The sequence below is a fragment of the Chlorocebus sabaeus genome, chromosome 25, assembly GCF_047675955.1.
Source record: "Chlorocebus sabaeus isolate Y175 chromosome 25, mChlSab1.0.hap1, whole genome shotgun sequence".
Classification (NCBI taxonomy): Eukaryota; Metazoa; Chordata; class Mammalia; order Primates; family Cercopithecidae; genus Chlorocebus; species Chlorocebus sabaeus.
The window spans coordinates 19,846,568-19,989,338 of NC_132928.1; the positions used below are offsets into that span (position 1 = coordinate 19,846,568).

The 142,771-nt window shown below is 46.5% G+C and overlaps 2 protein-coding genes across 3 annotated transcripts; one reads left to right on the forward strand and one right to left on the reverse strand.

Annotated features, from left to right (window-relative positions):
* Nucleotides 1-6,924: 6,924 nt before the first annotated feature.
* Nucleotides 6,925-57,211, forward strand: LAMB3 (laminin subunit beta 3). 2 transcript variants are annotated; one of them, XM_007988599.3, is made up of 23 exons: nucleotides 6,925-7,790; nucleotides 9,208-9,272; nucleotides 10,073-10,227; nucleotides 21,161-21,275; nucleotides 21,828-21,901; nucleotides 25,130-25,321; nucleotides 26,659-26,722; nucleotides 27,014-27,207; nucleotides 29,043-29,163; nucleotides 29,926-30,114; nucleotides 31,689-31,844; nucleotides 32,298-32,494; nucleotides 32,898-33,009; nucleotides 33,836-34,214; nucleotides 36,375-36,535; nucleotides 36,649-36,869; nucleotides 37,159-37,356; nucleotides 37,657-37,801; nucleotides 41,745-41,952; nucleotides 42,343-42,484; nucleotides 42,820-42,996; nucleotides 43,778-43,931; nucleotides 56,421-57,211. In XM_007988599.3, the coding sequence occupies exons 2-23, from the start codon at nucleotides 9,245-9,247 to the stop codon at nucleotides 56,432-56,434; spliced, it is 3,396 nt and encodes a 1,131-aa protein (XP_007986790.3). In that variant the 5' UTR covers nucleotides 6,925-7,790; nucleotides 9,208-9,244; the 3' UTR covers nucleotides 56,435-57,211. The 2 variants fall into 2 exon arrangements, with proteins under 2 accessions (XP_007986790.3, XP_007986788.3); XM_007988597.3 differs by lacking the exon at nucleotides 56,421-57,211 and adding an exon at nucleotides 46,627-47,161 and having other exon boundaries at nucleotides 6,927-7,790.
* On the reverse strand, nucleotides 48,094-78,382 carry CAMK1G (calcium/calmodulin dependent protein kinase IG). Its single transcript, XM_007988594.3, has 13 exons — nucleotides 78,324-78,382; nucleotides 67,039-67,159; nucleotides 62,026-62,154; nucleotides 58,818-58,892; nucleotides 56,438-56,576; nucleotides 55,662-55,785; nucleotides 54,156-54,231; nucleotides 52,980-53,092; nucleotides 52,126-52,204; nucleotides 50,496-50,583; nucleotides 49,832-50,256; nucleotides 49,129-49,256; nucleotides 48,094-49,001 (listed from the first exon to the last, which is right to left on the reverse strand). The coding sequence occupies exons 2-12, from the start codon at nucleotides 67,128-67,130 to the stop codon at nucleotides 49,166-49,168; spliced, it is 1,431 nt and encodes a 476-aa protein (XP_007986785.1). The 5' UTR covers nucleotides 67,131-67,159; nucleotides 78,324-78,382; the 3' UTR covers nucleotides 48,094-49,001; nucleotides 49,129-49,165.
* Between the last annotated feature and the right edge of the window lie 64,389 nt (nucleotides 78,383-142,771).

The window sequence follows — 142,771 nt, forward strand, 5'->3', positions numbered from 1 at the left end:
CTTGGGCATATATACACATTTATACTTGAACAATATGAGCTGCTGGGTGTACAGAGTCCTGAGTGAGCAATGGGAAAAATCAAAATCAGCATTATCCTGGGAGATATCCATGGGAGAAGCAAATTTGGACGAGAGTAATAATTTTAGTTATCCTTACTTCTTTCTCCCAAAATATAGATAAATGAGAATTAACTCTGGTTCTTTCTTTTTGGTTTGTCCTAATACATACAAGCAGTTAGGAAGCAGGAAAATAAGGTGCTGGTAGTTACTCACGTGTTCAGTCCTCCCTCCCTTCCTGTCTTCTTTCCTTCCTCCCACAGCATTTATTGAGGAACTGTGCTAAGTGCTCTCTTGGCGTAACAAATCCTGCCTCAAGAAGCAATACTTCTTAAACACGGAAAACCCTATCTTACAAAATCTGCAATGATTCATAAAACATACACAGTCTACTCTTGGGAAGTCAGTGGGTTTAGTAAAAGGGCATTCAGGTCAAGGAGGGAGCAGAGAGAGGATCGACTAATCAAAGATCACTTGTAGTGAACAAGATTTACTCTTCTCACGCTAAATCTTTTTACCGTACTGTCACTGATTATTCTGGTAAAATATGCTCATTGTGGAAGAAGAGAGCACACAGAGAAACAGAAAGGGAGGAGAAATGGTAACATTTATTTTCTGAGTACTTTTTTCTTTAGAGTGAAGTAGATTTGGGGTACATTTGTTTCCCTTTTTTCTGCCAGCTAGTAGTACCTCCTAAACATTTTCCAAAGTTATAAAAATCTTTTTATCGATATTTAGATCGGAAGGGGGCAGTTTTGAATTCTGTTTGAAAGGGAAAGAGTTAAATTGAGTAAAGAGTCGTTTAACTTGTCTGATAGGTGAAGGCAGGGGCCGGGGAGAAGAAGTGCCTTTTCTCTGCTGCCATCAGACTTCCTGGAGATTATTTTGAGTTCAGTTGCAAACCTGCTGTCCAGACTAGCTTTGACTCCTTTTTTTTTCTTTCTTTCTTTTTTTTAAATCAGATGTTGGACTCTGGTTTTACTAACTCTGGAAGGCCATAAAACAATAAGTCCATTAGCTGATACTTGCCCCTCTGTCCTCTGTCCTCTGTGTTTGTAAACACTCCCTGCCCTCACACACTTTGTCTTTCCCTATCCAGCAAGGCTGGAAGCATCCTCCTACTCCTAGGAGCTTAGCTCTGACTGGTCCCCCTGGGGGTCTTCTCTTTCTTTCTGGTCCAGGTCATGGCTACTGGGGAGTTTACAGCTCCTAAGGAATAGGGTGGAATGTGCAAAGCACAGATGCTCTGTTTGGGGCCTGGGGCTTCCCTGGAGGAGGAGGAGAGGAACGGCCCAAGCCTGCTCATTGCCCAGTGAATGACTTATGAGCTATCTGGATGGGAGTGTTAGTTGCTCTGTGTTAGCAGCTGCAAAGACTGCTGATCATAGCCCCCAATACCTGTGTGTGAGGCACACACCATGTAGAGCATGGCCCTAGCCAGGCAGTTTGCTGACAATAATGCATGTTTCCTTTAATTTTCACAGGATCCACGAGGTAGATTTGTCATTATTCCCATTGCAGGAATGGGACTATTGGAGATTATATGAGCTCTCCAAAGTCACACAGATAGTGAGTGCAGAACCAGGACTCGAGCCTTCAACTCTCTCTCAAGTCTAGGCTTTTAACAACTGTCTGCACCACCCCATCCTGAGGGCACAGCATCCTAGAGCTGGAGGGGGCTTCAGTGTTTCCCAACCCTGGCTGCCCATTAGAATCACCTATGGGGCTTGAAAAACATATGTCTCTGCCTGTCTGCCAGTGAATAATTCTCTGGGTGAGGCCTGGTCTTGGTATATGATATGTTATGTTCTCCAGGTAATTCTGAGTGGCAGCCTGAGTAAGAACCATTTGAATCCAATACCTTTAATTATAAATAATGAAACTGAGGCTTAGAGAGGATCTTGCCCAAGTTTATAATTCTACTGAGTAGCGGAGCAGAGCTACGTCAAGTCCATACACATACCCCGGTGTAGCCACAGGCGCTGTGGGCAGGTGCTGATTAAAAGCCCTTAGGCAGTGTTGATTCCAGACAAGAAGCCAGACACACCCATTCTCTCTTCCCCATCAAACCACAAGGTGTTTATTTCTCCATACTCAGCCCTCAAATGCCAATTTAAACATTAGGATGCCTAGTTTGTCTGTCTAGTAGCTTTTTCAGGGATCATATTTAGAATTTGAAAGCCATGTGGGGCAGCCCTGTGAGAGCTTCAAGAGCAGATTTCAGGACACAAAATCCCCAGCTCACTCTCAGCCATTGCTTTCCCTCCTTCCCAAGAAGCTCCCAACCTGTCAGACCCACCATGCCACGTGGCTAGGTGCCCCTTCAGACAGGTGTATATCTCTCTCCTCTCACGGAGGCTGGGCCATGGCCACATGGCCAACTACACATGGCAAATCACCCAAAGGTCACAGAGGTTGGACTTAGAGCCCAATAACCTAATCCCCAGAGGTCAATGACCAAATAGAATCACAGAATAGAGACAGAGGTGATTGAGGTTAGAGGAGGGGGCGTGGTGATGGGCCAGCCTGTCTGCCAGAGTAATGTTGGGAAATAAGGGAGGGGATGGAGGTGGCAAGAATGAAAAGATTCTTCTCTGTTCTCTGGGAGTCAGTCAGCCATGAGCTAGCATATGACTCCACCAGGCTGCAGGCTGCACTGGGCTGTACCCCTCAGGAGGGCTGGGCCATTTGGAGGGCACACTGGGAGACAGAGCAGAAGGAGCTGCAGCCCGTGAGGTGGCCCAGGCTCTTGAACTCAGGGCAGGGGATCTCCTTCCTTTGGCAAAGGGGAAGTTGTGTCATCCTCTCGTCACGCCCTCTGCTTCACCTTGTCAGCTCACTGCAATGTTGCCATCACTTTCTGTCTTCCCACGCCTCCTGGCATGCTCCTGTCCTTAGTCAGACCCACCCCTGTTGGTATGAGGGAGGAAACCCTGCTGGTATGTGCTGGAGGCCCTGAGATGGAAGAAATGGAGGCCAGCACCTTCTCCATCTGTGCCCATACAAGAGAGGTTGTCAATATGGAAAACAAATAAGGAGGCAGCACCTGGTGGGGTTTGTTCTAGATGTCTCTACAGCATCAGTGTCACTCGTGGAGCCCCTAGACAGTATCAGTGCTCCAAGGGTTGGAACAAGGGCACAAAGAGGAGGGTTTTTGTTGTTGTTGTTGTTGTTGTTGTTTTAAGACAGGGTCTCACTCTGTCACCCAGGCAGGAGTGCAGTGGCCCAATCTCGGCTCGCTGCAACCTCCACCTCCTGGGTTCAAGCGATTCTCCTGCCTCAGCCTTTCGAGTAGCTAGGATTATAGGCACCCACCACCATGCCCAGCTAATTTTTGTATTTTTAGTAGAGATGGAGTTACATCATGTTGGCCAGGCTGGTTTCAAACTCCTGACCTCAAGTTATCCAACCGCCTTGGCCTCCCAAAATGCTGGAATACAGGTGTGAACTACCGTGCCCGGCCAACAAAGAGGAGTTTGGGAGACATGAGGTCCAGAGTCTGGTGGACTCTGGCCAAGGATTAGCCAGGGTGGACTCTGGGAGTTCAGGCGATATGGCTCATCTTTGGCCCTGTGTAATGGTTAAGAATATGCATGCTGGAGCAAAATGGCCTGGGCTCAAATCCCCAGTTACTAGCTGAGACCAAGTTGTCAAAAATGTACCTCATTTTCTTTGTCTGCAAGATAAAGACAATTTTCTATCCCCACAGAGCTGTGGTGGGTATTGAGTGGATACATGCAAAGGGCTCAGAACAGTGCCTGGGCACCGCGAGCACTCAGCAGACATCAGCTGTAGTGACTTTAGGCCAGTTGCCTGATTGCTCCCAGCCCTTGGGCTCAAGCTGTATGCACAGTTTTCCACTGGGTGAACATTCAGGTTGGACAGGTGAGGCTGGGAAGAGGAGAAGGGCTATAAAAGAGTCACTCATGACAGGCGGCTTCTGTCCTGCTTAGCCTCCCCACTCTTAAGGCTGAGCTCCTATCTGTGCCTCTGTAACATACCAGGCCCACTTTCTCTCCCTGGTTCCTGGGGAAGCACAGAGAAGAGTGTGACCAGTTGTCTGGACAGCTGAGCAGTTGTGTCGTGGTGCAGGGCAACGCCAGCTTTAGTCACATGGCAAATCCCCAGGGCCATTCCTGGAGTCCACCCTATCCCATAGACAAGGACTCAGCCATGATTCACTGTATTCAGGTGTGGCCGGCATTTGAGTCACCTGGTGCCCCTTCCTCCAACACCTGAGAGTCATAGCCTGGACCAGGTTTTCTTATGCCCCTTGAACCTCTTCTCTCTCCTTTTCTTCCTCCTTTCCTCCTTCCTTTGTTTCCTATCCCTTGATCTCTGATTGATCAGATCTTGGCTGATCTCCCTGAAAACTTGGATGATTTGAACCTGACAGATGGATAATAGAGACAGTAAATTCTAATGCCACCCCCACACCCTGTCAGAGACATTGCCAGGAATGACTGAGAAGCAGGAAAAGAAGGAGCCTGCCTCTGTCAATATGGTGACATTTCTGTAATTGGAGATAGGTGCCTCAAAAAAGACCTCCGCACTCTGGCTGATACATGTATTTCCACTATTAGTAATCCATCCCAGTGCCCAAAGCCTGGGCTGTCCCCTCTGAGAATGCAACTATACAAAAGGCACAGGGGATGCATTGAACTATATCAATTGTTTGTACTTTAGTGTGGATCCATTCATTCCACAAGTATTGAGGAATAAGATATAAATCTCTGCCTTCTTGGATATCACATTCTAGTTAGGAAGAGACAGAAAATAAACATGATAAGTAGATAAATTATATAGTTGGTTAGAAGCTGGTAAGTGATGCCCCCCTATCAAATAAGTAAATAACTCACCAAAATATAGGGTAGGTGGGGTTAGGAGTGCTAGGATGGGGGACAGGGATGGGGCAGGGAAGTTGGCTATAATTTTAATCGTGTGTTTAGGGTAGGCCTCATTGAGAAGTTAGGATCTGAACAAAGACTTTGAAAGAGGTCGGAGAGTTAGCTTTGTAGATATCCAGGGGCAATAGCATTCCAGGCAGCAGAAGCAGCTAGAGCCAAAGCCCTAAGCCTGAGCTAAGATAGGGATAGAGGCCATTGTAGTAGAGGGGAAGAGTAATGGGAGGAAGGTGGTGTAGGGCCCCTAGACTCTGAAAAAGCTCCAGCCTTGGACTTGCGTGGGAGAGGGGCATGTGAGGATTCTGAGCTGGGGGTACATAACCTGCTGTGTTGGGACTTGACCATATATCAGTGAGGAGGCTGTTGCAGACGTCCCAGGAAGAGAGGCTTAGGCCAGGAGGGCAGAAGTAGATTCTGATTATTATTGGAAGGGGGAGCTGACCGAATTTGCTGATGGAGTGATGAGGTTTGAGACACTGAAGTCTGGGATGACTTCACTAGCCACTTTCCTGAGCACACGTTCTAATAAGCCAAGGCTCTAGGGCAGATGAGTGCTCTGATGTAAGAGGATGGGAGCAGGGAGAGAGGAAAGGTGTGCACACAGGGGAGGCTGAGGGGCTCAAGCCACAGTACTACACCCTTTTAATCTTAGCCGGACCCTGATCTGGCATCAGGCTCTATTTTAGGCTACCTGACTGAACAAATTGGGTTCTGAAGTTCCAAAGTTTGTGCCTGGAGCCCTAGAGTTCTCAGGGGACTGGATCCCCACTTGGAAATGATCAGTGTCCCTCAGGAGTGAGGCTGGCTGGGCCGCTCTTGGGGGTCTGCATAAACAGCTTCCTGGACTTTGCCAGGAGTGTGGGGGAGAGCCAAGCACAGCAATTGGCATGTCCCTCCTGCGAAGCCAAACCACTCCAGGACCTGCCCAAACCTGTGAAGTCTGAGACACCGAATGTGTATTTACCTGGGCTCATGGCCTCAGATAAAGGGAGGGGGGTGGATTTAAGGAGCCCTAGCTACTCATGGTGAGGCCCACCGCACACCTGCCCTGCCTTGTCTCCTCTGAGGATCTGGGATTGCAACACTTTGCTCTCTTCTGCTGAGTTAATTATTAATGAGTTCTTTGTCACATTCTCTGGTGATGGGCAGAGGGCGGAAGTTTCCTGAGAGCTCTGAGTTCAGGGAGTTGGGGAAGTGGAGAGAAAGAGACCACCAGGTGGGAGAACTGAAAACACAGGCGTGTCAGTGTCCGAGGTGACCTTTCTCTGTGGGGGACTTGAGGGAGGTCTCTTTGTGTTGAAGAGACACTGCTTCTACTGACCCTTACTTGCTGAGTTGAGCTAGATTTCACTGGAGTGCTTACAAGGGGCAAGACTCTAACATTTATTGGAATATCAATTATGCATCAACTTACATCAGCAACTTACTGCCCACTTTGCTAATTACACTGTTTCTTCTGCCTACCTGAACTTACGCTAAATTAGAATCTGAGGGTTAGAAATGCCCAATTTAATCCACAAAATTCTACATTTCTCCCTTAAGGGTCTTCAAGCCAATTTCTTGGACATAACCCTCCAATGATAGAGAACTTTCTGTTTAGGAGACACTGACGAAGTGGAATAGGTAGTTAAGAAGTTCCTTTAAATAGCAACTTTGAGGTCCTAGCATTCCAAAACGGTGCCAGTGCAGGCTCTCCAGGGCCAAGATATGGACTGGGTGGCCCTCCAGGTTTCCCTAAAAGTTCTCCGACTCTAACCTGGGGGAAAGAGTGTCCTGTGAGACCAGCCTCTCAATTTGGACCTGCCACGTCCATTTACAGTGGCTGGAAGCCCAGGAGCCCTGAGCAAGGAGCCCACAAAGGAAGCTGTGTTCTCAGGCCTGGCAGGAGGCCAGGGAAAGTCTGTTTTGACTTTGTCAGTCTAGCTATGCTTCAGCCTTTCCTTCCACCACTTGTGGTCAGGTCTGTTTTCTGGCCCTCCAGGCGGGCATTCCTGCCCAGGGAGGGAGGGGCCAGGAGACTAACCCTCCCCACAGGTGGGAGGAGTGACTCACAGGCAGTTACCTGTCCCAGGGCTCCCTGCCAACTCTGTGGAAGGAGCTGGAGGGGAGGCATTTAGAGTTACTCTGCTCATTTCTCTTAAGCTTTCCTTGGATGAGTTGAGCTTTGAATCCTTCCTGATAAACCTTGCCTTTTGAGGATCCTCCAAATTCCCCCAAGAAGCTGGGATTTTTCATTTTTTTTTTTTTCCACTGGGGAGGGGAATGGTACTTTCCAGGGTCCTGGATGTTTGGGTCTTCTCACCTTCCAGCCCAGTGACATGTCTGGGGCTTTAACTCTCTATATAAGCCCTAATCTTTGTGTTCTCTGCCGGATCTTCTGTCTGGGGTGGTCCAGGTCACAAGAAGAAGCTGACCGCTGCTGGCCTTGGGAAAATGAGGAGTTCATTGCCTGGCACAGATGCAAGGGCCCTTCCCCACCCTATGAATCCTGGTCTCTGATGATCACTTACATGTGCCTGGTGCCGTTTGTGGTGCCCCTTGCAGCCCCCACAGGGAGGCGGGCATTGTGGAGCTTACTGCAAGGCCTCTAGGACCAACCGACCAACCCACTTGCCCAGTCCTGTCCTGGGAGGTGGGGGTGCAGTGACGACAGATGGGTGTGACGGCTGCCAGATTCCTGAGACCCGCCCTGCGGTGGGGCTACACCCAGCCAGGGAGTCTCCAGAGGTGAGGCTGTTGTTTAAAAACCTGGAGCCAGGAGGGGAGACCCCCACATTCAAGAGGAGCTTTCAGGCGATCTGGAGGAAGAACGGCAGAACACACAGTGAGGTAGGTTACCTGTCTTTACCTGCCTGGTGGGGGCCGGATGGGGGAGGAGAACTGTATCTCTGGGTGCCTGGGGCCTGGTTGCAGGACCTGATTTATTCCTCTTCCTGGGAGCTCAGTCAGGTGAGCTAGGTTAAAATATCTGCTACAGTTTTGATTGCTTTTTCACATTTGATAAGCGCCTCAGTGGCTTAGAGGAAAGCAGGTTCAGATCCGGGGTTGAGCACAAAAGAGAAGTGAAAAGGGTGGGCTGGCCTGGCTCAGAATGTCTGCTTCCAGGGGGATTTCCAGTCAGGGGCGGGAAAGCTGAGAAAGCACTGGATGAAAGTCAGAAGATGGGTCTCTCTTAGGCCAATTAGCTGTGGGACCTCAGGCCACATGTTCCCTCCCTGGGCCCATGACTCTTTTAGGAGAGGGATTAGAAGGAATTATTTTGAAGCATTAGGATCTATAATTTAAAGATGGCAGGAATATCCTCAATTCCCCCTCTGCCCCTGCCTTGCCAAGCCCCCAGCCCTCCACCCCAGCCAAAAGAGTTTGTGGCTGTCATTGGAACAGAGTGAACATCCAATTCAAGGCAGAGGGGGTCACTGCATGAGCAAGGGTGGGGCATGTTTCCACAAGGCAAGCCTGCCTCTGGGACCCCATAGTGGCTTTCGGGCATCCTTTCCCAGCCTCCTTCAGAATCCCTGCTTTGTGGCCTCCCAGCCCCACCCCTCTTGTCGAGCCCTAGCCCATCACTGAAGACATTTTGGGTTGCTTCCCTTTCAGATGAAATCCTCACTCACTTGTTAAAGACAGCCATACATCTCTCCCTGTTGCATCCCAGGTGCCTGCTTAGCCCAGAATTGTGGGCACACAGCCTCAAACTCTAAGTGGCCCTGGATGGTATTGGAGGCCATGCCCATGGCAGGAGAAGGCTTGCCTCCAGGCTGTCAGCCACTCTGACTCATTCACTTTGGGCTGGGCTGGGTTGAGGTTGCCGGTCTAGGCTCTGAGAAAAACCAGCCCTCTCGGGGCGGGAACTAGGCCTTGGACCTTCCTACAGCTTTTCTCTTGCAAGGGTTCCAGCCTTTTCCTGCTCCCCACATTGTCCATATGGCTGTGTGGGGTAGGGCAGGGTCCACACTCCTTCCCATCCATTTTAGAGGAGGAAGCTGGAGTATGGGAGGGGATGGGATTTTCGCAGGGCACCCTGTGAGTCACATGCCACTTGAGACAAGGGTCTAGAGCTCCAGCATTTTGCAAGCTTTTGGCTACAAATGTATCTGCTGCACCAAGTGTTCTAGATCAGGACCCTAGGTAAAGACTTCTGAAAAAAACTTCTGAAAAAAACTTGAGTCTAGAAACAGAAAAGAAAAGGGGCTAGTGTGCTCTAGGTGTTTGCACTGTTTACCCAGGTTGCTTTGCTCTGTCCTAGGTAAGGTCCTTTCTGGGGATCACCCCATTGGCTGAAGATGAGACCACTCTTCCTCTTGTGTTTTGGTAAGTACCCCTTCCCATCCTTCCAGGCCCTGTTATATGGCAGGGAGGCGACAGTCATGGGAGGAGGAGAGTTTACCAAAGTGTGGGCATCACCTGTCACCTGTAGTCCCTTCAGTTGGGAATACTTGTCTACTGGGGACACCTGTGAGATTTCCCCATTCCTTTGGGCCTTTGGGGAAGAAGATTTTCTGCCACTCTGGAAAGGCTCCCAAACCTCGTCTTATTCTTACCCGAGGGTAGTTTGTGGTTTCCCGAGTGTTCTCCACAGTTTCACATCCTTTCTCAAGCTCGTTCCAAAGCCATTGTGGCTTAAGTTCCTGTTTTCCAGTGAATTGTAGCTGGGAACTCACAAAGTGTGGCTGGGGCAGCTTTGAAGATAAAGGAGCAGAATGAACGCAGGCCTTTCTGAATGTTCTGCCAATGGCTCAGCAGTCAGCCCTCCTCTGGGCTGCTCACAGAGGCCACAATGCAGGTGGAAAGAGCCGCGGACCTTGTCGTGATGGCCGAGTCAATGTCTCCAGTCTGGTTCTAAAAGCCATATTTTACGGTCATCTATGGTTTTTGGTTGCCAGTGTTTCTCCTCTTCTCCTTTTCAAGTTTTGAGTTATATAGAATATGAAATCAACTTTTAAAATCTAACAGTATCAATACTGCAATTATTACCACCAGCAGCGAGTGGAAGCTTGAGTGAGGGAGAGGATATAATCTTGCTAATGTCAGCTTCCCTGAAGGACACTGGGGGTGGCCAGCGAGGTCCGTCTCTTTCTGGACTGCACCATCACACATCCCTATGATTTCAGCCTTACCTGGCCTCCTGCATGCCCAGCAAGCCTGCTCCCGTGGGGCCTGCTATCCACCTGTCGGGGACCTGCTTGTTGGGAGGACCCGGTTTCTCCGAGCTTCATCTACCTGTGGACTGACCAAGCCTGAGACCTACTGCACCCAGCATGGTGAGGTAGGCCCTACTTCCCAGGACTGGAGGAAAGCAGGATGGGAGGGATGTGTGAGCTGCCATTTGTCCACTGAATACTTAGAATGTACTTGGTGTAGGCCAAGCCCTGTGCACTACGTGGACTGGGGAGTGCAGTAAAAGTATAAGGCCAGATCCTTGCCTCTAAGAAATTTACTTGTTAGTTGGGCAAGAGGAAATGTACTCAGAATTAACTAAATAGCTCATTTCTCTCTTATCTCTCTGAGATGACATGGAGTCCTTTCTCAGTCCTTGGGCATGGGCAGGATAGTCTTTCAAGTCTTGGGAATAGGCAAATAGGCCAAACACTGGCCATTTAGGTGTATAGAGCCTCATGTGTTATTTGGTGCTGGGATGTGTGGGTCGAACTGTGTTCTTGCCATGTCAGGAACTGAGCTGTACCACAGTCAGTGAGATAGATGAGGAAGTGACTTGAACTTCTCCAGCAGGGTCAGAGGCTCAGATGTAAGTTGGATCAAATCCAGAAACACAACGCTTTGAGCTACGACTAACATCACCTGTTAGGCATGGCTTTTATAAACAGCTGTTGTATTTTTCTTCTACATTGTCTCTGGGTCTTTTTTTGTAGGAACTTTGGTTTTCTTTTTGTCTGCCCTCAGCAGGGTGGAATCTTTCTTTACCAAAGTTGAAATCGCTCAGTGTTTTCTTGTCTACCAGCTGCCTCATTCGGCCATTTTGCTTGAACAAGGGAATGGATAAGGGAGTGATTTGTCCCGAGTTGCTGCAGGCTTTGGGGAAAGAGACCTGGGTTATCTGTGGTTTCCCCTTTCCAGGCTGCCCTTGTCTTCTGGGCTGTGGAAGGTGGTATGTGATACGGCCTCTGGGCCTCACTGCCCTTCTAGTCCCTGCATTATCTTGGCTTTTTTAGTTACACGTGGTATAGGGAAATGACTGGAGGTGCTGAGCAGAGATGGCTGTGGTTTCTGCATCTCACCCACTTGGATGTGGGGAAGCCCATTTGACAGGGTTGGGTAAGATGGCCATTCCTAGCCAGCACTCCCTGTGGGTCTAGATTACTCCATGAGCATCAGGGGACCTGGCAGTATTGAGCTTTTTAGGCAACAGAGTGATTTTGGCTGTTTCTTCCAAATTACAAGCCCATGTCTAAAACTTTCAGGGAGACCTCTGCCGATTTCCTTTCTCAGGCTGACTTGCATTTTGGGAGGGGAGGCAAGGAGAGGTCAGAGGCCCCTCTGTTGGGATGTACCCTCAATCCCAGCCCCATCCAAAAAGTCTCTCCTCCTCCAGGCCTAGGGCTTTTGGCTTCACACTGACCTGCCCTCTGCCTCTCTGATGCCCTGGGAAACCAACTGTCTTCGCTGCTCCTAAGCATCCCCTTGAGAGCAAAACAGGGTGCTTATAAAACAGAAGTCTAGACTTTTGCAACCCTGGGGATGGATAAATCTCAGCTATTTTTCTGCTGTGAAAGCTGAGAAGCACTGGCTCGCTCTTCTTTTTTTTCTAAGGGGGAATAAATTTATCTAGCTTTTTGGAAAGAATAGAGGATGGCAGGGAGTATCGTCTTGAGTGTAGTGTATAGTTTCAGGTCACACCACTTGAGGTGTGACCTTGGGCAAGAGATTACCCCTGTCTAAGCCTTGCTGTCCTTTTCTGTATGTGAGTATTAGATGAGATGGTCTTTAGGGTCCCTTCTTTTCCTCAGCATTCTTTGGCAATGAGCCGACTGCTGACAATCAGCATCTCTCCCCCATTTTCTACCTCTCTGTCTTGTTTCATTTCTCTTTCCCTCACTACTACATGCCTACCCTTCTCAAAGGCCATGAGTTCCAGCAATGAAGATAGATACTAAAGGCATAGAGACTCCCTTTTCATTCTCTGGACAGATGTACCCTGAACCCTCTCTGGATGCATTGGTGGCTGCGTGATAAGAATTAGAAATTCAGGTTTTAATTCTGTTGAGTTCTAATGTCAGTTTTTAAGTTTGTTTTGTTATTAAATGATACCAATGGCAACTATAATTCATTAAGCATATCATGTATGTCCTTGGCATCATGCTAAGAGTTTTATATAAATTATCTTGAATAATTCTTATAACACCCCATGAAGTGGCTCTTGTTTTCCCTGTGAGCTATTGGGAGGGTTTGGGTGTGTGCTGGGACCTTAGACTTCTGAGAGAAACACATTGTGTATTGAGTTTTCTGAGTAGTTAGAGGTAGGGGGTGTACTGGACAGCCACAGTCGGAAACGAGGCTGGCCGAATGCAATGCTGCATTCCTACTGCCTCTCCCTTCACCCTTCCCTATTACCCCTCTCACCACTGTCTACCAGTTCCCACTCCCACAGATACACCTCCCTGAAGCCAAGGCCTCTGGTTAGTGCCTCTGTTCTATCTTCATGCAGGGATGACATAGCGAGCCCTGAGCCCCAGGACCAGATCGTTCTTCTGTGCCACATCCTACTGATGTGCCATGAATGCAAGGGCAATGGGGTGGGCATTTATGACCCCTGGACATTTCTGCCTTACTCCCTCCACTCCCTACCCCCAGTTTCAGTCAACTAACACAGGGCGACTCAGCAGAATGGAGTTACAGGAGCAGTGGAGACTCCTTTTAGTTCCAAAATTGTCTCTCCTAGTTCCCTACCTCTAAGTGTGGCTTTTTTTTTTTATTTTTTATTTGTGGACCAGTCTTAGCCCGTTTTCATGTTACCTCCTCTACTCAATTCTGTCTCAGTTGCTAAATCCCATCGGTCTCAAGGGCTTGCTTCTGTAAATTCCGGGTCCATGTTGCAACCCTGCAATGGACATAGGTCTTGACCAGCTTTGCCTTATGGCATCTTCTCTGCCTCCCTAACTTTGCCCTTCTGGGCTCGTCTGCTTTGATGACCCATTAACTGTCTATGGTTGGGACAAGGCTGTTCTTTACCAAAACGGCCTGAAGTTGTCGTCCCATCACCCTGGCCTCTTGTTTTCTTTCTTCCAGCTCCTGGATGGATTCTAGGAAAACTCACTGCACTATTATTCCCTCAATCTCAAGGCATGGATGAAAACGTCTGTGATTCTGTGATGCTTCCCTGCCCTCATTTACTTCTGTGCTATCCCTGGGCCTCATTTGAAAAATGGGCTTCAGTGGTTGTCATGAGGACTGCATAAAAGAATGTGTAAAGTGACCACCAACCTGGTGCCTGGCAGATGCAAACTATTCTATCCAACCCTTCTCTCCTGCCCCCCTCCTGGTGGCTGCATCCGCATGCAGAGGCTGCCCCATCTGCGAAGCACACTGCTGAGCATTTCTTCCCTGATCAGGACATGTGTTCACGTACCTCACTAAAATCCACCCATCCCTGGGCTGCCCTCCTCTGTGCCTCTCAAGGTGATTGATGCCAATCTGACTTAGAGCAAGCTGTTGAAGAATCCACAGGCAGTTATGGTTAGTGAAGTCATCCCAGACTGCGGGTGAAGGCTCCCTCTTTCTGGTTTTGGGTCTGACACTAATAACAGGGATGTGACCTTGTGAAAGTCAGGGCTCTTCTACAAACCACCATTTTTCCGCGTGTGAAGTGAAGGAGTTAGTCAAACTTTGCCGTTTATTCAGCTCTGGCCACTCAGCTTGCTTCTCAGAGACAGCTGGGCTGTGTGTGACCCCGAGAGTCCACTGTCCTCTCTCAGGGCGTGTGAAGGCAGGGGTTGCGCCATGCCCTTCAGTCATTTCCGGGATGGCACACAGTTCTCAAGAACCAGCGGATTAGCTGGAAAGCTTTCTATCCCTGATTTCTGCTCCCGACAATGTCTCCTCCAGTGTTGTGTCTGCTCTCCTAAATGCTTTATTTATCCCCCATTCCCTCCCTTTCTGGGGAAAAACTTAATTACCCAGCTGCCTTAGTAACAGTCTTACACAGCGCATTCCTCAGGTTAATTAACTGTGTAAGCCAAACAGCTGTCATTTTTATCTCTTGGAAACAAGCTGAGGAACAGTAGCCAGTTGGAAGTCCCTCCTCTCTAATATGCGCAGGCGCATATGCATGTAAATGCACTCTTATCCCCCTGCCTGCTGACACACACACTCCAACGACCACTGCCTTTCTTCGTTTGACAATTGTCTGTTTTCTTGATTTTCAGGAAGGCTGATGTGTTGGCAGAGGATGTGTTCATATATGTACTGTGATCCCTATCCTCGACCCACAAGGGATTCTGAGCCTGCCTCTGACCCAAAATATCCTCTTTTTTTTTTTTTTTTGGAGACGGAGTCTTGCTCTGCCTCCCAGGCTGGAGTGCAGTGGCATAATCTCAGCTCACTGCAACCCCTGCTTCCCAGGTTCAAGTGATTCTCCTGTCTCAGCTTCTCGAGCAGCTGGGATTACAGGCATGTGCTACCATACCTGGTTAATTTTTCTATTTTTAGTAGAGACGGGGGTTTCACCATGTTGGCCAGGCTGGTCTCAAACTCCTGACCTCAAGTGATCCACCCGCCTTGGCCTCCCAAAGTGTTAGGATTACAGGCGTGAGCCACTGCCCCCTGGCCCAAAATATCTGCTTTCTTTGTTTCCTAGAAGCTCTAAGCATCTCTAAAGCTTCCAGAGCTCTACCATTGGGGGTTTACTCTTTTGGATGAAGCATTACTGAGTTCCTTGTTTAAAACACAGACAACCTTGAGAAAAGTACCATATCAATCTATGAGCTAAACCTAAGTTTGCTGAGTATGTTAATCAGAAACTTAGATGTGACTTTTGCAGAGGGACCCACGAGACCCAGAATGAGTCATGTTTTGAGGGGATAGAAGAAAATGGAAAGGGACATTGTAGGGAAAAATAGCTATCAGAGAGAAGCAAAACTTGGGTTGGCGGAATGTGAGATTCTTGGGTTGTAATTGTTATGGGCTAAGGAGTAGGGCTTGTGGGGTTAAAAGCAGAGAAGAGAAATGTGAGATGGGAAGTTCCCAAAGGCAAACCTGGATGGCCTCACAACTTTGCTAGCCTGGCTTCTCACCCCATTGCTTCTGGGGCCCAGGCCCCTGGAAGCCTCTGGGAACTGTCTTGTAGACCTACTTTGCTGCTTTTCCTGGACATCCACCCCCTGCCTGTGCGGCCATATGAGGGGCTGTAGTCATTGCCACTGGCAGGACCTGTAGAGGTCCCTGGCATACTAACCAACTTTCTGCACTCAGGTCCAGGGGACATCCGTCTTTCTGGAGATGTCCATACTGGAGTTGAGGTTGCCTTTCCAACGGGGTGGAGTAAGCAGAAGAAGGGAGTTTCCTGAAACCAACTCTGAAATTTTCAGTGGTTGCCGAGTGATTGCTGTGTTCCTTCAATCAGAACAGCACCAGTATGCTAGGGAGGTAAAAAAGAAAAGAAGAAGAACAGCACAGGTAGTTTTGGAGTCAGACAAGGTGGGACAAGAGTCTGTGCTTCATGCCTTGCTAACTTTATGGGCTTGGACACATTTCTTATCACTTTCCTAATCTGCAAAATGGGGATACCTACCGTTTGTAAATGTAGTATAGCTACCTCCGAGATTTTGGAAGGATGGACTAAGATAATATATGCACATTGCTCAGGGCTGAGGCTGGTGCAGTGTAATTTTTGAGTGTGTAGCATATATCATCTTTATAATCAGCTTCAGAGAGTGATTTCTGAATTTAGTTAGGATGGAAATAACAGCTGTGCTGAGTTAAGGCTTTGGTCAAAATTTCACTTCATGATAAGGAAAAAGACGAAGCTGAAAGTACCTCACATATGGCTATCCTCCCACCCAGTGCCTGCAGTAGGTGCTGACTTTTGATCTTCATTGCCAATATGCATTGACATAGAAATGCAGAGGCTTTTGAACTGCAGTCGGTTCTAATGGAGGCCTGGCTGACCATAGGCCTTGAGGATCCCCTTCTCCCTGTCCATATTGCTGGAAAAAGTGTTTCTCCAGGGCAGTATCTGGTGAATGTCTTATTTTTCTCTTGCTTTCTTTGTCTACTTGCTGAGAGTGGCTTTAACTTCTGGGCTGATGTGCTGGAGTAGGGAAGAATTCTATTAGCATGTTAGAACAAGACGGAACTTTATTATTTCATTCAACCCTTCCATTTCACCAATAAGAAAGTGGAAGTGGAGGAAATGTATTTTCTTGAAGGCAGCTAGATTTTTTTTTTTTTCTTTTGGCCCTGGCTGGTGGCCATAACCCAACCTTAGCTTCTTAGATGAACCCAGACAGCCCTCTGGCTTCCTCATGGGAGGGAGCTGGGCCATACATAATCAGAGCCTGTTTTCCCGTTTTCCCCCAGAATTAGCTCTGTGTTTTGCAAAGCCTCAGAGTTTTTACTTGGGTGTGCCCTCCTTTTACTCCCATCTCCACTGTGATTCAGGCCCCTGCTGGCTCTTGCCCTCTTGCTCCTTTGCCCTTCCCTGGCTCTCTGGGAGAGTTCATCTTCCAGCCAGACTGCTGAGCTTCTAGAAAGCTCTAGGATAAGGGAGAAGGCCTAGCCTTTCCAGCTGGAGAGCAAGCAGGAGCCAAAGTGGCTGGAGGCCTGACAGGCTGAATTGATAATAGTACTGTGTCTCTGAGGTAACACAGCCAGAAGAATGCCGGCCAAATGACCCCAGAGAGGGAGGCAGCTGCAGCAGAGAGCTGCCATCGCTGGAAGAGACGGGGGCACATCACACATGAGAGAAGAAGAGCCTCACACTGAGAATCACACACGCACACGATGCTTACAAATATGTGCACCCTACATATAAGCATACAAGAATAAATCAGAAAGGGAAACTGAGGCCCATAGGGAAAGGATAAATTAGCAGCTTGTCTTCATGTGGGCTTCTGCCATAAATTGCTCTATTTCAGGCTTCTGTCCTGCTAGCTCGTTGACAGGCAGAGCTACTTAAAATACCTGTCTCGCCTGTTGGCTTAGCCTGTCTCCAAGGATTGAGATAAATTCCTCCTTTAGCTATGTTACTGTGATAAGCAGCACGTAGTTTGTAAGCCTATGATGCCATCTGATCCCGCCATCAGTGCCTGCACACGTGGAAGGAAGGAGAAGAAGGCATGGGTGCCCCAGATTATCCCCATGAAGACTGAGGGAGGAGCAGGGCAATAAACCCTGGGCATTTTTAGTTGGTTTTGTTTTATAATACTATCTGCTCTCCTGAATATAAAAATTAATATGTATCCAAGGTATAAAAGTTTAAACAGACTTGGTGCAAGTGGCTCATGCTTGTAATCTCAGCACTTTGGGAGGCCGGGGTGGGTGGATCATTTGAGGTCAGGAGTTTGAGACCAGCCTGGCCAACATGGTGAAATCCCGCCTCTACTAAAAATACAAAAATTAGCTGGGCATACTGGCTTGTGCCTGTAATCCTAGCTACTCAGGAGGCTGAGGTGGGAGAATCGCTTGAGCCTGGGAGGCAGAGGGTTGCAGTGAGCAGAGATCGTGGCACTGCACCCCAAAGTCTGGGCGAGAGAGTGAGACCCTGTCTCAAACAAACAAACAAACAAAAAGTTTAAACGTAATAAAAAATAACAGAGAAGGAAAAAACAAGTTATCTATGATTCTACTACCCAGAGATATCAGGTTGAACTGTATGCAGTTGCCATTTTTGTAGGTCAAAATGGGTGAATATCAGCAACTTCATGTTTTCACTTAATATATTGGTATATTTCCTTCCAAATACTTTACATTCCTTTAAATGGAAATATATACATATATATTCACACACACGTATATATTTGAGATTATAATGTATATGCAAGTATAAGCCCAGTTTTTTTCATAAAACATAATATAATCATTTCTCCATGCAATTAATTTTTTTTCTCTAAACAGTGTTTTTAATAGTTACATAATGTCCTGTCGTTTGGGAGTATCAAGGACATTTCCGCAGTCTCCAGCTACTTGTCCCATGGCCCAGGGAAAGAAAGAGACTTGTTTCTGGCACTCTCTTGACCAGGGAAGGGCTGGACCAGCTCCCAGCAGAGCTGGGGAGAAAGCTCTGGTGACAGGCGGCCGGAAAGCAGCTGGCCCTCGTCTCTTCTCAGGACATGTGCTGAGTGCAGGCAGAGGACAGGAGTGGAAAAGTTTGTCCCTGAGAGGCTGGGAAGAGTATAAAGAAGGGCATGCTCCCTGCCAGGGACCAAAATAGGGGTCTGGAGGGGAGTCAGGCTCTAGCAAGGGCCTTCTCTTGCCCAGAAAGGATTATTTTAAGTGCTCAGGTATTTCAGCCAGCGACAGGTCTCCAGTTTCTGTGGTAACTGAGCTGAGTCAGCTGGAGAAGCCCCATTTCTTCCCAAGGTGCTCTTTCTCTGCCTTAGCCTTCCCCATGATAAGCTTCAAGGTCAGACCAAGCCCTTCTTGGGGCTCGCTGCATGAGACAGAGACTGCTACCCTTTAGCATACTTCCCCACATCTTTGCCACTCAACTAGTTTCGAGTGGAAGTGAGAGGATGAAAGAAGGGAGAAAGAGAGAAAGGAGAGGAGGGACCCTTTCTGATGCTGATGGTGGGAATCAGTCAATAGCAAAGCCATGTTGCCTCTTTGTGCCTCAGCATTCTCCTCTGTAAATGGGGCTAATACTACTTATCACGTAGGGTTATTGTGACATTTAAGTATTGCATTGAAACTACAAGGACTCCTCTGCACATGGTTGTACTTCACTTACTATTGATGCTTTATTACCTACTCACTCTTCCACCCCTCCCTTCAAACTCCCTAATTGCAGGAAGGAAGTGCCTAGTAATAATACTAATGCAAATAGTTGGCCTTTACTGAAAATTTGCTATTCATTTATTCAAGAGGAATTTAGTGAGGGTCTATTATGTGCTGGGTATTTTTCTAAGCACTGGGAATACAGCAGTGAAGGACTGCAAATTCCTGCCCTCATGGAGTATACATTCTAGAAGGGGGAGGCAGACAATATACAAATAAATAAATTGACAGTAAGTATACAATGTATCAAGTGTAGATATGTACTATGAAAAAAATATAGCAGGGCAAGGGAATGCATAGTGAGTGGTGGGAGGTGGGGCAATGGGTGCTACTAGATTTTATTTTATTATTATTTTTTTGAGACAGAGTCTCACTCTGTCGCCTAGGCTGAGGTGCAGTGGCAGAATCTTGGCTCACTGCAACCTCTGCCTCCCGGATTCAAGCGATTCTCTTGCCTCAGCCTCCCGAGTAGCTGGGACTATAGGTACCTGCCACAACACCTGGCTAATTTTTGTATTTTTAGTAGAGATGGGGTTTCACCACGTTGGCCAGTCTGGTCTCGAACTCCTGACCTTGTGATCTGCCTGCCTTGGCCTCCCAAAGTGCTGGGATTACAGGCGTGAGCCACAGTGCCCCGCCAATGGGTACTACTTTTTAAAGGGCTGATGTGCCAGCTGTTATTTGAGCCTTAAACACCCAAACAATGAATGTTTAATAAAGCATTTTTGGACATGCCAAGGGCACCTCCAAGCACTAGGAAGGGTGATAGTTCTCTTCATTTGCAGAGCGGGTGAGAGCTGGAAAGTGGAGTGGTAAGCAGAGGCCCAGGGGACCAAGACACCTGGCTCCCCTCTTTGCTCTCTCCTGTTGCAGGCAGTGCCAGCTTTGGAGAGGGAAGATGGGTGTTGGGCAGGGAGGTTCTATCACTCAAGGCATAGGCCCCACATATCCACTCAGACTCTTTGGGTCGGTCCTTTGTTCTGGTGAGTGGAGGCTTAGAGGAAAGCAGAGGTACACGGTGTGTGGAGGGACAGTTTTCCCTACCCAGAAGGACCTGCAGGTCCAGGAGGTTCTTGTCCAAGCCTTGCATCTATTGGCAAATTTGGAGGCCTGTGGACAGTATTGTTTAAGCTACGCACAGGGTTTGGGATCATGGTTACTCAAAGAAAACAGATTTTATGTGTGTTTTATGGGGGAGCTGAGAAAAGGTCACGTTATCTGTGTGTGTGTGTGTGCGCGTGCGCATGTGCACGTGTGTGCGTGTGTGTATGTGTATATGTATGCACATAGGCACAAGCTAAAAGAACAAGGGATATGTCACCTCTATGGCCATGCTGTTTTTCTTGGTGATCCTTGCTGTGCCATGAAACCCATGGGTTTCAGTTCTGGCTCCTGTCTCATTCCAAGAGATAAGCATAGGCCAGGTTATTGGGGACCTCCCCAGTGAGGCTGGTTGGTCTCCTGCAGGTAGGGAATACCAAACCTGAGAAAGATCCTCAAGCCCCAGATGTCACTGCTGGAAGGCCTTAGAGATCATTTGAATGTCGCTAGAATTTTGGCTCCCTGAGGGCAGGACCTTTGTTTTGTTCCCTATTATAACTCCTGAGCCCAGAGTAGAGTCTGGCACATAGTATATGCTAAATAAGCATTTGTTGGGTAAATGAAAAGCTCTAGCTCAATCCCCATTTAATTTACAGAGGAGAAAGTTAAGCCTAGGAAACAGAGGTGACAGAGCTAGGACTGTAGATCCGCATTTCCTTGTCTTCTTTTGGAGTCCTCTCTCTCTGATCCTCAAAACCCCAGAATTTCCCAGGCTGCCAGGATTAAATGAGGTGAGCTATTAAACTTTCCAGCCTGTGCCTAGTATGTAGTAGGTGCTCAATTAGTATGAATTTCTCCCCTGCCCCCCCCTCCCTTTTTTTCCTGCCGTTGGCACTTTCCTCAAGTTTCTCTGCAAGGCAATGTCATGTACTCAAGTATTTTTTCCCACCTTGTACCTCTTCTCCATTCACACATCTATTCACCATTCACTTGCTGTGTGTTAGGAGGGACATGAAGGAATTCAGAGATGACCAATTAAAAGATGACCAATAGCCCTGTTTTAAGAGATTAATCCTTCAAAGTGTATTAATAAAACTAGTGATTCCTAAGGGCAGGATTTCCACAGAGGGGATATGCTGGGATCTCAGGACGCAAGGGGGAATTCTATTAGGACTCCACCTCTGAGTGTCTGCTGTCTTCCTCTCCCACAGTGGCAGATGAAATGCTGCAAGTGTGACTCCAGGCAGCCTCACAACTACTACAGTCACCGAGTAGAGAATGTGGCTTCATCCTCTGGCCCCATGCGCTGGTGGCAGTCACAGAATGGTGAGCATTTGCCATCTACAGGGACTTAAACTGTGCAGCCTCCACAGGATGAGGTGGATGGAAGGTGCCCTATAACCCTTTGGGTTTTCCAGGCATTTCTTTTGGTGATGTGACATGGGTGATTGACAAGAAGAACCTTTCTGCCTCATATTTGAGGTCCGTTGGATGTTATGGTAGAAGAATTTATTGGAGGTGAAGGAAAGGGTATGAGGAGAGAGGAATGTCTGTATTTCCCTCCACTCAGTCTCAGTGGGTGGGCTTGCAGAATTAAGCTTTGGGAACAAGTCTGTGTGGAACAGACGAGTTGAAGCCCTCCAAAGTATTGAAGACATCAGGTGATGGTGGGAAGGAAACTTAGCCAAAAACAGATAGGGTCTTGAATAGATAACATAAGCAGAAACATACCACTTCCCACTCCTCTCTAAGAGGGAGTTCGGAAAATCAAGGTTAGAGAGTTTCTGACTTCCTAGAGCTAGTCTAGTCCAGGGTTTCCTTCAGGGCTGGGGAAGTGGAAGGTCTCTGGCTGACAGTTTCTACTTTTTGTCCTTCCAGATGTGAACCCTGTCTCTCTGCAGCTGGACCTGGACAGGAGATTCCAGCTTCAGGAAGTCATGATGGAGTTCCAGGTGTGCCTCCTGGGGGTGGCAGCAGATAGGAGAGTGGCTCCTGGGCCATATGGGCATGGAGCCATGGGGAAGCACAGTGTCCTTGTCTCTCTGGGCTGAGGCAACACTCACCATGAGCCTATATCATGGTGACAGCAAAGGACTTGGTCCTGGGTGAACAGTGGCACCTCCAGGCTCCCTATCTTGGTCGTGCAGTGGTTGCATATCCTCTTCCTCTCTCATTCTCCACCCTCAACTCATCTAATTAATTCAAGTCTGCCAAGTACCAATTCTACTGGGCCCAGTTGCTTGTTGTACATTTGTGTATTCTTGGTATACTCTGTTTTAATAACTTTGCATATTAGATTGAGTTTAACAAGCAGCCAAGAACTTGCCTATCCAACTAACTGACGGATGTTCCTTTGGAACAATCTTGGTGGGCAATCTACTCATTCAGTGCCATTACTTCTCAAAGCACTTTCAGATTCTGCCTTTAGAACAGCCTTCTAGATACTTCTTTTGGAGGAAACATTTTCATTTAATTGCCATAGGTCAATTTTCTCTTTTCGGAGATGATTTGGTTTTATTCTTTCTACAGAAATAGTCAGATATTCAATGATCAAATTTGGTTAATAAGATTAAATGATTAGGAAGGGAGATATAACTTTCAGGAGTTAAAATGAGCTTGGAATAAAAAGTAATAGGACCTAATTTCTTACATGACTGAAGAAGTTGGCTCTAAGAGCCTCGCCCCATCTAAAGGTCAAAGGTATTTTGAGAAATGCAAGTATCGTTTGAATAAATGCCCAGTCTCTAAAGGTGGCAACTTTGAAGGACAGCATATTCATTTGGATGGACAGTGTTAAATAGTCTCCTCACTTTATCATCACTCACCCGTTCATTTATTTGTCAATTATTTGTGAGCACTTACTGAACACTGATTACACAGCAGACTTGGTGTCAGATGTTAGGGATATAAAGATGAATAAAACCAAATCACAATCTTCAAGCAGCTTTCGCCATATGTGGGGAAGTCAGTAGTGAGAGAGTGCAATGTGTGCATAATATTGGTAAGAAGAGGTGCTGGGAGCCCAGGACGGGGCTCTCGCATGGTCTGTCTTGGGAGTGCTTGTCAGGGAGTACACCCAGGGGAAGATGAACTTTCATAGACCAGTAATGGCCAGGTGAAGGGCAATGTTTATTCCAAGCAACCAGAACCATAAACACAAAGACCAGGAGGCAGGCGGCAAGAAGGTGAGGTATATGATTGGGGCTGGGGGCAAGGGAATGCACACAGGGCCTGGAGGGTAAAATGTGCTTGGTGGCAAGAGGTGGGGATGTGGAGGGCTGACAACTGCTGCGAGATGAGTTTCCAGGTATACACAGAGGGAGGGGAGCAGACTGAAGATTCACCATTCGTTCAACAAATGTGTGCTAAACACCGGTGTGCTAGGTGTTGGGGGTCCACCTGTGAACCACAGACAATAGGGGCTACAGCCTGGTATACTGAGTCTCAACCAGGAGCACTATTTTGCCTTCCCCTCTCATGCAGGAGATAGCTGACAATTTCTGGAGATATTTTTGGTTGTCATAACTTACGGGTATATAATGATATCTGGTGGGTAGAAGTCAGGGATGCTGTTCACCAGGCTGCAGTGCACAGGACAGCTCCTAGGACTAAGATTTCCCCAGCTCAATACTATAACAGTGAGAATGGTTGAGAAATCCTGGTCTCATGGGAAAAGAATAAAAAGCAAGAAACCAACAAGTAAATAATTGGAAATCGTGGTGATGTTTCTGAAGGAAACAAGATGCTGAAATAGAAAATAATGGGGCAGGGTAGGGTGGGCCAGCCATGAGCAGGAGAACACACTTCAGTCAGGTATCAAAAGATCTGTACCAGGAAATGACATTTAAGCTGAGAACAAAAGATGAGAGGGAACCTACCAGTGGGAGGAGCATCCCAAGTAGGAAGACTGGACAAAGGCTCTGAGGAGGGACTGAGCTTGGTTTAGGGCTTGAAGAGAGGAGGTGGCCTGAGAGGAGGCAGGGCCCAGGGAGCCTGGGGCCTATTCACTCATGGTCAGAAGTTCAGATTTCGTTCCAGAATAGTATTGGAGGATTTTTAGCAGAGGATTGACAAGGCCCATTTTATGTTTTAAGAAGATGGCCAGCCTGGCCAACATGGCAAAACCCTGTCTCTGCTAAAAATACGAAGATTAGCTTGGCGTGGTGGCTAACGCCTGTAATCTCAGCACTTTGGGAGGCCGAGGCGGGTGGATCACTTGAGGTCAGGAGTTCGAGACCAGCCTGGCCAACATGGCGAAACCCTGTCTCTACTAAAAATACAAAAATTAGCAGAGCATGGAGGTGTACACCTGTAATTCCAGCTACTCAGGAGGCTGAGACATGAGAATCGCTGGAACCTTGGAGGTGGAGGTTGCAGTGAGCCGAGATCACACCACTGCACTCCAGCCTGAGTGATGGAGTGAGACTCTGTCTCAAAAAAAAAAAAAAAGAAATGACTGAGTAAGAGTGAACGTGGGGAAAGGGGAAATCAGATGAAGCTTACTAGGGAGATCAGGCAGGAGGGAACCCTGAAGCTGGAGAGACAGGCCTGGGCCTGGTTCAGTAACTGCTTTGGAAGTTGAGTTTATAGACCTGCAGTTCCAGGAAGTTGTTCAAGCTTGGAGCTGTCAGCATGAAGACCACATTTAAAGCCACCTAAAAATGGATGAAATCATTTTGTAGGAAGGAGCAGGGACTCAATATGTCATGCTAAGGTGCTCAGATTATATCATGAGATCAGTGCAGACTGATTGAAGCTCTCAAAGATCAGATAATCACCTGAGAAGAGCTCTCTGGTGAGTGGGGAACGTGGTTTGGAGGGCCAGGACAGAGGAGGCTGGACATGAGTTCCAGGAGGGGAGACAGAGAGAGAGAGAGAGAGAAAGAAAGAGAGAGAGAGAGAATGGTGAGCTGTGGGAAGTGTAGGAGCAGGGGAATGTCTAGCCTGGAAGCCTGGTAAGCTGAGCCTAGGGATCACTCCTTCTGGAAGGCAGATCCTGGGGAGAAACTTCTGTGGCCTGTGGTATGCCAGGAGGTTTGGACCCGGACGCTCCTGAGCCCACTTGCTCCCGCTGGGCTCCCTTTCTCCCCAGTTCACTGGAGGAGCCTGTCTCTCTGCTTGTGTCTCCATGGGGCACAGCCCCAGCGCCTCCCCTCTGCACATTGCCCCTGTCTCCGCAGGGGCCCATGCCTGCCGGCATGCTGATTGAGCGCTCCTCAGACTTCGGTAAGACCTGGCGAGTGTACCAGTACCTGGCTGCTGACTGCACCTCCACCTTCCCTCGGGTCCGCCAGGGCCGGCCTCAGAGCTGGCAGGATGTTCGGTGCCAGTCCCTGCCCCAGAGGCCTAATGCGCGCCTAAATGGGGGGAAGGTAGGTAGAGGGAATCCTGAAAACTAGGCCTGGGGAGAAGTCCCTGATGTCCCACTGTTCACACAGCCACATGGACTCTTGAGAAGGAATGGAAACATCCTTGCCAGCTCCCCTTGCTGACTTTCCTGAATTCCCCCCAGTAATAACCCCTGTGGCCACCCTCAAAACATTTGCTGCTTATCCTCTTTCTGAGGAGGGATATTTCAGAAAGACCTTGGGGCCACCGCATTACTCACCCCTGCTCTCTTACTCACCCCTGCCCTCTTCCACAGCCCCCTCCCCTGTGACTCATTGTCTCATCCCTCTAGTGGGAAGATGAAATCGACCCTACTTTGGTGTGAGGATTTTGGGATGGCTAGTTAGATGCAAGAGCAAATTACACAAATTTCATTTCACCTTGGTAGGGTTTAACACAAAAATAAACATTTTCAGTTTAATCCCTCCATCTAACCCAGTCTTAGCCCTTGGAGGGAATTCTGGTATAACCCAGAGCCCGAATTCTCCTGAGCTTAAACCCTGAGCTAGAAATAAGAACCTGCCTGAAGAAACATTCAGAATGTTTCTCCCTAAGTCCTCCTGACATGATCAAATTCTTTCATAACTGCTTTTCCCCATCCCCTGGCAGAGGAGGCTATAGTTTCTCTTCTTTCCCTGGCTGAGACACAAGTGAGCCCTCAGAGCTGCTCTCATGTGGACCAACGCTCAGAGTGGGGCCCTCTCTGCGGACCATGCATCTCTTCCTTTGGGTTTAGCAGTTCCTCCTTGGTTATACCCTTACCCAAATCTATGTTAACCACATTCTTCACACAGCAGATCAGAACACAGGACTGTTTCCTAACTTCTGGAGGGCGGATGTGAAAACTCTTCCTGGGATATGTAGATGATGAATCGTTTTTTAAAAAAAAAATAAATCAAAAGCATAGTTGAAATTGGGATTGTCCAGAGTGCTGTGGTCACCCACATTCATGCATCCTTGGATTTTAGATTTCTCACTCATCCTGAGTCATGAGAAAATTAGTATCTCCTAAACCCTCATATATAGATGATACATCTTACCATACTTTTTGACCCAGGGAACTCAGGAAATTTTTAGGATACTTATATTTTCAACTGGGGGGCAGGGTGTACACACACACACACACACACACACATTTATGGCCCAGTGATCATCTTGTTCCCCCAAAGCAGCTGACAAGCCTCATAGCCATGGTCTGTCTCAGGTTCCAGGTAACAAGGACTTCAAATGTGAGGCATATAATGGAAAGGAAGGTTTCTTCTGAGCTCGAGGCACACTATTTGTCTCTTCTTAAGTGCTTCTCTTTCCCTTCTCTCTGTAGGTCCAACTTAACCTTATGGATTTAGCATCTGGGATTCCAGCAACTCAAAGTAAAAAAATTCAAGGTCAGTGTGGCCCCTCCTCTTGTCCATGGAACTATGAGTGGGAAAGGAAACAGAGTTGGAACCCAGGTCATGGGAATTTCCTGGTTTTTCATGTTTTTGTCAACGTGGTTGGGGATTTAATACTTGCCCTGTTTGCCCCATAGGGACATTGTCTGTGGGATGCTGTGGGATGGTTGAGGTCTGGAGAGGATGGCCCATGGTATCATATATGAAGGAGACTATGTGCCTCTAACTTCCTTTCTATATTTTCCATTCTCCAACCCCTCCCTCCTTGCTGTTTGGTCCTCTCAGAGCTGGGGGAGATCACAAACTTGAGAGTCAACTTCACCAGGCTGGCCCCTGTGCCCCAAAGGGGCTACCACCCTCCCAGCGCCTACTATGCCGTGTCCCAGCTCCGTCTGCAGGGGAGCTGCTTCTGTCACGGCCATGCTGATCGCTGCGCCCCCAAGCCTGGGGCCTCTGCTGGCCCCTCCACCACCGTGCAGGTGACAGCCTAGGGTGGGAAAGGGAGAGGAAGGGGGCAGGACCAGGGCAGACTACGGACATCCTTGGGGCTCCCATAAAGCAGGAAGGGCACTAAATCTAAAACTTGGGTACTTAATACTTCAGCAGCAACAACAAAAAATCTAAGTGGTTTTCGTTCCAAAAATCAGAATTGTTTAGTACTTCTTTAGACCTGCTTCCTAATTTGAGATGATTTTCATTTCATTTACGTAAGTGTGGAAATTGGGAGGGAGTTTAAGGCAATGATTCTCAACCCTTGTTATGTATTATAATTTCACTGGGAGCTAAAAATGTTGCCCAGCCCTCTACCCTACGATATTCTAATTTTATGATTGGTTTTTAAAAAGCTCCAAGGTGACTCGAATGTACTGCCAGGTCTGACAGCCACTGGTTTAGGGATTTTAAAGTCTCATCTAGTGGTGAGATATGGGGGCAGGGTGAGAGACCAATGTTTAGTACAGATGCTAAGTCTACCCTAGACCAGGCGGATTGGCTTCAGCAGGGATGGGAGTTGAGAAGTTCCAGTTTAACAAGCCCTCCCCTCCCAGGGAATTTTGCTGTGAAACCAAACTTGAGAACCACAGGTATAGAAGAGAGAACCTTGAGCAAAAAAGCAGAGAGACCCAAAATGGGAGTATGACAGCTGTCCTAGTGATAGGGGGACAGGAGGAAGTCATGTAAGATGGCCTGGGAGGGAAATAGAGGTGGCACAAGCCTCGGCTGGCATTCTTCTTTCCACGTCTGGGCCAACTTCTGCCCCAGGCTGCAGAGGTGTGCAGAGGGAGCCCAGTTCAGGGAGTGTGTCATCTGTCAGGGCCCATGAGACATACTCCTAGAACCCAAGGCTGAGTGACACAGAGGGAATACAATATGCTATGAGATGACAGGGAGGGAGGGAGCCACCTAGCCCTAGTGGTCCTCAAATCTGGCCGTGCAGTGGAATCACCACTTTTAAAAGGTGCCACTGTCTGGGCCTCATCCTTGAGATTCAGACTGAATTGGGTCTGGACCTTGGCATTTTAAAAAATGCCCCCCAGGTGACACTGAGGTGCAGCCAGGGGTGAGATCTGTGGAATTAGAGGGACCACGGAGGCCTTATGAGAGAGGTGCCATTCTAGCCGAAGCCTAGCTGGCAGGATTTTGCGAATGAATACAGAGAGAAGAGAATTCTAGGTAGAAGCAAAACCATTGTTAAGGTCAAAAGGTAGAGAAAGTAGGGCTTGCAGAGGGAGCAGCTAGAAGTTCAGCTTGCTGTGCTGTCAGCAGGGCATGGGAGCTGAGAATGCAACTAACACGATACAGGTCCTTGAATGCCAGGCTGAAGGTGTTGCGCTTAATTTGGAAGGCAATTAGCACACAATAGCTGTTCTATTTTTATACCTTAATGAGTCTAGTGACAGTTCATCACAACAGTTCCATTAGCCAAACAACTGTAGTCATAGATTGTTGGAATATCAATCTCCAGAGGGCCCCACCAGCTTCTGGATCCCATAGTCTGCCAAGGGTTTCTGAGCACCTTCCAAGCGCTGCCTCTGATTGGGTGTCACGGGGGTGTCCAAGTGCAAGGAGTGAGCTTGCAAAAACCTCACTAGGGGAGCAGTGTGGGCACAAGCACGTGCACACACACACGTGTGCTCATATGTGCAGAACAATGGCAGACAGTTTCACAGGTGCTGGGTGAAGTCTGCGGCATTCAGAGGAAGCATCCTGGAAGGGTTGGTGTCTGAGCCAGACCTGAGTGGTACACAGAGGGCAGGTCCATCCCTGGGGCCCTTCTTTGTTGATTACTCCTGATGGCTGATGGTCCCCCTCCCAGGTCCACGATGTCTGCGTCTGCCAGCACAACACTGCCGGTCCAAATTGTGAACGCTGTGCGCCCTTCTACAACAACCGACCCTGGAGACCTGCAGAGGGCCGGGACACCCATGAATGCCAAAGTAGGAGCTTTGGATTACCCCTTCCCTGTAGGGTTTGGGTCAAGTGCTGGCCCCTCTAGGCCTCAGTGACCTCACCTGGGACACAGGGGGATCCAGTCTTTCTTATGTAAATCTAAACTGAATTGCACTGTTACAATTCAAGCTCTCCTGGCTCTGTGAGGATGGAGAGAGTATTTGGGTGACATCCTCCCACCATCCCCTGCCTTCTCCTCAGCCAGACCTGGAGGGACCATGACTTGGCTGATGCTTCTGATTCCATGTGACTTTCATGGTATCTCCAGAGCCTGCTTCTTCTGGCCTCTCCAGTTGCTTTACCCTGTTTAGGACATATCTGGTTTTCTGTTGTCATTTTTCCTAATTCAAATGGCTCCCTAGAATCAGGGACTTTGTTTACATAAATGAGGAAAGCAGAGATTCTCATCCCGGAGACAGGCAGTGACCCAAGAGGAGACCAATGTTGGCAGTGGGAGGGTTGGGGATAGAGCATTCAAAGGGCTCTTGCTTTGGCCCAACATGGCCACTGTTCTTGGGTTTATTCCAACAGTAGGAATCAGGAGAATCAGTTCTTATTCTCCTCTGCTTTCTTATTGGTCATGTAACCTTAAATAAATTATACAAACCTCCCTTGGCCTCAGTTTCCCCACTTCCCTGCCTTGATCATCTTGCAGAGTTGTTACAGATGCCAATGAGCTTTTGTGGAGCACGCTCTGTAGACAGCAAAGGCGGGGGTCAGATGTCAGCCCTGGGACTCTCTTTTTCCAGGGTGCGACTGCAATGGGCACTCAGAGACATGTCACTTTGACCCCGCTGTGTTTGCCGCCAGCCAGGGGGCATATGGAGGTGTGTGTGACAATTGCCAGGACCACACCGAAGGCAAGAACTGTGAGCGGTGTCAGCTGCACTATTTCCGGAACCGGCGCCCGGGAGCTTCCATTCAGGAGACCTGCATCCGTGAGTAGAGGCTCTGGAGACCCAGAATGTCATTTGTCTGTTACTCCCCATCTGCTCTGGGTGCAATAGAGCACATGTTTCTGGGTACACCAAGGCCCTCATGGAGCCTGAAAACTTGACTGTGAGTCAGGATTTGTGGGAGATTATTTTAATTTAATTTAGCTGAGTATTACTGAGCAAGTCACTTAACCTCTCTGGACCATCAAGCAGACAACCATCAATAGATGGGCTTTATTTGGGGCATAGGAAAGAAAAAAGTAAACATAAGATACAGTTTCTGCCATCAGGGAACACACACGGTGTTTGGTGATATAAACTATACACTTGTGAAGAAGAAGGATGAAAGCACCTTTTCCATATGTGTATTATCGCCTTTACCATGTTGTAATGAGGTTTGTGATTTAATTTCCTGTTTCTCCTAACATTGAGAACTCCTCCATGACAAGGATTATTTCTCACATCCTCTGGCCCTAGCACACTGACTGGAAAATCACTGATGCTCAGGGAGCATTTGTGAATGTAATGGGAGACAACAGGCAGAGGCAGCTTAATATGTCCACAAGAGCCAGCGACTTCATATAGGAGAGGGCCGCCTGGACTGAAGCAATCTAATTCGGGCAGGTTTAGTCAGAAAAGACTTTCTGGATGAAGGGGTCTTACATTTTGAAAGGTCTGAAAGAAGTCAGGGAAAGAGGGTTGGGGAAAGCCGAGTCACTTTCTGTTGATGTTTGTTCCCGGGAAGAGTGAGACAGAACTGAGTTTGATCCCTGGTTCTTGCATGAACTTTTAATGAGAACTTGAATCAGTTATTTGACATATCTGAGCCTCAGTTTCCTCCTCTGTACAATGAGAATAATAATCTCCAGGATTACCATGAAGATTCCATGAGGCAACATGTGAGAGTGCCCAGTTCAGTGGCTGGCAAGAGTAGTTGCTCAGTAAGTAATGACAACAAAACGCCTTCTATAGTACTTAGCATATGCCAATATGCTCCCCTTGCTTTATGTTTAGCCATTTCTCTCTCTCTGTCTCTCACTCTTTTTTTTTTTTTTTTTTTTTTTTTTTTTTGGAGATGGAGTTTCACTCTTGTTGCCCAGGCTGGAGTGCAATGGTACAATCTCAGTTCACTGCAACCTCCACCTCCCAGGTTCAAGTGATTCTTCTGCCTCAGCCTCCTGGTAGCTGGGATTACAGGCATGCGCCCCTGTGCCTGGCTAATTTTGTATTTTTAGTAGAGACAGGGTTTCACCATGTTGGTCAGGTTGGTCTTGAACTCCTGACTCAGGTGATCCACCCGCCTCGGCCTCCCAAAGTGCTGGGATTATAAGCATGAGCCACTGTGCCCGGCCATTCACTCATTTATTTCTCACAAGAAGCCTATGAAGGCTATATCATTATTTTTATTTTACAGACGAGGAAATTGAGGCATGGAGGGATTAAGTAACTTGACTAAGGCTATGAAATTGAAAGCCAGTGGTGAAACAAGGATTTGAACTAGGCAGCCTGGCTTCTGGAATCTGCTCTGAATTCTACTTTTCTTTGTTCCTACTGCGGTGACTGCTGTTGTCTCTCAGCCTGCGAGTGTGATCCGGATGGGGCAGTGCCAGGGGCTCCCTGTGACCCAGTGACCGGGCAGTGTGTGTGCAAGGAGCATGTGCAGGGAGAGCGCTGTGACCTATGCAAGCCGGGCTTCACTGGACTCACCTACGCCAACCCGCAGGGCTGCCACCGTGAGTAGGGGGCGCGGCCCAGCACGACATGGGGCAGGCTGCATGGGGCCACCAGACCCATGGCTTGCCCTGCTCACTGTGCTCTCTTCAGAGGAAATCCCACTGCAGGGTAGACAGAGGGGGTGTGCCCAGGCCTTTGCCAGGAGTCCGGACTTCTTGGCCTCTTACCCAGCACCAGCTGCTGTGCTACTGGCTTCCAGCAGGTGGCAGCAGAGGTCCGAATTGGAAGTTGGGACTGAGAGCCAGATGGAGGGTGGGCAGGCAGGCGGCTGAGCTGCCAGGTTGCTGGAACTGGTGGGACAGCGCAGGGGTACTGTGAGTCAGCCATGTCATCTGCAGGGAATGGCCTTGCCTAGTTCTTTTCCCAGGTGGGGCCCCTCCCTGGATGTGTGTCCTCTGAGGGTGAGTTTTTCATGGAGCGTCTGCCTGAGCTCAGCAGCTCTCCTCCTGCAGGCTGTGACTGCAACATCCTGGGGTCCCGGAGGGACATGCCGTGTGACGAGGAGAGTGGGCGCTGCCTGTGTCTGCCCAACGTGGTGGGCCCCAAGTGTGACCAGTGCGCTCCCTACCACTGGAAGCTGGCCAGTGGCCAGGGCTGTGAACCGTGTGCCTGCGACCCACACAACTCCCACAGCCCCCAGTGCAACCAGGTACGAAGTGAGGGTGGCCTGGGGGCCCCTCAGTGGGAGAGGGGTCCTGAGCACCAGCCTTTCTGCTGCCCCTCCATGCTGCCTTTCTGGGCCTCTCCCCTGTCAAACCGGGCATCTTCTGTCCCCATTCTCCTTTGGGGAAGTCACTAGATGTCCCTCCCGCTGTGGCTCTTGGCCGTCAGTGATACCATATGCAGCACACCTTCTGAAGGGCCCACGCTGGGCCTTGACTTCAAGGCTCATCTCTGAGTGGGAGCCCTTGCTTTGTGGGCACAGCAGCTCTGGAGGTGGCCACGAGCCCTGGATTCTACCTGTGGACCAGGAATCTAGGACACGGTCCCTGACACCAGGGTAAGGCAGAGGCTATGAGGCAGGGTCCACTGACGCTGCTCTCTCCACACAGTTCACAGGGCAGTGCCCCTGTCGGGAAGGCTTTGGTGGCCTGACGTGCAGCGCTGCAGCCATCCGCCAGTGTCCAGACCGGACCTATGGAGACGCAGCTACAGGATGCCGAGGTGCGTGCTCAAGGCCTGGGGGACGCTGAGGCTGTGGGGGCCAAGCACGCGGTTGGGCATGTGGTGGGGGCGTGTAGGTCTGCAGCAGGGCAGAACGTCCTGTATTGATGCACGTGGTGTGGGCCTGGGCAGCCCTGTGAGTGCACACACTCTGGCCTATTGATGTGGCCTCTAAGCCCCTGAGGCAGGCCTATGCCCTGCTGTCCCTGAGTCCCAGTGACATGCCAGTTGCTTTGCTCCCCACTTCCCTGAGAGAGAGCATTTCCCAGAAGGCAGCAGCAAGGATGGTAGGCTGTCTCTTCATTCTTCATAGATGGAGGAAGTGAGTCCTGAGGGCCAAAGGGTGTCATTTCCCAGGGAGTCAGTTTGACGTCACCATAGGAGCACAGGCCTTGGAGTGTGCAGACAAGATTCTGGTCCCAGCTCTGCCCCTGCCTCACTGAGTGACTTTGAGGGAGCTGCTTCCCCTCTTTAGACTCGGTTTCCTCCTTTGAGAAAGAGGTGTGCTGTACTTAACCTCTCTGTCCCTCAGAGAGGGACATCTAGAAAAAGTGGGGAAACAAGAGTGCTAATCCTGAGAGTGGTGTGAAGATCAAATGAGTTAATGTGTGTGTGTGACTTTAAATGGTGCCTGGCACATGGTAGGTGCTAAGTAAGCATTTGCTTTCACTGCAGCTGTTACCATGGTTTTTATTCTGGCTGTGACTTCTGTTATTCTAAGTCATGTAGAAAGAGCCTCAGGTCAGACCTACTCTTCAGGGTCTCCCTGACAGCTGCTTCTGTCTCTCTGACCCCTGTCTCTGACTGTCATTTTTCTTGGCCCTAGCCTGTGACTGTGATTTCCGGGGAACAGAGGGCCCAGGCTGTGACAAGGCATCGGGCCGCTGCCTCTGCCGCACTGGCTTGACTGGGCCCCGCTGTGACCAGTGCCAGCGAGGCTACTGCAACCGCTACCCGGTGTGTGTGGCCTGCCACCCTTGTTTCCAGACCTATGATGCGGACCTCCGGGAGCAGGCCCTGCGTCTTGGTAGCCTCCGCAATGCCACCACCAGCCTGTGGTCAGGGCCAGGGCTGGAGGACCGTGGCCTGGCCTCCCAGATCCTAGATGCAAAGAGTAAGATTGAGCAGATCCGAGCAGTTCTCAGCAGCGCTGCAGTCACAGAGCAGGAGGTGGCTCAGGTGGCCAGTGCCATCCTCTCCCTCAGGTAATTCCCTTTCCCTGCCAAGCATTTGGAAGAATTTTGCTCCGGGGTTCCTGTACGGGGCACACTGGTCCTTCCTTACATTTGTACAGCACATTACAGTTTAAAGGCATTTTCACAGTGCTCTCTCTTTCAACCATTACAATAGTCCTGTGAGGTTGGTGTGGTTTTGCAGATGAGAAAACCGGCACAGATAGGTGATGTGACAGAGCCACATGGCCCCCGAAGGGCAGAGCTGGGACTCAGAACACAGCCCAGGAGCCCAAGCCCAGCGTCCTTTTAAGTGCCCGGTGCTGCCTGTGGGAGGGAGTCAGCTCTGGATTAGTCACCCTGGCGGAGGGCATCCGAGAGGCAGGGGCTCCAAAAATAACCCGCGTGTGGCTTTGGAATGGAAGTGGTCCTGCCCACACCCCCATCCCACCAGCAGAAGTGCCTTCTTAGTGAGATTCAGTTCTGGAAGCTTCTATAATTAGTTGGCATTCCCTGAGCACTGGCTTTCTGATGGTGCACAGAGCCATCCAGGTGTGTGAGTGGCGGGGAGGGAAAAGGCAGTCTAAGAAGAATGAAAATGGAGGCTTCATGACTCACGATGTGCTAGAGCTTCTGGCTGGGGGCTCCAGCAGAGGAAGTCAAGCAAATATTGGGAACCTTCCTTCCTTCCTCCCTTCCTTCCTTCCTCCTTTCCTTCCTTCCTTCCTTTTTCCCTTCCTTCCTTCCTTTTTTCCTTCCTTCTTTCCTTCCTTCTTTCCTTCCTTTTTTCCTTCCTTCTTTCCCTCCCTCCCTTCCCTCCGTCTCCTTCCCTCCCCTCCCCGTCCCTCCCCTCCCCCTCCCTCCCTCCCTCTCTCCCTTCCTTCCTTCCTTTTTTCTTTCCTTCCTTCCCTCGCTCCCTCCCCTCCCCTCCTCCTCCCTCCCTCCCTCCCTCCCTTCCTTTTTTCCTTCCTTCCTTTTTTCTTCCCTCCCTCTCCTCCCCTCTCCTCCCCCCTCCCTCCCCCCTTCCTTCCTCCCTTCCTTCCTCCCTTCCTTTCTTCCTCCCTTCCTTCCTTCCTCCCTTCCTTCCTTCCTTTCTTCCTCCCTTTTTTCCTTCCTTCCTTTTTTCTTTCCTCCCTCCCCTCCCCTCCCCTCTCCTCTCATCCTCTCTCCCCCCTCCCTCTCTCCCTCCCCGCCTCCCTCCCTCCCTCTCCCCTTTCCTTCCTTCCTTCCTCCCTTCCTTCCTTCCTTCCTTCCTTCCTTCCTTCCTTCCTTCCTTCCTTCCTTCCTTCCTTCCTTCCTTCCTTCCTCTCTTTCTCTCTTTCTTTCTCTTTACATAATTTTAGAGCATCTATTATGAACCAAGCATTGCACAAGGCATCGGGGATATTGAAATTAATATGACATAGTCTTTGCCCTCGAGAAGCTTGCTCTGGGGAGAATGATGTGTAAATGGTAAACTATAATGTGACACATGTTATAACGTATCATGGCAGGCTTCACAGAGGTGCCTTCTGAACTAGGTCTCAGATTCGGGCAGTCAGTCCACCAGGTTCAGTAGGCTGGAAACACAGGCATGGAGGGGCATTCCATGGAAGGGCGTTCTGTGCCTGATCAAAGCCTAGAGGTGGAGAATGTGAGGCTTGGAGGAGGGAGCTGGTGGTTGGGTTGGCGGAGCTGCAAAGGGCACAGGGAGAGAGGACTCTCCAAGAGCTCAGTGGCCAAGGGCCTGGGAGGTGGACCCCGAGCCTCCTTCAGAGGGGATGACCAGCTGGCAGCAGTGATGGGGTCTGGAACTGAGTGGGATGTGTGGACTGTGGAAGGGATTTCAGAGCTGCAGCTGTACAGGTAGTGGCTGAAGCCAGCCTGTAGAGAGAGAAGGAGGAGGGCATCAGGGCAGTGCTCCTCATGGAAGCCAGGAGCTGGAAGAGGGGGAGGAGAATTGGGAATGTTGGGTCATGGAAGTCAAGGGAGGAGAGTTTTGTGGCTCTGCCCATGCATGGACGGAGAAACGTTGTACTGGCCGCTCAGCCTCTGTCCAGCGGAACCCCCTTAGCCTGTGGATTCTCTGTTTTGGTGCCTTTTCCCAAGGCCTCTGTTTGTTCTGACTCAGTAGCAGTTGCTCTAAGGGAATGGCTGCTCTTGGGAGGCACAACTCCCTCCTATATTTTAGTGTAAGCTCCTCTCCCTTCTCAGGCGAACTCTCCAGGGCCTGCAGCCGGATCTGCCCCTAGAGGAGGAGACGTTGTCCCTTCCGAGAGACCTGGAGAGTCTGGACAGAAGCTTCAATGGTCTCCTCACTATGTATCAGAGGAAGAGGGAGCAGTTTGAAAAACTAAGCAGTGCTGATCCTTCAGGTGAGGAGAGGGCCACCTGGATAACCCTGGGCATGGGCACTGCCGTGGTGGGCATGCCGCCCCCCTCCCTCCTGCTCCTCCTCCATCTCCATTCCCCACGCTTCTTGCCACAGGAGCCTTCCGGATGCTGACCACAGCCTATGAGCAGTCAGCCCAGGCTGCTCAGCAGGTCTCCGACAGCTCGCGCCTCTTGGACCAGCTCAGGGACAGCCGGAGAGAGGCAGAGAGGCTGGCGCAGCAGGCGGGAGGAGGAGGAGGCACTGGCAGCCCCCAGCTTGTGGCCTTGAGGCTGGAGATGTCTTCGTTGCCTGACCTGACACCCACCTTCAACAAGGTGACTTGAGGCATGGAGTCCCAGTTCCTGGAGCCCACACCCCAGCTTGTCACACACCAACTGCTGCCACCTGTTTCCCATTAGGGCAGACCTGCCCCTGTGAGAACCCCACTCCCCCAGCCATCCCGACCCTTGTGCCGCTCACTGTGAGCTCAGTAGTTGCCAAGGAAACCAGTTTCTGGTGCTTGGTTGTCATGGAGATGTCTGGCTGTTGGTTTCCCAGGTGTGGGGTGGGATTGGTTATTTAGGGGCTTTGGGTAGCCTCTTTGACAGCCCCATCTCTCTACAGCTCTGTGGCAGCTCCAGGCAGATGGCTTGCACCCCAGGATCATGCCCTGGTGAGCTGTGTCCCCATGACAATGGCACAGCCTGTGGCTCCCACTGCAGGGGTGTCCTTCCCAGGGCCGGTGGGGCCTTCTGGACGGCAGGGCAGGTGGCTGAGCAGCTGCGGGGCTTCAATGCCCAGCTCCAGCGGACCAGGCAGATGGTAAGTGTGGCCAAGGTGGGATGGGCACAGGTAGAAGGAGGCAGACAGAATAGATCCCCCGGGCAAGTCAGAGTTCCCATTTTACACTAAAGCCCAGAGATTTTAGTGACCTGCTTAAGGTGCCACAGCAAGTGCAAGATAGTTTTTTTCTCTTTTACTGGACATCCACATAGAAACTGCACTGGTTACAAATGCTTCCTAGGTAGGTCTTGGCATAGAGGATGATCCACAGAATTCTGGGACTGCTGAGAGATTCCCCTTGGGGCCTTATCCCTTCTGACCTAGAGTGTGTGTCAACAGATTAGGGCAGCCGAGGAATCAGCCTCGCAGATTCAATCCAATACCCAGCGCCTGGAGACCCAGGTGAGCACCAGCCGCTCCCAGATGGAGGAAGATGTCAGACGCACGCGGCTCCTCATCCAGCAGGTCCGGGATTTCCTAACAGGTGAGTCTGGTCTCCACTCCCACCTTGGCTGCTGTTCCAGTCCTGCCTGTCCCTCATTCCCATGTTTAGTGCATCAGCCAGCCCTCCCTCCCTCCTCCCAGGCCTGCAACATCCTGCTCCAGGCCTCCACCTCTCCTTGGCACCATGGCCGTGACCTTGTTGTTCTCCCATCTGCCCTTCCCACTCGCTCCACTCCCTCGTGACCCATTCTCATTCTCAACACAACAACTGAAATATCTCTTTTAAAATGTATAAGTCAGATCACATCTCACTCCTGCTTAAAATCCTTCAGTGGCTTCACCTTGTTCTTGGAATGAGCTCTCAACACCTATCGTGGCTACAGAGCCTGGCCTCTGTCCATCTCTTGGGAGTGACCTTGGGCTCCTCTCTGCTTTGTTCACTGGCTGTCCTTGAACATATCAGGCTCTTGCCTGCTTCAGGAATGTTTATTTGCTCTTTTTCTGCCTGGAATCCTCTTTCCAGGGCTGTTTCTTGTCCTCTGGGTCGTTTCCCCAGAGAGGTGTTTCCTGACCATCTGATCTGGTTGTCCCCTGTCATCTCCCATTCCCCTTCGGTGTCTTACCTTCCTCGCACTACTCACCCTCATTCAGTTGACAAGTGGATTGTCACTCCACTAGAATGGGGACTCCAGGAGGGTAAGGATGGTTGTCTATCTTTTTGACCACTGTGTCACCAGCACCTAACATAAGGCCAGACACAGAAAGGCATCTGACATATGTGGCATGAATAAATGAGCCAGATGCCCTTCCTCACTGCCCTGGGGAGTGAGGAAGGGCTGTACAATGGAAAGATTCCTAAACAGGACCCGGGAGACTCGTGTGACATTGGGCAGGCTGCTTCTCTCTTTGCCTCATCTTTTGCTTCTATAAATGGGGGGACGGTAGTATTTCACAAGTTTATTCTGAGGATCAAATAACTGATGTAAAACGTGTTTTGAAAAAGGAAAGGTACCTCAGGAACAGGAGTTGATATTGTTAGATTTCTGGTTCCTGCCAGGGAATTTGCTTGGCTGGGAGCCCAGTTAATACGAGCCTAGGGCTTGGTGTAATGACAGTGGCTCTTCTTGCTGCTATTACCGTGTTTGTGCCCCAGATAGGCCAAAGTCCCCTCCTGAGTGCAGATGGCAGGTCAGAGAGGGGCAGGAGACTTCTTCTGAGGTGTCATGACTTGCATAAGGCCATGAGGCCCACACCTGGGGAAAATGTTACCTGGGAATCTAGGGAGATTGTGCCCCACAAACGTGAATGATGCGGGAGGTCAAGGTGTGGGGCTTAGGCTCATGGATAAGGGAGTCTTGACCCTGAGTCAAGTCCAGTGACGCTGAATGGCTACTCATCCTGCATTAATCTCAGCCAGGGCTCTGACCTCAGGGGGTGGGAGGTGGGTTGGAATTCTCTCCTGCTGGGTGAGTACCGTGAATAGGCTCATGTGAACAGACAGGGAGCTGCCAGGCCCTTTTTGTCGTCTGTCTTATGCTTGTATCTCAGGTCAAGTCTTATGATGAGTCCAGGGTCAGAGAGAAAAGGCAGGGCCTGAGAGAGGCCTGGCTCCAGGGAGAAACCCAGGAAAATTTTGTGTAGCTGTAGGCTCGGACTCTGGTCTCCAGAGTCCTGGTGCAGAAGCCTCTGAGCGCTGGCTGCTGTCAGATGTAGGGTCACGGTGTGGGAGGGAGAGTGGAAAGTCTGTGAAGGGAGGAGGAAACATTGCCTTTCCCAGTTCTTCAAATGGAATTGACAAAATGAATAGTTAAGGCTTATTAAGTTCTGAGTCCAGGCACTGTCCCAAGTGCTTTGCATGTATTACATCATTTACTCCTGACTACATGAACTAAGTACTCTTATTACTTCCACTTTGCACACAAGTAATCTGGGTACAGAGAGGTTAAGCAACTTGGCTAAAGGCATCCAGCTCAGCAGTGGTGCAGGTAGGCTTCAACCCTAATGGTCTGACTCTGTCATCCACATCCTATTGCATTATGGCATGGACACACACATCCATACACACCTGTGAGTGTGCATGCACACACAAATACACACTCTCTTGCCTCTTGCCTTTGCAAATGTTTTTCCTCTCTCTGGATTGTCTCCCCTTTCCCACCTCTGCTGACCTGGCTAGTTCCTGTTCATCCTCTAGGAATCCCCCTAGGCATCCCACTCTCCCAGCAGCCTCCCTGGACCTATCAGATGGTGCTGGGGGCCCCTCCCATGGCCACTGTAGCACCTGTGTTTACTCCACTCACTCAAAGCTGTACTTCTTTGTTCATGTGCCTATCTACATTAGATTTCCAGCTCCATAAAGGCAGGTATTGAGTTTAATTTGATTTGCAGTCTCAACTCCTCCCATGCTTTTGCTCAATGCAGTAAATATTGACTGAGCCCATCCTGAGACCCAGAAGGCTCTGTGACTGAATGTCATGTAGATTGAGCCTAAGGGTGCAGCTGAAGTGGTGCAGAGTAAAGGAAGGGCCAGATCTAGGTGGGGATGTGCTCATCCTGGAAGGCTTTCTGGGGAAGTTGCATGTGAAGCCTTGCTTTGAGAGTGGGACTCTGGGTTAGATGAGAGGTCGACAATCTCTATGAGGAAGGTCCTTATGAAAGCTTGCTGCTGGGATAAACCCACTTAATGAAACTCAACCACAGTTAACGCTGCATGCAAACCCCCAAGGGACATAGCAATGAACAAGCATGGCTTCCACCCTCCAGGAGTGTCCTTCTGCCTGGCATGGGATGGGGCAGGGAATGAGACCTGTGTGGTCACCTAGTACCCTCTAGTTGTAGAGTGAGGCTGGGCCTGGGACCCCGGAGGAGTTCAGGTCCCAGGACAAATCATCTGGGTGAGTGGGTGCTCCCCTCCTTAATACCTCACTACCAGCGAAATCTGTAAAAGCAAATTGGAATAGATAGGGAGCAGATGTCATCTCTGTACTTCTGACCTTACTCTCTGACCCAGAGTTGGTTTGTAACAACTCTTGCAAATGGGTTGTTTCATGTTGTACCTTCAGGTTGAGGATTGATATTGGGGATTGATATTCCTTTTTCACAGATCAGGAAACTGAGCTTAGGGAACCGCTTGACTTGCCCAGGTGGCTTGAATAGTAAAGCAGAGATCTGAACCTGAAGCCCTGTCAATCATTCGTTCACTCTACACACATGAGGACCTCCAAGTGCCAGGCACTATGCTGGGGTCTAGGGATATAGCTGTGGACAAAGCCCAGCCCCTGCCCTCATAGAGCTTACATTCTAGAGGAAAAGAGACAAAAAAAAAAAAAAAAAAAAACAATTAGATGAGTACAGTTTTTGGTACCTGGGTGGTGCAAGTGCTAGACAGAAAGATGAGGCAGGGAGGGATGATAAAGTGTGCTACAGTCTAGGGTGGAGGTTGCAACTCTAGATTGGATGGCTGGGGTTGGCCTCCCTGAAAAGGTGATATTCCAGCAAAGACTTGATCATTCTTATTTGCCTTTGCAAAAATGAGCAGTCTTGCCTGAGGGGGAGTGCAGGGAAGGGGTCTTCTTGCCAAGGAAGCAGCTCCAGTTTCTGGTCACTCTTCCCAATTTAGGGCTGATTGTGCATGTGCTGCAGGCATTGTTCAGTACCAGCTGTCTGGCACCACCTCCTTCTCCCTAGCCCGCAGCTTCCTGTGGCACCAGATGCTTATTTGCCACAGCTGTGATGACACTCCCCCACTCCTCTTCCCTGCTACAGCATGGAGCACAGGATAGTCATCCTCCTACAGCATTCCCAGAAATTTCCAGAGAACAGGCACCTGAGTCTGGTTGAGAGAGGGGGCAGCAGCTCCTTGGGACACCATGATAGAGGGGCCACCATGGCTGCCTTCCACAGGTGCTGCTTAGCCAGGAGAGGCCTCGGATCTCTGGGGAGGTTAGTGGGCTCCCACAGTCTAATGCATGGTTGTCTTCCAGACCCCGACACTGATGCAGCCACTATCCAGGAGGTCAGCGAGGCCGTGCTGGCCCTGTGGCTGCCCACAGACTCAGCTACTGTTCTGCAGAAGATGAATGAGATCCAGGCCATTGCAGCCAGGCTCCCCAACGTGGACCTGGTGCTGTCCCAGACCAAGCAGGACATTGCACGGGCCCGCAGGCTGCAGGCTGAGGCTGAGGAAGCCAGGTACGGCCTTGGGCCCTGAACTTCTCTCTGCCCAGAAGAGAGAAGTTTTGCTTCTCAACCCCATGGCTGGGAGAGGGGTGCAGAGGGCTGGGAGACAGGAGGGAATGCTTACAATGGTGGGGAGTGGTACACAGAGTCCAGAGTGCAGGTTAAAAAATTTGCGTGACTGTGTCTTCTGTATTGGAAACTGCCCAGAGAGTGTCTCAGGCATAACACAAACATTCATCATGTCTGCTTGGTGGGGTCCTGGGACGTCAAAGCTAATACTTTCCTTGCTCTTTGTCTTGGCTGGGAAGGGTGTTCTTTTGGACTGGTGTGTGAGTCGAACCACACATTGATTCACTATTCACTCATTCTCTCTCTCCTCTCCCTCATGCTTCTCTCACCCAGGAGCCGAGCCCATGCAGTGGAGGGCCAGGTGGAGGATGTGGTTGGGAACCTGCGACAGGGCACAGTGGCACTGCAGGAAGCTCAGGACACCATGCAAGGCACCAGCCGCTCCCTTAGGCTTATCCAGGACAGGGTTGCTGAGGTGAGGCATCATGGCTTCCTCCACCTATATTTGGGCATAAACAGGAAAATTTGGGTACCAGGCATAGAAAATGCCAGAAAGTGACTAGATGAAAAGTGACTAGATGAAAGCTGAGGTGGAGTTCTACAGGAAGGTGACAAGTTTTGGGCTGGCTTTGGGCCTTGGATTTTCTGATCTTGTGGCTGGGATGCAGAAGGCAGGAGTGAGAGGTGGGCAATTTTGATTGTTATGATTGGAGAGGGTTTTTGCTGCCTGATGAGTTGGAGAAAAAATGGGGATGAACCCCCCACCTATGAGACCCACCACAAATGCCAGATCTCCCTCTTTCCACAAAGGTTCAGCAGGTACTGCAGCCAGCAGAAAAGCTGGTGACAAGCATGACCAAGCAGCTGGGTGACTTCTGGACACGGATGGAGGAGCTCCGCCGCCAAGCCCGGCAGCAGCAGGCACAGGCAGTCCAGGCCCAGCAGCTTGCAGAAGGTGCCAGCGAGCAGGCATTGAGTGCCCAAGAGGTACAGAGAAGGCAGAGTTAGCTCAACGATGTATGGCCAGTGTGGCGGTCCTGAGCAGGAGAGGACTTTGCACACTTTATAAGACCACAAACTCAAATGTGCTTAGAATAACAGAACAAGAAGAGGCTTGAGAATCAACCCAAACCTGGCCAGGCATCTGATTTCTCCCTCCACTGCCTTTGTTATAGCTGGCTCAGGGACATTGGAGATGACCAGTCCAATCCCTTTCCTTTTACAGATGAGGTGGTGACTTGTTCACAGGCCTAAGATTCATCTATAAAGCAGGTCCCCTGACACTGGATCCAGAGCTTGTCTCTTGGATCCCCAGCCTGGACAGATGCTCTTTGCTTATCCTAACCTGGGCTTCATGATTGTCAGAATTAGATGAGAGAGAAGATCAAAGAGCCCATTCTCAGTGTCTCACACACACTACCTGCTCCCCCTATGGCTAGGAACACTGGCACTTTCAATCCTGGCACAGTGACCAAGTTGCTAAGTATACTATGTGACAGCTTAATATCAATATCCTATGATGTGACTAACATTGTCCTGGGAGTGAGGTGGGACATGTCAAGAGCTGGAGATGGGAAGAGGGAAACACAGAAGTTTAAGTTATAGTCTGTGACTCAGGAGTTTTAATAGGCAAAACCAATTCTATTGGGGGTTAATAGGAGGCGCTTTCCCACTGTGCGTTGATTTGGGTGACATCAAGTGCTTTGGCCACAGGTCTTTAGGACCTTGCATGATGACAATGACACTGAGACTATTCTACCTTTTTCAGGGATTTGAGAGAATAAAACAAAAGTATGCTGAGTTGAAGGACCGGTTGGGTCAGAGTCCCACGCTGGGTGAACAGGGTGCCCGGATCCAGAGTGTGAAGACAGAGGCAGAGGAGCTATTTGGGGAGACCATGGAGATGATGGACAGGATGAAAGGTGAGGGAATGGTTCAGGGGCACGGACTACTGGGCATTCATGAAGGCTGGTCCCACCCAACCCAAGGCTTCTGAAGCCCATTCTTATTGGAGCTAGCCGTGCTATGGGAGTGAGATCAAATGAGATTTTTTCTGGGCGTCTAGTATGTATGAGGCTGGGGAATGCAGAGATGGTCGCATGACTTGACCTGGCCTCAAAAAGCTCGCAATTAAGCCATTAATTTTTTAATGGCCATTTTTTCTATTTTTGCAAACAGTGGGGTCATATTTTCTCTTCCTATTGCTTTATGTTTAAGATGCATAGAACTGTATTTAACAGGATGAGGTGGTCTCTGATAGGGGTTGAATAATAAGAGTTCTGGGGCTCAGAGCATAAATAATTTGAGAGAGACATGTTCAGTGAAGGTAAGAAAAGAAGATTTGTGATGGGCCTGGAAGAATGTATATAGGCCTGGGAGAAGCTGTGAGGAAGAGGAGGGACATTAGGATAAGGGTGTTGGGAAGCAACAAGGTATGTTCTGACATAGGGACAGAAGAAGGTTGCTGAGGAGCTGGTGGGAAAGAAGTGGCATGGGGTTAACATGACTTGTCCCTGCGCCTGGCTTCTCGTGTGAGGATGAGGAGGGTAGATAGCTCAGGAGGCAGTAGGGCACATCCAAGGGTTTTGAATATGATGGAAACATAATGAAAGTAGCTTTCGGAAGGGTTCCGAAGATTTCTCAGAAAGGAGAACAGGGGCTCCTGGGAACTAGAGTCATCGCTAAGACATGATGATGGGATCACTGGAGTGGTGTATCCAGTGAAAGCCACAGAAAGAGTTCCTTCGAATTTCAGCAAAAGTGTTTGGCAGAAGTCTTGTTGGATAGCCAGGTGGGCACCACATAAAAGGTTGGGCTGGTGGGTTGACGATGAATAAACCTGGGGCCATGGGCAGCTGCACCCAAAGGATGAAGTGAGAGGAGCTGACCTAGGGGAAGGGGCCAGTGGCTAAGTCAGTGCTTTTCCTTGTCCTGTTCATCCAATACTTTGTATGAAGATAAATAATTTATCAAGTCTCTGGACAACAGATAATTAAGACACCAGGTAACAGAACCAGTATTCTAAGGCAATAGCCAAAGTTCAGAAAGATGGGCTGAAACTAACAAATGAAATTAAATAAAGAGGAAAGTAACCTCCTGCTCTGGCCTTGTTTGGGCTTAAACCACAAGTACAGCTCAGGTGAAGCCTGGCTTTTCAGTGGCTAATGCCACTGCGACCACTTTATAACTAGTAAGTGATAAGCAAATATGAGTTGTTACTCATCTGAAAAAGACCCAAGAGTTTTGAGTTACCGCAAGCTTGTTATAAGCCAGCAATGCTTGCTGCAGCCCAAAGAGCTAACAAACACAGTGCAACCAAAGTGAAGAGAGTAATAGCTTGAGGTAATGGTAGACTATTTAGCAACTGGAGTGGTGTGTACCCACTAACCAGAAAAGGCTTAGGCTATAGTATTGGAACCGGAAGGTACCTGCTTGCAGGAATTTACCTTTAGTTGCAGGATAATGGGGGAAGATCATGCATTGACCAGGGGTGGGAGGTGGGTTTTGGGGGTGAGTACCAAGGAACAGAATGGCAGCTATTTAACAACTACTATGGGCATATTTAAATATTTTATCAACCTGTGAAACCATATGGGTATCTACTGGCTGAATGTCAATCCAACAATAACACTGTTATACTCTGCTGATGGGATCTCACCTGGGGGATGGTGTTCAAGTGATGGCTACTACATCTTCAGAAGGGATATTTACAAACCAGCATACATCAGGAAGAGAGTGACCAGGGTGGGACACAGCAATTATGTCAGATGAGGAATAGGTGAAGAAACTGGAGATATTTAACCTGGAGACAATAAAGCCTCAGATATGTGAAGGATTGACATGTGAGGACAGAGAAGGTATATTCTTATACCCCCAGGACACAGACCTGGGACAAGAGGTGGAAGTAAGAGGCAGTCAGATTTTGGCTTCATGAGAAGATGACTTTTTTCATAACCAGAGCTGCCTAAGATTGGAGCCTTGTGAGGCAATGCCTGCTTCCTTCCTATTCCTGGAAAAGTTCAGGCTGAGCCTGGGTACCAGCTCTCATGGATGTGATAGAGGGACTCCTGCCTAGAGGGACAGGGGGTAGGCTGGACTGAGTCACTTCCAGAGTTCTTCAAACCTCTATGCATCATCTGGTGGTTGTATACAGAATGAATTGGAAGAGGAGGGCTAGATTTATCTGGAGTGGCATTTGGGGAGGGAAATTGAGGAGGAATTCTGGTCACTCATCCAGCTCTTTTGTCAAGGTGCCTACTTGAGGATCATTGGTTGGATGGCAGCTGTCTGAGCCCAACAGCACTGGGTTGCTAATCTTGGTGTCTGTGACCTCCTTCATTAGCCTGGGACAACTGTGAGAGCCCAGAGGGTCAGGGGCCCAGGGATAGTTAGCAGTGGGGGCCTGCTGGGTTTGGCCCCTGCTGGGTTTCTAAGCATGGAATAGGGGCTAGGGAGGCATGAAGATGGGGGGGCACCACTGCCTTAGAGGCCAGATTTTTCTGGCAGGGCCTCCTCTGCACATGCTACTTCCAGTTCGCAGGAGGGGAAGGAAGGGTTGGGAGTCTTTGGGAGTCTCACCATCAACTCCTCCTCCTGCTGCTGTTCCATTTGCCTCAGACATGGAGTTGGAGCTGCTGCAGGGCAGCCAGGCCATCATGCTGCGCTCGGCGGACCTGACAGGACTGGAGAAGCGTGTGGAGCAGATCCGTGACCACATCAATGAGCGTGTGCTCTACTATGCCACCTGCAAGTGATGCTACAGCTTCCAGCCCCTTTCCCTACTCATCTGCCCCCTTTGCTTTTAGTTGGGGGCAGATTGGGTTGGAATGCTTTCCATCTCCAGGAGTCTTTCATGCAGCCAAAGCACAACCTGGACCACCCCTGGTGTGCAGCTAGTAAGATTACCCTGAGCTGCAGCTGAGCCTGAGTCAATGGGACAGTTACTCTTGACAGACAGAGATGGTGGAGATTGGCATGCTTTGAAACTAGGAGCTCTTTAGTCAAGGAAGCTGGGCTGGGCAGTATCCCCCGCCTTTAGTTCTCCACTGGGGAAGAATCCTGGACCAAACACAAAACTTAACAAACGTGATGTAAAAATGAAAAGCCAAATAAAAATCTTTGGAAAAGAGCCTGGAGGTTCAACAAGGAAAAATGGTGTGTCCCCTCACTGGGTAAACTCTTGCCACTGTTTCTGTCTCCTATTTGGGGTTTGTGGGGGACTCCTCTGTTCAAGCCCATGGTTTGCTCTCCTCTGTTCCACCTGGCTTGCTGGGTACCCAGATTTAGGGAATCTGGGCCGCTGTGCCCCAGAACCTGATGGATTCTACCCTTGAGAAACCAGACAAGCAGTTTTCATCTCTAAGCAGTGATTCAACTTCTTGTTTACAGATGGGGAAATAGAAATCCAGGGAAGGGAAGGTTCCGTTCAAATTCATGCAGCTTCCAGAGGAAGGACTAAGACTAGAATCTGTGTCTCTTGGGGTCTTAAAGAGAAGTAAATGGATATGTGTGGGGGATGGGGTGGAGGATGATATGGAATGGCGTGGACATTTGTGTGTTAACCATGACCCAAGCAGACACTGTGCTAGACATTTTATCTACATTAATTTCTTGATCATTGTTAATCATTTTAATTATTTATTGGCCATGAGGCTGGGCACATCATCTGCATCATTTCATGATGCAGGCAGTGCTACTATTCCCATTGGATAAGTGAGGAAACCAAGGCACAAAAGGCTAAGTAACTTCCCCAAGGTCGCATATGTGGCAGTTCAGGGCAGAGCTGGGGCTCGAACTCATGCTCATCTGATACGGCCATTCAGAGAATGGCCACCAAAGCCAGACTTCCTGGGTTCCAACAGAACTTGCCCCAAGGGGTTGTTGTGATGAGTAATGAGTTAATGGTGTAACTCATGTCCCTAGGTGCCTGGAGCACTGCATACTCTGCTGTATGCACATTTGTATGCACATTAGCTACAACTGCTGGTTCCTTACTGACCCCAGCCATCCATGCACTCTGTACTCCAGACACGCTCAGAAGTCCCTGAACTGCTCCTGACTTTGAAAGAACCAAATGAAGCATCATAGAGAAAAATATGTCCATTTTATTGAGCACAACACTGAGCATGAAGCTGGAGGGGCGGAGGGTGAGAAGACTGGGGAAGGACAAGAACGGTATGCTGGACTTTCAAGGAGAGAAAAGGGAACAGAGGCAGGATTAGAACTCCTGGCAGACATTAAAATAGTCAACTTCCAAGGTTAACTCAATTGGGTGTGTGCGAAGAGGGCATGTGGCCGGGATAAGAATTCCTTGCAGCCCTTACTCATGAATTTCTTTCCATTCCACTTCGGAGGGTGTGGCACTGCTTTTAGATTGAGGCAGGGAGAGGGTCCAGAATTGTGCCAGGAGCAGGCTGGCTGGGTCTCAGCGCGCTTGGGAGCTAATCCTAGAGTTAAGGATTAGAACTTGAAGAGCTCACAGGCAGACCACCATGGACAGCTGCCTGTCATTCATGCGGATGGGCAGGCAACAGCATTAATGAGCCCAATCTGGCCAAGAGGTTGAAGGCTTGAGAGGTGGGAGTGAGTGTGTGCAGAGTGGGTATCTGGGTAGATGCTCCATATGGCTTTGCTTGGAGGTAACACAGCCTGGCCAGCCCATTAAGCTTTTCACGACAAACAGTACAGACCCAGGCGAGAGCTATCTACGTACACTGCACAGAGCCACGGCACGTAGGGTGTGGGGGCATAGAGCAGGCAGGTCAGGGAGACCTGGAAGCCCGCAGGCGCCGCTCCTCCTGCTCACAGCTTCAACAAGGCTTCATGCCTTGGGGCTCCCTCATGGGCCTCCTGTGAGGGGCTGCCCTGCTGGCAGCAGGCTGGTGCTTCCGGCCAGAAACCGCTCCTGCTAGGCCCTGCTCTACTTGCTCTGCCTTCCTCCCTCTGCTGGATAGATACCAGGTTTGGAAGAGCAGAGGAGCTGAACATGTCTCCTGCAAGAGAAAAGGGCTCAGAGTGAGGGCGGGGCTGCCACTTCAGACCCCATCTCTCACACTCTGGTATGGGGCTCTCCTCTGGGACAGAAACTCTCCCCAAGCCTCACACTGTGACCCTCCTCACCTGAAAATTGCAATGACACAGGCACAGACTCCAGGAATCACATAATGAGACAGACTCCAGTCTGCCCTGCCCGGCAGTGGGAGCTGCCGCTGGCTTTAACTGGTACCATGACCTCCGATTTGAAGTTCCTGGAAAGGAAATGAAGCAACAACCTTTGAAGTATTTGAGGGGAGAAGAAGAGTTGATGGGGCAGGGCAGAGGTGGTAGTTCTCTGTGCCTGTGGCATCCACTCAGCTCTCCCCTCATGAGGTTCAGAAAGTTCAAGACCCTGCAGAAAAGATAAAGATAACCAAGCCCCCCTAAACTTTCTCCTCCAAAGCACAGAGGCCCTAGAAACTCAGGGAATCTGATGCTCACCACTTGCACATACCCAGTTTTCTGTAGGCTTTTATCATCTCTATTGCTTCACTAACCTTTTATAGCACCTCTGTGAGGCGGGCTGAGTAGATAAATAGACGTCAACCCATTTTACAGATGAGCAAACTAGAAGCAGAGACATTCACTGACTCATCAATGGCCTCATAGTTAGTAAGTGCTGGGGACAGGGCTAGAAGCGTTTTCCCCGCCCCCTGATCCAGAACTCATCCCTCCCTGTAGAGCTGCCTGCGAGTGGGAGAGGCCTTTGTGTCCATTTCTTTCAGTCCTGTTGGCCGATTTTTTTCAGACCCAAGCTGGGGCTCCATCTTTGGCTAAAAATACATACTGTTTTTTGTTGGCCTTTTTGATGAGTGTGGGCTCAGAGCAGTAGGAGGATTTTCCTTTGCTCCCAATGTTCAGGCAGCTGGAGCAGCAGCCACAGGGCCCGGCGGCCAGGGATCCCTGATGCATGGGCACCAGGCTGCTGCTGATGCGGAGGGAGCCGTTGACCAGGCAGTTGAGGGACCTGCCACCAGGGGCAGTGGGCCGGCGGCCATGCTGGCAGGGTAATTGGGTCAGAGCAGGGAGTGCTACGCTCTGGTCCAGGACTGGTGCCTCAGTGATGGTGATCTCAGGGGAGCTGGGTCTAGAGGTTTCTGAGGCTTGAGTTTCAGGCGGCCTGTTCTCCACCTCTGGGCGGATGCCCGGGCTGTGCAGGTTCATGTGTAGCTTCCTCATGTGGTGCACCACAGCTGCTGCGTTGAAGGCTTGCTAAGGAGACACAAGAGCAGCCTCTGGCCTTCTGCAACCTCAGAGGGCCTCGGGGCTTAAACTTTCCCTTTGCCTTGTGGCCTCTTGAAACCTGGGTGCCCACTTGTCATTTCAGAGAGGGTACAGGGAGCTCCAGTGCCTTCTGGGACATCCCAAGGAAAGCCCTTACGTCAGCTCCTGCCAGCCCAGCCTCCAGGGGCCCAGAACAGCTTTCCCACCCCCCGGAGAGGACAGCTTACCCTCCACTTGCTCTTAGCAAAGTTCTTCTGGATCTGGAGGCTGACTGATGGGTAGATGTCCCGGTGGAGGGCTGTGTTCCCATCAATCCTGTGGATGTAAGAGGGGACACCTGGCTACTGGGTGGCTATGGACACTCAGCCAGGGGGTGGGCAGGGTGCCTGCAGGTCCATGTGAGAGCTGGGTAGAGTGTGCAGAGGAAAGGCAGCCCACAGCAGGAAAGGGCTACAAGCAGGGGTTCTCTGTCCCCCTGGGCAGGTAAGAGTGGGCTTTAGCTTTGGCAAAATAAAAAACTTTTAGAGCAGGGTCAACAAGCTATGGCCTATAGGCCAAATCGGCCCATTGCCTGTTTTTGTAAATAAGGTTTTAAGGGGACACATTGGTGCCCACTAATTCAGGTATTGTCTGTGGCTCCTTTTGCACTGTGACAGCAGGGTTGAGTAGTTGCCATAAATACAGTATGGCCAGGAAAGCCTAAAGTATTTACTATCTGCTGCTTTATAGAAAAAGTTTATTGGACCTAGCATCAGAGGACACTAGCATAGTCACCATCATTTAGCTCAAAACCTTGCCTAGAACCCACCTTCTCCTGGAAGCCTTCCTCAATAAGGCCATCTGGTACAGGCTACCCCTTTTCTATCCCCTTAGCCTCTTATTCACTGGTCTGTAAGTGTTTCTCAGACACCTGATGTGTGCATAGTACTGTGCCAACTACTAACAGACCTGGAGAAGTAAGAGACATGGGCCCTAACACCTAGGAGCCTACAGTCTAGGTGTGGGGTGCTGCTCATGCTATGGACTGCAGTAATGCATGGTAAGCTGTGTGATTAATAAAGAGAACAGGGGGCATTGGGATGGACTGCAGGGATCAGGGGCTTCAGGGAAGGACAGAGACTGATCTGGATCCTGAAGGATGCCACATACAGGGCAAGAAGCAAGACATTGTAGGTAGTGGGAATGATCTGATCCAAGGTGTAGTTAAGAAAGAGCTTCGTATGTGGGGTGAGGGATGGCAGGAAGACAGAGATAGCTCCCAGGCCTATCTGGACAGAGGAGGTATGCTGGCGATCCTGGGAAAAGAGGCTGAAGATAAAGGGTCAGGCCATATTAGGGAAACTGGACAGACAAAGGAATCCAGGCTTGCTGGGGTGCGAAGTGGGGAACTATTGTAAATTGAGTTAGGGAGTAACATGAAGAAGTATTTTGAGATTTTCCTATTTTGCCAATCGGTTGCTTTGCAATTATTCCTAAATCACTTCACCTGGAACAGTTATTGATCCCTGAGTAAAACAAACCTCTTAAGGGCAGAACAGAGTTGCCCATTCCTGGCACCTCTTGAATAACTGGTATTGAGCATTGCACCCTGTCCCAGGGCTGAATGACAGCGCTTGGCTGCACCTGCCTCCTGCACTTGACCAGACAACCCAGCTGCTACCCTTGCATCAGAACCTGCTCCACTGAATGCTGTTTGAATCTCCACCTGGGCCTGATGAACAATGGCATGGTCCTTGCTCGTCGCAACATTAAATGGACCAAGGCAAGCAGATTCCAGAGGAACACAATGTGAATGAGTCAGCCTGGTTTTGGGAACCACAGGGCTGGGGTCTAGAGTCCACTCCATGTCTCACTCACCAGGGGTGACTCAAGGCCTTCTCACAGGTGTACCGCTCATTCGGATCCTTCTCGAGCAAGTGGCAAATAAAGTCCTTGGCTAAGGGGAGCAATCAAAGACACGACGACTAAGGACCAGATTTCGTGACTGATGGAAATTCACTTCCGGGCTGGTGGGTGGCAGTGAATGCATCTTTAGCTGATCTTCCAAAGAGGCAATTTTAAGAGTCTTAGAAGAGGAAAAAAAAAAAATCCAAACCACCTAACAACAACCCACCATAAACCACCAAAGAAGGGAAGCTACAAGCCGCCTCACCCACACAGCACTGCAGAAGCATCACTGGTCACGAGGCCCCCATGTGCCTGCACACCACATGTGCATGTGTTTGCATGGAAACAGGAAACAGCACTGGCACATGGGCACACATGTGAGTGCTGGATTGTTCCAGCTCCAATTTCCACTTAACAGGTCCAACAATCACGTAATGATCATCTTCTCTCACACACAGACATTGCATGGTCTTTCTTGGTATCTAACCCCTTGGTTTTGCTGCTCTTGCCTGGAACTCTCCCCTCACCACCTGGCTCTGCCCTCCTGGCCCCTCATCTGAACTGCCCCCGCTCCCTCCGCCATCTCCTTATCAGGCATACTGTGGTTCTGCCCCCAGAAAAACAAAAGCATAGCCCTTAGAAGTAAATAATTTATTGGGTCTTTGAAGCAGATGAAGATTTCTCCACTTTCCTTGGCAGCCTGTCCTGTAAGATCCCCAGGACTTTGAAGAGCCAGGACTGTCACCCTTTGTTAAGCTCATTTCTCCTGCCTGGCAGCCTCTACCTTGAGCCTATTATCTCTCCTTCACGCCTGCTGGCCTTACCTGACTCAGAAATGTCATCCCAGAATGGAGACTCAAACTCATAGTAGCCCTCCTTGATCTTCTCGAAAAGCTTAGACTCCGTTTCTTCGTAGAACGGGGGGTATCCACAGAGCCTGCAGCAGGACAGGAAGGAGGTACACTACTGAAAAACCTGTCCTCCCTGAGCCAGCCTCTCTGCTCCCCCAGGCTCCCACTGTATACACAGGTGGGCAATGAAGGTCTCAGAACAGCGGTATGACCAGGACACGGATCTGCCTCAAATTCAAGAATGGTACAGGTCCCATGAAGTGTTTATGCAAGTGCCAAGCCTTGGCACAGGCATCCCTAGAAGGTCTCTGCGTACATTATGCCCTCAAACCCTTGCCACCTCTCCTTGTACTTTCCCTGACTCATGAATGCTATATAAAGTATCTTTAAGAAAGATGGGGTAGACTGTCTACTTGATTGATTGTAAGTTTGATGAAGGATTTATTTAGGCTGTGTTGTTCGCTGCTGGATTCTTTAGAACCTAGCACAGGGATAGATGCAGAGTAGATATGCAGCAAATATTGGTTGAGCAAATAAATGAGAGTACTTATTCAACATAAATGGAGGAGATAATTGAAACCAGGTTATTTTCCTAAGAGCAAAGTTTACTGTAGGTGAGGAGGGATGGTGGGGAAGAGGTGATGGGCAGGTTAGGAAAGAGAGAGCTTGGGAATGTGTGGAGAGGAGTGAAAAGGGGAGGCCCTGACCAGCTTCATCCAGGCAATGGTTTTGCCTTGGGAAAGAAAGCTGAGATGCAGGAACAGTGGGTCCGCCTGACTTCCAAGACTGGCTTGGCCTCTCTCTTTTTCACTGTTCATTCCACAGAGTGGGATCCAACACATTTATAGGCAGTAAATGGGGCAGGGGTGCAAGAGGAGGGAGTGACAGGTGGCTGTGCAGTGGATTCATGCTGAGCTCTGTTTTAAAACTCAGTGGAGGTCAAGAGACAGGAAGCTTTTAAGCTTCGTGTACATGTATATGTGTGTGTGTGTGTTTGTGTGTGTGTGTGTGTGCATGCACCCGTGTGCCTGTGTCTGTTTGTGCACATGCACATGCTTGGAAGAGGAGCTGAGGCAGGGGAGGGAATGAGAAGGGATAAGCAGGCTCCGAGATTTCTCAGCAACTGAGCCCAGGCCAGCATCTACTCACAATATGTAGGTGATGACGCCGATGGACCAGCAATCCACAGCTTTGCTGTAGGGTTTCTGGGCCAGCACTTCTGGAGCTGCAGCAGACCAAGGGCAGAGTCAGGGCTGGTGACAAGAGGAGAGGGATTTGGGGTGGGGGCTGAAGGTCAGGCTTAGAGAAGCAGACTGGGGAAGACCATGGGATGGTGGTGTTTCTAGGAGACTGAAAACTCCCTAAGGCTGGGGGCTGTGTCTCTTCTGGGAAGACTAAGTCTTCCTGCAAAAAGAGACTGTGACTTCTCCATTAGTTTGTGAGTTTCCCCATGACAGAGTCGATGACTCCCCTGTTGGACTGGAGATCTCCAGGGCTATGTCTCCCCGATCACAGTGAGTATTCTCTGAAGGCAGGGCCTGTTTCCCCACTCAGATAGGGGATTCCCAGGGCAAGGGTGATCTCTCTCCCTTCAGACTTGGAGATCATCAGTGTAGGACTGTCTCTCTTCCACTAGACTAGGAGCCTCTGGGAGGCAGATGTTGAGTCTTCCCCATTAGGTTAGGAGATCCTGCAGCAAAGGCAGTATCTCTCCCATCAGACCGTGGGTACCTTCTGAGGGGAGGCATTTAGTCTCCCCCATCAGATTGGGAGCTTTCAGAGGGCATGAGCCATGACTTCCTCTGATTAGAAAGTCTCTACACTCCTCTGTGGAGTGTAGAGGGTTGCCTTCTATATTTATCGCAGCTACCAGAACTTTGTACCTGGTGGGACTCAATACCTACTGATGAGTGAATGACCTGACTTTCTGGGAGGGTAGATTCCCTCTCTTGAGTCAGAGCTCTGCTTCCCATTACCCAACTGCAAACAGGTGATTACTGACTGGTGAAGGAGGAAGGGACAGGAGCGGATGTTCAGAGTTCCAACTTTCTCTCCTGTAGATCCCAGTAATACTCTCCCAGGTGCCCTGCCTGCTCTCACTCTTTTTGGGTGCCCTGGAAGCCTACAGGAATGTTCAAGCAGGAGGCTCCAGCTCTGCCAATTTCCCAGAGTGCTTCCTTGGGTGGACATTTAGGAGCCCATTTCTGGGTTCCTCAGGCCCAATTTCAATATTCTGTGCTTCCTGGCTCCCAACAACTGGGGGCTAATGTCTCCTCCAGAGTGGGAGAAAGGAGTGGGGCCAGTGCTCAACCCCTCAGCTCTCTGCTGATGTCTGGGTTTGTGATCTTGTCTGCCCCTGGTCCAGCTGGAAAGATAAAGGCTCAAAGTCTATCTGCAGAAATGAGAGCCAAAGCATAGGCAGGAACTGTGGAGGGCTCAGGGGTAGGCGGTCTTTAAAAATGTAGAATTTGAGAGCAGTAAGGACAGATCCTGAGATGGATGAATTGGCTGGCCCTAAACCTTGTAAGTGGATGTCCTACCTGGATAGCCCCTGAAGTTGAACCCTATGTTCTCAGAATTACCCCTTTCTGTGAATGATAGGCATGTGGTTGAATGTAGCCAACTGGTCAACCTTCCTTCTGCTCTCAGACTTACCCACATAGCCTGGGGTCCCACAGGCAGTGGACATGACGCCATTCTGTTCCATCTTGGACAGTCCAAAGTCAGTGATCATGATCTTAGAGTTCTCTTCAGGGGTAAGGTACAAAAGGTTTTCAGGCTGTAGGAAAAAAAATATGTAGTGTAGGATATAACTACCTGAAGCAAGTATTTTCCTTCCCCTTGATACATAATTTCATAGGAAGCTGAGCCCTGGGCTCCTGACTTCAAGGCCAGCCCATCCTCCTCCATTCTTCCCTCCTTCCTCCTACCTGCACCCTCACCCCTGCACCCCAGCACTCTGCCTCTTGCTTATGGCTCTGACTTTGCTCAGTCTTATAACCATTAATATACTCACCCTTTCCTTCCCTCACTTCCAACTACCCCAGGACTGTTTGTGTTTTGAGGGAACCTATCTTTGGTTAATGGTGTCTGATCTCTCCAAAGTCCAGTGCAATGCCTAGTACAATGTAGGCCCTCAGTAAGTATTTTGTTGCATTGGGTTTTGACTGTGGCTGGATTTAAGAAATGTGTGTATTATTTTGGTATCCAAATAGGGTAAGGCATAGTGAAAGGTTCAAGAAAAGATTGAGGTGCAAATTAGTAACCATTGTTCACTCATCCAAGGTCTGTTTAAGGAATCTAAGGGCAGAAGGGGCCTTGGGAGTCACTAGTCCAACCCTCTTACTTTATGGAGCTTAGATGTCCCATGACCCATGCAGCTTCCTTAAGAGTCATTATCTGTTTCCCACCCAGGACTCCCGGCTTGACACCTTTAAGTCTCTGTGGACGATGCCATTCTCATGGAGGTATTTCACTGCCGACAAGACCTGCTGGATCACCAGGCTGGCATCCTTCTCTGTGTAGACACCCCGCTCCAGGATCCGGTCAAAGAGCTCCCCACCAGAAACACTGTGGGCATAGGATCAAGACAGTAATTCTGTTCTCATTTCAGGTCAAAGTAATGTGAAGGTGTTTGCTTTGAAGCCATGGGGGACCCAGCTGTGGTGGAACAGGCAGGCACCCATGAACTGCGATTGAAGGGCTGCTGGCAGGACTACTCCAGTCTCAGAACACCCACTCTGGGCACTTAGAGTGATATCACTAGGCAGTCATTTCTTTGGGCCAAGCATTGACCTCTCTCTCTGACAATTTCCTTTAAAATGTAAATGCTTCCGGTTGGGGTTGCACAAGAAGCCAATAATTCCTTAGTGTGGACACACTTCTTAGCCACTTTCCTTCCTGGCCTATGACACAGGAAGCCATGATGAAAGAGAGGGCTGACACAGAAATTAAGCAAAGTAGGAAAGGGAAGGCATGAAAGTGAAACTAACTGTGCTTATATTAAGATTTCTTTCCTCATTTTGGGAAATTGGACTTCGTAAAGCTGGAATTACAGGTAGGGCTGTACAGGTGCTTTGAGACTCAAATGGTAGAGTATCTTAGGACTCAGAGAAGCTTAAAGATCAAGTCTGGCTTCTATCTCGTGAATACCGTCTACACTATTTTTGCCTAGAAGTTTTCTAGTGAGTACTAGAACAGTTAAGTGTCAGAGAACATTCTACCTCCTAAGACAGAGTGTTTTTTGGCATCTTCCTAATGTTTCTGTACATTATGTTGAAAGCTGATGCCCTGTCATACCAGTGCTACCAATTTCACCCATTGAGACTGCACAGAACAAGAATAACAGCCTTTCCTGTGCACCTTTCAAGTATTCAAAGATAGTGAAATGCTCTCTGGAGGCCTTGTCTTCTCTGAGATAAGCATTCCCAGACTATTTCAACCATGAGCCAGGGGTTCTAGTCCTTTCACCCTCCTAGTCCCCCTTACCACTGTCCCATGACATTAGATGTGGTCATTCATGCCCAACTAGTGATGAAGGAACAGAATTTCTCCAATCAAAATTCACCTTATCCTGCTCTTTGGTTTCCGGTCTTTAGACTTTGGGCTTTCCTATAGTAGCTGAAGGCCTGTAGGAAATGCGCTGTTTGTACAGAGGTATGAATTCCTAACCCTGAGGGGCCTGAGTCCTGGAGCTATGCTCTGAGGAGGCTTGGTGTCTCCTCAGGGGCGTCCAACCCTGCCCATCTCCTTGCCTCCCTGCCTTCTGAATTACTGTGTGCTAATCCTGTTGGCTTGGCCTCATTGAAGTACCTGATGGTCCCTGATCACCTGTTAGTGCCACTAGGGGCCCTTCCCATCTCACTCCCTTGACTGCCTGCTACCTCTCTTTAGAGGCCCTCAGATGACCCCCAAGTTAATCAGCTGCTTAGGCCTGAGTTAGCTCATTAAAGTTTCTTAGGAATCAGCCCATCAGCCAAAAATCATGTTGTGTCCAGCCACGCTGAGATTGCAGAGTGGTGTGTGAGTGCGTGTGTGTATGCATGTGCAAGTGTGTGTATTTGTGTGTGTGTGTACTTTATAAACAGAAGTGTCTTTGAGCCCAATGCTGAGTCCTCATGAACACCGACCAACCTCTACAGCAGTCGCTGTCAGGCAGAACTGTTGTTTGGATGTGGCAATGACACAGAGACCTTGCTAATGAAGCACCACTTCTGTCCTACAGGTGGACACGCACAGTCACAGCCCATCTTTAACTTTGGGTGGCTCTCTTTTGAGAAAATCTTTCTTTATATTGAAATATATCTACCTGTGGCTTCTGCTCCTACAGTAATTTTATGCTGGAGTGATGTTAAAACATTTACTATCCAATTTGATTAACATGTATTGGTCCAAATGGATTGAAGCCATGGTGCCAGGAAAGGATTCTGGCAACCCCTTGTTAGTCTGGCATTACCCCTTCAGTTGTTTGGTTGCAAGGGGCGAGGAGGGGTTGGGCAGCAGAAGGACATGGATGGGTTGGGGTCCCAGCTATTTGCTGACTAGTAAAAAATGTTCTAACAACCGATAGGGTTGTCCTGGTGCAGAGGAGCTCAATAATCAACCCAGGTTTACCCTGTGGCCCACATAGAACCTGCCCATGACCAAAGGCACACTCAGTCTAAAAGGACCCTTGGCATTTCTGAGCCTCCTGAATGAAGTCTTCATTTTTGTCTTTGAATCGCTGTCCATCCCTCACCAGCGACCAACCTCCTCTAGGCCTCCCCCGCCCCACCAGGCCTCTGTGGAGGAAGCAAGTCGTCTATCACTTACAGCTGCATGACCAGGTAGTAGTGGGTGGTGCTCTCGTAGATGTCCTCCAGGGTCACAATGTTTTCATGCTTGATCCTGGGAAAAATAAAGTGCATGATGAACGGTATGTGGTTCAGGTTGTCCAGACAAAGAATGCAGACCTAGCCCAAAAGCTTCTGTTGGAGGCTTTTGATGGCAATGTTTTGGAAGACTAGGTCTTTGTGAAGTCTTCATAATAAGTTGACTGTCACAAATTAATCCCAGAGAAAAGATTCCTATGGTGGTGCTCGGTCTGTGTTTACTGAATGAACAATTGATCATCCTTCCTTCAGGGAACAAACACTTTCTTGTTATGCCAGGAATCTCTTTAAACTTTACTAAAAGAGACAGTTAGAAGAATGGAGGAAGGCTAAGGGAATACCTGACACTAGGTTATTCTACAAAGTGGGTATTCAGATGTTAGAAATATTGCATTTAAAAAGTACAGGTTGAGTATCCCATATCTAAAATGTTTGAGACTAGAAGAGTTTTTGGAATATTTGCATGTACATAATGATATACCTTGGAGATAGGACCCAAGTCTAAACATGAAGTTCGTTTTTGTCTCATGTGTACCTTATACACATAGCTGGTAGGTAATTTTGCACAATATTTAAAAAATAATTTTGTGCATGAAACAAAACTTTGAATGCATTTTGACTATGACCTGTCACATGAGGTCAGGTGTGGAATTTTCTATTTGTGGCATCGTGTCAATGCTAAAAATGTTTCTGACTTTGGAGAATTTTGGATTTTAGAGTAGGAATGCTCAACCTGTATACAATGGGAAGGATTCAGGTGAACTGAGCCTCCTCTTGGATAACCACAGAGGAAGTATTGAAAAATTAGTGTTCCAGGATATCGTGAGAAGCAAGGTAGGTGCTTATTTTTAGGGTTAGTTCTGTGGGATGACTTAGATAGGTGATTCTCAACCAAGGACTCTTTTGCCTCTCAGGGAACATTTGGCAATATCTTGAGACATGTTTGATTGTCACGACTAGGGCAGGGGGAGGTGCTGCTGGCATCTAGTGGGTAGAGGCAGAAATGCTGCTAAACATCCAACAATGCACAGGACAGCCCCCAACACCACAAAGAATTATCTGGTTCAAAATGTCGACAGCATCATGGTGGAGAAGTCCAGCCCTCTATTACCCTTGTTCGGGGTTACTCAAAGACTGAATCATGCAGAATAATCATATTAGCAGAGGCGCTTGGCTTGCCAGGCAGCAATGCTGTGCATGCCTGTAAAGGAGAAAATTCTCTAGGAATTTTACTCCTGGCTGTGCAGCGCAGGGGTTAAGGACTTAAACTCAGACTCAGACTCAGTCAGGCCTGGGTTCACATCTAGTTCAGGCAATTAGGTAACTTCAGCTGGCTTATTCCAGTTTTCAAACCCTTAATTTCCTTGTCTGAAAAGTATGTGTCTCTTATAGAATTCTATCAGGATAAAAGGAGATAATGCATAATGCTTAATACAGTGCCTGGGGAAGAGTAAACACATACTCAATAGTAGCTATCTTCTTTACGATATTTTAGAAAATATAGACCTGTGGCAGTTGTCCCTTGATGAATTCAACTATACTCATAAGCTGGCAATGCTAACATTAGTTTATCAATTATTCACTCACTGAACAAACATTTATTGAGCATAAATACTGTTGATACAAGGCAATAATAAGAAAGATGACATGGTCCTTGCTCTCAATTAGTTGGCAATCTTTCTTTGCCCTAATCTCCCTGGATCCCAGACCTATGTCTCTAGCATGTTACAAAATGCCTTCATGTTGAGATAGGTGGATACTTACATTCAGTATATTCCAACCAATTTCTTTCTATTTCATCCAAGCGTACACATCCTCTTTGTTCTCTATCCCAAGCAATGACATAGTTGTCCACTTAATTGCTCAATCTCAGGGTCTCTTTTAATGCTGTTGTCTTGTACACTTTTAGCAGTCAACCCCAAACCCAGTCACATCTCTCTTTGAAACATCTTTTGTAATCTAGTCCTTTTAGGCACACATGATTCTGCCACCACCTTCTCTTGTATTCTCAACCCATGCCTAAATTATTGTGAAAGTCTTATAATTGGCCTCCTGTCCTCTAAGCTGGCACCCTCCAATCCATCCTCCACCGTGCTTGAGAGGGATAGCTCCAACATGTTAATCAAACAATGTGACTCCTCACTTAAAATCCTTTGATGACTTCTTTTTGCCCACAGAATAAAGCCAACATTCCTTATCATGCCATCTAAGATCCTTTGTAATCAAGTCTTATTTCACGATTTTAGTTTCATCACTTGCCTCTTAATACTATGCACTCTAAATTCAAGGATTTCAAATACTCACTCTTCCCTAAAATCCCTTGCACTTACATGGTTCTACATTAAAGTTTATGCTACTCTTGGCCTGAATTCCCTTTCTGCACTGCCCTTCTTGCCCCCACAAAGTTTGACTCATCCATCAAGGTCCATCTTCTTTGAAAGTGGTCCAATAACTCATACTCATAAAAACATACACATAGGCAAAATGAATCTTTATCTCCTCCAAAGTCTGCCTTCTGCTAGTGTGACTTACATCTGATTTTGTTGGATTTTCTTATGGGCACCTCTGTATCCAATGTAGGCTCCTGAGGGTACAGAATTTTGTCTGCCTCATCCTTGTAGTCCTGATCCTGTGTTCATGTGCCTAATACACTTTTGGTACACCATAAGGGTTTCGCAAGGGCCTGTTTTAAGAGTCTTGCTGTAAACATTTGATGATTTGTAGTGTCGTCTTCATTATGATGGTTGGGGTGCTGAACTTCTGTTTGCTTTGGTATAAATTGAAGCTAATTTTCAAATCTTATGCTGCTTCCTTAATTATTAATTCTTCCTGATGCTGGCCCTCAATTGATTTTTGTTCCTTTGAGCTAATTACTCTCCAGCCTATGTGCACAAACCAGTTCTGCCACCAGTGGGTTTGCGCATCAATTTGCTGCCAAAAAAAAAAAAAAAAAAAAAAAAAAAAAAAAAAAAATTCAGCTAGGACAGCTGTCCAACTAAACTTAGCTAATTGAACTGACCCATCAACTCAATCAAAGGGAGCAATGCCTTTGGGTGCAGAAATCCAGTCCTAGTCCTTCTTGAAGGAAATTTATGAAGAAAATGTTATGATCCCATAGTGACATCCAATCAACTCTAAGACCCACTCACTTTTTCAACACAGCAATCTCATTCTCCAGACTGCTGTCACGGAAAGCAGGTGACTTCTTGATGCACTTCAGGGCAAAGAGCTTCCCAGTCAGTCTTTGCTTCACCAGGAACACTTCTGAGAAAGCTCCTCTGAGGAAAAGATACCAAAAGATAAAACTTAGTAGGGGGCAGACATCTTACACTTCCAGATGTGAGACCTGAGAAAGGATGCAACAGAGTCTATATAGTCCTCTGACCACAAAGGCATATCCTGAATTTAAATCTGGAAGAAACATCAGGAAAATACAAAATTTAAAAAAGGGCAGAGGGGAACCTGTATTCTTCCAAAATGCCAATGTCATAAAAAGCTAGAGAGAGATAACACCGAAGTGCAATACCAGACCCTAGACTGCAGCCTGTACTGGAGGGAAAATGCTATAAGACACATAATAGGGTCAATCGATAAAACCGGAGTATGGATGACAGACTAGGTACACTTAATGCATCAATATTCAATTGACTGAAGTTGAGAACTGTACTATGGTCACGTAAGGGAATACTCCATCCCTAGAAATATACACAAATGTCCTTGATGGGTAAAGGGTGATGGTGTCCACAACTAACTCTTCGGAGATTAGGAAAGAATCATCTTTCTACATCTATCTCTACAAATCTACAGAGAACATTGCAATGAGAAGGCAGATGGGGGAAATTGTGAACAAGAGGTGAATCTGGGTAGTGGGCATTTGGAAATTCTTTCTACCATTCTTATTCTTATTTTATTTTATTATTTTTTTAGAGACAGGGCTTCACTATGTTGCTGATCTGGTTAGACTTTGTGTCCCCACTCAAATCTCATCTTGAATTGTACTCCCTATAATCCTCATAATCCCCACGTGTCAAGGGAGAGACCAGGTAGAGGTGATTGGTGCATGGGGGCAGTTTCCCTTATGATATTCTCATGATAGTGAGTGAATTCTCATGGGATCTCATGGTTTTATAAGGGGCTCTTCCCCCTTTGCTTGGCACTTCTCCTTCCTGCTGCTTTGTGAAGAAGGAGCCTTACTTCCCCTTCACCTTCTGCCATGATTGTCAGTTTCCTGAGGCCACCTCAGCCATGCTGAACTGTGAGTCAATTAAGTCTCTTTCCTTTATAAATTACCCAGTCTCAAGCTCTTCTTTATAGCAGTATAAAAATAGACTAATACAGTTGCCCAAACTGGTCTTGAACTCCTGGGTTCAGGCAATTCTCCTGCTTTGGCATTCCAAAGTGTTGAGATTACAGGTATGAGCCACCACGCCTGGTGTTATTCTTATTTTTTAAATGTTTTTCTAAGTTTGAAATTATTTCCAACTAAAAAGTTAAACAATTAAACTTAGAGGCAAAGTGAAAGAGTAGATGAGGGAAAGGCTGATAATTACTCTTCACTGTCATTTGGGTGCTGCTGAGTTACGTTGATGGCAGGTGTATCTGACATGCTAATGTGCTTTCTAATTTAAAGATCACATTGGAAGAAAAAAATCCCACCACAGATTCAGGGACTAGGCATGTGTTATTTCCTAGTTCTATAGTTTGGGAATGATCCCTAGAGACAGAGACTCCACTGCAGCTGTGGAAAGATTTCTCCACTTGGCAAGCCCACTAAAAAGAAGCCACTACAGAGTCAATTCATGTCACTTTCAATGTGACTCAGTGTGTCACACTGGAGTGGCAGCTGGAGGTAGCACAGGGGACACAGTGGAAATACAGTGAGAACAAAAAGACTTCTCTCTCAATTTTAGATGGTGATGATCACCCTTAGATGGTGATGATCAGCCAGGGTGCTGATCATCCTCTCATTCATTCAGTAGGATCTTCAAAGACAAAAGACAGAACCTAGCAGTCTCTGAGGCAGGCTCTGAAGACAGAGAAGGTGGAACCAATGGGAATACAGGGTAGGATTCCAAATTACAGGCCTCTTGGTTTGAAGGGGTCCTCTGGAGACCAGACCATCAGACCAGCAGTTCAGCTAGGTGTGGATGCTGAAGCCTGATTGTTCATGTTAGAATCTCAGCTTTTGGGGTAAAAAGTCACTTAACTCCCATAGTCCCAGTTTCCTCATCTGAAAAGTTGGAGTATCAATAGTATCTGATTCACAAGGTTGTTTAGAAGATTAAATGACTTGATATATGTAAATTGCTTAAAAGTGTTTCTGACATCTATTAAGACTATATGTGTTAGATACTATTATTATCATCACTACTATTTGAATATCATTATGAAGAACACCCAGTAGTACAAGAGGAGAGAGAATCTAAGTAAGGAAACAGCTGAGCCATCCTTGACCCTGCCATCTGGATATGCTAGAATGAAAGCCCAATGGGAGTCAAGCTTCTACAAGGACTTTGAAAATCTGCATTAGAAATTACTTGGTGTTTCCTGTGTCTGAGTTTCCTGTTTTCCCAGCTGCACTTGGAACTGAGTTAATCAAAGCCTCCTGAGTTTGCTCTGTTAAACCATTCACTTACTCATCCCTTCAACCAAGATTTATTGAGCACCTACTGAGTCTTAGACACTGGAAAGTAAAAGGTGAGTGTTTCCATTCTTAAGGAGCCTGTAGAATAGTGAGGAACAGGAACAAGTAAGCAATTAGCATTTGATTTGAAAAATGCTCTCAGGTATTCAATGAATGCTTATTGAACTGATGGAACTTCTCTGTGTCAGGCACTGAGATTAGTATTGGTCCAGCTTGGGATTCAGTGTGAAAGACAGATACATACACAACACATAAGAATGACATATTAAGAGGCCACAGAAAATGAACATTTAAGACAGGGTCCCTGCTATGTTTGGACAGGTTGTGCAGTGCAACAACTCCAGCAGGTGCCATTCACCTTGAAGCCATCGTACATGTTCATATGATAATTATTATATTTCCTGCCCCAGCAGACAGCAGGCTAGATAAAAGAGCACCTTTTTCATAATTTGTACACTTGTCCACTCTCCACCACACCCCACTGTGGTAAGTCTGTGGGGTCTGCAGCCTGGGGACACTGGTCTTCATCCCGAGCACCACTGAGGTGTCTTCTCTTTCGCTCAGCTCTAACTTCTGCAACAGCTGTGACGTGCCTCCTGTCTTGTCCTCCTGCTCCCTTCAAATCACTGCTGAGCTAGATACATTAGAACACCAGAAGCAATTAAAATATAGATTCCTGGCTGCTGCATCCTATCTCCCAAAATTCCAGTTTAGTGAGTCTGAGACCAGGGGTTTATTTTTCAAAAGTCACCCAGGCTAAAAGAAACTGTTATTCATTTTCTTGAGTGTGACAATGATATTGTAGATATATGTGAAAATGCCTTTATTTTAGGAGATACAAACAGAAGATTCGGAGGTGACATGTCTTCATGTTAGCAATTTGTTTACAAATAGTTCAGTGTTCAGTACGTGTGTGTGTGTGTGTGTGTGTGTGTGTGTGTGTGATGTAAAATACATACTGTATAGTGAAATGCTAACAATGTTGAATTTAGATGGTGGGTATACTGATGTTCATTTTACCATTGTTTCACCTTTTCCATATGTTTAAACATTTTCACAGTTAAAAGTTGGAGGCATAAACTCTCCAGATGACTCCGATGTTCTCCCAGATTTAGGTGCTGCTATGGTAAACTTCACTGAGCTCTAAGAGGAAAGGTGTGTCCATCTTTGGAGTCCTACAGCACAAGTCTAGCAGATGGTAAATTCTTGTCAACCTGGGCTCCCTTCTCTCCTCTCCTCTGGATTTTTGGAACACTTAGCAAATCATTTCTGACTTACTCATGAGCCTTGTCTCTTTCTCCTGCCAAAACTCCCTCTCTCATCACTCCCGTCTTGGTAAAGGCCTTTGATGGAAGGCCCATGCTCTCATGACCAGCATCCCGCCGGGATCCTCCTGCACTTTCACAGCCTGACAACCTGCCTGTGCCAGGAGGGCTCAGAAGTCACTTCTCTGCCTACAGCACGAGTGTGGGCAGCCGTCATTGCCTGAGGTCATTGCCTCCTAGTCAGGGCAAAGTGAAGTGGCATTGGCTACAGAGAAAGCTTACCCGGATGGACAGCCCGCTGGCTGCTCCTCACTGCCCAGGCCCAATTAGCCTAGACTAATTAGCTGACCAGCTGGGGTTCTGAGGGGATTGGGGGCCAGTGGCCTGGAGCTGCTGCCAGCCTGCGTCAGAGTCTGCAGCCTCCCAGGGGAGAGGCAGGACTAAGTGGAGAGTCAGCTCCAGACAAACTGTCTCTGGTCTGCCAGTCGTGTAATCATCTTCAAGGGGCAGGCTCAGACACCCTGCAGGCTGGCAGAGGTATGGACTACAGCACAGCTGAAACACTTAGATATGGAGGAGGGAGGATGGTGGCGCAGGGGGCTGATTCAGGTGTGTGTGACCCATGAGCTCCCTGGACCTGAAAAGCCCCTTCTGTTCCAGTGAGAGCAGAAGATGAGGTTGTTCACTGATGGAGAAATGAAGATGCTGGGGGAGGAGGCTGGGAAAGTTCTAGGGTCACTGGCCCTCCAGAAGTGCTCTCCAACTCCCCTCTCCTGTGACAGAGGCAAGAACCCACAAGCTGTCACAGATCTGGAAGGAGGATAGGTCACTGCAGGTGGGTCGGAAGGAGGTAAGCCCTAGGGGAAAGGGACTGGTATTCCCTGAGGGCTCCAATTTTGTTTTGTTTTGAGACAGAGTCTTGCTCTGTCATCAGACTAGAGAGTGGTGGCACAGTCTCCTTTCACTGCAATCTCCGCCTCCCAGGTTCAAGCAATTCTCCTGCCTCAGCCTCCCGAGTAGCTGGGACTATATCCAATGTATTAAATCATCTTTGGTATGACCCAAAGTACCTGCCACCCACTCCACCCACCATCCTCTAGGCCACAAAACTCTCCCTAAGTCCCTTAAAGAAATCGAAATGAAGTCACAGCAGCCTCAGTCCAGTTCATCAATTGCAGCCAGCAGAGAACAACTCTTCCCACCTCCCACTGCAGGCAGCCCAGCCCACCCAGCCCTATAGCCTCAGGACTTACGATCCCAGCACTTCCATAAAAATGAAGGTTTTCCGGATGTTGGTGGTCTGTTTCTTCCAGGAACTGCAGTCATCTTCTTCCTTTCGACCCATCGCCTCCAGAGTTGAAGCTTCTGAGGATGCTTTATTGGAACGGGGGAAAAAGAGGAGAAAAAAGTCTGGTCAGTTGCTTTGTCAAACAAGATTAAAAACAGGCTGCAATACTCACATCTTTCTGTAATTATCAAAAGGAAGAATTAGGAGCAAACCTGGATAACTGGCAAAAATAAAACTATCTCCACACTTGCTTATAAAAAGTACAAGGACAAATTTATGGAATGCCTACTACATGGGTACTATGCTTGCTGCATGCTCACGTCAGGGCAGTAGTGAGTACATGTGTAGATAACCTGGGAATATCCACCTTGAGGGGATCTGAGCTGAGCTGAGGCATGTCCTATGTTTTCCAAATGATAGTCATAATGTTTACTCAGACTACAGAGTCAGCCAGGCTTCCTCTCTCATGTCACAACTCTGCCACCTCCCTCAATTTTTCTCACTAGTACCTCTCTCCCACCTGTTATGGGTTAAATGAATGAGTATTGTGCTGTTTTTGTAACTCCTACAACATTTAGCACAGTGCTGGGCAAATAGTTATTCATGAAAATCTAAATTGAATCATTTCCTAAATTTATATCAGAGTTCTGGAGTTACCATACGTATTCAACAGTCAACTAATATTTATTCAGCACCTACCATATGCAAGGTGCCGATGTGTACTGATAACAACACAGATGCTGGCCCTGCTTTCATGAGGCTGCCAGTCTGAAGGAGATGGGCAATGGGCAAGTAAAGTCACACGTGTACAGTTACAAAGTGTGGGGAAAATCATGAAAGACAAAAACCTGGGTTTGTCATAGAGATAAACAGGGAGAGTCTTCTTTAGATAAAGGCCAGGGAAGGCCTCTTGAGCAGGCCATATTTAAGCTGAGACGCAAAGTTTGGGAAGGAGCCAACGAAGCAAAAAGCATATGAAAGAGCTTCTCTGCAAAGGAAATATAACAGCAAATCTCGAAGGGAGGAAAGAGCATGGTGTGCTCCAGAGCCTGAAGGGATGGCGTGGCTGGTGCAGAGTGAGCGCCGTATGGTCGGGGGTGGAGAATGGGCAGGGAGAGGCAGGCAGGGGCAGACCATAAAGGGCCTTATAGACTCTGTTAAAGACCTTGGATTTTCTTCTAAGTGAGATGGGAAGACATGAAGTATTTTTAGTAGGGGAGTTAATTACACCATTGATGTTTTAAAGAGTTCTCTCTGGCTGATCTGTGAAGGGAGTGGAAGGGGCAAGAGTTGCTGCATGGAAAACGGGTAGGGGACAGAAGTCTAGGAGAGAGATGATGGTGGCTCGGGCCAGATGGGAGTGAAGGAGAGAATGATGAACCTGGGATGTATTCTGGGAGTCCAGTTATCTACAGTATTAGGCGATGTGTCATATGGTGGGGCAGACGGAGTCCAGGAGGACTCCCATGTTTCTGACAGGAGCATCTGGGATTGGTTGGGGGTGCCCTGACTGAGCTCATGAATACTAGAGAGAAACATATTTTTGGGATGGGGTTAAATGGTTGGAGGGAATTTCTGTTCCTCTGGATATTCCACTGTGTCTACCTCCTCCAACAGCTGATGGCAGGGTACTAGGTGTCCAGGAGTGATGAGTGAGACACCATTTCTGCCAGCACCCTCTCCCTCACACTCTTTGAACCTGATGGAGAAATAGGAAAATATGTCTAATGGCTGCCCCTCTTGGGCAATGACCTTCCTTCCCCACTTGAGAAAAACCACCTGTAGACTCTATGGGGTCTCCTATTAATAATAGCCTTTGAACAAAAGGAAAGTTTGTTTGTCTACAATTCAGCATTTAGTGAAGAGCATAGTTTTGGAGGCCAACCTGAGTTCGAATCCTACCTTTGCTAGTTACCAGGTAAATGGCCTTGCCTAAGGCAAGTTACTAACCTCTTTGAATCTATTTCCTCATCTGTAAAGTGGGGGCAAAAACCTTTATGATATGGTAAAGGTTAAATGAAATGGTGCATATAGAGACATTGATACACATGATAAACAGTGGTTTCTTTTTTTGTTTTTATTTTTATTTTTTTCTGTTCTGCTACAATGATAAACAGTTGTAACGGAGATAATATTCTGGAGACAGTTATTGATGTATTTCATTCCTGGTAATCCACATCTGGAGGACTCATGGTAAAATAGGTTTCATGGAATAGAGGGAAACCTCTTCCACCATTAAAACACAATATGAGACTTAGAGCCCTGGGATAAGAAGAATATGATACAAGCGAGGCTCTTGGCAGAGAGGAAGAGGAGGTGGAAAGATGGATACTTTTGGTTCAAGTGGACCCTGGAAAGGGGATGGGGAGACAGATGGTATAGTTTTCCAAAGCACAGATCTTTGCTTTAGAGCATCTGTTCAGGAATGGGGAGACTGGTGACATGGATGGGGTGGCTTACCAGGACCCTGCTGGTGGGAGGCTTTAAGCCTAGGAGGAGGTCCACCTGCAACTGTATCTAACAGGGCGGTGAGGAATCATGGGGAGGCCTCGAGGGAGGAGGTGAATTGAGACAGTGCCTCATGATGGGCAGAGACTCCAAAACCTCCCCAGGGCCAGCTCATGCCAGCTCATGAGAGCCAGCTGTGCACATCTCTGGTGTTAATGTTGGCAGCTAGAAAGTGACCACAGTAGGAGTACTGGAGTATTTTTTTTGAGACAGAGTCTTGCTCTATTGCCCAGGCTGAAGTACAGTGGTGTAATCATTCCTCACTGTAGCCTCCACCCCCTGGGCTGAAGTGATCTCATCTCAGCCACCCTAGTAGTTGGGACCTCAGTCATGCTAGTAGTTGGCATGCATCGCCACGCCTGACTAATTTTAATTTGTTTTCCAGACAGGGTCTTACTCTGTTGCCCAGGCTGGCCTCGAACTCCTGGGCTCAAGTGACCCTCCCATCTTGGCCTCCCAAAGTGCTGGGATTACAGGTGTGAGCCACCAATCCCAGCCTAATAGGAGTATTTACACCAGGGGCAGTGGCAACAGCTATAATCAGGGCTTCTCCCTGACTCCACTGACCCCGGCCCCAAGACCTGTCATTAAACATTTACCAGGTCATCATGGCTCATGGCCCTATGAGGGGATGTAGAGCAGGTCAGGGCCAGCTGGCTGGGGTTGGTGAGAAGAGATGGTGATGACCAGGACTTTTCAGGTAAGCAAACAGCTGGGATCAGGGCCTTTAGTAGAGTATGTCAGTATGATCCCCATGAAGCAGTGTGACCAGTCATACTTCAGAGGTCACTAGTCAGTTTCTGATGGGATCTGGAGGACTATGGAATCCAGGGTCCCTGATAAGTCTGAGAAGTCTGAGGCCCCCTTCTCCCATATGACAACAAGGTCAAGTAAATACCTTACAACATAAAATGCCACCTTGAAGTTGAGCAGGAAGAGGAAAGTCCATCTCAAGGCTGTGTTTTCCTGAAAGGTATAAGGTCAGCTAAAGGAGACTCTTGAAACCCAAAGGGAGATTTATATGCTATAATGGAAAAATTGAAATTTAAAGTTCCCCATTTCCTTTTTTGCTGCCTGATGGGGTGGGAGTTCATGAGAAAGATTTATAAGAAATAAGGAAGCTGCATTTTTTGGTGTACATTTTAATAGTGTGTCAACTTGCAACCTGGCTATATAATAATTGGTGGCTATTTATTATTAAAAAATGCATGTGAGAAACTCCTTCATGATTGACCTAGTTGTATATACATCTGGTAGCTTGTGTTTGGGTCTCCTGGCCCATTAGATGATCTGTTCCTCTTGGCAGGGTGGCAGCCCAAAGGGACCACAGCAGTTCAGGATGCAGGCACTGGCCAGAGGAGGTCTCACTGGCAGTGGTGGGCTGACACTTGACTTTGAGGGCACAGTACACAAGGTGGAGACAAATGGACCCTGACTGGTGGAGATCTCTTTGAGGAAGATGGAATATAAGAGTTGGGGAATGTCTTTAGCCAGATGCCTTTCTGTAGATCCTGAACCCCAAATCTAGCAGCTTCCACTTATCAGGGTGCTTGGCATCTAGAATGCATGAACTCTCACTCGCTTTACCAGGCTGCAAAAAGAAAAATGGGGTACTTTAAATTTGAGATTGTCCATTATTGCATGTTAATCTTATCAGGTTTAAAGAATCTCATTTAGCTGACCCAGTCTCCAGGGGGCATCACAAATACTTCTCGCTGTGTAGATACACTGCTCCTGGAAAGTCTTGAAAGTAGGGGATAAGGGCAAAGGTTTGAACATTTAACAAAGCAAAATCAACTGCCTGTGTGCCTCCCCCACCCTCTCTCTCTCCCCTCTCCACAGAACAACAGAGCTGTGGATGTTGCTTTTCCAGCCAATCAAGAGCTGCCTTCCAGCTCTGGGACCAAGAGCCAGGCGTCCATCACTCCCCCTTCCGGAGCTCCCAGGGAATGACGGCCTGTTCTCCAGGAGGCTGTACCACCTCATTAGCAGATCTGTACTCACTGTTCCTTCTTTCTCTTCTCTCTTAAATAGCTTTAAAAACATAGTATTCTTAGCCGAAGCTAGGCTATAAGAAAACATCTTTCCCACCCACTCCTCCTCCCATACACTGAATCCTAACCATTTAGTTCCGTCTTCAGTGCAATGTGGAAAACTCAAAGGCCCAGATCTGAAACCCCCATAGCTTTGGCTTTTCCTTCCCACCCCTCTGTAACCAGAGCGATCGCCTCAAGACCCCCATGCCCTGTGTGGTGGAGGTCTGAACAGCGGGCTTTGAAAGGGGTGCCCACGTTTCTTCCATGGCTGCATCCTGCTTCTTACTGCTGAAGTCCTCCCCCTCCTCTCTTGACTTCTGTAATCTAGGCCTTTTCAGAGGAAAAGAAAACAAATTCTAAGGAGCTTGAAGCTCCAGTATTGCTCTCATTTGTTTCCAAAGTACTCCCCGCCTCTCACTCTATTTCTGGCAACAATTTCCATTGGGTTTCAAAGCTCAGGAGCAGCCGCCACAGATTTCTCTGAGATTTAGGGCTGATTTCACGTCGATAGCTCAGGAGACTTGGAGAATGTTGGCTTCGTGGCTGGTTCAGGTGCCTTGCACCTCAGCACAGCAAGATTCTCAAGAATATTCTGCAAAAATGGCTCCTAGCAAAGGAAATGACCTTATTCATGGAACTATCTTTGAGCTGTGGAGGTAATACTCCTTCACGCAACATGCATTTATTACGTACTTCCTGTATACCCTTTGGGCTATAAATAGACATTTCTATGATAGGAGTCTGGCCTTAAAAGTGCTTACAATCAGGTTATGAAGACCAAATGCAGATATATAAATAAGGAGCTAAGAATGCAGACCAGTCTGCTTAAAGGACTGGGACCACGTGTTACTCATCTTTGAAATCCTAGAACCTACTACTGTTCCTGGCACTCGCTAAAGGTCCAGCCCATGGTTGCTAAATGAGTGAATGAGAAAGAAAAGCTTGGGGGTGGGTTGATTGGGGAGCGCACTGTGGAGGAGTTAGATTTAAGATGAGTATCGAAGGTGGGTGGATGTATTCTTTATATTGCTTTAGAGAGGAGCCTATAGCAAGAAGACCTGAGTCCCGAGAAGAGACTGCAGCAGGGCCTCCCTCTCTGTAGTCCTCATTGTGAGGTTCTGCCCATGGCACAGCAGCAGGAGAGGGTGGAATGGCCATAGAAGGCCAAATCTGCTTGGCTTTTTTGTTGTCATCATCATTTCAGGGACAGTAGTGCCTGGGATGGGACCTGTGTCCACTTCTTGGTCAGAAGAACTTCCCTGGGACACTAGACAAGGCTCTTTCTGACCATTCTACCTAGAGTCTGTCTACCCACACCCAGAGTTACTCTCTCTTAGGTGAGCCAGTCCTTTCTTCTGTAATACATATGACAACCTCAAAGCACCCTGTTTATTTGTCAGAGGTTGATCTCCTCTGTAGAAAGTAACTCCACACAGACAAAGACCTTGGCTGTCTCGCTGCCCGCCTTGGGGCTACCACAGTACCTGCCTCCTGGTTAGTGCTCAACTGTATTTTTTGGATGATCTTCCTGGCCTCTTGGGGGAAAATTCTGCAGCTGTGGAGGAGGTTACAGAGGGGAAAGTTCTTCCTAAAGGGCAGGCAGTACAGCCTTGGGGTGGACGCTGCCTCTGAGTGCAGCCCTTTCCATGCTCCTAGTGGCAGGCTGTGTGATGCCTGTTTATGAGATGCTGGTGAGAGATGCTTGGGCCATGAGCCCAGCAGGCAGGTGCTCCTTCCATGGAGCTTCTGTGTCCTTCCTCCTTTTCCAGCTTCATTTAGTAAAGGGAGCATCACTAGCCCCAGACAGAACTCTCAGGCAGGTGAGGTTTGTTTGCAGTGGCCTCCTCACTGTGGTCATGTACCCTAAAACTGCCAGGTCACCTCATGACCCCACACTGGCCAGATTCTTTCTCTGGACTCTCACTTCTGCCCCACTCTCCACATGGCCTCACTATCCAAAGTTTCCTATTTGAGTTGCAGCCATTTAGGGACCTGTCCTGAGGTGCTTATTAAATGAATCAGCTGGGCTAATAGCTTAAAAGTGTTACACTCCTAATTAGGTGATCCAGAGTCTTAGGAGCATCACATTAGAATTCAAAGGCTTTCCATCCAATCCAATCCAATCCACCCTACTCCACTCCACTCCACTCCACTCCACTCCACTCCACTCCACTCCAAACCATTACAATAGGTACAGTGTAGGAACAATCATAGTGTTCCTAAACTGGGCATGGACTAACCAGAGTAGATGGGGACAGGAAAGGAGAGCATCTTTGAGTAGCACCTCTGCAATCTTAAGCCCACAGATAATGGTTCTCAATTCTACCCATGGAAAGAGCCACCCTCCTTTTGCTAGTGCTGTCACTAGGGGCTTCTGAGCAAGGAGGCTTGAATCACTCTGGGGCATAGTGAGCAGGCTCAGGTCTTCTGGATCATGCCTGGCTCTTTCACTGACTTTAGAGGAATCAGTCTACCCTAAGACTGCTTTATAGTCTCTGCTTCTAGGATTTTCCATTCTTTGGGACCATGACTCAGAAGAGCCTATGGGCCTTGGGAGGGAGGTTATCAGTTGGATCATCTTCAATAAGAATGTGCTCTCTGCCTGCAGGCTGGGGGACAGAGAATCATGGAAATCTGTCAGTACTTGGTGACAAAAGGGTAAAAGGCAAAAGTTGGGAAGTTTTCTTGCTGGGTCCCGCAATTTTCTACACTCTGGCCCATATTGAACTTTATATCATCCACTGGGTTAAAAGAATACTGGAAAGAACCGAGGCTTGTTCCAGTCTTGGTTTGATATCCAGTAGCTGTGCAGCCCCAAGCAGATCACTATACATCCCTGAGTTTCCATCCTCCTCTTTGGTGAACAGATGAGATTGGACTAGATTAAAGTTCCCTGAAGTTTGCTTTTCATTATGTTAGTCCTGGGCGACTCTCCATGAGCAGGGTGGATTTGCTACCTCCTCTGGCCCCCTTCTTGGAGATTCATAATCCACATTAGCTCATTAAAGGCTCTGAGGACCATTAAAGACACATGCTTAATGCTGTTTAATCCGGCATTTCCCAAATTTAGTAGACAGTGAAATTCTTTCCTTCTGTAACACTCATATTAGTGTGCAGGGGATCTAGGGTTTCTCAGAGCATCCTTTGGAAAATGTAGACTAGGCCATCTCTAATGCTTTGTAATTCTTCATATTTTGAAAGGATAGATGAAATTTCTAGCAGCCCTCTGCCATCAGTCACAGTTTTACCCTCCTTGTGGTGTCATAGGTGAACGGCTGGGCCTGTGTCAGAACTCATTTCTAGTTCATGGGTTGCAACCCAAGTGGCTCATCAGCTTGCCAAAGCCCAGGTTCTGGAGCCTAAAGGTGTCAGGAGTCTTCTGACTGGAGAGAAACTCCAAGGACCACCCACTCCATTTCCCAGCCCTTCTGCCACTATCATTCTGCATTTCAAAGATCAACTCTGCATGCCAATTTCTATTCACAAAATGACCCAGGGAGAAGGTTTTTCCATTGTTGCCTGCAGTTTATTTAAGGCGCAAACCTACATCTAAGTTTAACAAAATCACTGACTGCAGTGACAAGCCGTAATTTATGTGTTGCTTATGGTTTACTATGTGCTTCTTACAGAGGATGTGAAGACCATTCTCTAGGGCTTCATGTGGTAGCTGAGAGGTCAACACACAGGGGCCATTGTAAAGAGCAGGGTATGTTGCTTATTCTTAGTGTGCTGCTAAGCATATTGGGCCTCGGTTTCCTCATCTACTGAGTGTGAATAATGATCCCTGCTCTATTTCTCAGCATTCCTTTGGAGGGCTAATGCTTCAATGGGCACAAAAGCAGTTTGCAACCTCTAAAGTGCCATGCAGTGGGTCCACATTATAGGCACATGAATTAAACACTAAGCACTGGAGAAAGAAAGGGAAACCAATAAGGACTTAAACAGGGGTGAGCACAGGACAGCAGACAGGGATCTGCTGTTCCTTCAGCTGGTTCCAGCTCCCACGTGCCTTTCACAGTGTGAGCATCTCATCTCACTGTGATTCTAAAGTGTTTAAAGATATATGATTTTTCATACATCATAGCCCTGAATGCAAGCCAACTACTTCATCTGGTACCCAACCAAGAAAGCAGGGAACTGTTGCAACAAGAGAGGAAATAATACTTTTGTTGGGATTTTTTCATAGGCGATATCAGGTCTCCATTGGGGCACTTTTCTAAGGAGTTTTCAAGGTTAACACTGACTGTGTGTCACACACTGCCTTCAAGCCTAATCCCACGCAAGAGGTGCCTCTTTTGTACAGGCTGAACGCTCATTACTATTAACCGTCACAGCCAGGCACTCTACTGCGGCTTCCAGAAGGGGAGAGGAAGGATATTTCCCCCACCAGGAATGGAGTGCAAAAGAAAGGACAGACTGAATTCAGGACGAAGGGCTGTGTCAGGAAGTTCTGAGTTACCAGCCTTTCCTCCACAATCATGGATAGTCCGTGCAGTCCCCTGCCTGCTTCAGCTTGCTTTCTTGCTGGCAGCCGCTCCCACTCAGCCCCAACCCCCTCGCCATTGACCGTGGCGGCGCGCCTGCAGTTGTAGCGCCAGGCACGCAGCCTCTTTGCAGACTCAGCCGCTCCCCTCATTCATGCTGCAGCTCATTCACTCGCTGGCGCTGGCAGGCTGTGGCTAGGCGCCGTCACTCGCGCGCATTCGTGTGGCAATTTATTTCTGGCCCTGTGTGCGTGTGTATGGGGGAGAGGGAGGGAGGGAGGTGCTCTCCTCTTAGAGGGGGATGCTTTTTCACTTACAGGTAGAATCTCTCCTAGGCTTTATAGTATTCGCTGCCCTGGACCACGCACCTGGGTGGGGCACCGCGCTAGGCACTTTGCATGCATTATCTTGTTTAATGACTCATGTCCCCCTTTCAAGGTAACCGCATTTTACGTCTCAGGTACTGGTAAGTAGAAATGTTCAGAAAAATCCCCCGCATCAAACTGATAGTGAATGATAGAATTGAACTGGATTCCAACGCTAGTCTTCTCGTCGCTGTACCACATAACCTGTTGCCTCTTTCCTGGTGGCGGTTGCTGGGATGTCACTCATCTCCACTTTCATCCTCATGATGCTGTAATGCAATCCTAACGTCTGACTGATTCCCCTGGGAACACATGGCTCGGACAATCTGGAAAGGACTGAATCCTTAAAGCACTCAGATTTCTCAGCACAGAGGCTGGGGGCAGCATATCTATTGCCCCAAGCCTCTCATGGCTCCAGCTCAAACCATTTCTCACTCTAACCTCAAGCTTCTTTCCCAAAGAGTACTTTCTGAAGAGGGCTCTTAATAAGCAGCACACACACACGCACACGCACACACCAGAGCAATCTGCAGCATCATGGAAAGGTCACTGAATTTATCAATAGATCTGGGTTCAAATGCCACCACCATCACCAGCTTTACAACCCCTTTAACCTCTGAGCCTCAGTGGTCTCATCTATATTAAGGGGGAAATAATACATGCCACACCATCTGATGGGATCGTCCTAAAGAAGATTAATTCTGAACACATTCGAAACTGTAAAATGTGGTCCGCATACCAGGTATTACAAAGCACTGTGTTTCAGAGGTGGGTCTCATCTTTGGTTCTGGTTAAGCTTGGGTCAACAGGAATGACAGGGGCCTTGTTCTGTCTTCAGCTTATGATCTGGAAAAGATCATCTTCTTACCTAAGGCGGAATCTGCTTGACTCTCTTGACCCTTCTCAGAGATTTTCCTCATGATCAATTTATCTCACTCCAGAGCAAGAGGCTGGCCAGCCAAGCACTGCAGCCAGACCAGCGTGAGCCCTGGCAGCCACCTCCGGGAGCCTCAGGGTTAATGTTTGTACGTCAAAGTTACGTGGAGAGAAGGGGCCACGGGGTGGATGGGGGTGATGGTGTTGGTGAATCCAGACCTCCTTTCAAGATCTTCACCTGAGAGGTAAACTAGGGAAGTTTAAAAACAGAAGGGAGGTAGACACGCCCCTGGGGAAGGTGAAGGAGCTGTCTTGTGACTGACAGCAATAGCTCGACTGTGTTCTGCATCTTAACGCGGCCGGGGATAGGGAGCCTGAAGCCTGTCCACAGACCTCTTCAGGAGGGACTGAGGCTGATTCTTCTTCCTTAGGTTTGTAGAGCCACAGGCTGTTTACAAATCGTTTTGTCATTGGTTCTGCTAATCCTCGCAATAACCCAAAGAGATAGGCAGAGAGGGCATACCTTATTTGATGGATGGGGTCAGAGAGGTTAAGAGATGAAGGTTGAATAGGAGGGAGGGATGCAAGAGAGCTGGAGGTCCTGACACCCCAGCAGATGGATGGGGTCCCTCCAGGCATAGAGCCTAGAGGCTTGTCCCTATAATGCAGACATTGCAGGAGGGGCACATAAAGATATTTTTCTCCCTTTTCCCTGCCCAGAAGTGCAAAGGGTTTCCATGCAAGCCAGCCCAGGAATGATGGACAGATGGCTTCACCCAGACCCCCATTCAGACTTATTTTCCAAGACACCTATAACTTACCCTTGATGCCAAAAGAGTCAGGGAAGCCTGGAACTGGGGCTGAAATAAATGCCCAAGTTGCTTACAAAGTGGCTCTTCAAATCCACTCGCTAGGTGCTGCACGCTTCCCACTAAGCAAGGAGACCCCCTAAAGCCAAGAAAAGAAGCAGGGTCGTCTTACCCACAGACTCGGCAAGAATCCTGCTTGGGCTCCCACTCCAGCTCCTACAGGTCTGTGAGGATTAGCTGCTCCAGTGCTTTAACAATAAACCCAATTAAAGGGGAGGAATGCAGGAGTTTTCTTTCCCAGGACCGTAACCATGCAGCCTTAAAGGGGAGTAAAAGTAGCTAGGGTGGTTTGCATCTCTCTTTCCTTTCCTCGGCTCTGCTCTCCCTCCCTCCCACCGAGCAGTAATGAGTCTTATCCAGAAAAATGCTTGTGCATTTTTGCCTGGTGTGTGTGTGTGTGTGTGTGTGTGTGTGTGTGTATGTGTGCAATTGTGTTTGCATTGATGTGTGTGATGAAAAGATAGAAAGGAAGAATGAAAAGCAAACACATCAAATTATAGGTTCTCATTATCCTGAATGGGTGATGACAGAAAAAATCAGATAAGCTTTCTAGGATTGTCTGCCTCAGTTTCCCTTTTAACCACTCAGGTGCTGGCGTATGTTGCCTAAAAACCTCTCCCTGAAAAACAGAACATCTACACTGGCTGACATGTAGGGACTGAAGACATCTCAGTGTCCACCTTGCTTGTTATCTCTTACAGAACAGGGAGAAAGGGCCTTAGACATCCCACAAGGGGCCCCTCAGTTGGACAGTCGCACTCAATATCTTTGATATGTCTCCTTTCCTCCGGAAGCTCAGCATTCTGATCCCCAAACCTGTCTCAGTCCTAACCCATGAGACCCCGGGAAATCATTCCCCTCCTCCGGAAACTCTCTGCTCCCTCTGTTTCCTGTACTCATCTCTCCATCCTGGCCCTTGACCAAGGCTTCACAGTCTCCATCTTAGCTTCTCTGGGGCAGTCCCTTTAGTGCAGATTTCCTTAACCTCTGTCATCTGCTCTCTTGTTTTCTCCTTCTCTACTCTCTCCTTAAGGTTACCATCTACTCACGGGGTCCATTACCATCTTCATGAGAACCTCCCCGGTCAACATCCCACCTTGGTTACCATGCTCAACCTCAACATCCAGATGTCCACTGTCACCTAAGAACAAGACTGAATGTGTTATGGCCACCCTCAAACCTACTCTCCTGTTTTCCCCAGCTAGGCTAGTGGGCTACCATCTTCCAAACACTCAAGTGAGAAACTCCAGGGTTTGTTTTGTTTGTGCTGCCTGTTTCATTTGTCTTCCAAACCCATCCAGCTCTTATGCACTTTCATTTGTTCCTTGAAATTAGCTTTTAAATTGTACCCTTTCTTTTGTGTCATCTTGTTTTTTGAACAAATAACACATTCATATGGGCAAGAAAAGGACCATATTAAAAGGCGTACATTGAGATGTGTCACCCCCTTCTACTCCTTGTCTGTCCCTTGACCCTGATATTGCCTTCTATAGGTGACCACTTTTATTATGGTATTTCTTTATGTGAATGCAAGGAAATACTCACCTCTACGATCTCAGTTCAAGCCCTCACCCTCCCACCCAGGTAGAATTGTGATAGCATAGGATGAGGTGGTGAAGTAGGATATTTAAAAGTGGCTCTGGGGAAGACTTCTAGGTTGGATTCCTGGGTCTTCCAATGACAGATATGTGGCTTTGGGAAAGTAGCTTAGCCTCTCTGTGCCTCAGTTTTTCCATCTGTAAAATGGCATAATTATTAAACTTATTTCACACACTAGTAGGGTGGAGCGAGACAGAATGCAGCTGCTTAGAACAGTGGCTCGTACATGGTGAGCACTTAATAAAATTTAGCTGTGATCATTCTTTACCTGTCATAGTCTAAATATTTATGTCCCCATCTAAATTCATATGCTGACACCTAATCACTAGTGTGGTGGTATTAAAACATGGGGTTTGGGGGAGGTGATTACGTCATGAGGGTAGAGCCCTTGTGAATGGAATCGGTGCCTTTATAAAAGATACCCCGAAGAGCTGCATTGCTCCTTCCACTATAGGGGGACACAAAGAAAAGGTGCCTTCAATGAATCAGGAAGTGAGCCCTCATCAGGCATTATATTTGCTGGGACTTGCAGCCTGCAGAATGGTGAGAAATATGTTTCTGCTATTTATAAGCCACCAGTTTATGGTATTTTGTTACAGCACCCTGAATAGACTAAGACAATATACAATGTAACTTTCATTCTAGAATTACCTCAATAAAACATATTGCTTCCTCATCAGAAACATTCATTGTTTACAGAATAAAATCCATACACTTCAGGCCATCATTGAAAGCATTCCAGGATTGGGCACAGAGCTATTCTCCCTCCACTGCATCTCTCTTTCTACCCATGTGACACTCCAGCCTCACCATATGAAACACTTATTTCTAAGATAACACTCACACCAAAACTCCTGACCTTCATTTATCCTGATCTGTTGGTTAAGAAAATGCCCTTTCCTCATTCTCTGCCTATAAAAATGCTATAGATTCAAAAATTCCACATCTAGGAAGCCTTCTAAGATTTCCCACCCCACTGAGAACTGATCACTCTCCCTTTGGACTGTTCCCAAAACTTTTGTCTACAACTCTTCCTAGTTCTTAATCTTTTTCTGCCTTGAATTCTAGTTTGTTTCCTGTCTCCTTTTTTGAATTGAGAGTTATTTAAGGGCCGTGAATCTGCCTGTATTTCTTGCCCCTCTTTTTTCTTTCTTCCATCCTCCTCCTGTGCCTGGCTCTGCAAATGTTTATTGGACCTGATAGATTTATCAACCCTCAGGGGTAGAAAGGCCTTTGATAGTCACCATAATTAAGTAAGAGATGATTTGCTAACTATTGATATATAAGTACTTAATAAATAAACTAACTATTATTGGTATTGAAAGTAGGAATAATAGCATATTATTGTTATTGATACAACATCCCATTTATTGCCTAGACTCTCTGGGTAGAGCATCCCTGACTAAGCTGCTGTCCTCCTCCTGTTTGCACACTCTGGAGCTGGGGAGTTTATCACAGCCTAAGACAGCTAAGTAATGCCCATGGGCATTGACACACATGACAAAGTTTATCTCTAGAGGAAGCTGAATTCTGCTTCTCTGAAGACTTTCCCAGCACATGCATACAATATACTCATTCCTTAAATATTTATCAAGTGCTGACTGTATACTAAGTATTAGGGATCTGAAACCAGACCTAGTTCGTGTGTTCATACAATTTTTACTGTCCAAGTACATTCATCAGTCAACTCTGCACCTTGTAGGTCACTCTGATGAAAGGATGAATCGGGCAAGGAATTGTCTGTTGTCATCAACCCACCAGAGTTCTCTTTCTTCCCATTCTCTCCAATTCACCTGCACCCTGCTGGGCTTGAAAAGCCACAGGGCCAGGAATGAATTCTCTGCTGTGGAAACAGAAATAGGTTCAGCAGATGTTTGGCGCCAGAGGAGAAAGCATTGCCTCTTAACGATGAGGTCAGAAGCCAGCTCTCGTTGCCATACGCCAATCATTGGAGGCGTAGGGAGGAGGCAGAGCACCCATTGCTCAAATATTAGAACGGATGACTAGAGAACTGAGGGGGCATTTGGTAATGTCTCCAAGGACGTGGAAGAGAGCTTTTGTCATTACAGAACAGGTACAAGCATGCACATACACAAAGACACGCACATGCACATGCATGGTTGCAGTTTTGCCCAGTTTATATTCTTTTAATGGCCTTATCTCTATGTTTTTCTCAATTGGCAATTTGACCAAATATTTATTAAACATTAACTATGTGCCCAGGACAGGAGACAAGACAAGCTACAGAATAACAATTGGAGATCATTCAATAGCTAAATAAGGTACTATTAATTTACGTTGTTCCCAGAGATAGGATCATGGAAAGATTTCTGCAGGGTGGAGATATCAGAAAAGGTTTTATAGAAAAAGTAGAATCTGCATATTAAGGATAAGTGGGACCAGATTTGGGAGGCATCAGTGGTGGGTGCGGTAGAATTAAGAAAACACACGGGTTTGAATACCTACACAAAATCCATACTGGAAATGATGAGACAGCTTTGCAATGTCACAGGTGACATTGGCAAAGGGGAAGTGGCCATATGGAACCTGATAATTACCTCCACCTCTCCTATCGGACCACGCTTACCCCTCTAAGTAAACAAAATAAGGGGTCCTTTTAAGGTTTCATATAAGGAGGAGAAAACGGAGATTTGCTCATGAGGACAGAGCAATCCTTCCTCTGTTTAAGAGCAGATTCTTGCGTCACCTCCTTTCTGCATTGTCTTTTACATTGAATGAGATCTCCAGATTGAGCTTTCTGGACAGCCAAATGACAAGACATGGCGATGTGCCAGGGTGGAAGAGGGAAGGGAAAATGAATCAGGAGAAAGAATTTGCTACATGAGAAGTCAGAAAAACAAACCAAAAAATGGCATGTGTAAAGGCCCTGGGGTGGAAAGGAGCCATACCTGTTGGGGAAAGACAGAGTAGTGCATTGTGACTGGGCAGGTAGAGTAGTGGGGAGAGTAACCCAAATGCAGCTGGTGAGGTAGGAAAAGGAGCAGATTGTGCAAGGCCTTGAAGGCATGCTAGGACAGATAATGAGGGAGAAGAGGGGCCACCAAAGAGCAAATATCACTTATTTCAAAACATATCTCCAGTTGGAGGTTGGATAACAGAGAATAGAATGTGCTCCTGATCAGGGAATGGGGGCTGGAGGGAGGGAATGGAAATTATAGGACCATAGATGGGCTGGCTCACAGGCGTGAATCAATGCAAGACTCGCTGCTTTAGTATTTATTTATGTTAAAAATAAGACACCAGACTGCTAGTATTTTCAGGAATAGACATTTTACACTGCTGTGTCTTGGACGACATTGTTCCTGCGGCCTGCGAAATGCTCATCTTTTATTTGAGCTGGATCTTTAAAAAGTCTCCTCTCCTGAGCATCCTTCCCTCGGTCCACAGGCAAATGATGTCTCTCTCTCTCTCTTTTCTCCCAAGCTCTTGCAATGGCAAGATCCAAAGCATCTCTGCAATGGCACCTGCCCTACTCTGCTTGGGTTAAAATTGGCATGATACGTGTCAGCGTTGCCCCTTAGATGATAAGCTCTCTGAGGGTAGAAACCAGGCTTCAATGACCTCTACACTTCCACAAAGTCATGAAAATTGAAGGGCTAAATAAATTCTAAAAATGAGAGTTTTCTGGTGTGTCCTGAGTTTGACACCATTTGCCATTTAACACTGTGGAAGGGAGGAGGAGTACAATGGATGATAAATACACAGACTTTGTATTAGTCTGTTCTCACGCTGCTAATAAAGATGTACCGGAGACTGGGTAATTTATAAAGGAAAGAGGTTTAATGGACTGACAGTTCCATGTGGCTGGGGAGGACTTGCAATCATGGCAGAAGGCAAGTGGGGGGCAAGTCATGTCTTACATGGATGGCAGCAGGCAAACAGAAAGAACTTGGGCAGGGGAACTCCTCTTTATAAAATCCTCAGATCTCGTGAGACTTATTCACTATCACGAGAACAGCATGGCACAGACCCATGATTCAATTACCTCCCACTGGGTCCCTCCCACGACATGTGAGAATTATGGGAGCTGCAATTCAAAATGAGATTTGGGTGGGGGACACAACCAAACCATATCAGGCTTACCATGGGCTGCCCCCAAGGACACACAGAATCCTGAAAAATGTACAAAATGGCCCATTGTTTGGTTTGTGTTGCATCTTCCAATTTCTTTAGATGTTGCAGAGAGTTGGGTGTCGGGGTGGGCCATTCATCCAGGATGTCTGCCTGGGTCCTCGTGGCCACTCTGCTTAAGAGGAAGGTATCAGCTCTTCCCATCTGGACTTTCTTCTTTTCTCCTATTTCCCTTGGCCTCTCCATCCTATGTATTCTTTCCCGGATTCTTTAATCCTCCTCCTTAGCCTCTGCTAGGGTTCATCAAGCATGTGGTTATGTCTAGCTGTACCTTGGGTGATGTGGGGGTAGCAAGGGATCTTGCACGTGGAATATCTACAAGGCGTGTAGATTTTCATCTGATCATCCGACCCTCTCTTCATGTGTGTGATTTGTGTTTATGTGCTAAAAGAATCTATCACCTCTACTGCTTTAAATCATATTCCCAAATGACCCCAGCTTGGGTCTATGTCATGTTCCAGGAAGAGTTGGTGGAGGGCAGGATAAATCTCATCACCCACCGCTTCTAATTTCTGGCTATGACCTAGTCACTTCCTATGTGGGAACCTGCTTCTGGTCCTCAGCAGAGACTGGAGGACCTTTCACCTCTGCATCCTTTATTATCCACATGTATTTCTGTATCCAGAGCTGGAGGCATTTGCAATGACTCTCCAAGGTCACCAGGGTGTGGCCTGGAAAGGCCAGCAGGAGGGGAGTCAAAGGAAGTGGGTAGTCATAAGTATCCCTTGCTTCATCCAAACTTTCATCACAGCTGCTTACAAAGTATCTAATTGAGCGATTCCGTTTTAACCTTGTTTTTCTGTTTCTTCCCAACCCTCTAGGGAATACATAAATAACAAAGGGAGAAATTACAATGGTGAGAATTTCGCTAAGGAATCTAGCCCATGTTTACAGACAGCCCTGGATTCAACTTGTGACTGGGGCTTAGGGAACCTGGTGTCTGTCCCATGGCACCTTTATTAGCTGGGTAACCTGGGATGAGTCTAACCTTCATGATTTATCTTCTCATCTGTCAAATTGGGCTAAAGATCTCAGTCTACCCCAGAAGTCTACTGTCAGGGTCAAATAAAACGAAAGAATGTGTATAAAAACATCAAAAGTAATGTCACCTTTGTCCCCTACCCCTAGAATCTCGAGTCTACCTACCTCCAGGTGCTGCCCCGCCCCGCCGGGGCACGGTGATTTCCCAGCAGGATTGCTCTCTGGGAGATGGGATGGCCAGGCTCCCTCACGCCCAAGAATGAGCTGCACTGCCCTCTAGTGACAGTGTCCTGTCTAGCAACAGGCCCAGAGGTGCCTGTGTCCTCCCCAATGGCTGACTGGTGGGGAGAACGGATCATTTTCTTGGTAGCACTGTGTCTGACCAACCCCCTCCTTCTGCCTTGCCTCATAATTCTCCACATTTCTTCTGTATAAGTTCCACGCGGTAACCCATTGCACACCCGGAGGATCATATTTTTGATACGGGCAGTAACTGCTGCTCCTTTTCTTTAATATTTTAAGAACCAACACATATTTGCAGGTGTCTCTTGTGGGTATGGCTACGCGCAGGCAGTGAGCTGCCACTGCTCCCCCACCTTCCATCTCCCTCTTCTGCCTTAAGAGGGAGCTGTGCGCAACCTTCCTCAGCAAGTCAGCCTTCTGGAGACTTCCCAGGGACAATTACTGGGCCCCCTCCTCACTTGTGGAAAGGACTCAGTGGGATCACAAGGGTTGCCTGAGAGTCTTCTCTGTCCCCCACAGTGCCCATCACAGAGCAGGCATGGCACAGGCATTCTGGAAAGTTCTACTGAGTGAATAGTTGACCTTTATGAATGCCTTCCTTGGATAGATCCTGACATTCTGTAATATGTGCACACCTTTCTGAGACTCACTTTAGTGCAGGGGCTGAGTCAGACAGTTTTAAAAACGTTTCTGAGCCTCAGTTTCTCAAGCATAAATTGGGTGTAAGAAGGTCATAAGCGCTAAATAAGATAATGAATATGAATTGCTTAGAAAATGACAAGCACTCAGGAAGAGGACGCTTTGGGGATTTGAATCAGTTTGAGACATGGCAGAGACTAATGTGGTATGTAAGGTGGCTCCAGAGATCTGGGTGAAGGGAGCAAATGGGGTTAAGGAGGGGACAGTGTTCGCACAGAAGGCGAGAAGGTGCATACACATGCTCACCCATAAGCCAGAGGTTTGGGACAGAGGACTTCCATGTATAGTGAGATCTCAGCTAAAAATTTTGTGATTTAGAGGTTACAGGCACCTTTACCTCTTGGGATAACTGTCTAGAGGAACCCTCCTGAGCTCCCGAGCACTCTCATCTCCAAGGAGTCCAATCAATGTATGCTGTAGTTAGGGGACTTAGTCAGAAAGAGGGAGGCAAATGAAAGACAAAACTTTCCCCTTATAATGGCTTTGGGAGGGTGATATCCAGGACTCTTGAACAACTAGAATGCCTAGGACTTGGGAACCAGACAACCTTCTGGGGACACATCCAGCCCCAGCTGGCCCTAGGGAGAGTAGCAACAAGAAAATCCTTCTTCCAGTTGTACTCTCCCTTTGCATCCCCTGCAAGGAGGTGAACTCCTCTCACTCCCACCCTCCTTCTCTCTTCCCTTCTTCTAGGTTTTCAAGAGGTGGATAATTTCTGAAGGAGCAGCAGCATCACCAGTTGCATGTTCTCCTCTGCTGTTGTTCCTGAGGTGGAATATTTAAATAATAAGACTGATGATAAATAGAAATCAGCAGAAATAATCTACTCCTGAGGAAGGAAACAATTGCTTGATTTAAACGCCGGATCTCTTTTCTGAGTGCTCTCAGTGCCATGGTCCACATTTGACCTTCAGAGATGGATTGAAAGAACCTTGCATAGGGGTGGAATGCAGGCACAGTGCTTCCAGAGCAAGGACTGCAGGCTGAGAACAATGGTCTGGCTCCTTCTCTGTACAGCGAATTGGAAACGAGGCACAATAGCCACTCCAGATCCAAGGCTGCTTCCTTCCACTCCATGTTGGAGACAAGTCCTCAGCATGAGGACAGAAAGCAGGCTAACATTGCCAGTCCTTGTTATGGATTGTTTTGATCTCAGCTTTCAGCATTTCTACCTTCCCACAATAGGTGGAGGAAGCAGAAAGAATGGTCTGCCCAGGTTTTCCAAAACCTTGGGAAAAACAACCAGCCTAAAGAATTGCAAAGAGACAAAGAATTATATTCTTGTGAAGGTTGCAAGGCCAGATGATGTGGTGATGCCGAAAATTATTGATTGATTTTGGGGTCCAGAGGCCCCTAAATGGGGATACTGAAATCAGCCCCTTGTTTGGCAGCAAGATGGTGTGAAGGGGAGAGAAGGGAAAGGGGAAGGAGAGACTTCTGTCCTTTCCTGGGTTCAGGCATGAGAAGGCAGATTTCAAAGACAGAAGAAAAGGGCAGCACCAAGGCAGGCTCTGTTCCTTTTGTAGCGCTAGGGAGCTCTGCAAGTGTCAGATGATGAAATAGGCCCAGGCTAGGCATTTTGGACATTTCTTCGTAAGGTAAGGTTGATCTTATCATAGCCTATAACTCAGTTGAAAATGGAAAGATTTAGAGACTAGAAGGAGCTCTGTATCTAGAGAGGGTTGTGATAGGGAATGGGTGCTATGTCCAACAAATCATCACATCCCACAGTTCCCATGGGAGGCGAGGTGAGGCATCACGACAAGTGTGCATAGAGCAGTGCTCCCATAGAATAGGGAGTCTAAGAGAAAACAGTATCTGAGATTTTCAGGCCATGTGCCATTGCATGGGCCATTTCCTCTGCCTGGAGTGTTCGCTCCTTTTTTGTTTAGAGGATTCCTAACTGTGCTTCAAGAGCAGCTCACATCTTGCCGCCTCTATGAAATCCTCTGTAACAAAATAATTCTCTCTCTCTACAACATTTGAAAATACCTCATTCATAATTCCATTATATGCAAAATTTTCAATTATTAAATTAATCCATTTCACTAAATTTTGAGCCCTTAGAGTAGATTCTGTGGATTTAACTACCCAGTGTATAACAGCTAGTAATTTACTAATTCATCCAACAATTGTAAATTAAAACTCAGGAAGCAGGCTGGCAGGTAGCATGAGGAGGTTTGGTGGGAGAATTCAGGGCAAGAGCCATCAAGGCAATACTCCAAGCCCAAGGTGAGGGTGGAAACAAAAAGCAAGGACATGTCTTTGTCCTAGTGGAATTGGATACCTGGCAGAGTTTCAACGCAGGGATGGCAACACGGGAATCTTGGGTTCAGGGAGGAGAATTGGTTGTGGGAGCAAGGCAGAGGCTTATACACAGTTGAGCATTGGGCCTGAGAAAGGCTGGATGCTGATTGAGTCTTATGAACATTGAACTAAAAGGGCTTTGAGGCTCCTTAAAGGAAGATGGTCCTGGTGTCCAGGCTTGGGACCATGCTGAGTCTGCTGCTGGGGACATAGCCTTGAAGTGCTCTCAGTTGCAGCTGAGGAGCTGAGGGTACAATGAACCAACAAGTCAATAGGCCAAACTCATGACCATTGCTTTGTCCTCTTTTCTCCAAAAAGGGAACACAGGCACAGATATCCCAGCCTTCTAAACACAGCAAGGCACATTAGCATCTGATGGAATCCTGAGGGAATCTGCCTCCTGCCACTATTAAATATTAGACATTTTGTGCATAGAATTGGCATATGAAACCTGCAGCAGAGACACTGATGAACCATTAATGCAAGTACTACCTGCCTCCTCTGTGTTTCACAGAGCCTACTTCTAGTTTGTTTTTTGTTTGTTTGTTTGTTGTTTTGAGACAGAGTCTTGCTCTGTTTTTGTTTTTGTTTTTGTTTTGAGACAGAGTCTTGCTCTATCACCCGGGCTGGAATGCAGTGATGCGATCTGGGCTCACTGCAAGCTCCGACTCCCGGGTTCACGGCATTCTCCTGCCTCAGCCTCTGAGTAGCTGGGGCTACAGGTGCCCACCACCACGCCCGGCTAACTTTTTCGTATTTTTTAGTAGAGATGGAGTTTCACCATGTTAGCCAGGATGGCCTCAATCTCCTGACCTCGTGATCTGCCCGCCTCAGCCTCCCAAAGTCCTGGGATTACAGGCGTGAGCTACCGCACCTACAAAAAATTAGCTGGGTTTGCTGGAACACACCTGTAGTCCCAGCTACTCAGGAGGCTGAGGAATGAAAATTGCTTGAACCTGGGAGGCGGAGGTTGCTGTGAGCTGACATTGCACCACTGCACTCCAGCCTGCGAGACAGAGTGAGACTCCATCTAAAACAAAACAAAACAAACAAGCAAACAAAAACAGTTCAGGTCCTAGCACGTCTTTGCAAATTCTCATCTCATAGAAGAGCTTTTCATTCTAAATTTGAGTCCCTGTGGGGTGACTTCAGATGAATCTGAGCCTTAGTTTTATCTATAGAACAGGAAGAATAATGCAATATTGACAGCCAGTGAGGTCTGATGAGCATGCAGAACATCTACGAGGTCTAAACAGCACCCTTTCCCCTTTCTGCGCATACACTTCTACCCCCTTTCTGCTGGAAAATGCTTATTTCCCCGTTATGTGACTCTAATGGGCAGCACAACTTCTGTGTAGAACATACCCCTGTTCACAGTTGATGAGTCAAGTCGTGAGCTCAAGTCCATTCAGTTCAGTTTTGCTGCCAAATGAACTTACTTCAAATTTATATTTTAAAAAATTCTGTTTAGATTTCCAGGGCACTTTGAATTTGGGGATTGTGGAGCATGGACTGTGGAATTGTAAGTAGTTGAGTCTAGGCATATTTGGATCATACATGTCTGTCTTCTCTATTAGAACATGAATTCTTTGAAGGCAGGGATGAACACCACCCTGTCCTACAATCACTTCAAGTTCGGCATGTCCAGAACTGCACCTAAATGGGGAGTGAGAAACCATTAGATATTAGATATTGAAGTGAAGCCGGGAGCATGAAGGATTGGGGTGAAGCGGAGCCATGCAATGACCCTGACATCTTCCTCCCCATCTGTTCCTCCACCTGTGTCCTCCGTTGTCTTCTCCACCATCCAACCTAGAAGTCTGAGCCACTTGCACTCTCCACCCTCCTTTACTCCACCACACCCAATAAGCCTCCAAGCCTCGCTGATTTTGCCTCCTAAATATTTCTTATATTTGCATGTTCTTCTCTATCTCTTCATGGGTTGACTTCATCATCTCTTGCCTGGACTTTAGTAGAAGCCTCTAAGTTGGTCTTATTTCCTCTCGTTTTGTCCTTCTCCCATTCCCATTCTTTCCTAGCCCTGCTAGATTGATGAAACATGTCACTCTTAAAATTTTGCCAATCAGAGACCAGCCTGACCAACACGGTGAAACCCCATCTCTACTAAACATACAAAAATTAGCTGGGCGTGGTGGTGTATACTTGTAATCCCAGACACTCGAGTGGCTGAGGCAGGAGAATCACTTGAACCCAGGAGGCAGATGCTGCAGTGAGCCAAGATTGTGCCACTGCACTCCAGCCTGGGTGACAGAGTGAGACTCTGTTTAAAAATATAAATAAATAAATAAATAAATAAATAACATCTAATTAATGTATGTGGCTTTTCTTGCTTGCTTTATCTCCTGGCCATTGGCATCCCTATCTAGCCTGGAAGATGGGTTGGTTGTTAGGGGAGGCATGTCCTCCCATTACGGGGTAAATTGTGTCCCTCCAAAATTTATATGCTGAGGTCCTAACCCCCAGTACCCTAGAATGTGACCTCATTCAGAAGTGGGGTCATTGCAGATTTAATTAGTTAATTTTAGATGAGGTCATACTGGAGGAGGGTGGACCCCTAATGCAGTAAGACTGATGTCCTTATAAAAAGGGGAACTTTGGACACAGACACACGCAGGGAGAATGCCGCACGAACATAAAGGTAGAGATAGGGATGATGCTTCTCTGAGCCAAAGAATGCCAAAAATTGCAAGCAAATCACCCAAATCTAGGAGAGAAACATGGAACAGATTCTCCCTCACAGCCCTTAGAAGGAACCAACCCTGCCAACTCCTTGATCTCAGACTTCTTGCCTCCAGAATTATGAGACAGTAAATTTCTGTCATTTTAGCCACCCAGTTGGTGACCCTTTGTTAGGCAGTCCTAGCAAACTAATGCACCTCCTCGGCGATAGTTAAGACTGAACTCTGGGGCGGGAACCTCGCTCGGCTGGGCAGGGCTGCAGTAAGGAATTATGGGGCTCAGCGTGCCTCCCGGCTTAAGTGCTGGCGGGAGAGCTCCCAAGGATCCCAAGTCTGCCTTTGCCGCCCTCTCCAGACACGGATTCGCTGACAGCGTGAAATCTTGGATCTCCGCTTTTTCTCTTTCAATCTGAGTCAGAACCCATGGGGTGCCCTTCAGGAGCTCTGGGTGCAATATGCTTTCCATGTCAGAATTAGCCAAGAAGTGGGCTGCTGTTGCTTTTTTCCAAAGCACAATCCCCACTGCTGGTCCATCTGATAGGTACTCTTGCAAGAGAGGAAAGATATGTTTCATGCCTTTAACCACCTAGAGACCAGGCCAGAAAGAATTGCTTTAGCCACTACTCCATGTGCCCTTAGTAATGCTAAGCACACCTCTGAGCAGGTTGGAGACCTCTCATAATACAGATCGTGGATGCAAAATAACTTGTTGGAGCGCTTAGTCAATTTCCAACCATTCCTCCTTCTCTGTGGTATCTCTGGTTGCAGACATGGGTTTGAGCTGTCAGCAAGAATTGTGAATGTTGACTGTGTGTGTGTGTGTGTGTGTGTGTGTGTGTGTGTGTGTGTGATTGAGAGAGAGAGATGGTTGGAATGACTGACATGTATCTTTGATGGCTGTCCAACCAAAAGAAATAGGATTTTCAAATCTCTTGAAAACTGTAGTGATACAAAATCATTGCCAGGGAGATTTTGAAGTTTTATTAAGAAAAACAGGAAATGAGAGACTCGTAAAACCCAGGGAGGAAATCTGACATTTTGAGGCCACTGACTGACTCCATCTGAGGCACTAGCAAGAACCATCGAGCATCCTGTGTTTCGGATTAAACAGATTCTTCTTGATGAGGGAGCATTCCCCGCGAGATACCTTTGAGGGCAGACCTGTAGCTTACATTTGAAGCTATGAGACTATCGCCCTCTGCTGGCCAGAGGCTCTTTGCAGCTAAATCCTGTGCATCCACCAATGAGGAAAACAAATTCATCTAATCCAGTGAGTCCAGGTGGGATTTTTCTCTCTCGTGTATTTACATATATTTCATTTCCCAATTTATTGTGGGGAGGGGGCATTTGGTGAGACAGAATAAAGAAACAGAGTTTTTAATAGCATACTCATTGAAATTATAAGAGGCTATCACAATCAGTAGGGAAAAGGGTTATTTTTTGTGTAGATGCTTCAACCTGAAGAATTGCTTTTTCTTACTGATGCTAAGACTTAAAGCTGCTTACGATGATATTGTCAAATAAGAACCTACCACTGGCCCACCAGGGTAGAGAAAGAGTAGATGCTTGGGTCAGGGTGGGGACTGTACAGTTTGTAGTCTTTCCAGATGAAATAGGGCCAAGGGGAAGTGTAGGGGGAAAGAGGGAGGAAAGTGGGCATAAGAATATTCCTGGCTCCCCTCTTAAGGGGCATCTGTATGACCTGGGAGGCAATTCTTTGAGAAACGAAAAAAAAATTGTCCATCCTCCCGATCAATTTACTAGGAAGAGTGTGCTTTTTAGGGGGAACAGATACTACCTGAATGGCCTTCCAGACACTGTGGGGCACTCGTGTGGACCCTCAAAGCCCTTCTGTTGGAACTGGATCCCATTTTGACATTTTTGGGTGTATTTGGGATATCAGTAGAGATGCTTGGGTGGGGATTCCCTCTCTGTAAAACTGTTTGTATTTGGGTTATTTGGGTTTGAACTACTCACTTATCTATTAATAATAACCAGGCCTTCTACTATAGTCTCCTCTTATCTTCAAAAATAAAGTTAGCTGGATAGTGATAGAGCAGAATAGTGATTAAAGGCATGGACTCTGGTGTCAGACTGGCTGGATTATAATCTCAGCTGTGTCTCTTATAGCTCTATGATCTGGGTGAGCTATGTAATCACGCTGTGCCTCAGTTTCCTCATTTATAAAATGGGTATAAATGGTACTTACCATGTAAGGTTATTGTGAGGGTTAAATGAGTTGATACACAAAAACTACTTAGAACAGTTCCTGGAACATAGTGAGCCCTCAGTACTGATTTTCTGTCATCATCATCATCATCATCATCAAATGACCAAGACTTATGAGGCCAAATATTTGTCCCTGCTAACCATCACCCCATTTTGCTGTGATCATGCATGCTCTTGAGAGTGAAAAGAGATATGCTTGGGTGGTATGGTTGACAGTACTGTTCCATGAAAGGGCTGTATGTACAAAGTGACCCTCAAATGCAGAAGGAGCCAAGTAATCAAAGAAAGAGGCAGACAAATCCAGTTTGTCAGTTCTGAATGATTTATTAGGGGGAACTCACAGGCAGAAGCAAGGTCTTGGGTGGTCCCAAGACAGGTGGATCTCTGCACCACAACACCCCCCAGACCCAGGGCTGATATCTTGAAGAAAAAGCATACATGCTCTGGAAGAGATGTGTAGATGGCTATGGGTGTCACAGCCTTTGATTTCTGTAACTACAAGAGTTGTTTTGGAGGAAACTTATAATGAATAGGTGTCCCTACATAAAGAGTAATACATCAACTAGACATTTTGGAGGCATTCCTGGACTCGGGGTTAGTCAGAAGCTACATGATGAATTACCATTTAAAATAAAGTCATTCTTGTCCCCACAAGTACAAGTGTTCACCAACATCCAATCCACTTCTTCTAGAGACATGGAAGACTCCTGCCTGGAATGTGGGCAGGACCATGTGAGTAGCTCTGGTCAATGAAATGTGAGTGCATTATGTCTTCACCTCTGGGCTGAGACAGTTAAAAGCCCAAACATGATTCTTCAATTTCTTTTCCTGTGTCACAGCAACAAGAAGGTCATATGTTCCAGAAGTTGCAGCTATAAGGTGGGTGGGGGGACCTATGTGGGCCTGGGCTCTTGAGTGACTACGTGGAGCAAAGCTGCACTGACTCTTATCCATGGGTAGCACAAGCAAAAAATAAACTGTGGTGCAAAGTCACTGAGATTCAGGAGTTGTTACCAAAGCAGAGCCAAGCTCAGTGGTTCTCAGTCTGGTCCCAGGTAAGTATCGGGGGATGTTTAAGAGAGGCAAACCCTCAGGCTTCACCCCACGCAAGCTGAATCAGAGGCTGAGGATGGGGCCAGGCTCTGGGTTTTAACAACTCCCACAGGTAATTCTGATCTAGCTCAGGCTTGAGAACCACAGCTGTAACTGATCTTGAGGGAAACAGGTGCCAGAAACCTGAGGTGAGATCCCACTCTGTCAGCTTCCAGTTACACAGAGAGCTTGCCCCAGAGGCCACCAGTGTTTGGGATGATCCATTCTGCTTTACTTCTTTCCTTTGGTAGAGATAGTTAAGCACTAAACACCTGAGCATATTTAACTACAAATATACTGATGTGGTTTGGCTGTGTCCACACCCAAATCTCATTTTGAATTATAGCTCCCATGATTCCCATGTGTTGTGGGAGGGACCTGGTGGGAGATAATGGAATCATCGGGGTAGTGTCCCCCATACTGTTCTTATGGTAGTGAATAAGTCTCACTAGATCTGATGGTTTTATAAGGGGAAATCCCTTTTGCTTGACTCTCATTTTTTCTTTGTCAGCCACCACGTAAGATGTTCCTTTGCTCTTCCTTCATCTTCCACCATGATTGTGAGGCCTCCCCAGCCATGCTGAACTGTGAGTCAACTAAACCTCTTTCTTTTGTAAATTCCCCAGTCTTGAGCATGTCTTTATCAGCAGCATGAAAACAGACTAATATATATACTATGGCCCAAGCTACTTACCTGAAGTTAAGAAATGACCTGGAAATAGGCTCAATTGTAGCTTTAAGAAGGTGAATTCCCAGTTATATCTGAAACCACCAGGTTCATCGCGTTCTTCCTCATTCTTTGCTTGACATCCCCTCTCTGAAGCAGAGAAGAAAGAGTCTGATGATCCCTGTTTCAAAGAGGAGGAAAGTGAGGCTCCACGCAGTCAAGTTATTCATCCACAGCCTGGAGACATAGCTTTGCCCTGCATACAGCCCTACTGCTGCACCTCACACAAGCAGTACTCCATGAAGAGTTGTAGAAAAATGAAGATACAAAGACATTTGCTGGCCTCACACATTGCTTAATTGTCTGAGCTTGGCTGAGTCTCAGTCGGGTGCTCATTGCTGTGCCTGGTGGGTGCCCCCAGAACTAAAGTTGAGGGTGGAGGCAAAGCTAAGGGTACACATGGGAGGGACAAAGCAAAGGGCTGGGAAGGAACAATCCGATCCAGCGCTCCCTAAGCCCTTTCTTTGCAAGGCAGAGTTGTCCCAGAGAAGTGAGAGCCTGTAGTCAGCAGGGGGCAGTGTTGTTCTAACAAATACTTTAATAATGGCTGGTAAGAAGGCTGCCGGCGCATCTAAACTTTGGCAATACTGATGTAATTGAACTGATCGAGGCCAGAGGGTCTGGTCCATCTGAAAAACAAAAACAGCGAAAAAGATGGGCACCTATATACCCACTATCTATACTGAGATTTTCTGCATAATTCTTTCAATGTTTCCGTCTGGAAAATGTTGTAATAAATTTTTGGAAGAAAAAAGAGGATGGAGCCCTAGATTGTGCCTGTCTCAGCCCTGTTGCTGCAGGTGGTGCACCCATCTGGATCCAGACCCGTAGCCACTGGGGGCAGTGGCATGGGTCTTCACGGAGTGTCTTATTCTTGACATTCCTCGTATTCTCCCTGCCCAGAGTTATGCCTCTGTCAGCTCTCTTCTTTGCTTGCTCCTTTTTCTCCTCTGCTATTTCTCCTTCTTCCTGTCCCCCTCATGCTCTCTCCTCTACCTCCATATCTAACTGTGAGTCAGGTGGATGGCTCATGAGTCAGCAGGGCCAGTACTGGCGATATGAGGGATTAAGTATGAAAGATACAGCAGATTCCGTCCCTTCAGAGTTTATAGTTGTGGGAAGACAAACCGACAGAGGCAGAACTTAGAGAAGGAAGGTAGGAAAGCACTGAAACCATGTTCTCTGGGCCATAGGATACAAGCAAGTTTCAACCTCGGATTCAACCTTGGCAAAGGCTCTCTAGTTGTTCAGGACTTCCTCATCATGAACTTTCTGGAAGGCACCTCTTCCATGTCCAAACACCCTGCAGGGTTTCCTGAGATAAAGCCCATTGCTATACCCAAGAGACAAGTGGTGGATTTCTTGATGTGGCTGTGAGGGGGAAGCTCAGCTCAGCTCATCCAAGAAGTCTCACATAAGCCTCCTTGTGGTATTCTATAATCCATTCTTCCACCTACCTGAACCATTCCAAGGCTCTGTGACCCAAGGATGACCCAGATTTGAGTTCAGCCTCCTAGGACCACTCCATCCAGAGGCAGAACTCAGCCAGTTTCTAAATCAGCCTGGCTCCATGACCCCAGATACTAGCTTACCCTTCCGAGAAGGAAGCCATTTCCTGCTGCTCTGCTGCCAGGAGCCAGGATGCCCCATCCGGAACTGGGTGTGGGGAGATGAGAGGCACCATTAGCAGCCATGGCTACACTGGCATTAGCAGATTAATGAGGCTTTTTGAATAACAAATGTAGCTTCAGCCAACTGTTGGCAATTAGTTAGAGCAAAGCCATGCTGTGCTCTGGCTCTGTCAGCTGGGACCTCCAAAGGAGCATTACAGCAGGAAGGACGAGACTGGGAGGGAAAGAGTTGAAATTCCACCTTCCACATTCCAGGCCGGCCCTGTAGGTGTACAGTGACCCTGGGCTATGTCTTCTCATAACCATTGTTATCTGAGATCATATTGAGAGACATGCAAGGCAATGAGGGGCCTTGAGAGATCATCTTGTCTACCAGCCTGCCTCCACTCAGGACCACACAGCAGTGCTTCTCGAGGTTTAATGTGTATGTATATAGGTCACCCTGGAACCTTGCTCCCAGGTGACTGCTGATGTTGCTGGTCCAGGAACTACTTTGAATAGCAAGACCCATAGCAGAGAGAGGGGGAGAGAGAAACAGATAGGGGCCGGGGAGCATCCTTTGGAGACCAGAGCACATTTATTTCATTAAGCTGAGATCTTAGTCTTTATAATTCATTCATCATTTACTTCATCATTCATTCAACAGCATCTACTCTGCTAGGCAGCTGAATTCGCATGTATTGGTACAGATAGAGAAGGGTGAAAATAGCCTGGAGTAACCAGAAATTCTCCTGGGACAGGAGGAGAAGCCTGGGGAAAGCAGAGTGGGTGCACGACTGGGCCCCCGGGGTGGGCCTAGCTGCAGTCTAGCAGATGCTGCTGTACTCCTGCCTTCCAGGAAGGCCCTTCCAAAGCTGCAGTGACTACAGGCCCACCGCCAAGGCTGGCAGGGGGAAGGGAGAAGTAATGCTCACATCATCTTCTCTTTAAGAAAGAAAATGCATCTTAAAAGCAGTGGGAGCTAATTTGCTCTTCTGTAATCAATCACCCAGTACAGGAAACAAAAACACACGGAGATTCGAGGCAGGCAGGCAGGCAGGGGGACTCTGTAGAGAGGATGCTCTTCGCTTCATGGGTTTAACAAAATAAATCTTAAGGACATGTGGCATGAGCATGTGTATGTTTTGGTGTGAGGAGGTGTGTATGTGGGGGGCCATGTTTAAAGTGGTGCCAATCTTCTCCAGGCTTCCAAACAGTCTTGTCTCATCTTACCTCTCTTTTGGTCTATATGGGGGTAGCAGGGAACTATTATTTCAGTTAAGGCTTTTCGGAGCTCTTACCTCTAGAAAAGGAAAAATGGCCATGTGCGATGACTCACACCTCTAATCCCAGCACTTTGGGAGTCTGAGGCAGGTGGATCACTTAAGGTCAGGAGATCAAGACCAGCCTGGCCAACATGGTGAAGCCCCATTTCTACTAAAAACATAAAAATTAGCCAGATATGCTGGTGCATGCCTGTAATCCCAGCTACTTGGGAGGCTGAGGCAGGAGAATTGCTTGAACCTGGGAGGTGGGGGCTGCAGTGAGCTGAGATTGCACTACTGCACTCCAGCCTCGGTGACAGAGTGAGACTCTCTCTCAAAAAAAAAAAAAAAAAAAAAAAAAAAAGGAGGCCGGGCGCGGTGGCTCAAGCCTGTAATCCCAGCACTTTGGGAGGCCGAGACGGGCAGATCACGAGGTCAGGAGATCGAGACCATCCTGGCTAACACGGTGAAACCCCGTCTCTACTAAAAAAATACAAAAAAAAAAAATCTAGCCGGGTGAGGTGGCGGGCGCCTGTAGTCTCAGCTACTCGGGAGGCTGAGGCAGGAGAATGGCGTAAACCCGGGAGGCGGAACTTGCAGTGAGCTGAGATCTGGCCACTGCACTCCAGCCCGGGCGACAGAGCGAGACTCTGTCTCAAAAAAAAAAAAAAAAAAAAAAAAAAAAGGAAAAACATCCAGATGTCATCCTGGAAACAAGGAGCTTAGATTTACCTCCACCTTTCAGCTCATCGCTGGCTACCTTCGGTTCCCTCCCAAGCCTTGGCTTCCCTGTCTGTAGAATGGGGAGATTCTCACTCTTCCTTCTCTGTCCCACACCACTGAGGTGAGGAAAATGACAGTGTTACTAAACCTGGTGTAAGGTAAGCTCCAGGGGAACCTGGTGCTCAGGCTATTTCCATCTGAGCCTTGGGAACAGCCCATGACAGTGTTAGGAGGTGGCTGTGGAAACAGCACCCCTTGGGAATACCATATGGTGTGGCATGCGTTTTTTAACTGTTCTGTCCTCACTGCTCAGAGAAGTGCCCCAGCCAGCTCCCTTTCTCACTTGTTGTCTTTCCTTTCCTGTCTTTTCTTCCTTTTTTCTCCCTTCTCCCTCATACTGTTTCTTTTATCCCTGTATCTATTGCGACTATAGTTTCCAAATTAAAAATTGGGACATAGCCTGACAATATGCCAGAGTATTTGAAATGTGGACATCCACAGGCATTCTGGAATGGGTGAGCTTAACACCCCTCTCCATGTGCTGTCCCCTCTGCCTGTGTCTGCGCTGGGCCCCAACTCCATGGTCATATGATAACACATTGGGGTGAGTGTGATGCCAAATGCCCAGATGTTTAGAAATGTCCAGATGGTAGATTTAATGTTTGCTGTTTTGTATATTCTGGGTGCCCTGTGGACACAATTCGGTAAAAACAAATACATGAATAAATTTTAAAAACCTCTACAACCCAAGCAGTGAGTTGTTTAGCATCTTGTCTTCAAAACAAGTTGTAGAGATTGGGTTTTTTTCCTTCCTGCTGGCATTAGTTTGGTGGTATGCAATGCAGACTCCATATAAGCCATCTCTGACCAAATGCTCTGAGTACCTTCCTAGGAAGAGACTCTTCTATGAAAGAACCCTATTGTTTGGTTTCTGAAGCCACATGGTCTGTATAACAGTGAGTGTGGTCCCTGGTTCAAATCCCTACCACATCATCCATCTGTCCATCCACCCACCTACCCACATGCTTTATTCCTTCCCTCCCTCCCTTTTTCCCTTGCTCCTTTTCTCCCTCCTTCTCTCCTTCCAAACTTACATGTCCCCTTCACACCCTGCACTGGGCTAGATACTGATCCTTGTCTGCTAGGACTCGGGGTTTATTGGGTAAGACAGATGTGCACACAGCAGTTGTAGAACATGTCCAAGTGCAATTCTTCCCCAGGCCTATCTCTGGATATTTTCACCTTCTCTGACTTCATGTCCTATGCCCCCACCAGCTTCCCTGCACCCGCTGTGTCTCCAAGGTGGGGGCTCAAAAAATATTAGAGAAGGGTTACTCCTTTGTAGCAGAGAGATTTCCTTCCCAAACACATGTGGGTGTCTGGAAGAAAGAGAGATTTATACCCACAAGTTTGAATGGTGTCCTTTTCTCTCCTCTCTCTCTAGAACACCCAGTTGATGTCTCCCCACAGAACAGCAGGCCTCCTGCCATGGAAGGCAACACCTCTCATCTGGGGTGGGAGACTTTTCTTCCTGCAGAATGTCCTCCCCTTGCATCCCCACCCCCACGTGGAAGCAGATGGACAGGGGGATGGAGCCAGTTGTTTGTATCAGTTCTGGCTGGTGTTGGCCTGGTGGGAGAGTGTAACCAAGAAGAGAGAAGGATTGTGGCTTCAGGAGCTTAATTAAATATATTTACAAAGTCCAGGCCTGGTTAGCTAGTGGGGAACAATGAGACAGAGGATGGTATTGCATTATAAGATTAATAAACCAATTAAAGAAAGACTGCAGCGGCCTGGTGGCCCCACTGGAGCAGGAGGCGAATTTGACAGCTGCTCTTTTTTGATGATTGCCGCAAATTTCGGAAGAAGAGACAGCCTGGGCTTTCCCCAGTCCACGAGAGAATACCCCAGGCTGTTGTCCTGTCTAATCGCTCAGACTGCTAGTCAAGTTGTTTTCCAAGCCTGTAGGTCGGATGTCATGTTTAGCCAACTGGGGAAAAAACCAAAAAAACAAAAATAACAACAACAACAAAACAAAAACTATTTCTTCTTCTTCAATCCAAAAAAAAAAAAAAAACCACACACACACACACATAAGAGACCATTTATTTTTTCTTGGGACGCACCATTCCTCGGAAAAGTGCGATAGGTTAGGCAGGTGAATTTGGGGAGCTCCTGCAGGCAGTTCACAAAACAGCCTCCCTGGGGAGGGCCTGCCTCCAGTTGGTCTGTCTCTTGCTCGTTCTATCATTAGCGTGCTGCTCCACAGCTCTGGTTGTCTTGCAAGCAGATTACTCTTAGGATTTTTGCACATGTTACATTATGTTTAAATGACTGTCTCTTGCCATTGCCTGGGACATAATTAGTAAAAACAGGCCCTTATGCAAAGTCCAATGAAGACTCTGACTTTATGAACCAACAAAACAAGCACCTCAACTCAGGGAGTGGCAGTGGGGAGTGAGACTCAGGCTTCTCTTTTCTCACGACCTCCCTTCCTCATTAACATTATTTTCTCAAGACCCCTAAAGGCCTTCCCCTTTCCTAAACACTCCTGGGCCAGGGCTCAAAAGCTCCTGCTCAAAACCAGGAGTGAGGCTGTGAATACACAGTTTCCCTACACGATGGGAAGTGTGAGTTAGGAGCCCGCACCTTCAGTGATAGCCAAAAGCATAAGACCATGTGTTGGGGCTCCTTTCCCTTGCTTAGCTATACCAGCCCTGGGAGATCAGGGGCCCCAGTGTTCGTGGCATCAGCTGCCTACACTTGGTTTTCACAGCTGTCAGACTGCTCCTATCAGGAGCTGAAAGGATGCTAAGATGGCCATGCAAGTTTCAGAAAAGGTTCTGGGTATTTCAGTTCCTTCATTTAAAAAAAAAAAAAAAAAAAAAAAAAAAAAGAGGGAGATAGTAATATAGTAAAATCAATTCTTCCCACTTCATAAAATTGGCAGAGAAGCAAGGGGAATAATGTACTTGGAGAGTTCTAGGTAAACATGACTATTTGTTGTTATCAGGCAGTGCCTTAATTCCTTCCTATCTGGAATAAAATAAGGAAAGAATGACTCAGACTGACTTGGGTCTTACCAATTGTGATCCTGGCAACTTGTTGGAACTCTCAGACCCTCATTTTTAAGTGGGAATGACAATGTTTGAGGTCAAAGTATGGCTTTTGGCATCATGATCAAGTTTTTGTCCCTTCCTAGCTGCTTAGTCTTGCAAGATTTATTTTCTCATCTGAAAAATGAGGTAATTCCTACCCCATAGGATTATTCTTGAAATTGATTAAAATCATTTATGTGAAGTTTCCAGCTCTGTGTCTGGTACATAGTAAATGCTTAGTATAACAATAACTACATATAAAAATAATCTTTTCTTTTTCTTTTTTCTTTATTGAGACAGAGTCTTGCTCTGTTGCCCAGGCTGGAGTGCAGTGACAAGATCACAGCTCACTGCAACCTCAACCTCCCGGGTTCAAGCAATCTTCCCACCTCAGCCTCCTGAGTAGCTGGGACTATAGTCACATGCCACCACACCCAGCTAATTTTTGTATTTTTTGTAGAGATGGGGTTTCCCCATGTTGCCCAGGAGGGTCTTGAACTCTTGAGCTCCAATGATCTGCTTGCCTCTTCCTCCTGAAGTGCTGGGATTACAGGCATGAGCCACCTGGCCCAGACAATAATCTCGATTTTTCTTGTTAATAAATGAGATTATCTAGACAGCATCCTGCACAGTATCTAGCACATGGCAAATATTCAATAAATAAAGGTCTCCACCTTCTGTCCTTCCTAAATGGATGAACCAGTCTGTATAATTTAAAAACCTGGCCCAACTCAGTTTTCTTTTGAACAGAAAGGCAATTGCAGCATAGAATGGTTGGAGCCTGAGAAGGTCACATACCTTTAAAAACTGCTCCACAATGTCACCGCTTTCTCCAGGAGAAAAGAAATGGCCATAAGAGGCCGGGAGCCGTGGCTCACGCCTGTAATCCCAACACTTTGGGAGGCTGAGGCGGGTGGATCACGAGGTCAGGAGACCAAGACCATCCCGGCCAACATGGTGAAACCCCATCTTTACTAAAAATACAAATATTAGCTGGACGTGGTGGCATGCGCCTGTAGTCCCAGCTCCTCAGGAGGATGAGGCAGGAGAACCGCCTGAACCTGAGAGCCACAGGTTGCAGTGAGCGGAGATCACGCCACTGCACTCCAGCCTGGGCGACAGAGTGGCACTCCATCTGCAAAAGAAAAAAAAAGGAATGGCCATAAGGAATGAAGTGGGAAGAACAAGGACAGAAAAATCACAACTCTAACGGAAGCACAGTTCTGGCCTCTGTTGCGAGGACCCCCTCTTCTCCCCACGCTCAAAGACAGTGCCTTTCAGTTTTCCTCACATGCCTCTGAAAGTACTCTGAAAGTCTGTGTAGCTCCTCAAACATCTTTAAGCTAACGTCTACAATTTTCTCCATAAGTTTGGAATCATTCCAAAAGGTATAATGTCAAGGTATTATAAATACTGAGTCTTTAAAATGAAACCATTACTACTTGTTCAATGTATTCAATGTAATTGGAATATTATAGTTATCTATCATCATCCCTTAAAAACTATGTGAACAAACTGTTCTTTATTATTTCAATTTTTTTTTGAAGTTTTGTACAGGCAGGGTCTCCCAGTGTTGCTCAGGGCTGATCTTGAACTCCTGGTTTCAAGAGATCCTCCCACCTCGGCCTCCCAAAGTGCTGGGATTGCATTTGTGAGCTACCATGCCCAGCCTCAAACTGCTATTTAACATTGAGAAATTTTATTTCATTCTCTAATCTTCTTAAATTCATCTTTGTGTTCTAACTCCCACAGAATTTTATTCTAATGCGATATGTTTCTATGCTTGACAGTCTTTTTTAAGTGTACAGTTCAGTAATGTTAAGTTCATTCATATTGTTTGTAATCAGAAATTTTAATATTGTTTCCAAATGTTAAAATTACTTCTTCAATGAGTGATCATTATAAGTCAGTGTACACATTACCAAAAAAAAAATAAATGTAACATAAATTTTGCCAATGCTAACTTAAACATAGTAGAAATTTATTGGGACTACATCTCCTAATGAGATTAGTGAGATCCTCCAATTAGATAATAAATATTCCTTTTTGCTAGAATGAGAAAGGATATAAATCAATTCTATTCTTTATTCTTTATTGAAAACTTGTTTCACTTTTATAAATGTGCACATTGATTAATTTTGCTTACATGTGTAAGTGGATGGGAACAGATGTTTTATTATGGTAACTTCATCAATTATTTGAAATCTTTTTGGGTTCAAATGTTCCAAATCACACTGTGACGTATCATCAAAAATTATTTTCACTTTCAATTCTGTTGAAAGAGAAAAAGACTTCCTAAGGTATTTGTTGCCCATAATTAGAACCATTCACTTTCTCAATTTCTGGGAATATCCCAAAAGCCTTTTCCAAAATTTATTTAATGACTATTAAGTACATCTTTTATTCTTTTTTTTAACTTAGCAACAACTTGTCCCATTCAACTTATGAAGAAAAGATTGAGGCCAGGCGCGGTGGCTCACACCTGTAATCCCAGCACTTTGGGAGGCCCAGGTGGGCGGATCACAAGGTCAGGAGACCGAAACCATCCTGGACAACATGGTGAAACCCCGTCTCCACTAAAAATACAAAAAAATTAGTGGGGTGTGGTGGCATGTGTCTGTACTCCCAGTTACTCAGGAGGCTGAGGCATGAGAATCACTTGAACCCAGAAGGCAGAAGTTGCAGTGAGCTAAGATTCACTGCACTCAAGCCTGGCAACAGAGCAAGCCTCCATCTCAAAAAAAAAAAAGAAAAAGAAAAAGAAAAAGAAACAAAAAGAAAAGATTGAAAAGTTAAAGTCTTGTAAATTTCAATATATCTTTTTCAATGCATTTTAAAAAGTCAGATGTATTTGTTTTATTGCATGCTTCAAGTATCCTTTTGTCAAAATCATATAACTCAGATTTAGCTCATTCGATTTTATGAAAACTGCCTTGTGCATAATCTGTTTAGCAAAATCGGTCTTTCTTGTCAAACCAGTCTGCAAATCAGACCCACTTTCTGTAAGAAAACATCTGACTTAAATTTTTAATTCAAATCAACATCATATATTTGAAGGAATATTATAAAAACCACTATAAGAGGGATTACTTATAATCTTGTAAAAAGATTACTAAAAAGCAGTCAAGATTAAAATCATGAAGGATATAATATAATTAAACTATTTTATGGTAAATTATAAAAGCAAGAATAAATCTAATGTTGTTTCTCATTACTTAGTCACAATTAAATGTTACGTGCAGCCAAAAATGCAAGTTATTTATGAAACAAAAGAAAATACATAATAAAAGTGTGGCAAATATGCATGCATATGTGTACTGAGCTTTAGAGTTGGCTTTTGGGAATAATTAAATTAAAATCTTGTATATAAAACAGAAATAACTCCTTTAATTTCATTAGACATTGAGATAAACCCTCCAACTGTTTTAACGAAAGAGAAAGGTATATGTTACTAAAGATGAATTGGTCCAGCAGGTAGCATTTAATTTTATTTTTTGATTAATAGAAGGTGTAGGAGAAACAAATTTTAAATATTTTATAAGATGAAATAGTCTCAGGATTGATTGTAATTGGAATACATATTACGTTATTTGATAAAATAGATTTTAACTACCGATTGAATAATGCACACTGCATTCAAAAGAAAGCACATAAAATATCTCTCTGTGGTTTTATCCGGCTTAACTTGTAAGTGTTAGTAGCCCAAGTATATTTTATTTGTGTTTAAAAGAACTAACATTACAAACCTGTGCTGCTTTGGCTGTTCAAAGAGCCTTTCTTGCCTTTCTTGCCTTTCTTCCCTTCCCTTTTCCTTCCCTTTTCCTTCCTTCCTGCCTGCCTGCCTGCCTCCCTCCCTTCCTCCCTTCCTCCCTCCCTCCCTTCCTTCTTTCCTTCCTCCCTTCCTCTCTTCCTCCCTTCCTCCCTTCCTCCCTTCCTTCTTTCTTTCTTTCCTTCTTCTTTTCTTTTTGGTCATCCTAGGGTTGGTAGTGAGAATATTTGAAAAGAGTTGCTTGTAATATGTGAGGAAAAACGGACAGTTTTTAGCCTTCATTATTCTTTGTGGTATCTTTTCTTTGCTCTCCTGGGACCCTGTCAAAAGCAATGCATTCTTGGACAAGCCTTGAGGAACGCAGAGAAGAGGGCCTTACCCCAAACTGCCAACATTCCACTGCCCCTACTCTATAGGATGTCTGATTAAAAACCACTTCTACGAGGGTCCGTTACTGAGCTTGTGGCTTGCTCTTGATTAAAGCAGGGAAGGACTAGAAGGCCCTAAGATGAGCTTTGTGCCTTAATTTATCAATAAGGAAACACACCCCTGAATAATGTTTTTAATTGTCCTTTTTGTTTGGTGCCCTGAAAACTTTTACATTCTGGAGAGTAAAGCACAGTAAAGTTGAGAATGGGTGAGGGAAACTCCTTTCTTTTGTAAAGTGAGAGAAAGGCAATTAAAAAGCGTAGGGGTGGGGAGAGCAAAGGGGACCGATAGGACACTAGGAAATAGTAAATGCAGTTTGAGTATCTTAGTGTCTCCCAGCAGTGGATCAAAATAGCCATATCTGCATACCCCTCGGAAGGTCCTCATGGATGGAATTCTTTCTCCACTGTCCACACATTCACACTCACAAGCTCGCACTCACCAAACATTCCCAAACACACACCTTCATACCTACAAACACTGTTGTACACATGGATGTATGCTCATAGGCTCACCTACATACACACCGTCATCCATATACACTCACAAACTCTTTCATACACCTCCACACTCACACACCAAAACACACATCCACGCACACGTATGCACACTCACCTTTTCTTCACTCACACACACCTACACTTACCCACATTGCAGAAGTTGGTAGAAGGCTCAGAGAGGTCTTTTATTTCCTCCAGGTCACACAGCACAACTGTGTACCGCAGTTTTAAGACTACTGCTCTAGCTTACCATGTGAGCTCCCCTCACCCAGGCCAGAAGTCTTGCTTTCTTTCTAGGAGACTGTGAGAGATGTGATGTTTTTTAATGGAGATGGTTCAGCCCCTTCCTTGTCAAGGAGGAGAAGGTGCCAGGTCCTGGCAGGTCCGCGTGAAACCCTGGCTGCCCTCTGCTGTGTCAGCAAAACTCTGCCTGCCCTGGGCATCAGCAGGGTTTTTCTGTGAGGCACCCCAGCCAGGGCAACTTGTCTGAATAGCATAAAAACCTAGAAATATACTTCATTGACGATCAGGCATGGCATTAGTCACTGGTTGGTAGCAAACAGAAATCATTCTTAATGTGCCCAGACACACTTGTACACCTTGTGGTCCTGTTAGTCCAGTGGGAGGCAGTGTGGTCACCTAAGCAGTCACCTTGGGATATAGTGCCAGGCCTGCCCCAGTTGTGCTGTGTGGCCTGGAGCAAATAAAGACCTCTCTGGGCCTCCCACTAACCTCTGCAATGTGTGTGAGTGTATATATGGATGTGTGAGCGTGTGTGTCTAAATACGTTTAAATACGTGTGAGTATGTGTGTGCAGAGATGTGTACACATGAGCATGTTTCAGTGAGTGTGAGGCAGTGTGAGAGGGTTTGAGAGTGAAGCGTATATGTGCGTGATGCTGCTGTGCAAGTGTGTGAGTGTGAGAGTGTGTAATGAGTGTGAGCATGTGTGTGCATGTACACATAGATGGTGGAGAAAGAGAGGGTCAAGCAGAAGGGAATCTTTAAGGGAATTTCCAAAGTATGTTAGTATCTCCCAGTGACAGGTGAGGACACAGAAGACTACTTTTCTTCTTTCAACAGATACTGATTTGTTCTATACAATATATATAGTTTGCTGCTAGGCTCAGTGTTGAAGTTGAATGATATAGAAGACAAATACAGTCCTTGCCCTCATAGAGCTGACAGTCTCGGATTCAGATAAGAGCACAGGCTTTTGCAATTCAGTATGAGAGTTGCAAGAGGGACTGTAGGGAGTGCTATGGTCTGAATGTTTGTGTCCCCACAACATTCATATGCTGAAGCCCAAGGTGATAGTATTAGGGTAAAGGGCCTTTGGGAAAGTAGCAGGTCATAAGGGTGGGGCCTTAGAAGGACACTCATAAGAGAGACCCTCATGGGTTCCACCAAGTGAGGATACACTGAGAAGTTTGCAGTCCACAGCTGAAAGAGGGTCCTCACCAGAACCTGAACTTGCCTCCAGAACAGTGGGAAATACATTTCTATTGCTTACAGGCTGCCCAGTCCTGTGGTGATTTGTTATTGTGGCTTGAATGGACTAAGACAGAGAGCTACGGGAGCACAGAGGAGGAGCACCCGGACAGACAGGACGAGAGCCGGGTCTTGCTGCTGAGACCTAAACCACAGGGTAGAGAGCTGGGTGGGGTAGAAGCAGCAGGGCTCTAGGCCTGTGCTTCCGCTACGGTAGCCACTAGCCACATGCAACTGTCGAGCACTTGAAAACATGGCAAGTCCACACTGAAATGTGCTGTCAGTGTGGAATACACACCAGATTTGGAAGACTTCGCATGAAAAAAATGTAAACTATCTCATTAATCATTTTTATATTGATTCCATGTTGAAGTGATAACATTCTGGATAGATTGAATGATAAAATATGGTTATTCATGATACCATCACTCCTTTCTTTCACTTTTTTTTCACTGTGGCTACTAGAAAACTCACGATTGCCTATGTGGCTCCCATTCTATTTTTATTGGCTGGCACTGCTCTAAGCAACAAGAACAGTCTGCACAGAGCTTAGAGGCAGGTGGGAGTTTGATGGATTTGGGGAATTGGAAGAGATTTTTAATTGCTGAGCTTGGGGTTTAGGGAGGTCATGGGGCAGCCTCATGAAGCATCCCAGTGAGCCCTTCAAAGGAGCCTGACTGTATCCTGAAGGCAGCAGGAAGGATTTCAGGCAGGGATGTGATCAGATCAGGCTGATGTGCTTCAGAAATCCTATTCTGGTTTTATTCATGGAAAAAGGGATGAGAAATGAGAGCAAAACTGAAAATAAGGAAGACGAGTCCGAAACTCTAGCAGGCAGGGACCTGGTGAGAGGTGACCGTGGCCAGGGCTTGGTGTTCTCAGTGTGGATCGAGAGCAGTGAACCATCAAAATGACTACATTCATTACAGATACCTGGGATTTATTTCAGCAGGGAACTCTGGAAGAGTTAAAGTTTCCAGTGTCTGCATATTATACTCCTGGAATCCTCAAGCCACAGATGAATAGGGCAGGAAGGGAGCTTTCAAAGTGATTTGGACATTCCTCTTTAGGGACTCTGATAGAGTAGGGCCCTTTAATCCCCAACCTGAAGAACTACCTAACAGGCAGGTGCTTTTCTTCCTGGGATGAAGAGAAGAGACTTTATTCCCAACAGAAGCTTGTCAAAGCAGCAGTAGCTTGAGGGTACCCCAGGATGTGGGCCACAACGTCCATGGAGTCTGTTTTGCATGTCATTTCTAACAATTGTCTCTGCAGGCTGCTGTCCCAGAGAACATCTGAGCCAGTGATTTTAGGTTTTCTTTCTGCAGAAGCCAGTGCTTTGGCAGATGCTTGCGGAATGGTAGGGTGCCTGTCTGGGCTGTCTTCCTGGTGCTGTCTGCTTTTCCAGCCCATAGTGTAACAGCCTCTGGCATTTGATGCACCTGACTTAGAAAATCAGACGTTACTTGCCAGCTGTTCTTAAAACTATCTCCCAATTGCTTTTCCCATTGCGGATCTTGTCCACTTCCCCCAAAATCTAATTCTTTATCTGTGATGCTAAATCTGATTACTTTCCTCCTCTGCCTCAAAATCTTCCAGGATGCACTCGTGTACCATAGACCAAAGCCCAGCAGTCCTCCACAGGGTAATAATGGCTTTCTAAAATCTGGTCTTCTTCCTCTGTGACCTCGTGTCCCACCATTCTTTCCAAGCCTCTAACCCTCTAATGATGCCCAGCCGCCTGCTAGCCTCAGAACACACCACACTTTGACTCATGCTATTTTCTGCCTGCTATCAGCTTTCTGTTTTCTCTCCCTAGTTCCAAGTCCCAGGTACAACTACTACAGGTTGTGCATCCTTCATCTGAAAATTCAAAATAAAAAATATTTCAAAATCTGAAATGTTTTGAGCAACGATATGGTCCCACACGTGGAAAATTCCACACCTGATCTCGTGCGATGGGTCACAGTCAAAACGCAATCAAAACGTTGTTTCATGAACAGAATTATTTAAGAATACTGTGTAAAATTACCTTCAGGCTATGTGTATAAGATATATATGAAATATAAATGAATTTCATGTTTAGACTTGGGTCCTATCCCCAAGATATCTCATTATGTATATGCAAATATTCCCAAATCTGAATAAATAGAAAATCCAAAATACTTCTGGTCCCGAGCATTTTGGATAAGGGAAACTCAACCTGTACCTTCTCCTTGAAGCCTTCTGTACCGTCTCTCCTTGTAAGGAATCCCAACCTCCACTGCCTTCCATGTGCTACTCTGTTATAGCACTTGGTCTGGCCAGTCTTGTGTTATTTCTTGCTTATAGGGTTTCCTTCCCCATTATGCTGTGAGTTCCTGACAGCCAGGAACTCTGTCTGCTTTGTGTTTATAACCTAGAGACACACAATAAATACTGGCTGAGTGACAGAATAACTTCATGGAGCCCTTGGGGTTTATAGTGTCCTACTTTAGTCTTTCATAGGGACCTGGAATATTTATGGCAACCTGGGGCAGGAGGCAGTGCTGGAACAAGGATGAGGTGAGTGAGGGGACCAGGGTGCAAAATATAAGAAGGCACCCCCTCTCTGGTGCTGATCTAGGCTTGCCTGACCCTGAGGGTGGGCACCTCCTAGGTGCCCCTCTTGTTTTCCCCTCATCCCAGTCCTGGCAGGAGGGAGGGAGGGATGAGAGAAGTCTTAGGATCTGAAATGAGTCTTGCCACAGGGCATCTATAGGGACAGGCTAGGCTGTTGGTTCCTCCTCTCATTCTGACACATGGAGCTATCTGAACAAGTGAGCTCAACCCATGTCCAAGGGGTCCAGAAGTCCCAGCATGAATCCAGAGCCTACTGGCATGAGGAAAGTGGCCACAGAGATGTGGCCCCACAGATGGGATGGCCTGGGGAATGACTGACATTTGGAACACTCTGGAGACAGGCAGAAGGGTAGCCCTTACATGCAGTCTCTCTAAGGGAGCAAGTTACCAGCCTGTGGGCCAGGACATGAAGCCAGAGGACAGTCTTAGGATGTAGAGCTAGTAGTACAAGCACAGAGATCAGTGGGGCCCCTAGCTATTGACTGGGGCCTGAGATAGGATCAGGTCCTACAGAGATCTGAGGTACCAGGGTAATTAGTTGGAACTTCTGAGAGGGGTCATGTTTCCATGGGCAGGCCTCAGTGGACTAGATGAGGTGGAAAGAACAGATATAGTTACATTCTGGGGGTCAGTGTAGACATTTAGCCAATGTCACCGGGAACATTATGTCTTTTGTCTGATGGCATCAAAAAAGAGTAGGGGAGTCACATGGGCAAAGCACTCAACTCTGGGGCTGTGGAGCCCATCTCTGAGGGTATGAAATCCATCAGATCCGTCTGAAGGAAGGAGAGATGAAAAGAGGAAGCGTGAGGCAGAGTCTATTTACATATGGGTCAAGACATATCAGGATTGGTTTAGGGATGGGAGCGGTGATGCTTTCATGAAGAGCAACCAACAGGCCCAGTTATAATCCTCTAGCCATGGTACCCAAATTGCCAGATTGCAGACTGGGGCTGAGTCTGAATACTCAGGGAATTATGTTTAAAACACAGTTTTATGGACATCAAGATTTGGAGATTCTGGTTCAGTATGTCTGGAGTCATTTTCAGTGAATTCTCAGGGTGACATGCTGCACGATACCAGTACAGGGGGCCACTTGCTAGGAACAAAGTTAAAGGAGGCAAAGAGACTGGTGGTTCATTTGGAGTTAGTCTCATGTTTTCCTTTAGCTCTCACTGAAGGTATGAAAGACTCCCAATAGAAAATAGCACTGATATGTAGACAAAAATTAAATGCACATTCCAGCAGCTGTCCTTCCCTTTCCTCTGTATCACCCTTTTCAGATGTCTTAGTGCTCATTTTCTTGCTTTAGCATGGTTGTTCTCAAACTTTACATGCCAAAGAATCACCATGGAAAAAACTGTCTTCCACAAAACTAGTCCCTGGTGACAAAAAGGTTGGGGACCATTGACCTAGAGGGTTTCATTAAACACCCATTGCTGGGTCCCACCCAGAAACTTTTGTTTAAGTAGGTCTGGGCTAGAGTGAGGCCTAATGATTTGCATGTCCAACAACTTCTGGAGCGATGATGCTGCTGTGCAGGGACCACACTTTGAGAACCACTGATGTGGTGGGACAAAAGGTGTAGCATATGCTTAATTGTTCAGCAGGAGAAGAGAGAGAAAGGAACAGAATAAATATTTGAAGTAATAATGACCAACATTTTTCTTTTTTTTTTTTAAATTTATTTATTATTATTAAACTTCAAGTTGTAGGGTACATGTGCACAACGTACAGGTTTGCTACATATGTATACTTGTGCCATGTTGGTGTGCTGCACCCATCAACTCGTCATTTACATCAGGTATAACTCCCAATGCAATCCCTCCCCCCTCCCCCCTCCCCATGATAGGCCCCGGTGTGTGATGTTCCCCTTCCCGAGTCCAAGTGATCTCATTGTTCAGTTCCCACCTACGAGTGAGAACATACGGTGTTTGGTTTTCTGTTCTTGTGATAGTTTGCTAAGAATGATGGTTTCCAGCTGCATCCATGTCCCTACAAAGGACACAAACTCATCCTTTTTTATGGCTGCATAGTATTCCATGGTGTATATGTGCCACATTTTCTTAATCCAATCTGTCACTGATGGACATTTGGGTTGATTCCAAGTCTTTGCTATTGTGAATAGTGCTGCAATAAACATACGTGTGCATGTGTCCTTATAGCAGCATAATTTATAATCCTTTGGGTATATACCCAGTAATGGGATGGCTGGGTCATATGGTACATCTAGTTCTAGATCCTTGAGGAATCGCCATACTGTTTTCCATAATGGTTGAACTAGTTTACAATCCCACCAACAGTGTAAAAGTGTTCCTATTTCTCCACATCCTCTCCAGCACCTGTTGTTTCCTGACTTTTGAATGATCGCCATTCTAACTGGTGTGAGATGGTATCTCATTGTGGTTTTGATTTGCATTTCTCTGATGGCCAGTGATGATGAGCATTTTTTCATGTGTCTGTTGGCTGTATGAATGTCTTCTTTTGAGAAATGTCTGTTCATATCCTTTGCCCACTTTTGGATGGGGTTGTTTGTTTTTTTCTTGTAAATTTGTTTGAGTTCTTTGTAGGTTCTGGATATTAGCCCTTTGTCAGATGAGTAGATTGCAAAAATTTTCTCCCATTCTGTAGGTTGCCTGCTCACTCTGATGGTAGTTTCTTTTGCTGTGCAGAAGCTCTTTAGTTTGATGAGATCCCATTTGTCAATTTTGGCTTTTGCTGCCGTTGCTTTTGGTGTTTTAGACATGAAGTCTTTGCCCATGCCTATGTCCTGAATGGTACTACCTAGGTTTTCCTCTAGGATTTTTATGGTATTAGGTCTAACATTTAAGTCTCTAATCCATCTTGAATTAATTTTCGTATAAGGAGTAAGGAAAGGATCCAGTTTCAGCTTTCTACTTATGGCTAGCCAATTTTCCCAGCACCATTTATTAAATAGGGAATCCTTTCCCCATTTCTTGTTTCTCTCAGGTTTGTCAAAGATCAGATGGCTGTAGATGTGTGGCATTATTTCTGAGGACTCTGTTCTGTTCCATTGGTCTATATCTCTGTTTTGGTACCAGTACCATGCTGTTTTGGTTACTGCAGCCTTGTAGTATAGTTTGAAGTCAGGTAGCGTGATGCCTCCAGCTTTGTTCTTTTGACTTAGGATTGTCTTGGAGATGCGGGCTCTTTTTTGGTTCCATATGAACTTTAAAGCAGTTTTTTCCAATTCTGTGAAGAAGCTCATTGGTAGCTTGATGGGGATGGCATTGAATCTATAAATTACCTTGGGCAGTATGGCCATTTTCACGATATTGATTCTTCCTATCCATGAGCATGGTATGTTCTTCCATTTGTTTGTGTCCTCTTTGATTTCACTGAGCAGTGGTTTGTAGTTCTCCTTGAAGAGGTCCTTTACATCCCTTGGAAGTTGGATTCCTAGGTATTTTATTCTCTTTGAAGCAATTGTGAATGGAAGTTCATTCCTGATTTGGCTCTCTGTTTGACTGTCACTGGTGTATAAGAATGCTTGTGATTTTTGCACATTAATTTTGTATCCTGAGACTTTGCTGAAGTTGCTGATCAGCTTAAGGAGATTTTGGGCTGAGACAATGGGGTTTTCTAAATATACAATCATGTTGTCTGCAAACAGGGACAATTTGACTTCTTCTTTTCCTAACTGAATCCCCTTGATTTCTTTCTCTTGCCTGATTGCCCTAGCCAGAACTTCCAACACTATGTTGAATAGGAGTGGTGAGAGAGGGCATCCCTGTCTTGTGCCAGTTTTCAAAGGGAATTTTTCCAGTTTTTGCCCATTCAGTATGATATTGGCTGTGGGTTTGTCATAAATAGCTCTTATGATTTTGAGGTACGTTCCATCAATACCGAATTTATTGAGCGTTTTTAGCATGAAGGGCTGTTGAATTTTGTCAAAAGCCTTTTCTGCATCTATTGAGATAATGATGTGGTTCTTGTCTTTGGTTCTGTTTATATGCTGGATTATGTTTATTGATTTGTGAATGTTGAACCAGCCTTGCATCCCAGGGATGAAGCCCACTTGATCATGGTGGATAAGCTTTTTGATGTGCTGCTGAATCCGGTTTGCCAGTATTTTATTGAGGATTTTTGCATCGATGTTCATCAGGGATATTGGTCTAAAATTCTCTTTTTTTGTTGTGTCTCTGCCAGGCTTTGGTATCAGGATGATGTTGGCCTCATAAAATGAGTTAGGGAGGATTCCCTCTTTTTCTATTGATTGGAATAGTTTCAGAAGGAATGGTACCAGCTCCTCCTTGTACCTCTGGTAGAATTCAGCTGTGAATCCATCTGGTCCTGGACTTTTTTTGGTTGGTAGGCTATTAATTATTGCCTCAATTTCAGAGCCTACTATTGGTCTATTCAGGGATTCAACTTCTTCCTGGTTTAGTCTTGGAAGAGTGTAAGTGTCCAGGAAATTATCCATTTCTTCTAGATTTTCCAGTTTATTTGCGTAGAGGTGTTTATAGTATTCTCTGATGGTAGTTTGTATTTCTGTGGGGTCGGTGGTGATATCCCCTTTATCATTTTTAATTGCGTCGATTTGATTCTTCTCTCTTTTCTTCTTTATTAGTCTTGCTAGTGGTCTGTCAATTTTGTTGATCTTTTCAAAAAACCAACTCCTGGATTCATTGATTTTTTGGAGGGTTTTTTGTGTCTCTATCTCCTTCAGTTCTGCTCTGATCTTAGTTATTTCTTGCCTTCTGCTAGCTTTCGAATGTGTTTGCTCTTGCTTCTCTAGTTCTTTTAATTGCGATGTTAGAGTGTCAATTTTAGATCTTTCCTGCTTTCTCTTGTGGGCATTTAGTGCTATAAATTTCCCTCTACACACTGCTTTAAATGTGTCCCAGAGATTCTGGTATGTTGTATCTTTGTTCTCATTGGTTTCAAAGAACATCTTTATTTCTGCCTTCATTTCGTTATGTACCCAGTAGTCATTCAGGAGCAGGTTGTTCAGTTTCCATGTAGTTGAGCGGTTTTGATTGAGTTTCTTAGTCCTGAGTTCTAATTTGATTGCACTGTGGTCTGAGAGACAGTTTGTTATAATTTCTGTTCTTGTACATTTGCTGAGGAGTGCTTTACTTCCAATTACGTGGTCAATTTTGGAGTAAGTACGATGTGGTGCTGAGAAGAATGTATATTCTGTTGATTTGGGGTTAAGAGTTCTATAGATGTCTATTAGGTCTGCTTGCTGCAGAGATGAGTTCAATTCCTGGATATCCTTGTTAACTTTCTGTCTCGTTGATCTGTCTAATGTTGACAGTGGAGTGTTGAAGTCTCCCATTATTATTGTATGGGAGTCTAAGTCTCTTTGTAAGTCTCTAAGGACTTGCTTTATGAATCTGGGTGCTCCTGTATTGGGTGCATATATATTTAGGATAGTTAGCTCTTCCTGTTGAATTGATCCCTTTACCATTATGTAATGGCCTTCTTTGTCTCTTTTGATCTTTGATGGTTTAAAGTCTGTTTTATCAGAGACTAGTATTGCAACCCCCGCTTTTTTGTGTTCTCCATTTGCTTGGTAAATCTTCCTCCATCCCTTTATTTTGAGCCTATGTATGTCTCTGCGTGTGAGATGGGTCTCCTGAATACAGCAGACTGATGGGTCTTGACTCTTTATCCAGTTTGCCAGTCTGTGTCTTTTAATTGGAGCATTTAGTTCATTTACATTTAAGGTTAAGATTGTTATGTGTGAACTTGATCCTGCCATTATGATATTAACTGGTTATTTTGCTCGTTAGTTGATGCAGTTTCTTCCTAGCCTTGATGGTCTTTACATTTTGGCATGTTTTTGCAATGGCTGGTACCGGTTGTTCCTTTCCATGTTTAGTGCTTCCTTCAGGGTCTCTTGTAAGGCAGGGCTAGTGGTGACAAAATCTCTAAGCATTTGCTTATCTGTAAAGGATTTTATTTCTCCTTCACTTATGAAACTTAGTTTGGCTGGATATAAAATTCTGGGTTTAAAATTCTTTTCTTTAAGAATGTTGAATATTGGCCCCCACTCTCTTCTGGCTTGAAGAGTTTCTGCCGAGAGATCTGCTGTTAGTCTGATGGGCTTCCCTTTGTGGGTAACCCGACCTTTCTCTCTGGCTGCCCTTAAGATTTTTTCCTTCATTTCAACTTTGGTGAATCTGGCAATTATGTGTCTTGGAGTTGCTCTTCTCGAGGAGTATCTTTGTGGCGTTCTCTGTATTTCCTGGATTTGAATATTGGCCTGCCCTACTAGGTTGGGGAAGTTCTCCTGGATGATATCCTGAAGAGTGTTTTCCAACTTGGTTCCATTTTCCCCGTCACTTTCAGGCACCCCAATCAGACGTAGATTTGGTCTTTTTACATAATCCCATACTTCTTGCAGGCTTTGTTCATTTCTTTTTCTTCTTTTTTCTTTTGGTTTCTCTTCTCGCTTCATTTCATTCATTTGATCCTCCATCGCTGACATTCTTTCTTCCAGTTGATCGAGACGGTTACTGAAGCTTGTGCATTTGTCACGTATTTCTCGTGCCATGGTTTTCGTCTCTTTCATTTCGTTTGTGAGCTTCTCTGCATTAATTACTCTAGCCATCAATTCTTCCACTTTTTTTTCAAGATTTTTAGTTTCTTTGCGCTGGGTACGTAATTCCTCCTTTAGCTCTGAGAAATTTGATGGACTGAAGCCTTCTTCTCTCATCTCGTCGAAGTCATTCTCCGTCCAGCTTTGATCCGTTGCTGGCGATGAGCTGCGCTCCTTTGCCGGGGGAGATGCGCTCTTATTTTTTGAATTTCCAGCTTTTCTGCCCTGCTTTTTCCCCATCTTTGTGGTTTTATCTGCCTCTGGTCTTTGATGATGGTGATGTACTGATGGGGTTTTGGTGTAGGTGTCCTTCCTGTTTGATAGCTTTCCTTCTAACAGTCAGGATCCTCAGCTGTAGGTTGTAGCTGTAGGAGATTGCTTGAGGTCCACTCCAGACCCTGTTTGCCTGGGTATCAGCAGCAGAGGCTGCAGAAGATAGAATATTTCTGAACAGCGAGTGTACCTGTCTGATTCTTGCTTTGGAATCTTCCTCTCAGGGGTGTACTCCACCCTGTGAGGTGTGGTGTGTCAGACTGCCCCTAGTGGGGGATGTCTCCCAGTTAGGCTACTCAGGGGTCAGGGACCCACTTGAGCAGGGAGTCTGTCCCTTCTCAGATCTCAACCTCCGTGTTGGGAGATCCACTGCTCTCTTCAAAGCTGTCAGACAGAGTCGTTTGCGTCTGCAGAGCTGCTGCGTTTGTTATTATTTACTGTGCCCTGTCCCCAGAGGTGGAGTCTACAGAGACAGGCAGGTTTCCTTGAGCTGCTGTGAGCTCCACCCAGTTCGAGCTTCCCAGCAGCTTTGTTTACCTACTTAAGCCTCAGCAATGGCGGGCACCCCTCCCCCAGCCTCACTGCTGCCTTGCCGGTAGATCACAGACTGCTGTGCTAGCAATGAGGGAGGCTCCGTGGGTGTGGGACACTCCCGGCCAGGTGTGGGATATGATCTCCTGGTGTGCCTGTCTGCTTAAAGCGCAGTATTGGGGTGGGAGTTACCCGATTTTCCAGGTGTTGTGTGTCTCAGTTCCCCTGGCTAGGAAAAGGGATTCCCTTCCCCCTTGCGCTTTCCAGGTGAGGCAATGCCTCGCCCTGCTTCAGCTCTCGCTGGTCGGGCTGCAGCAGCTGACCAGCACCGATCGTCTGGCACTCCCCAGTGAGATGAACCCAGTACCTCAGTTGAAAATGCAGAAATCGCCGGTCTTCTGTGTCGCTCGCGTTGGGAGTTGGAGACTGGAGCTGTTCCTATTCGGCCATCTTGCTCCGCCCCTCCGACCAACGTTTTTCTAAAACTAGCAACAGATATCAAACCACAGATCCAGGAAGCTCAGAGAACAACAAGCAAGATAAATACCAAAAAATTCACACCTAAGCGTATCATATTCAAACACAGAAAACCAAAAACAAAGAAAAAAAATCTTGAAAGATGTCAGAGAGAGGAAAATACCTTGCTTATAGAGAAACAAGGATAACATTTACAGTGGACTGGTCAGAAACTATGCAAGCAAAGAGAGAGGGGCAAAATATCTAAGAAAACCCACCAACCTGAAGTTTATATCCAGTGAAATTGCTCTTGAGGAGTGAAGGACAGATCAAGACTTCTTCAGACGAAAAAAAAAAAAAAAAAAGAGCGAGAGAGAGAGATTTCATTGCCAGTGAACAGTAAACTTGCTCCTCTAGAAATGTTAGAGAAAGTTCTTCAGAAACTCAGGTCTATGTGAGAAAGAATAAGCACCAGAATAGGGATAAGTGAAGGTAAAATGAAAATTTTTATATTTTTCTCATTCTTAATTGATCAAATAGATAAGTTTTCAAAGTAATAATAGTAACATGTATTGGGTAATTACAGTGTATGGATAAGTGAAACGAATGGCAGCAATGATATAAGAGATGGGAGAGGAAATTGGAAATTGGGAATACTTTGCTATAAGGTACCTATACTCCCTGCGAAGCCAATAGTGTTATTTGAAAGTAGACTTACATTAGTTTCAAATGTGTATTACTTACATAAGTAAGGAGTCCAGATGACCGTGACTCCAAGATATTATCTAAGTCCCAGGGTCCTTTTATATCTGTGCTCTAATATCCTTAGCTTTTTACTTCTATCCCCAAAGTCACTACATTGTCCCAGATGGCTAATGATGTGCTGGTCATCACATCCTTGTTCTAGGAAGAAAATTGGAGCAAGCGGTACAGGGTATTAGTGTGCTCCCCCTTGGAGAGTATCTCCTTGAGGGGATTTACTGGAAGCCCCATCCCATGACTTCCACTTGCATCTCTCATTGGTCACCTCTAGCTGCTGTGGAGGCTGGGAATTATAGACCTAGAGCTGGGCACATTGCTGCCCTGAATTAAATCAGTTTTATAAGCAAAGAGGAATTGAAGAAAGAATGTTGAGTAGGCATATAGTCTCTACATAACCATCCACTGAACATTCCTCAGGGCCAAGTTTGGAAAATGTTCATATGTTACTTTCCCACTAGTCTTCAGTGTTTTGTTCTATACACACGCTAAATGGTCTTGGTTGGTCTCTCTCTGTGTCTCTGTGTACTTTTGTCTTTCTTTCACACACATATATATAGAAATACCCATACCTGTTCACATATGTATCTTAGGTTACTCATAGAATATAAAAGACAAATAAAAAGTTATAGCAGGAGGAAATGTTAAATATTGTCTACCTTGGTGGCTCTCAACCCTGGTTGCACAGTGGCTGTCAGCCTTGGTTCCCCACAATCACTGGGGAAATTACAAAAATATCTATGCCTGAACCCTACCAAATTTAATAATGATCTTTGGAGATAATGCCCAGATAGTCATCTTTTAAATTTTTTTTTCTAAAAGCCCCTAGTTGATCCTAATCTATAGCCAGGGTTGAAAGCCCCTGATCTAGACCAACTTCATCATCTTATAGGGCAATTATCTGTGAAATTATTGCTTGCATGTTTATTTCCCATATTAGATTGAAAACCTTATATGAACAGGAAAGATATCTGTTAATCACTATATTCATCCCCAGGGTGTGGCACAAGGCTGACACAAAGTTGAATGAATAACTGAGTCAATGGATGAGTAAACTGAGGCCCAGAGAGGGGAAGGAACTTAGGCAATGTCATGCAGCAAATACACATGTGACAGAACCAGCATTATAATCTCTGTCTTTTGACTCCTTGCTTGGTGTTCTTTCAGTTATCCCATGACTTCCATGGTTGGATGGTCACACCTTGGAACACTTTGCTCCAGAACTGGTAGATGTGCTCTTGTCTTCCTGCAGGCCACATTGCCTGCTGTTGTAATTATTTGGGAGTCACAGGTTTGGAACTATATCTTATTTTTTTGAGCATCACCAGCTGACCCACCACCAACAACTGATTTTAGTAATTAAGGTGGGGAAGGGGTGGTTAGAAGGGAAGATGGGGAAATAAGCCCCATGCAGACTCAGGCTTTTGAAGTACCATACCTTCATTTTAGGACTTCACTTGCCAAAGGCCACTTTGCTGTTCTTTAGCCTTCCCCTACTGTGCCCTACCTAAACTTGAATTTTCCATCTTCTCTAGCCAATTGCTCAATTTTAATTACCTGTCTGGTTAAAAAGTCCTGAAAACTAATTCACATCAAGGTGTTAATCATTGATAAGGTTTGATGGAATACATCTTCCTGGGATCTTTGCCTATCAACTAGGGACAGTGTCCTGACTCAAAATAAGGGACGTCTAATTGCAACATTTTATGTAGAAGGGAACAGAACTGTGAGGGGCATGTCAGGGTTTAAACAGGATGGGCTTCCTGGAGAGACTGTCCTCAAATCAATCAGAGGAAGGCAGCCAGGAGTATATCTTTGAGTAAGGCACTCTTGGGGGCTCAAAGTCTCAAGTCTACCTGGATTAGAGGTATATTTTGAACATAGAATTCTCACCTGTCACCCGTGGTATGAGACCAGCAACTTCCCTGGGATTCTGTGGGGGGCTTGGCCAATGGTCTCAGACCCCTAGTGGTCAAGGAGGAAGGAAACACATCGGTGCCTGAGGCGGAGCTCTTAATAAATGTTAACTCTCTTTCTTCTCTCAGCAGGGACTACTCAGCCTGCAACCCCAGAGGGAACAATTAGGTTGTTTATCCAAACCTCAGCCACTTTGCTATGTAATTGATTTTTCATTGAGTGTATTTAGGAAATGGTTATTTACATGAATACAGGCACACCAGGGACATGGCAGCGTCTGATCATAGGAAATGGGAGGGGACCAAGATCAAAGGGGTTGCTGGAGGAAGAATAGCAGGAGGGAGGGTGGGCTTTGGAGGCAGACATCCTAGGCTGAGATTCTGACTCTGCCGCTGACTGTGCAGATATGGGCAGATTATTAACCCTCTTGGCCCTGGTCTTTTTTTTAAGAGGGGGATAAAATTTACTTCCTAGTAGGTTTGCTATGAGGATTAAGCTAAACCATGCTTGTAAAACACTAAGAACTGAGCCTGCCATATAATATACGCTTAGTAGGCTGTTGTTATTATTACTACTACTATTATTGTCCACGCCTGGGAAGCTTTCCTATCCTCCACTTAGCCTGCTGCTTCCTATGTCTCAGCACTTAGCCTAAGCCTCGCCTCTTCCCCAAAGCCTTCCTTGACAGCCACAGTCCCATCTAGTTCCTGCCATTTTCCATAAACATTTATGAGATTTAATCTGTAGCATCATGTTTTAAACTTCACTTGCAAGCAGTATTTTATCCTTTCCTTCCTCTTGTCTAAACCAAGTGTTAGCAAACTACAGCTCACGGACAAAAATCTGGTCTCTTGACTATGTTTATATAGCCTACGGGCTAAGAATAGTTTTTACATTTTTTAAATGGTAGAAAAAAATCCAAAGAAGGATATTTTGTGACACATGAAAACTACATACATTCAAATTTCAGTATGCAGAAATAAAGTTTTATTGGAATGCAGCCACAACCACTCATTTACATGTTCTCTATGGCTGTTTGCGTGCTACAACAGCAGAGTTGAGTAGTTGGGATAGAGACCATATGACCCTCCAAGTAAAAAATATTTACTGTTTGGTCCTTTGCAGGTAAGTTTGCTGAGCCCTAGACCATAAGCTTCTCACCAGCAGACAATGTGTGCCATTCTTGCTTGAATCCTTCATAGCACATGGCAGAAAGCGCAGGCATATTGCAGGGGAGCAATAAAGCTTGTGCCTTGCTGATTACAGCAACTCAGTCTTGCCAGAGAGGACAGACAAGGGGTCTCTTGTCTGTGCTCCCTCTGCTCCTGGTTTCAGGGTGTGGGTGGAAGTCTGTAGGGCAGGTGTTTGTGATGGGCTGTGTTCATGGTGGATTTGAAACCCTTAAAGGCAGAGAGACCAGTTCTTATTGCAGTGCTTAAGAAAAGATGGAAAGGAGAAGGAAATGAATATTAACAGGCACCAATATGCACCAGGCACGGTGCTGTGTCTTTTGTATATTTTTCCTCATTATTTATGCATTCATGTATTCAATAAATATTTATCAAGTGCCTACCCTGTACCAGGCCTGTTCCAGGCACTAGGAATGCAGCAGTGAGCAAAACAGACAAAAATCTTTCCGCCGTGATTGAGTTTACTTTCTATTTAGAGGTGGAGTAGGCATTCTAAAACAATAAATAAGCACAATATATTAAAATATTTTAATATTAAGTGTAATAGTATTGTATATTAGATGGAATTAAACAAATGCAAAGAGGAATTATAATAGTATTGTATATTAGATGGAACTCAATAAATGCAAAGGAGAAAATAAAGCAAGGATGTGAGAGAATATTTGCCGGTTTTTTTGTTGGTGAGGAGGGCAGTGTCGGAATTTTAAATAGGGAGGTCAGAAGAGACCTCCCTGACAAGGTGACTTGAGCAAAGACTGAAGGTGTGAGCCACGTAGCTATTTGGGGAGAAGGACATTATAGGCAGGGGAAAGAGCAAGTGCAAAGGCCCTGGGGCAGATGAGAACTTTGTGGGTCCAAGGAACAGCAAGAAGTACAGGGTGGCTGGAGTGAGGAGAGAGAAGAGAGGGCAATGGGAGAAGAAGGTAGAGAGGTAAGGAGGAAGGGGAGGGGGGAAGGAGACAATTTATGAAACGTGATATGCCTCACATATCACTGTACGAGCTTAGCTTGTACCCTGAGGTAAGAAATCACAAACGAGTTTTGAATGCAGGATTGAGCATATCTGATTTCCATTTTAAAACAATAGCTGTATGAGGTAGGTGTTGCTTGGTTTCATCCTACAGATAAGAAAATTGAAGTTCAGAAAGGCCCGGTGGCACATGATTATACAACTAGGGTGGGGCAGAGGTGGGATTTGAACCTAGGGCTTCACCAGATTCTCTCTCCTACCCTTTCTGTCTCCCTGCCCGGCTGGCACAGAGTTGAGGCTCAATAATTGTTCATTAGGTACATTTAAAGTAACTTCTGAGGCTTGGACAGTGAATGAACTGCATGCTCCACATGCTGCCCCATCTGCTCAGCCCTCCTTGGTGCCGGGGACAGCTAGTAACTTGGTCTAGGGGCTGGCTGGCAGGTCCCTTCTGTTTTCCTTAACCTTGCACCAGCTATACAGCGGCCAAATGACAAACATTAATTAAAGTACGAGGGAACAACTTAATCAGCCCCTAATAGTCACATGCTGCCAATTAAACACCTTGATGGCTAATTTACTCTGGAGCTTAATTAGGTGTTTCTCAATAAATCTAGCCGTGTGCCACCACCTGTCAGTTTAGGAGCCAGATCTTTTCTTGGATGTGTCCTCTCTTAGGAGGGAGAAGGATGGCTGGTTTGGGAGGAGAAGTGAAATCTGATATTGGAATATCTCAAGATTATTTCATGGTCCTGTTGCGTATTTTACACTGGATGGAAATTACTGTGCAGGTAATATTTCACTTCTTGCCTGTGCCACTGCTGCACCTCTGGCAACAAGATCCTTTAGCTAAAGGACCCTTAAGAGAGGAAAACTGGAACGTGCACTGCAGCTTTCCCCTTGTGTAGGTAATGTGGAGTCCCACTCCTCGGTGCCAAACTGTCAACTGCCTAAGCACAGGCTATCCCCTTAATAACGGTGAAAGTGAATTTGTTTTGAATGAAGGGCTAGGGTTTCATAGCACCACAGGGGAGAAAGCTTTAGGCTCCTGCAAGCTCAGTATGCGTAACCGAACCAAGAGACTGCTGAAGACATCAGCCTATATCAGTTGATGGAGTAGCCACAACAAGGGAGATGATGCCCACTGGCACCTGGCGCTATTCAGGGACACGAGCATTGAGTGTGGGGTGGCATTTTCCAAGAAATGTATACAAGCACAGACATTTCCCAGGGATGCTGACCAGCTTGGCAAGTGGACCTGGAAATCAAATCAGTTAAGGAATAGAGGAAGATATTGAGAGTGCTGAGTCTGGGGCTTAGGTATTTCTTGGGACCAGGAACTGGGTAAGGTAGGCATCATGGAATTGATGACAAGCTGCCATAAACAGAGGGCATAAGCAAATTTCATGTTGCTCCATAGGGCAGTACCAGTGTCCAGAGGTGAGTGTTACCATAACCCATGCTTTTAACTATTGTACTCTCTGGATGAAGAATACAGGTTAGCCAGGTTTACAGCCCTCCCTATAGCTGGACTATTTCTTCCCAACTTGCAGGCTGTGGCAATTTTATTTTATTTTATTTTTTTTCAGACGGAGTCTTGCTCTGTTGCCCAGGTGGAATGCAGTGGTGTGATGTTGGCTCACTGCAACCTCTGCCTCCCGGGTTCAAGCTATTCTCTGCCTCGGACTCCCAAGTAGCTGGGATTACAGGCACCAGAGGCTGTGGTAATTTTAAGACAGGACCCCAAAGGTCTTTGACTCTTTTCTCACCAAGAGGTGAGGTCTCTGCTCCCTTTCCTTGAATCTGCCCTCTGTGACTACTTCACTATTAGAATATAGTAGAAGTAGCCATGTGCCAGTGTGCAGCCCTGGGCCTTAAGAAACTGGCAGCTGCCACTTCTCTCTTCTGGGATGCTCACTGTTGGAACCCAGCCACTGCACTGTGGGGAGGCAGACAAGTACATGGGCAGCCATGTTAGATGTTTCAGCGACAGCTCCAGCTGAGGCCCCAGCCAGAAGCCAGCATCGACTGCCAGACACATGAGCAAGCCTTCTGATGATTCTCTGCATGGAGCAAAACGAGCTGTCCCCACCAAACCCTGCTCATGTTGCACGTTTGTAAACAAAATAAATGCTTGTTGTTTCCAGCCCTATATTTGGGATGGCTTGTTAGATACCTGGAACATAAGCCAAGGCAGTCTCCCAGTCCTCAGAACCGGTCCTAACCTGAAGAGTCAGATATTTCTGTCTCTGCAGTGAGCCAGGTTAGCCTGACCTCGACTCACTGCCTGGGGTGTAGTAGTGTCTCAGAGTATTTGTTTAGTGGATGAATGAATACATGTTCCCACCATGCAAACTGGACTGTCTTAGTCCTGAGATGGGATCTTCCTTGAGATACCCTAGTTTAGTGTTTTTTAAACCTTGATTTTAACAATGGTGTCCATTTTTCAAATACAGTCTGAAAAGTATTCAAAATATGTAAGTGACCTAAGTGTGGAGTTCCTTTAGGTGAACTGAGGGGAGGGCTTTCAGCCCTGCCAGCTCAGCCTCCCGCTCACCACCTTACCAGGACCCCAAGGAACTTGGTTTCTGTGGTGCTTAGCTGGAAAACCCAATGTCCTTGTTGATATAACTCTTATCTTTTGCTTTTGGTCCTGATCCTGAGTTCTCTCTCGACCACTTTTCGCTCCTTTTTTCTCCCAGGTGTAGCCACCACAGGCTAAAATTGAGCTGGAGTAAGTGGCAACAGAGAGTCTTTATTATCTCCTAAGAGCCCTGGTAAGCATCTGAGAAATTAAGTGCTCATTTCCTGGCAGATAAAAGTGAGCATTTGGCCGGGAACAGTGGCTCACGCCTCTAATCCCAGCACTTCGGGAGGCTGAGGTGAGTGGATTGCTTGAGCCCAGGAGTTGGAGACCAGCATGGGAGAAACCTTGTCTCTACAAAAAACAAAACAAAACCAAACACAAACACACACACACACACACACACACACACGCAAAAAATTAGCCAGGTGTGATGGTGTGCGCCTGTAGTTCCAGGTACTCAGGAGGCCGAGGTGGGAGGACTGCTTGAGCCCAGGAGGTCGAGGCTGCCATGAGCCAAGGTTGCACCACTGTTTTCCAGCCTGGGTGACAGAGCAAGATGAAAGAAAGAGAAAGGAAGGAAGGAAGAAAGAAAGGAAGGAAGGAAGGAACAGAGAGAGAGGGAGGGAAGGAGGAAGGGAAGGAAAGGAAAGAAAGAAAAGAAAGAAAGAGAAAGAAAGAGAGAGAGAGAGAAAGAAATAGAAAAGAGGAAGGAAGGGAAGAAAGAAAGAAGAAAAGAAAGGAAAGAGAAAGAAAAGAAGGGGAAGGAAGGAAGGGAAAGGAAGGAAAGAAGGAAGGAATGAAAAGAGAAAAAGAAAGAAAATAAAGAGAAAGAAAGAAAGGGAAAGGAAAGAAGGAAGAGAAAGGAAGGAAGGGAAAGGAAAGGAAGGAAGGGAAAAGAAGGAAGGAAGGAAGCGAAAGAAGGAAGGAAGGAAGGAAGGAAGGAAAAGAGGAAAGCAAGCAAGCAAGCAAGCCAGCCCCCAGACCCTGAACCTCAGGGCCCCATGGGGCAATGGTGCTGGCCCTTCCTTTGGGAGGAGATTGAGCTGGCTGTGGTCTGCCTTGCCACGATAGGGGAGGGGCAGGGGGCCACCTGTGGCTAGCAAAGGGGGTCAGGAGCCTTTGGGCTGAAGCAGAGAGATTCTGAGCTGTCACCTGGGGGCAGGCTGAGCACTCACTGGACCTGGGTGGGAGGAACCTAGTGTAAATATGGCCTTGGAAGGGAGAATGTGAGGCCTGAGGGGAACAACAGTTCACTTTTTCTCCGTGACTGGACCCAGGAGGCTGGGCCCAGGAGTGGACTTGGGGTTGAGACTGAGGTGCAGGGTAGTGCAGGGGTGATAAGAAACGTGGTCAGAAGGTACAAGGACATCAGAGAGGGACTGATGAGGTGGGTCTGGGAGGGCGGCCAGGGAAAGGAGGGCTGGCAAAGAGCCGGGCAGGGTGTCACAGAAAGGCAGCTGATCTGGAAGCTCACCCAGTTGGAAGTGCCTGAGAGCAGGAATACAGGAAAGAGATTGTGGGAGGAATCTGGGGCAGGGATCATCAAACTTGCCAAAGGCTCTAAGGGAGCCACTCAGTTTCCTCCTGATCTCCAGAGGGATCCTGTGGCCCAGGCCAAAGGGACCATTGCTTCTTTAGAGAGTCAATGTGACGCAGTAGGAGAAACACTGTCTAGGAGTCAGGGGTCTGGCCTCTTGTCTGATTTGGCCACTGGCCAGTCATTTTTGTTTTCTGAGCCTTTTACTTCCTTGTCTGTAAAATAAGAAAGTTGATTGTTATTGATTTCCAGGTTCATTTGGGTTCTAGTAATTGCACGATTCACTTCGATCCAATAAACACATGTGGGTCAGGCACAGCCCTGGGCCCTGGCGGTGCAGGTGGACCAGTTCCCCATGACTGCATGGAGCTCATGCTCTAGTGAGAAAAGTGGACATTTCTACAGGTAGCAGGGCTACCAAGTGAAAGAGGGAACAAAAGCATGATTTTATTACTAGGCCCGGGTCAAAAGTGAGGGGGAGGTAGTAAAGAGGGGGTAGAAAACCTTCAAAATGGGAGCTGAAGGAAGAGCTGGTTGATTTGGAGGTGAGACAGGAAGGTCTGGGAGGGTGTGCTCAAGGGTTCAGAGCAGAGTCAAGTTGAGGTAAGAAAAGAGGAGGAAAATGTTTGTTTGTCCCTGGCCCATTCTGGACCTTTGGCCTGCGCTGAACAATTGGCTTCCTGTGCTGAACAAAGGGGTGTGGGCAGGCCGCCCTAGTACCTTTTGTTCTGGGCACATTGTAGGGATGTAGCTCAGCAGCAGAAGTTCTCCAATCCATCTCCTTCATTTGAAACATGTACTAATTTTTTAAAGTACTGATTTTCACTTTATGAAAATTAAAGAATTCAAAACACAAATAATTCATAATGGTAGCAGCCAGTAACACAGTGTCCATCCTGAGTTCTCACTCTCTCACTACACACACACACACACACACACACACACACACACACACACACACATGCATGCAGAGGATTAGATTAGGCTATTTTTCTCACTTGGCAATATATTTGAACATCTCTTCTTGTCAATAAATATGAATCGATATCATCATTTTTAATGGCTTCATAGTAATTTTATTGTGTGAACATAACATAAATTATTTAACAATTCCTATTGTTTGAACTTTAAATTTCTTTCCCTTTTCAAGTTTGCTATTATATGTAATGCTTTGATGGAAATAGTATTATGCATAGATCTTTGCACACTTACCTTATTATTTCCTAGGATATAATGATTTTACAGCTTTTAATATACATTGCCATATTACTCTCTAGAATTGTTTGTTCTCGCCTAGTCCCAAAAGCAGTTAATAGATGTCCATTTCCCACCCCCATGCTGACACCAGGCATTATCATTCTTTTTACTCTTAGCTGTCTGAAAAGTAAAAAGGGTATATCATTATTTTAAGTCATATTTCTTTTATTTCCACCAAGGATGAAAACGGTTTACATTTTTTATTGTCATTTACATTTCTTCTTTCATGATTTGCTTTTACTTATCATTCTGCTATTTTACCCCCATGGTGCATATATTAGTTTCCTAGGGCTGCCATAACAAATTACTACAAACTTGGTGGCTTAAAGCAACAGAAATTTATTCTTTCATAGTTCTAGAGGCTACATGTCTGAAATCAAGGTGTTGGCAGGGCCACGTTCCCTCTGAAGAAAGGGATTCTTCCTTGCCTATTTCTAGCTTCTGGGGGTTGCTGGCATTCTTTGGCATTCCTTGGCTTACAGCTGCATTACTCAATTTCTGTCTCCTTCAAATGACTATCTTCTCTCCATGCTTATCTGTGTGTCTCTAAATCTTCGTCTTCTTATAAGGACACCAATTATTGGATTTAGGGCATACTCTAACGCAGTATTTCATCTTAACTTGACTGCATCTGCAAAGACCCTACTTCCAAAGAAGGTTGCGTTCATCGGCCCCAGGGCATTAGGACTTGAACATATATTTTTAGGGGACAAAATTCAGTCCCCTACGATGTGCTTGACTTTTTCTTATTAATTTGTAATAGCTTTATGTTTCAACTTTTAGATCCATTGACTCACACCTGCCCCTCTGCTTGGCCAGAGAGCTACAGAGAAGTAATGACTTGGACTTGAGGAAGGTAGGTTCTTTCGGTTAACCACAGTGTGAGTCATGAGTATTGTGGGTGTTAGGAGTTCCTACATTACCATTTATTTCTGGAGAAGACAAGTGGTGGTGGGAGGGAGAGAGGAGGGCATTTTTTCTGGTGCTCTATGAGTGGCTGTTGGCAGATCTACCACTGACAGGTCAGTTTGGTAGGTGGACAATGATTGGGATAGGAGAGAGGCTGAGCCAGCAGTGATAGTCTCTGAATTATAAATCGGTAAATGAATGACCCCTGAGGCTGGGTAGGAGTCATCCAGCTCTATTGGGACTTTCTGGGCTTATTTGAGATTGTTTTGCTAACAGTGGTTTCTTAAAAGCATCATGTATTTTCTTTCCTGCTTCTTAAGCACTCAACCATTTCACTTGCAGCTTAGCCCTGAACTTACAGGTTTCTTGCACTTGAATGGATCATGTTCATAGTAAGAAGCAGAATGACTGGAAGCTAAGAAGACTCTCTGCTGTCCTTGACCTCTGCAGTTGCTTTCTTAGATGGGTAGGAGAATGAAGAAGAATTGGCTCAAATTTCCAGTTTGGTTAAGTTGGAGCAGTAGTCTAGTGGGGAGTTTCATTGGGCCCAGATCCAGATCTTTCTCTTCAGCAACCTTGCCTCTGAAGAATGGCTCTGCAGAGTGAAGAACAATATGGGGTTCCTGAGAGTTCTAGGGTCTCTACAGGTGGGAAAGGCCTTGTTCCAAGGTGGCGAGGGAGCACTGTGTCAGGTAGTCTGCCCTCTAGTGGGCCTGGGGTGAGAACAAGTGTGGCAGCTCTACCTGTATCTTTAACTGGGGTGGCAAGTGGCATCAGGGCTGGAGAGAGTTGGGATGGGGGAAGGTATCCCATGTCTAACACTGCCAGCTCCTGCTCAGAAAAGAATGTCAGCATCAAATTCAAGTGACTTCCTGAAGCTGAAAGCCTACTATAACAAAAGCGTTGGAATAGAAAACTCCCAAATTTAGGAGAAAATATTGGCTTGGGTTTGAACCCCACTTCTGCAATCTGCTGGCTGAGTATCATGAGTTAATTTTCTTAATCTCTTTACATTTCAGTTCTGTTTTGTAAAAGTAAGATAGTATTTTGGCACACTGTTTATAGGATAAAATTAAGTAATGTATGAAGAAAAATGCATCATAGGGTCTTGTAGACAATAGGCACTAAATAAATAATAGTTTATTTCTTTCTTCTGGTGTCTTTTTATTCTATATAATGTGATTTGAGCAATACCACTGAATGTTTTTCTCCCCAATCATTCCTCCATCTAGCTAGTTGAAGTTCTGTAATTCCACGTCTCATTTCTTTGTTAAGATATTCTCCCTTAAATGTGCTTTTGAAAAGTTACTTCTGTTTTTGGCTGATCAGAAATCAATATATCTCTGATATACTAGGCCCTTGTAGGACATGGGAATGCCAATGCTGATGGGGAAAAGTGGATAAAGAGAGCCAGAGTGCAGTTCACCTCTGGGAGAGCAGACCAGAGTGGCTTCCGTGGGCACATGCTGGATTGAAGGTGAGAGACACAGGAAGTGTGGCACATGGGAGAGCCTGGGCCACACTTTATTCTCCCTCAGCAAATGTCAGTCACAGGCTGTCTAATCTCCCTTCTATGAAAAGGGGGATGTGGGCCTCCTGAGGACTTGGGTAGAGTGTGAAGGTAAGACCATTACCCACCTATAGGTGAGGAATATGGGACTGAGAAAGTCATCTAGGTGAGCGTTTGCACTCCAAATCCAGGCAGGCTATGGAAACAAGGCTTCAGTTTGGAGAGGCTAGTCAGAAAGGGAGAATCTAAGTTAGGGACAGCATTCAGGAAAGTCAGAGGTTCAAAGTCAGGATAAGCCATAGGGCCTAGGCTGAGATGGTGGCTGCAGAGATGTTTTCTAGAGTGCCTGCAACCCTAGCAGGAGCAAGGATGGTTGGATGGAATGTAATAGGGTTGTTTTCCCTGCCATCCAAAATCTGCCATAAGGCCCTGCTCCCTGACTGGTCTAACCACTCTTCTTATCTCTTACCTAATAGTGAGAAGACGTGACTACTGAAGTTGAGGCCCCAAGTCTCAGCTCCTTCCCCCTCTGAAACATGAGTGGAGGATCCACTTAAGTCCACTTTGGTGAGACTAGCTCAACTCTTCTCAAAACTACTTCATTCCTTTGGAATAAAATCTTGATTTTAGACTTTCCCAATACTCCTCATGGTATTATGGTGGCCATAATACCACCTGAGTACTCTGTACTCAGGGCAGCTGAGACACTCTGGCCTCAAGACCGAGCTCTCAGGAGCATTGGCCCCTCAAAAATCAGTCTTTTGAAGGATTCGGCATTTTCATCACCGGGGGAATGAAAGACCACAAGGACTCCCTTGATCTTCCTCCCAGGGGGTTCATAATTCCATAGGCTAAGACTCTGAATTATGTGTTTTGGGGGAACATTGTGCTTTGTGTGATTGAATGTGTGATTCATTTGACACTGAGAATAAAACCAGGTTGAATAACAAGAAAATACAAGCCTCAGAGGATTTGAGGTAAAGCCTTGAAATCATTGTCGAATCATAAATTAACACCCATAACAAGAGTAAAAATTTACCCTGAATTTAGGACACTCTGTTTTTATTTTTTTCAACTGAGTTTAAATGCTTTCCATAAATCCCAGATATTTGGGGGCTGTAAAGATGATTAAACACCTAAAATGTAGTTCCCCGGGACATAAGAAGAAAAATATTAAGCACTTTCTTAAACAAAGTCTATGAGTGAGGACTGAGTTATGGTTTCTTTGAATAGTGAGGCTATGCCTTCCCTACTGAGGTCAAAAGGAAATGAAGAGAAAGGAAATCAATTGGAAAATGACTCTCATGCTTGAATCATTATTTTCTTCTTCCATCAGGTACCTGCTATTGGTTTTTATAAGTAATAGTAAAGTGATTAAAAACATACTGAAACCTTGACACAGAGTCTGGGGGAGGGGACCTGAGCAAAAGAGTCCTTGCTCCTTCATAATTCTGCCTCCTTGGTGTCCCTGTCCCTCATTTTCATCCATCTTTTGAGCATGACCTGTGCCTTAATGCTGCCCTGATTCTAAACCATTTATATGGTGATTTGTCTTTCAAGAGAGTTTGTGCCTAGCCTTGCAAACAGACTACCAGTCCTTCCCACAAACACTGGACTATGCCATCCCCAATGCCAAGAAAAAATGTACTGGTGTTCTTCCCATTTGCTATAAATGAGTCCTTGCCTCTTGATATCTTTAGTCATAGTTAAGTGGTCAAGTCAATTAGCACTGAGCACCACTTCTCAGATCCTACCATTTGATGTGTGAGGTTGGGGAGTGGCAGACTAGCCAGTGCACCCCCAGAGAGTGGGGACAGAGGCTGCTTATTCATAGGCTCTGCTATCTCCATTTTTTAAAGATAGTAACTTACCCAAGGTCTCAGGTTAGTAAATGGCAGATTGGAGCGCGGGTCTCTTTGATCTTAAGAGAAGAGGAACATAAGAAGTTACAGAGAGGATAATGGGGACATCTAGATGAATTCTGAAGAAGGTTCACCATCCCCAGGGTTTCTTGACACCCTTCTGGTGTGTACTTGCTTAAGTGAGCTGTGTTTATTTGATGTGTTGGAATGGATGGATAGCCACCGTGTATATACTTAGCATGATTCTGGGCACTGTGGGGTTAGAAAGGGCCAGCCAGACTTCACTTCTACAGCCTCTGCCACGGCAAACTTGAGTGAAAGAGGAGCAAAATTGGAGTCTTGAAATATTGGGAACCATAAAATAGTTGAAGTTTCCCAGTTTACAGAACTAGGCAGGCAGATAGCTGGGATCAGATACAAAGGGAAGAACCTGCCACAGAAAAACCTGCCACAGAGCTCAGCACAGGAGAGAGAGGGAGTCAATTCTCAAACCTGGAGAAATCTCCTGAGGTAGTGGGGTGTAGCAGGAGGACCAGAGAAGCTGCTGAGGGCTTGAGCAGAGTCAGCCTCTGAGACAGTTCTTTCGTGTCTGTCTCAAAGGCTCCACTCTATAATTTTGATGGTTTTCCTGTCCATGAGGTCAGTCTCTCTAATGCTGGTTACCTAATGAAAATTCCATTCTGGTGCCTTCGGACCCCTATCCTGCCTGTTCCTGGATCCACATAACTAGTGGATTATGCCCTAGTCCATTACTTTGGGTCTAGCTGATAGGGGACATTCCTTGGATTGTGACTCCTTGTTAGTATTTACCAACAGCTACTTGGATTCTTTGTGCTCTGTCCTTTGCCCTTCCTTTCTCCTACCAGTGGATCTTCCTTCAGCAACTGTGACCTGAGTCATGTTGGAGGTGATGACAGCCTTTAATAGTGTACCTCGGCTTCACCCTGGAGGGAGATACCTGAAGACTCTGCCTCCACAAGCAGGTCAATGTCCTCAGTCCCCTGTCCCACTCCAATGTGACATCCTTGAGCAGATCCTTGATCTGTTCCTCTTTCCACCTCCCTGATTCTTCAAGGGAAGTCTAAAATGAAGATTTAGTTCAAAAGAGTCTGCAATATTGCCAGATAAGCAAGAAGTATAAGCAAAAAATAATAATAAAAAAATTCCAAAGTAGGACACAGTCCAGTGCTAAGCTGTGTAATATGGCATGCGGTAGAAAATCTGAGAAGAGAAAGTAGTACAGGGCACTGGCATTTGGGAACAGCTTCATGGAGGAGGTAAAACATGGGTCAGGCTTTGAGGATGGAGAGGTCAGTCTTCCATTTCCCCACAGTGGCTATAAGTGCTGTGTGCTCCCTCAGGAGAAGGGGGATCCTTAGGTATGTGGACATCAAGGTCCCCAGTTTTTGTAGGATATGTGAGTACCAGCAAAGGGGACCAGGAGGATAAGAAGGTCACACTCCCCTCTAGATGGTCATCAAGAGCTATTAGTAAGGAAAGCAGTTATTGACCAACAGATATTAAATCTTGGCTGCTTGTCCATATGGGTAATGATCATAATAGAATCTACTCTCCTGCCAAATGGATACAGATAAAATCTTGGAGAATAAAAAAAGACTTAGCTTCGCTGAGAGGGAACTCTCATTGAAGTGGCATCTATGAAGAGCAGATGCCCTATTCTTAAGTAAGGCTGCAGGGAAGCTAAGGGTATGAGTAAAACACAGGATGGGGAGGTGGGAAATTATGGCAGGAAGGGGACTGGAGTCAAGTCTGGTACTGAAGCAGTAATATAGGGCTTTTGAACCAGAGGTTTGTGTAACAGATATGTGTGGAACTTTGGTGAATTGCATATGTCAGCTCCATTTTTATCCCAAGATTCTAATACAGGAGGTCTGGGTGAAGGGGAACCTCCAGCTGGAACATAAAAGGATGTGGTTGTACTTACTCACATCCCCTGCCCACCTGAACCCTAGGAAGTGCTGACTGAATGAATGACAGAACCACATTGAGAATGAACAGGACTTGGAAATTTGTTGGGGCAGTGATTCTCAAATTGTGGTCTGTAAACTACCTGCCTCTCAATCACCTTGGGCCTAATTAATGGAATCTCTAAGAGATAGAAACCAGGAATCTCTAAGAGATGGAAACCAGGAATCTGCCTTTTCAACAAACACAACAGGACAACAGATACTTAGATAGTTACATACTAAGGTTTGAGAATTACAAGAGAAACAGTAAGTACAGAAGCCCACCAAACTCATACAAGCAGTAAGTGTTAGAGCTGGGATTCAAACCCAGGTCTGACTGACTTTCTAGGATGTAAAGGAAATACATCCTTTTGCTACTATGTCAAGCTCAGGAAAGGGTGACTAGAGGAAGATCAAATCTGGAGGTAGACAAAGAGGACCTCACCACAAAAACTGCTGGACTGACGCAAGACCCAAACTTCAGAGGGATTGAATGGGGATGTTAATTAGTACCTTTGTTCTTAAGAATCAGCAGGGTTCCAGGAAGAAGGGCAGGAACCCAGGAGCTGGGTCAGAGGTACAAGGTAGGGACCTAGTTCCCAGAAATAAGAACTGTCTTAGGAATCAATGTGGAAGCTCAGAGTGGATTCAGAAGCCAGGGATTCCTTAAGTTCTCTCTGGCTAGGGTCAGGACTGATCCCCAAATCTGGTAAGTACTCCTAGTGAGGTAGACATTCAGTCCTGGATAGGAAGCTGTGCTATCCTATAGTTGTAAATACTGGTTGCCCATTATCAATTTGAAGGGTACTGAGAAGGCCTGTGATTATACTCATAGGCCAAAAGCTCCCACCCAGGGTTCTAGTCTTTCTATTGCCTTTAACACAGTGATCTTAGAGAGATTCTCTTCTTCACATGCTGACTCTGGGGCTGAAACTCAACCTCTATCTCCTGGTCTTATTCCTGGGACAAATATTTATTTATTTCTCTTGGCTCTTCTGCATCTGATCTGCTTCTGATACTTGGAGAATTGTTAACCCTACAAGTCTCACTGAAATGTGGATCTGGACTCTGTTAACAAAGATCAGAAACTCAATTTTCCAGTCTTCTGAAGCCAGGGTAGGAAAAATGACGTGGACGTAACCAGTTAGATCAGCAGAGAGAGCAATCTGAACTTTATTTGGGAGTGAGTGTCCAAGGGCAGCAGAGGTAGGCTCAGCGTCACAGCTGGTGGAGTTCTCATGGTGGTCATCATGTTCTGGAGTCCAGCAGTGGCTGCTGAGGAGCCCCTGCTGTAGTTTCCATGGAGTGAATTTTGCTCTGTGTCTGGCTGCATAGCCCCTCTGCTTCCTAGCAGTTCTGTAAATGATCCTATGTCCTTCTAGTTAATTACTTTGCTGTTAAACAAGTCAGAAAGTATTAAGTTTCCCTTAGGAAAACAGAAACCACTCTAGGTTTTTCAATGGAGAGAATTGAATATCAGGAATTGGATTGGTGGATGATGGGGAAGCTGAAAAGCTAAAGAATGGTGAAGAAACCCAAAGATGAACAGTAGCAGAGTGTTGTTAATTACGTAGGACTGGAGTCACAGTGGGAAGAGGAGGCTGAGGCTAACCAATGTGAGCTTCAATCACACCTTGTCTAGTGGAGGTGGAGCTTACCTGATGCAATGCAGTCAGAGGCATGGCCTGAGGCAAAGCAAGGAAGAAATAACTACCCTGACCTTCCTCCCTGTCTTTCCCCAGGCTGCCACCAGTGCACCACTGGCAGAACTACCCAGAGACCAGTGGGCAAGAGGGCCTTGTCATCCCTGCAAGACACAGCAGAGCAAGGGAAAGGTGAGGAATCAATGGCAAATGACAAGCCCACAGTTTGTCTCTGCAGCTTTCAAATAAGAACATTGCTGATCAGATGCTAAAAGAGGACATCACCACATGAATATATTGGAGACAAAAAATTTACAGGCTGGGTATTTCTTAGGTCAAGTAATCTGTCTAGCAAGACAACTATGGGTACATAGCGCAATCATAGGTTTTACTCAGTTCTGCTTACCATTCATGTCTGTTTTGGTTTGTTTATTTCACTGTGTTTCATACCCTTGGGCTGTCTGGCCTTTCTCTTTTAACCTAGAACACTGAGGCGGAGAGGGGGATCAGTAATAACCACCTCCCTCTGCAAACTTCCACGTCTCCAGTCCTTTCCAGACTTCTTTTACCACTTTGACCTGAGGTTTTTATTCTGCCCACTGGTTAGGGTGCCATAGTTCATTGTGAGAATGATCTAAGGGAGTCTTAAGTCAGCAGGTCATCAGGGAGGTGCTAGACACCTGGCAGAGGAGAGACCCAGAGTTAGGCCCCAAACACCTGCAGCCCTGTGGGGGAGATGGGAAAGCTTGCCTTCAGGTAAAAGAATCCATCCCTTATAGTTTATGACCCTGAGCACTCAGCCCCTATAGTTCCTTTTTCTTGCTTTGCTCTTGCTTTGAGTTAAAATTAGAAACTGAGCTTTTTTCATCTTGATACCTTCAGTACTTAACATAGACCACCTTAAGTATGGTGACAAAAACAAAACAAAACAAAACAAAAAACTATGAATGAGTAAATAAGAGAAACAATGAATGAATAACAGCTGCTATGACAATTAAGGTGTGTGCTCCATTGTGTGGCCATGTGAGATAAATGTCTCCTAACTCACTGCTCTTTCTATGGTTGTCCCTGGAGATGGGCATGCGCACCTCACTGCCTTTCCTGCTGTGGGAGGTGAGAGGACTGGGGAGCCCAGAAGCCCAGAAGATGCTCCTGCCAGTGGAGGGCTCTTCCTCTTCACTGCTCTGAAGGGATGGCACAGTGGCTGAGCACTTTGCTGTGGTGATGTCTACCCACCTCTGTCCTTTCACCCACGTCTCCCCCGTCACACTACTGGCCAGGTCAGGCTGGCATGGGAAATTTCCCTTAGGAGACCTACAAGCTTATGGTTTTCTCTTTTTAAATGGTGGTTTCTATGACAGGGAAGGAGTGGGGACTATTATCCTAAAGCCAAACTCACTACATTTTCAATATGGCAAAAGAAAATAAAGCAAGGGGAGACTTAGCTCATCTTAGCTTATAAATTCTGGCGTGTCCTATGTGACTTTCTGTTCTGACTGAATGCATGATTGTTCCAGTGACAAAGAGGGTTCTAGAGCCCCATCACTTGGAAATGGCTTGGTCTATGTTGATGGATATCTTTCTACTTCCACCTATTTCTTCATGAAAGCCTCCCCCTTACACACACACACACACACACACACACACACACACACACACACACACACACTGCACACTGGTGTTCTGCCAGCCCCAAGGCCTCCTTCCTACTGTTAATTCATGATTCCTCTTTCCTGGTGTCTGTTTTGGGTGATACTAAAGTGGCTAGTACCTCTTTGGAGATCTTTGGAAAACTCCAGTGAGTTGGAAAAGACCAGGACGTGGGATCTGAAGAATAACGCTGGATGATATCTGGTTTGATGAAAAATGGGGACAGTCTGACCCCAGGCAGCTTGCCAGAAGCTAGGAACAGATGCTTCTCAAAGGGGAACTGTCATTGTCACATCTTCTGAGTGGCCCATTTTCTTCTCTATAGGAGGTAAATAAACATAACACCACCTGAAAATTGGCCTTTTGAAAAAAAGACTTTTTTTTGAAAAACCATCACCGAGGTTCTAACATTGAAAACCGGAAGCCCCTGGAGCCAGTCATGGGAGGAAGTAGGAATGTGAGGGCCAACAGACTAACCGGTCTCTCTTACTGGGGCCATCTATTAACCCCAAAGAGGATATCTGCCTCAGTTTCTACAGTAAGCTTTAGGGCTGCCCAGTGGGCATCTGGTGGGAGAGAAGGTGCAAATTTGGAGGAAATTCTTTAAAGACCAAGCTCTTGGGCATCTCCCATACGGAGTGCACAGGGGTCTGTGTATCTGTGCTTCACTAGCATCCTTCTCTTTCTCTTCCTTTCTCATCTCTTCACTCTGCTTTTCCACTTCTGTCTCCTTTGGTCTCTGTCTCACATTCTACTTTGTCTGTCTTCTGTCTCGTAGTCTCCCTTTTCCCCTAATGTTCTTTCTCAGATTTTCAATCTTCCTCCTCAGCTCGGCTCTCATTTTCTTATTGTGCTGGGTTGGATAGTGTCCCCTCAAAATTCACGTCCTACCTGGAGTCTCAGAATATGGTTCTATTTGGAAATTGGGTCATTGTGGATAACTTATTTAATTAGTTACTTAATTATTCAATTGGTTATTTAATTAATGGCCATCTCAGTTATGATGAGGTCATTCTGGAACAGGGTGCACCATAAATCCAATGTGATGGTATCCTCATAAGGAGAGGAGAAGAGATACAAAAACAGACACACCCTGGGAGATCACCGCGTGACTACAGAAGCGGAGACTGAAGCAATGTGTCTACAAGCCAAGGAACACCATGGATTGCTGGCAATAACCCAAAACTACAAAGAGGCGAGGAAGGAATCTTCCCTAGCACCTTCAGAGAGAACATGACCCTGCTGACATCTTGATTTTGGATCTCTAGCTTCCAGAACAGTGAAAGAATATGTTCTCTTAAGCCACCAATTTGTGGTATCCTAGGAAACAAATGCATTTATCACTAACTTCATGCATACTTCCTCTCCCTATGCATAGCACCCTGACCCTCCCCCCCACACCCCACCCCACCACCGCCTTTTTTCAGATTCAAACCATTGATCTCACCCATTGCATTTTTGGCATCAGGTGCCAGCTGGCTCATTTTATTTGAGGGCAAAGTTTGTATCTGCTGGATTCACAGCTCAGTTGCCACGTGGGCTACTTCTCTGCTTAGAAATGTCAGGAGTTTTTAAATAGTTCATAAAGGTGACCTCCTTTTGACCTGACCCTCCCAGGTAAGTATACTGTCTTTGAGGACCACAGAAAGGTTCAAGAATCTGGGTTTTCAATCTCCGCATGACCCTGGGCAAGTCTCTTAACCTCCCTGAATTCTTTCAATGTCTTCATTACTAAAAAAAGGCAACTGCTTTAGTCTTGCCTGCCTCTGGAGAATGTTGTTAATCTGAAAAGACCTTTTAAAGTACAACAAAGAACGCTGTGCACATTTATAGCCCTTTATTATTCAGACTTAGGAGGCTGGGATGAAATAAATATTTATGGAATCCAGAAGGTGACATGGAATTTTATGGATATTATTACATTGGATCTTTAAAGCAACCTACCAAATAAGTGATTCCCATTTTAAGTGAAGAGAAAATTGACTTGAAGCAAAGAACCATCACTTTCATAAGAAACAGTGAAGATTCTAATTAAACCCAGATTTCCTGACATCCAATTTAGAGATTACTACATTACACTGTGACCCTCTTATTTGTTGATTCATTATTATTTTTTTATGGCACACTTCCTTTCCATCTTGAAATACTTCTCTGACCTTTCAGGAGAAGCCGCAGACTCAGTAGAGCCTGGTCCCATGTGTAAGGAGAGGTTTAATTTTCAAGTACAAATATTAACAACAGGCTCATAGAGGAAACATTTTGGAGGAGGAAACGTTTTGGAGGAACAATCGATGCTGGCAGACAGGAGCCTCTCAGGAGGTAAAGGATTCGTAAAAGTGAAGTTTAAGGCAAACCTTTGGAGGAGAGATGAGAAATGCTGTCTTCAGAAAGGAGGAAGGGTCAAATTCAAGATCCACAGTTGGCTAAACAGTGTGTGAATCTGGGCCTGAGCTCTGCAGTGCGGGGAGTTTGGAGATGTAGAATTCTGTCTGCATAGCATGCATTATGTCTTTATGTGATATGTATGTGTCAGAGAAGAGAATTTCTTTTCTGTTGCAGTCAGCTTCCAAAAATGCACACACTTGAGAAATCATCACTGTCTCTCCTTTCTCATTTCTCCACTTTCTGCACATCTTCCTACTTGCTGAGCCTTTCCTCTCATTCCGGAGTGACAGAAGCACCAGCCCCTTCTTTAGGAGCTGTTTATCTGGCATCTGCCTCTCTGCTGAGAGAGCAGATCCCTCTTCTTCCCTTCTTTAAGCCCCAATTGTATCTTCCATCCTACCACTCTGAGTGTGATTAGAGTGAAGAAAATCTCATAAAAAAGAAAATCAAACGTCAGGTAATTACAGCCCATAATTTGTTTATCTTTCAGAAGCCCATATTGGAGGAGCATTACTCACTCTGAGGATCCTGGCATAGGCAGATGCATCACTTATGTTGAAGTATATTATCTGCTGTGATATTTATGATGAAATGAGTTTGCCAGCCATCATCTATCAGGTCACAAACACTTACTCAGCCTTGGAAAATGGCTTTTAATACACTCTTGTTTCAAGATTGGGGTGGATGTACAATTTGTGACTTTCCTACTTCTGCTGCTCCCAGGAACAGGGTGTACAGGGCTGTGTACAGGGTGAACAGGGTGGGGAGCTGTGTTCCTTTGCCTTGTTCACAACCCCCACCTTTGGTCCAGTGAGACCATGGGTTCCTTAAGGACAGTCCATGTCTTACTCATTTTGTGTCCTCTTTATACAGGGTCTGGCACATGGTTGATGTCAACAAATCTATGTTGAAACACAATGAATTGATTCACATGTGAGGAGATTCAGCTTCTGGGATCATGACCCCATAAATTCCTGGAGGAAAAGTAAAAGACATACTTACCATCACCTGAGATTGTGTATTAGCTCATTTATTCAATCATGCATTTGCACATTTGTACAACAAATGCTTATCAAAAACTATTGTGTGGAAGGCACAGTGCTAATTGCTAAGTGAACTAAAAATATATATATATATGGTTTCTGGTCAGGTGTGATGGCTTACACCTGTAATCCCAGCACTTTTGGGAGGCTGAGGTGGGAGGATCCTTGAGCTCACGGGTTTGACACCAGCCTGGGCAACGTGACAAGACCTCATCTCTACTAAATTTTTTTTTTTTAAATGAAAAGTTAGTCAGCTGTGGTGGTGCACCTATAGTCCCAGCTACTTGGGAGGCTGAATTGGGAGGATTGCTTGAACACAGGAGATCAATACTGTAGTGAGCTGTGATCAAGCCACTGCACTCCATCCTGGGTAACAGAACAAGACCCTGTCTCAAACAAACAAAAAACAAAACAAAAAAGCGCAACTTGTACCTTAAAGGAGTTTATGATCTAGTATTAAGGGTAAGAGAGAAATGAATGGTACAGGGAAGAAAATGAGGCTATAGAAATGCTTTGAATGCTCTGAGGATGAACAGATTGCTTCTAGCTGGAGACATAGGCTGGAGTGGATATTTGAATAGAATTAGAATGGATGGTATATTAATTGCTTTTTTTCCCAAATAAATTAAAGTGAATCTAGCTTTTGTAACAAAAGGTGTTCACAGGCAGCAGACTCTACTATCTCACAGAACCCATGAAAAACTCAACAAATAAGTCTCAGGTAGAGGTGAGAAGCAGAGATCCTCGGGGACCCTGTGGTGAAATCTGTGACGATTCCCCTGAGAGTTCCCTTGTCACTGCAATTCAGTGGCAAGCATTCTTTGTTTCTCTCATGAAACCTTCAGTTTCCAGGAGATCTAATGTGATTAATCAAGTAGAGTGTCAGGACTCCAGTTTGTAAATTCATTAGCTATGGCCAGGGGAACTGTCCCCAGAAACACGGCTGCTAAGACCCCTCTTTGTATAGTGCAAGTAGTTCCCAAGAACAAGGGCTGAGCAGCCTCTCTGGCTGGGAGTACCTACATGTGGGTAAGATTTGGAGGTGTGTGGACATGATCACGAAGGACATTGCAGATGTGGGGAAACACAGGGCTGAAAGCCTCCCACTAGGACTCTCTGCCTGGCTCCATCTGTTCTCCCCAGGCTCAGGCATGGTCATTTGTTCCCGCTGGCTCCCTTCTAGATGGGCTCAGGTATAAGTTTGTTTGTTTGCACCTGGGAGCAAGTATGTGAGTGCAAGTGTGAGCACTTGTGTTTGGTTACTTTCGAGGGTATGTGCAATTCTGAGCACGTGTATGAGGACCTCTGAGTATGTTTGTGTGCCAGTGTGAGT

What these genes read in the sequence shown, in the direction of transcription:
- CAMK1G (XM_007988594.3), bottom strand. Translation starts at nt 67,130, where the DNA reads ATGGGTCGAAAGGAAGAAGATGACTGCAGTTCCTGGAAGAAACAGACC. An exon ending in TTTATGGAAGTGCTGGGATC is followed by an intron (nt 62,155 to 67,038) that starts GTAAGTCCTGAG and finishes TCTTTTCCTCAG; the next exon opens with AGGAGCTTTCTCAGAAGTGT. An exon ending in TGGGACCCCAGGCTATGTGG is followed by an intron (nt 54,232 to 55,661) that starts GTAAGTCTGAGA and finishes GGTCTGCTGCAG; the next exon opens with CTCCAGAAGTGCTGGCCCAG.
- LAMB3 (XM_007988597.3), top strand. Translation starts at nt 9,245, where the DNA reads ATGAGACCACTCTTCCTCTTGTGTTTTG. An exon ending in CAACCCGCAGGGCTGCCACC is followed by an intron (nt 31,845 to 32,297) that starts GTGAGTAGGGGG and finishes CTCCTCCTGCAG; the next exon opens with GCTGTGACTGCAACATCCTG. An exon ending in AAGCAGTGCTGATCCTTCAG is followed by an intron (nt 36,536 to 36,648) that starts GTGAGGAGAGGG and finishes TTCTTGCCACAG; the next exon opens with GAGCCTTCCGGATGCTGACC.